This window comes from Homarus americanus, unplaced genomic scaffold, assembly GCF_018991925.1.
Source record: "Homarus americanus isolate GMGI-L3 unplaced genomic scaffold, GMGI_Hamer_2.0 scaffold33468, whole genome shotgun sequence".
NCBI lineage: Eukaryota > Metazoa > Arthropoda > Malacostraca > Decapoda > Nephropidae > Homarus > Homarus americanus.
In genome coordinates this window covers 2849973-2994151 of record NW_024714177.1, presented here as the reverse complement: position 1 = coordinate 2994151, position 144179 = coordinate 2849973, and the positions used below count along the sequence as shown (strand labels likewise).

Here is a 144179-nt window from a genome sequence, read left to right as displayed (position 1 = left end):
TTGACAGCGGCAACAACAAGACACGCCATTGAAGAAGGTTACCGGACGATATTAGTGGATGATGCGTCCAGAGGGGTGTGTGAGAAGGACATCCAGGATACCAAAGATCACACCATAGCTAACTATGGCCTTGTCATTCACTCATCCCAGGTACATATTTCTATTTTCAGTAAATTAAAGGATTCCTGAAATATATAATTGTCAATGTTTCCCATAAAACTCAAAGGGGTATATTATCCTGAAGTGTTTTATGTGTTTGTTTCTCCTTGCCAGGTAAAGAGTTTGGCCACGGGGCGTGACAGACCTCCAGTGCTGGCATACAGACTGGCACTTGAGCTCTCCAAGAAAATGAAGAAGTAAAACACAATAATACAAAAGTGAAGGAAGGAGAAAAGCAAGATTGAAGGACAGAAAAATTAAATACAATATACAAATGAAAAAGAGTCAATAGTTGGTTAAGTGATAAGATAGGAAGTAAAGAAGATACCATTTGTGGGGTGCGTTGTAAATCACAGAGTATCTGTACTAAATAATATATCATTTTGGAAATATGTTAAGTATGTAGAGAATTAAACAGAGATGGAAGAACATAGATTATGCTTGAATTATGATACAGTACTGATAGGTAAATAATGAAGGAAGAATATGAACATGAATGAAAACTACATAGACAGTATAATAATGCTATGCAAAACTAATAATTTAGGACTTTAGTAGAACAGACATAAATATAAGATAGATCAAATGACTTAGAGATTTACAAAACCGGGCCTACTGCATACTAAGTGAAAGGAAGTGTTTAGCCTACCGTGACTCACAGCTTGCTTACTGCATCTTGAGGTCCCCGGCCATCACTCGCCATTCTTCTTGCCTCTGGAATCAACCTGCCACAACATCATATACCATCTTGGGTCAGTGTATAGAGCACAGGTCTCATAAACCAGAGGTCATATGTGAACGTAAACCTCACTGGGGGTACAATGTTGACATTTATTATAAATCTTGTATGTAAGTTAGGTTAGGATCAGGTCATAGATATAAATACAGAAGATGGATGAATTTGTATACTGCTTACTGTACTGTCTCTGGGCTAAGTTGACCTTGTCCTTGTTTTATTGCTGTGGACACATTATATTCACACAGTCCTTACAGATGGTCAGCAAAACAAGATGCTCCCGGGAGTTCACACAATGTTAGCACATAACAGATATTCAAGAAGATGAAAGAACACAGTGCAGTACAGTTCTGTTCTTCATTATATGCTATAGTACAGTATACAGTTCTGTATTATGAAAGTAAAACTCAACAAAAAGTCATAAGAGTTGTGTGAAGAACAAAAAACTCACTTGGATATGAACTACATTCTACTGTTGAAACATTATATCATAGAGAAATTAATTCAGTTAAATTCATTAAAAAAAATCAGAGATATTATTTGAAATTCACACTTAGTCATGCCTATCAAAAATTAAATGATGGGGGTATGCATAATTTCTAGCAAAAAGAGATCAACCATCCAGTGACAACCTGATGCTGCCTACAAAGAAAGCATAAGTAGCAAGTCACTAACATCATAGAAGTGTGCAAACCTGACCAGGTGTAATTCTTCACCACAGATAGTGCTGGCTGTTTGGCCAAGTGGTATAGCATAGATTTCATCTATCCATCTGCCTACCGGTACCTGTCTGAATTATCTAACCTTACCTAACTAGACCTAACCCAATCTAACCTAATTACCTAAACTAACCGAAATTGAGCTAACAAAACCTATCTATCTTCTCTCCAATTATTCTCTATTTTGTCAATCCACTACTTTCTCATCTCATCTTCTTTCCTTGCCTATCACCTCACTCATGTAAAATTCAGTAAGACTAGTATTTCATTGACTCCAGTATTCATCTTCATGTAGACTCATACTACAAAACAAGAACTAAGTCTAGGGCAGTCAACATCAGCAAGAAGGTTGGGGTCAACAGGAGTTATTTCTTTATCATTTGTTGACATTCTAAATGATTTTTAAACTCAATAAATCACAATACTTAGTGTATACTATTATGTACATCAGACTGATGGTAGATATCTGAAATGTGTTCAGGGTTCAAGTCAGTGAAGTGAAGGAGAGGTCCTGAACACCCAGCTGTGACAGTGCTGATGTTGTATTACTGTATTATACAGTGATTGCAACACTCATGAGTAGGAGCTTGAGGTAGAGTTATTCATTCACATACACACTGTACAGTATATGAGGGAGTTAATAAGACTCGGGTAGAAGCTACAGTAGGTAATTTTCATAGAGCAAAAATTTAACTTGCTGAAGGCTAAAGATAGAAGCTAAAATATTCATCATTTCCATATACAAAAGAAGGAACCTTCTTAAATCCTAGGTGAAGTGTAGCTCACATTATTCATTAAGGTTCACTTCAGGGGCAAATCCAGCTTTTCATTTAGGGGGGTTGCAGGGTCATAAAATGAAAAGAATATTGCAGGGAAGCAATGCAAGTAGTGAATTATCATCTACATAATTACAGGTAATTAAAACTGTAAAGATTTTCACACTTTGTACTTTGGAGCTCATTTTGTATAACCCATCTCAAGGAGGTGGTCACCTTCCATTCAATGTTAATCAGTCACTCATTCATCTCCCAGCTTACCCCTCTAAATCCTCCAGTAATGTTAGTGGAATCAGACTTATGCCATTTGCCCTAAATGACTCAAACACCAATTCATGATTTATATCATTCATCATAAAGACATTAAAGACTGGACAGAACATTGCAGCAAGTTATCAATGATAAATATAACAACAAATGCGGTTCATTCCAGCCGCCTTAGCTGTCTGTCCTCGTAAAGAGATGTACAGGGAGTTTACAAGTCCCTTGGTTTTTGTAGTTATAAAGCTCCTTGAGGAAGTTACATTCAAAACTTATACAGTTTGCCCTCCAGTGTTTTCTTCACATAGTTATATTCTTCCCCATGCACTGTACAATAGTGACTCAGATTTGAAGGAGAAAGTGTTAATTTTATAATGGCTGTTTGTGATGTGTTCTTTACAGTTTCTGCTGCAAGTCTGAGGAAAATATCATAGTACTGTACGTGGTAAAGAAAATAACTATGTACAGAAAATGATGGTGTGTGCGCCAGTGCTTCGGTTCTTTAAATTCCTTAATACACAGTAAGCACAAACATCAAGGGACTTGGTATACACTTTGTACTGTACTGTTAATTATCTGTGGTAAAGTTTATAGTCAAGTACTGTATCATAATGTTCTCACTGTTTAACATTGGGACATGTACAGTATTAGTGTCCATGTCCAATATATTATTATTATTTCCCGAGTGTATATTTTATCTTATAACTAACAGTTGTACAGTACATGTGCATGATGAAATTTAAATAATCACTTACCTTTAGTAATTTACTTTCTCTTGATCATTTTTATCATTAAGATCTGTATACTTGTTCCAGCAGTGCAGTTTCCTACTGAGTACTGTGGGTTTGTTGCACTAAATGATAATATGGCAGAATACTGAAAATAAGCAGACTGTGACCAATTTCATATTTTTCTTGCTGTTGTCTCATGAACACTTAAGCAACAAGATGGGTGTGACTAAAATTTAAACCAGTTGATGAAACAATACCGTAGTAGTTGTGTTCAGTGCGTCATGCAAGATACAATCAGACATGAAAGAGTATGTTCAATATCCGTCCCAGTAACTTGTAACTGTGGTGTGATATCAGGGAACAGAGAAGCTCAAATATAAAACATTTTCAGACACAATTCAATCAGCTAGCTTAACCAGAACTGTCTCGGTGTCATATCCTAGAATCAGCCCATTTAAATGGAACTGTATTGTATAATTAATAAATAAATACATACTGTACAACATGCATTGATAACAGAGCAACCATCCCTGACTACTTCACAACTTTTACAAGATTAAAATCATGTTTGACTGTTTCTTGTGCCCTGGTACATGGAACACATTACCTAAAGTTGTCATAAGATGTGTGGTAAACATCATTCTTGTTACCTAATAAAATTTTGTTGCTCCTTGGTTGATGTTTTGGTTGGTCTTCATTTTATTATTGTGGATTGTTAAAAAGGTTGTCAAATTTACTATAATATTCTGGATTTTGTTTGTGTGTGCTTTTGAGATTGTTTTTATGGGTTGTCAATATCTCCTTTAGTGATTTGGTGTACTATGTATTTCCTAATAAAAATATAATTATAAAGGATAAGCCGTGCCTTACATCATGACTCAACAAAGGTGATGAAGTGCTAAGCCCCTCAAGTCTTGAGTCCCTCACCTCAATGATGGCTGAGCTGTCTTCTGTATTTAGCCAAACAGGGTCTAGGAGAGGTGCCCTTACTCTTACTGTATACATCTTATCATAACTAGCAGTGCTGATAATGTGCTGATTCTGTATTGTATTACTTTCATTATGTACAGTCACTCCAAAAGGCATCTTTACAGAGGGGTCCGATGAATTTCAAAATGAACACTGCGGCTCCTGTTGTCTCGGTAGGGTTGTCAAAATCCTTCGTCACGGAAATACATAGACACCTTTTGGAGTGACTGTACCTGCAAGAATTCAGTATCTCTTCTGTATTAAGTACAATATTGTTCTTGAGTGTTATATGTCAAATTATTTTTTAATGTATTTATGGTAAAAAACTCAATGGTACTCTTACATATATATTAAGTTTTTGAAATACATTGATGGTGTGTGTTGTCATCAGTGATGTATTGAACATGTTACTAAAGAACTATCATTCATTCCATTATGTGTTCACCAGATTTTTCCATCAACAAGTTCATTGTCATGGATTTTTTCATGTTATGTGTTCTTAGTCTTGTATATTTATTGGTATATACTGTACAGTACTGTAATGTGAGACCATGATACATAAATTTGTAGTGAGTAATTCCCAGCACAACCGGTCAGTAAGCTGACAGGTGGAGAGCAGGAGGAAGTAACCTGATCACCCATCAAAGGAACTTAAGGTTGTAAATTGTCAGAAGTTCACCTTTAGTGGAACCATAAACAACATGTATTGAAGGCTCATCTTTAGTATCTATAAAATTAATTCTGTTTGAGGAACATTTATTAAGTGGAACCACAAGTTTAAATCTTTTAGAGGTTTCTATATTAAGAGAAACATAATGTTCTTTATACATTACCATGCAGTGCACCATTCCTATGTTATTATAAGATGTAGCTCAACACTGATAAAGTACATATGGCCACTTGTGATTGATGGCACAACACTACAGTGATTATAATAACATAAGCTTCATCTCACTGATGACATTGTTAGGCAACATACTGCCATTGCTTACTGTTAACCTCTTTTATTTTATTTTTTTTTACATTGATAAAGAAAATTAGATTAACCTAAAAAATACAAGATCTTACTTACTTTATATAGAGTTATGGTGTACATAAATGTACATGATATTTAAAAATTTATTGTATATTTTTAAAGCAATAATTTGTTTGCAGTAACTCTCAATATGACACTACAGTACAATATTCAGATTGACTGAGATTGTACCTGAATACGAACTTGACTATATTAAATTAGATTATAAAGCAATTTCAAAGGTCATGCACTGTACATCAGATCATATTGTTGAAGATGTTCTGTACTGTACCCATATTTATAGTACACCTTCCAAGTACTACATGAACCAAGCTAGACATGATGGAGGCATTAAATGCTTCATGCATTTAGACTTTTCTTAGTTTATATTACAGTACAATAATATGCTGTATGTTTAATGATTAAAGATAATGTGTGAAATATCAAAATTATCATTGCACGTGGTACAACAGTGTACCAGGTCAAACTATGTACAAAAATGATAACACAAGAATAACTCACCTGCCAGGTACCAGACCTCGCCATGGTGTAGCATTACATGTGGTCACTAGTACTACATATGCAAGAGTAATACAGTACTTATGGTCCCTAGTACTAGACCTACAAATGTCCAGCAGTACTGTACTTGGGACCTTACCTATGTGTCACTATCTTAGCCAGGTGGGTGAGTGGTGAAGCAGGTGAAGTGTTGTTACAGTGATATATAATAATGTGTATTGGTGTTGGGAACTGTAGATAGTTATTTTCGTACTATATTGCATAACTTCATTCATGTTGCATAACTGTTCATTCATGTTGCATTATAATTTTATATGCTTGGTAAATTCAGTATTCCTGATAAAAACATTCCTTACCTATTATATTGAACAACTGTATCCCAATATTTTATGTCAGGATTGCTAATTTATCCAGTCTAATATTATAACTGTACAGTACTTATATGCACAAAAGTACATGTCTTGTAATAATGTCTATGATATGCAAATGCAGGTTGTGCCTAATAATAGCCTATTAAAAATTGCATAAACATATCAGAAATATAAAAAGGTGTTATAGGAATTTGTAATAGTGAAACAATCAGCCAAACCTATTGTCAGTATGTCATATTGCAAAACAGTTAATTGCAACTGAGCAGAGTGAGCAATTTCTCAATGGGCTCAAAAGCAGGGTTCAAACTCTAAATGGTTTATACAATGGATATCCCTTGTAACTTACGGTAATATGTAAAAATACACTTAACTGGTTGACTTAAAGAAAAAAATTAACATAGCTAGATCAATAGATTTTATTCAGTAAAATCGTAACACAAGTTTACATTGACTCAGCATGTATATAGACAATGCCGGTACAGTATGCAGTTCAGCATGTGTATACACAATGCAGGTACCTGTACTGTATACAGTTCAGCATGTAATGTACAGTACCTGTACATGCTTTACTAGATACAGTACAGTATATTAATCAGATACAAAATTAAAATAAAGAATTACAGCAATATTTTCTACCTTAATTATGCCCCTAACTGATAAAGAAGAGAGCGTATCTTGTTAAGGTAGTTTCAGTATACATGTTACTGTACTGTAATTCTGATAGTGTTTTCAGAGGAAAAAAAAGATGCAAATTTGCATTTTTAACTTTTGTTTCCAAATTACAGTACAGTAGATGTATTCTTATCCCTTCAGTTATAGGAAATGTTCGTCGTTAAAGCCATTAAGAATCTTGGCCCAAGAAGACAGTTGTTACTCAGATTGTTAAATACTGTATATGTCACATTTTTGCTATAACCTCCTTCAGGGAGGACCTCTTCAGAGCCACATTTCTTGCCCCAGCTGTGCTTGAGAATAAATGCTTTGGGAACAAATGTCTTTATAGTTATCCTTAAACACAGATGTTTATGTTCATCCCAAGATATATTAATGTTTACTCCAAGATGCAAGTGATTACAACACAGGCGTTTTTTTTTTTTTTACGCTAAGACACGGGTGTTTTTGTTTGCCAAAACATGTTACAGAGTTTTGGTGTGGAGAATGAAGACTTCAGGAAAGCGAATAAAAGCATTAACTATTGTACATGTATACTTAAGGACCCTCCCCCCCCTCTCTCTAGTACACATAACACACACATAAATATCAGTAACTAGTACTGAAGCAGGGAAGCCAAACAGTTCACATCCTTGAGCCTGAGACGAAGGCAGTGCCGGTGTCATGCGACAAATCTTCCGGTGCGATAAACCTTCCGGGCTCAGCAATTACTGATGTTCATTATCGACATCTAAGATGTATGGCTGATTTGTGAGCTGAAAATATTAATAAATACGTTAACGGAAGGTTTTGAATGAATTTCCCATTATATCTTGAGCAAACTGAGTACAGTATAAGGATGATATGAAACATACTCACTACCAAAGACAATGAAAGCACAAGTGGGCAATGCTTTGAAGTCGATGGAAATAGTGAGGTAAGAACACAAAAAATGAACCAATCAAACCCAAGGACTCCTGACCTAACCTGCCCTAACCTAACATTACAAAATCTTACCCTACTTAACCGATGGTGGAGGCTGATCACGCGTGAAGAAGTAAACAATAAACACTTAAGCGAACTGAAGAACCACCAAAGTTGTATGAATTTTACTAACTTTATAATTAAATTTAATACCCAAAATTAAGCATTTACCCCGGAAGGCTTGTCGCACGACACCGGGATTTACCAGGAGGCAAATGAGGCTGTAGCAGCAAGTCAACCTCCACTACATACTATACCCTCTTCCGGTCATTATCTGATTAACCCTGCCCCTCTACATAATAAAATAAGGAGTCTGCAATAGGCCGGTTGGCCTGTGCATGGCAGCTCCTGTCGAGAGTTACTACCACTCTATCATCCATGAATCTATCTAGCCTCCTTTTGAAACTTTCCAGAGTTCCAGCACTTACTACAAAGTTGCTAAGCTTGTTCCACTCGTCCACCACCATATTTGTGAACCAGTTTCTTCCTATCTCCCTCCTAAACCTAAACTTATCCAACTTGAATCCGTTGCTCCGAGTCCTATCCTGCTCGGAAATTATATGAACTTTATCTATATCCCCTTTACTGATTCCTTAAATACTTCTATCATATCTCCCCGCACTCTTCGTCATTCTTATATGATTAACCCACAAATAATATCTGATAAACGAAAATCAGGTTATTTTCACAGCATTAATTTTTAGCTTTCATTTGACTTTGAAATTCCCGGCATCATGGAAATTGTAACGATGCCCATGATTGGTCAAAAAAAAATCTAGTCCCCCACCAATAAGAACGAGTTTTACAGATTGTTTGTTTATGTCCTGATGGTCCAGCTGACCTGGCCGGGCGAGGATGACTGACTGTTAACCCCCATTACTCTGTTAACACTAAGGTAAGATCAGGAAGAGTTTGGTGTATAAGTACTTGTGAAGAGTATGAGAGATAACAGGTTCAGGGTAGAGCAGTGAGTCACTATTCTTGTCCATGACTTATTAAGATAAACAAAACTATAATATTTACCTTCATCAGGGCAAGTCTTGGGTTGTTGTTAATGTCCTTTATTGTGATGGCTGCTGTGACGTTATGTTCATCTTTATAACCAAACCCATTCTGATCTACCCACTATGACATATTAGGGTATTGAATGTAACAGTACAGGTAACGCTTAACTAATATTTCTTCAGAATTTTGTTTTATGAAAATTCCAAATTAGTGGATGACTGAAACTATAATTTTACTTTTTTTCAATCAATTTCGCTTACTGGTTAATCTTATATAATTACCAAATATTACGTGAATAGGGATAATGGTGCAGCTTATTTGTATTTTTTAAATTTACAATAAAATATAGGCAGTGGATATTTTGCCATGATTGACTAAGCTCCTACTAATGCTATTTTACCATGGGTGTGCTCTCACTAACTAATCGTCCATTACCGGCGAACAACGCAAGAACTATATTTGACTGTGACACTGGTGGCATGTGGCATTTTTTTGCTGTGAGTTGATCATTGTAACTATAAACATACTAACCATATTTACGCTGTGCATAGAAACTTCTAACAAAAAATATAGGTAATGATTTGTTTTAGGTCGAACATACTGTACAATTTCACATTTCTATCCGCTGTATATAAGGAGAAAGCAAAAACAAATATATTCTATTACATTTCCCCAATTGGTTGTTCAAAGTAGACAGTAGAAGGAAAATGTGGGGTAAAATACTAAAAAGAACACCAAGCAAACCTTTGAAAACCTTACCTAACTTGTAAAAAAGGTTAAAAATATGGTAATGTCTGAGAACCACTACTACCAGAAGGAGTTATTATATGTGGTCATTTTTTCCACAGATGTTCGTATCATTATAAAAGAGGCGACATTTACTAAAACCTAATAGAACCTGACCTAACCAACCAAAGATACTTACCTAGCCTTACCTAACTTGCTAGCCTTCTGGATCACCTGCCATATCAATCAGAAAGTACAGTACTTATTTTGATATCTGGGACCAATGAAATCAAATTTGTTGAAGCTTCTTGGTGTAATTTTACGTTTTTTTGGACGTGAGAGGACGTTGGGACCCAGCAGGTGGGTTGTAAACAAACAATCCAGACAACACGCAGTGATGTGATAGATTTTTTTGAGGAGTATTTACAGTGAAAAATTAATTTCTTCATGTACAAACTACATAGAGGCATCATTTTAGTGTCATATGATCAGTTTTATACCGTGTTTTAACCGTCAATTTCCCTCATCCTTCATGCCCTGCCTACTACAGGTGATTTATGATTGTAGAGAAAAACTTTACGCGTTTCCACGTTTACGCGGTACCCTGCCGAACACGGAATGCTCACTTTCCGTGGTGCGTGTACCCCTTTACACGGAGCGGCTGGCGGTCCTCTCGCGCCACGCCATTTTTGGATCCAAACCTCCCGCCATCCGCCATGTTGTGTAAGCGGCGCGAGTAGGTTGCGCAGTGTATGTCTTTGTTGCGTTATCGGTGACGTCATATGACGTAGCAGACTGTGATTGGGCAAAGCATCCTTACCTCCCTCCCTGCTAGCTGTGATTGGTTTAATGTAGTACTATGACGTGCCCCGCCGCGGGAGTGTTCAAGCCCCTTGACCTACTGCGTCAGTTACACCCCTCCCAGCTACACCGTGTATATCGGTATCCATTGTTCCATAAGAATGGCTTCCACCAGACCACCACCACCACCACAAAGAGACTTGCATTACCTGGACCCAGCCGCCCTAAGCCAAAGAAGACACGACGTTCCTTAAGCTACGAAATAAAATATAAGATCACATAAGAGTTGGAGAAAGGAACAAGACAGGTTGATCTCGCGCGCCAGCATGGTGTTAACGAATCAACTATCAGGACAATTAAGAAGGATGCAGCCAAGATAAAGGAGCACATGAACATCACAAAGTCTACAGGTGCTTCTATGATCAAGTATTTCCACAACCAGGTGCTTCTCAAGACGGAAAAATTACTTGTGAGCTACTTGGTGCGTCAGGCGCGATGGAACATGGCGGTGGACACGCGCTCAGTTAAGGAGTACGCACGTGAACTGTATGCTGCAGTGTCACGAAAGATGGGAATTACAGAGCCCAAACCCTTTAATGCTTCCTCTGGGTGGTTACAGAGGTTTAAGAAGAGGAACAAGATCACCAATATCAACATTGGTGGTGAAGAAGCTAGTGCTGACCGTGTTGCGGCTAGGGAATTTCCTCCGTTTTTACGTGAGATTATGGAGGAAGGACAGTACACCGACGACCAGGTGTTTAACATGGACGAATCTGGTCTTTTTTGGAAAAAGCTATCTTCCAAGACCTTCGTTGTGAAGAATGCCAGCAAGTGTCGGGGCCGTAAGTTGCAGAAGGAGCGCATCACCGTCCTATTTACCACCAATGCCTCCGGTACCTGTAAGCTCAAGTTATCGGTGATCCACACGGCACGCAAGCTGCACGCCTACAAGAGCATGGACATGACCAAGCTAAATGTCCACTGGCTGACTGCACGTAAGGCGTGGATGTTCTCTACACTGTCCCTCTCCTGGTTTGATGACTGTTTCGTTCCCGATGTGAAGAAATTCTGTGAGCAACAGAATGTGCCATTCAAGATTTTGTTGTTGCTTGACAACGCACCAGGACACTCGCCCCTACTGTTAGATCGTCACCCCAACGTAAAAGTGGTCTTCCTTCCTCCCAACACTACGTCTATAATACAGCCCATGGACCAAGAATTGATCTGTAATGTAAAAGCTGCATTCTCTGCTAAAAAATTCAACCTCCTGAACGACTACACCAACACCAAGGAAGAGTTGCGTAACTTGAGTGACACCAACACCGATAAGCAAGAGCGAAGACGACGAGGATCAACAGTTGGCAGAGCAAGAAGTACTTTTGAAACAATTCTGGAGAACTTTCAATGTCAGAAAGCTGTGGACTTCTTGGTGGAGGCATGGGATCAGCTGTCTGTAGCAACTGTTCGTCACGCATGGAGACATGTGTTGCAAGGCATTCCGGGTGTTAGGCAGAGTAAATCTGTGACTGGTGAGGTTCAGACTGTTGCAGTAGCAGTGGACCTTGCCAGAGAAGCTGCGCAGAGTGTTACAGCTGCAGGCTTCTCCGAGACCACCAATGACGACATCCTGGAGGTGATAAGGGATCCTGATGTGACTACCGACGAGATGGTAGATGATGATGACGTCAGTGAAGAGGCAGGTGGTGCGTCCCAGGAAGAACGCTGCTTATCCCATAGTAATGTAAGGGGTGCCATCGAGTGTATTGAGAAAGTCAAGCTCCAACTTTCCGACGACCCTGACGCAAACAGGTATGAAATCTTCACTACCCAGCTGTTGCAGACTATGGAGCCCTACATCAAGGTTTATCACGACAACATAAACACCAGCCGTCAGCAAAGCATAACAGAGTTCTTCGCCCGCAACCCACCACAGCCAGCCCAAGCCAGTGATAGTGACAGAGACAGTGATGATGACTTTGAGGGATTTGTCAGGGAGGCACTAGTAAGTGTGGATGACACCGATGAAGACTCACCTGAGGGCCAGTAGCCTGCCCTCTGCCTCGGAACCAGCCTCCATTCCCCTACGCCGACCCATCTCTTCTACTAACGTAAGTGTTAACCCCAACCTTGTTTTTTTCTAACCTAACCTTCAGTTTATTATTCTCTTATTGAATGTTCCCTTCTATATTATGTGTGGGTGAATACCATCATAAAGGTAAGATGTTATTTTTAGTAAAACGTACGTATTGTCGGGAAAAAGTGGAGTTTGGGGGGTCGGCCCGGTCTCTATTTCAATTAATCCCATATGTTATGTTGTTCACTTTACGCGTTTCTCACTTTACGCGGGCCGCCGTGGGTTCAATTAACCACGTAAAGTGAGGGTTCACTGTGTATATATATATATATATATATATATATATATATATATATATATATATATATATATATATATATATATATATATATATATATATATATATATATATATATATATATATATATATATATATATATATATGAAAAACGTGGATAAGATAAATCTTGCCTCTGAAGATGTCTTGAATAAAGAGAAAGCTAAGGTACTCCGTTGTTTCCATCTTCCCGTGTGATTTTATCAAGATATATATATATATATATATATATATATATATATATATATATATATATATATATATATATATATATATATATATATATATATATATATATATATATATATATATATAATTAAATTTAAAAGTTGTTGCCTCTTTTAAAATACAGTACAGTACTTACTAATGATAAGAATGGGAAAAAATGACCGAAATTGAACAAATTCTGGTGTTAGCCATCTCCTTCAGTATGACCAAATATAATTTTACTAAATACAGTACGGTATTCTCTACATTGGAGTGCGAGTCAGTGTCTGGATGACCCCCAACACTGGTGCTAGTTTGCATGTCAGGCCAGTAAGGGTGGGACGGGATCCATACCCTCCACCTTGGGTGGACCACGAATTTCTGTGCACAACTGTACAGTATCTCAAAAAAGTATTTGTCCACATCTGGATGATTCGTATTGGGACATGCATTTACTTTGGTGTATAGTTTAACATATGTAGTGCAATGTGTATTTATTTTGGCATAATTAATATGATGTTCGATTGCCAAATGTAGTAGGATCAGTATGCCACAGAGCAAGGCATACCAACCCTACCGGGACATCACAAGTCACGTGTAGCGTTTCGGAAGTCTTTGGACCCACCCTGGCAGATACAGGACTTTTATCGGACACTGTACTGTACAATCTTTTACTGTAAGGGTTAAATGGCAGCCATCATCAGTGAAAGTTGGTTGTAGAGACAGCAGCCATCATCAGTGGACATTTGCTGTCGGGATGGTGGCCATCATCAGTGGAAGATAGCTGTAGGGGTGGTGGCCATAATCAGTGGAAGTTAGCTGTAGGGGTGGTGGCCATCATCAGTGGAAGTTAGCTGTAGGGGTGGTGGCCATCATCAGTGGAAGTTAGCTGTAGGGGTGGTGGCCATCATCAGTGGAAGTTAGCTGTAGGGGTGGTGGCCATCATCAGTGGAAGTTAGCTGTAGGGGTGGTGGCCATCATCAGTGGACATTTCATGTTATGTGCTGTCAGGAATTCTGAAGGTGTTTCAACATGTGTAAACTGTCAACAAGAATAGGGACTCTAATGCTGTACAGTACAGTACTATGTGTATATTATTGATTACACATGTCAAATTGATTTATATTTGATGTGTGTAAATCATTAGTACAGAAATTAGATTCCTTATTCTAGTCAAGAGTTTGCATATGTTTGAGTATGTTCAGATCTCCATACACTTGCATTCCTTTTTTGCACTTATGTGGGCGGAGTAGGGAATCCCTAGCTGCTGGTTAAGGGTTAATAAAAATATAATGGAAAAATTCCAATTGCAGCAATAAGGTGGAGGCGCTTTTCTACATACTGTACAATATTTTCTATATTTAACATTTCAGGAGCACCTTTATAGCCACCAGACTTTAACTTTCAGTGACATATTTTATTTGATTTTCAGGAAGGACTCTTGCAGACATGTCTCTTGAACAAACAGCTTGTGAAGGTAACTAGTGCATTCACTGGAATTTTTTTTTAATTATTCATCAATGTAGTTGTCATTAAAACACATGCATTAATTTCTATTTTATTAGATATTTATTGAAATCAAGGATCACCTAAAGACTAGCTACCCCCTCCCACAACTTATTTCATCTGATGTTTAAACAACCTAACACTGCCTTGTTGGTTATGTTAGGTTAGGTTAGTTAGATGATGCTGAGTTGTTGAGTATGAAGCTGGGGAGTAAACTAGATAAAAATGTTGGGGCTGTGTTGTGGAAAAGATTACCTTAGTAGACCACACACACCTCTTGCAGCAATTGCAGAGGGTGCTCTTAATTCTGGCAACTTGCACCATGTAGGAAAATGCTTGCAAGGTTAAGAAAAAGTAATTATAAATAGATTAATGTCATATTTGTAAGTACAGGTACAGTAAATGATGATTTTCTAAAATAAAAATTGTGGTCAGATATACTTACATGATAAGAGATTATAGGAGTACTGTGCAGTTAAAGATAGATATTTTACAATCCTTAATTTTACGCTCACAATTTTTACACTCATTTAATTGAGAAAATATAGTGTTAGATACATTGGTTGAGACAGAATTGGTAATGTTTTTTTAACATCTGAAGTAATAATGTCTCGACAGGATGTTTAATCAAGTTGTTTCTTTCAGATCTAAAAGCATTTGAGCGAAGGTTAACAGAGGTAATTGCTCGACTGCAGCCAGCAACAACACGATGGAGAAGTGAGTAATGTTATTTCTTCTGTGTTTTGTAACAGGGACAGCACAGTATATATCTATTGTTACTGGCAACATGGGATGCTGGATTGTGTGAAATAACAGGAATATGTATAGCTTAGCACTGTATGCTATGAATCACAGCCATTTTTTTTTCATGGTTTCATCTCTAATATAGAACTGTTTTGTACAGCTGTATTCCTTAGTGCTTATATATATCATTATAAGTGATATCACCATCAGCCAGAACAATTGGTGCAGAGCACTTCTGGTAATGAGAGATTTCCGGGTAACGAGGCGACTCTTTCAAAACCGGAAAAAACTCCCCCCATCCCCAGAATTTTCTGGGTATCGGGAAAATTTTTTGTAATTTTCCGGAAAATGTGCCCCACGGAAAATCGTTCCCATAGCCGGAATTTTCCGGAAAATTACGGCTTTGGGAATGATTTTCCGAGAAAATTTCAATTCCGGTTGTCGGAGAGTTCCGGGTTTGAGGGAGTCCAGCTAGCGGAGATATTACTGTATTTCTCACTCTGCACTCAGGGATTTCAACAATTTTGTAAAAAAGAATTCCCTTACAACTAACTGTACGTACTTGCATTTTGTGACGGTCTGTTCTTTGAGACTCACATACATTTTACTAACACAATAATGTCGGGTAAGTTATACCACAGAGAATAAGGTGGAAAGACATGATAGATTAAGAGATGTGGGTGACTAAGGAGTACACATTTGATAAGAAATTGTGGAGAAGGATGACTTGAGTGGACAACCCCAAAGGAAGATGGGACAAAGGTCATATGAAGGAGAGCTTGTACAGTATTACTTGATCATTTCCACGATATTATTCCCTACTCTTGCTTTTCTCTGGAAGAAGAACACAAAGAGTGGATTTCTGTGATCATAATTCCAGCCATTAATCCCTTCACATACAAACTGTGTAATACATTAGGTGCCAGTGGCTATTATCCCAGGAAATCAAAGAAAAAATCATCAAATTTTTGGGGTGAATCCAACATGATTATTTGATGCCCATTATGAAGTGTCTCCCAGAAAATATTGCTGGAGTTCCTGAATTATTTTAGCCACAAGTAAATCCCTTCATATAAATGCTTTGGGTTCCAATGGCCTGCATTACAAAATATGTATGAAAAATTCATTCAAGTTTTGACAAAGGCTTCTCGCTTCTGTCACTTTGAAATTGATTTTTATGGTTCTCTTCTCTGGTTGTTTAAAAAAACTAATACTGTAATGGTAACCCATGTTTAATTAAGTTATAATTTTGATTTGTTCAACTAGTAGTACAGTATTGTATTATGTATGTAGTAATTTAAGTTTCCTTTGCAGTGATATTGGTGTTTGTGGCAGCTAGCACAGCTCTTGGGGCATACCTCTGGCTCACAGACCCCATAACACAGGATGCATCTTTCGTCCAATCTCTTCTTAATCACCTCTTCTTTACATTTGCTGCATCTGCTTTAAGTAAGAACTGCATTTCTCTTTGGTTTATTTATTTTATTTTAATGAAAACTCAATGAGGGTGTAGAATAAAACAGAGGAAGGCAGGAGGATGGGGGAGGTAACCATGATAATGTTAGGCAGTAGCTGAGATCTCAGTAACATTGTCACTGGAATATACTGTAGTACAGTAGTACAGGTGAAGAATATTGTGTGAAAAGGTAAGTTCTCCATAAGAATGATGGTAGTTGTAGGAGGTTATTTTTTAGATTGCCTCCACCCCCACCCCCCCCTTCCCATATATTTATTTGGTAAAGTACAGGTATTTTCTTTCAGATATACGGTACTGTACAGTACAGGAATACCTAACTATTCGCAATCCCGCTTATCTGCAAATGAAATTTTAACACCTACGATATTCGATATTTGCAAAACGTACCCCATTTATTTACAAATGAAAAATTACGATACCATACAGTAATATTTCAAACCGGGCAGGCTAGCTGCAGCTCTCATATTGTAAGGCCTGCTTCTTACAAGTGGTTTTTTTTCGCGCATACCTACAATTCACAAGGAGCATAAGCAGGAAAATTCACGTGCTGGAGATGCCCACCCCATGCCTGTACCTGTACAGTATTTCCAAACCATGGGGTGAAAAATTATGCTGAGCATTTTAGAATTCTTCATATGGCAATGGTAAATGCTAGTTTAAATATTTACACTCATTTCCAAATGTCGTACAGCACACACACACACACACACTATTCTTTTGTATTGTTTTATGTTATTGTAGTTATTTTATTGCATTATATGGAATGTACAGTACCTGTACAGTATATCGAAAAATATGTTGCTATAAAATAAGAAATATAAAGAGCATAAGTGTGTACAGTTGTACCTCTCTAGTCCGGCATTCTGTGGTCTGGAAACTCCCGTGGTCCGGAACGATTTTAGTTTGCCCAATAGCCAACATCCCTGATGTAACTCAAGTGTAATTTTAGTTACAGTACCATCACTTCACTTTGGAAGCAGAATTATGGTAGCATTAAAGGTAAATTAAATAGTATTTTAACAGTATTACTTTTTCTTATTTATTTATTTCCTATCTTATGTTTTTATGCTTTATGTAGGGTGTTTCGAGGGTGAATTTTCATGGTCTGGCACCGGTCAGGTCCCGAGGTTGCCGGACTAGAGAGGTACAACCTGTATGTGTGGACTTGGCAGGTCTTCAAGTTAGATTGTCCCTGTAGCTACATCCTCCTAGCTCTCCTCCTACCAGGTGAAGCTGTTTCATTGTTTTTTTTTAACTAGTAATTTTGAGTAGCTATTCAGATATACAGGTTGTACCTCTCTAGTCTGGCAACCTCGGGACCTGACCGGTGCCGGACCATGGAAATTCACCCTTTTCCTGGATAGATAGTGACTTGTGCTTATGCTTGGAAGCAGTAGCACCACTTTCTCTGCATCATGGTCTCTTTGTAGACATATTGAAGGGTTAAATGTCGTATAGTAGCTTCTCAAATTTCGCGAGTTTTTAATTCAACGTATTTTATCGGAACACACAAAAAAATAAATAAAAATTTTGACGGCGGAAACTTGAATTTCAACGAGTTTTAACGGCCCGCCAACGTGCAGACGACGTGCATAATCATGTAAACAGCGTCATTTCTCTTATGTACAAAAGATTCATTATTGTTTATTACTGAATATCTTTTTTATTGAAGTAATGTTTATGTGTGCAAAATGAGCAATACAATTCATTAATAATACGTAGAATATTAAAACACACGAGGAAATGACACAGCATTGTTTTCGTTGATTACAAATCCAATGACTGACTGGTTCTACATATAAAACTGAAGAAAATAAGACTTTGGTTGTAGCTCTAGTAAAATTAATATGGTTGTTTTAAGTAATGTTATTTAATGTTAATAAATGGAACAATAGAAGTAGCTAACGATAATGGTAAAGAAAAAAGAGATCACGTATGTAAGTGCGCACACGTGAAAACATATCGTCGTTACTTTACATAAGAATATGAAAGCAACACTTATTTACTGTTCATATATATTTTAATTAATGTTTCTGAATTTGTTTTTATTGAATTAATGTTTGTGTGTGCAAAATTAACAATGCAATTTATTAATAATACGTGGAATATTAAAACACACGAGAAGACGAGACGGCTGCCGGCATTGTTTATGTTAAAGCTTACAAAACCAGTGACTGATTGGTTCTAAATATAAAACTGAAGAAAATAAAACCCTGATTGTAGCTGTAGTAAAATTAATGTAAAAAAATTAATATGGTTGCTTGAAGTACCTGTAATGTTATTTAATGTTAATAAATGGAACAATATAAGTAGCTAACCATTAATGGTAAAAAAAAAAGTATGACTGTGCATATGTAAGTGCGCACATGTGAAAACATATCGTTATTACTCTACATAAGAATATGAAAGCAACACTTATTTACAGCTCATATATATTGAAGGGTTAAATGTTGTACTCTGTATAGACAAGCAGAGAGAGAGAGCAGCCGAACTGCCGGATGTAAACAAACCTTAATTTCCCGCGGCTTTGTTGTTGTTTTTTTTACGGGGATTAGCCCACCCGGGCATAGGTCACTGACCCACTGAGGGGCAAAAATTTAATACTCCTGTAATAATAATAATAATAATTAAAAAAAAAAATGCCCATCTACCTATTGGACAAACTAAAATCGTTCCGGACCACAGAATGCTGGACTAGAGAGGTACAACCTGTATATATAGGTATCTATATTTTTTTTACTCTGTTACATGCTCATACAATTGTTCATACAGAATGTGCAAAAAACGAAAAGTGATTATCATAGGATCAAAAACATAAGAGAATAAAAATGTCTTATGTCCGTGGGAGTAAGTGTGGGAGAGGCAGTGGGGTACGGGTGGCGGTAAAATCATACAGAGTGAGTATGTAAGTAGTTTTAAGTCTTGATTCACTTTATGACAATAAGAAAATGAACCAATATTGTGGTAATGATACTTATGTTTAATGTTTCAGTTCTACTGTTTATAATGGGAATTCACAGAAAAGTGGTGTCTCCCTCGATAATCACATCCCGAACCCGAGCGGTTCTGGTGGATTTCAACATGTCTTGCGATGACACCGGCAAACTTATCTTAAAACCACGACCAACGACGACCTGAAAATACTTGTTTTAGGATATAAGGCTACAAGATTATTTGTATTTATATTCTGATAGAATATATAGCTGCGACTGTTTAATAGTGGCTTCACAAACATACCTGCAACTACTTTAACAGATCTTGCACCAGTTTGATATAAAGGATAAAACTGCAACAAATTGCATGTCTTCATTTTAAAAGTTGACACATTCTTTTATAAGCTGTTTTCTTGAGGTAAATACTGTACTCTATACGGTATGTAATTTTCAATTTGCAGAATGAATTAGACAGTTGCATATTTTAAGCACAATAATCTCCATTACATATTACTTTGAAAGGCATTACAGTACACTTCAACTGGAAACACTACTGTATGTTCAACAGTATGATAGTTATCCCAGAAGTATTCAGTTGTTTCTCTAAATAGTGTGTTCCTCCACGAGCTGTAAGTAGCCAAGTAATGCCCTTCATGCCGTTCTATGTTTGGTGCTGGGGAGGATCCAAGTCTTTGCAGATTGTAATTTATTATTAATTTTAGGTAGCTTTGATATGAATGGAATTTTAATTTTATAGTACGTACTTCATTTATGTCGTCTGCAGCAATGGTACATTGGATTTATGCTCATGAATCCTCCAAAAATGTTTTTGTTGTAGATTTAAAGGAATTATTAGACAAAATGTTTTGCAAGTCTTACTTACAAAACCTACCTTAGCACTTTTTATTTTTTTTTGTGAACATTAAAGAACTGTATTACATGTGAAATACAGTACTGTCTACTCAAAATTCTTTATGTCAAGACTTTATACAAGCAGATCCAGATACACAACTGTAAAAAGGCTCTCTGATGTGTAAGTGCAGGTTGCCAGACACGTTTTTGCTGTGAATACTCTGATTTTAGTGTAAGGATTTTTTTTGCTTGATAATGAAAGGTTTTACTCAGTACCGTTTGCTGTTTTTCTTCCTTTTTACTCTATTACTCTAATTTTTTTAATATTAAATTAGGTACTGTATTAGGGTAAGTACACAAAGAAAGCAGGTTACCCACCTGCCGGTTTCCAGCACTGATGGGCGGACACACAGGAAGCAGGTTTATCTGTGAGTTGTGGTCCAGATGTAGCGCAGTAAAGGTGTCTAGCTCATCGTCTGACAAAGATTTTTTTTTACTCGATGGTTCTTATGCAAAAATCAGGAGGAAAAGAACTGGAATACTGTACAGTACATGAAATCAATCGTAGTAGAGAAAATTACAGTGACTATTATCATCTTTTGAGCCTAAAAAGGACCCAAGTAGGTTTTTTCAGTACATGAGAATGACTTGGGAAGCTTTTGACTACATACATTTTGAAGAAGGTTGATCATCATTTGACAAAAACATGGTATAACTGGCACACCTCTTACAACTAGCACCACCACAACAACATATTGACCCGTGCGCGTAAGCGAGAAAAGAATGTTTTGTTCATTCCAGTAAACTTGTCAGCGCTTCAACATGCTCTACATTCTCCCCAAACTAACGTATGCGTCACCAGCCTGGTTGTCTTCTCTTAACTCCACCCAACAACGTCAGCTAGAGAAGGTACAGAAAAGGGCCTGCAGAATCATGCTCGGCGCAGAATACTCCGGCTACACCAACGCTCTCTCCACCCTGGAGATGCCATCCCTCAGTGACCTCCACCACCAAGCACTGGAAAGGTTTGGCCGTGAACTACTGCACCACCCTCGCCACCGCCACCTGCAGCCCCCAACCCAACTCGCGCAGTCCGCCACTACAACAAAATTCAGCCCATAAGAGCCCGCACCGATAGATATAAGAACAGCACCATCCTATCTATTGTTAAAATAATAAACAACAACTGATTTATGTACTGTACAGCTCTGTAAATGTATTCACTGCATATTATATCATTAGGTCTAAATCAAATGTAAGTCTGTATATTTTCAGCCACTGGCTGCAACTCTATTAATAAACCGTTTATTATTATTATTATTATTATTATTACTGTGTGCAGCTGCTCTCTCTTGATAGCATGATCACATGCATGATAATTGTCAGAGTTGGTAAACCTGCTTTCTTTGTATTCTTACCCTTAGGATTGCTGTGGCTGGTTCAGTTCTTCATAAATATATTATAAAATGCTACAGTACCTCTCAAACAAAAAAGAATTTTGTCACTCATGATCCTGAAGAAAAGGGTAGATTAAACAAAAAAAAATTCCCATTGTACAATATATTTAGTTTCTCAAGTTTTAGATTTGAGCAACTATGTGTGGTTATTTCTATTTATTTTGCCTTCAATTATCTTGTGCCACTCCTTTTTTTTTTTTGAGGTTTTTATTCTCTAGATCCATCCCCACATATGTGAGAATGGAATAAAAAAAAAATCAAATCTGTATTATACACAACTAGAATCTTAAAGCAAGATTTAGATTCGGTACTCTGTGCAGTAACTGAAGTGCAAGCGCCAAAGGAAACAGGATATTAAATACAGGTGCTCCTCTACTTATGAACAAGTTAGTTCCTCAGGCTTGTTTGTAAGTTAAACTTTACTCTTGTAGTTAACTTTACCCATTTCTTAAAATACATACAGTACTTTATATTATTTTAACCCATTTCTTAAAACCCTCAAGCATCTCTGTTAAAGGTACTATGTACAGTGAGTTCTGCTATAACGCGTGTTTTGATAACGCGAATTTGCTCTAACGCAATTTATGAATTAGGAACGATATTTGTATAACGCGAACGCTTGTTTGCTATAACGCGATTTTTGTTTACTATTTCTCCAATTTTGTGGTATTAACTGTGAATATGGTGAAGAAGAATATCTCCAAGAAGCGTTCTGGTGATAGAATTCCCGGTGATGATCGTAAAAGAAAGGATATAACACTTGAAGAGAAGCTCGATTTTATCAACCTCAAAATCACCCTCCTCCCCCATCAAGTTACATTCATATTTTTTCAAGGTAAAGTGTTACATTTACTGTATGATTTCATTATTAGATATGAATGTAACATTTATTTAGACTGTGCTCTCCTTTGTGTTAGGCTAACTACTAAATTTTTTCGATTTCGAGTAATCTGCACCTAACCCTATTTTCTCCATAAGCCCTGTTATTTCTATTACGCGATTTTCTATAACACGATATTTTACAAGAACACAATTATCGCGTTATAGCAGAACTACCTGTACTATACATAAAAATTTCACGTAAATGAGGGTAGGCAGGACTCGGAATGAGACGCGCACAAACGTTCAACCACACACATACATCTTTGAGAGTGAAAAAAATGAATTGCTGTGTAAAGTGGGTCTACTGTACTATCTAGATGAAAAGAAAACAAAAATGAATGAAAGTTTAACAACCGCAATTTTCACAAGACACTGGCTGCACGGCCTCAGACCTCACCATAGCAACATAGCCGCTGGGACATCCCCACCCCTTAGCAACAGGGCTCCCACTGCTCAGCCTGCTAACTCTCACACAAATAAACATTTATTCCCTTATGATTTTGACCTTATGATAGTCATTCCTTTTACTTTTTTTGCACCTTGTGTATGAAAGGATTGTGTGTGCATGTAACCGAGTTAAAAATTACGAACAAAGTTAAGTACTGTACAGTATACTTACCCGAAATTATGAGTTGAACAATAACAGCTCAGCCAGGTAGGGAGAAGGCTCGAGGGATGTGACTAGAGTGATGAGGCCGACTTAGCAACAATGCCACCAGCGAGGTTAATAGGTATTTGTAAATTTTAAGTGGCATATACTGTACAGTACAGTGAATGAGTTCTGTGCCCAGATCCTCTAAACTGACCGTAACTTTGATTGTATCTCCCCCCCCCCCTTATCTCGAGTGGCTACGGTGACCGTACGATATTGGTTATAGGCAATTTCATAAAGGTTTCTACGGTCACTGCAAGTGAATTTATTTCAATAAGCTACCACTAGGTGGAATTTGGGGTGTTTGTTTGTTCCCTCGCTAGACCAGTCACTACCAGGAACAAAACATGAAGGAATACTAGCCAATCACAAGTTACCCTTGCCAGCAGACGACAATAGATTAAAAGGAAAGTTGGCTGAATTTCTCCGGTGAGATTTTTGTTAATAATAATATGATCACTATCATTACTATTATTATTTTAGGGCAAATGCACTTTATAATTCTTGAACCAGTTGATTGTCTTAAGCTAGTAACATCAACTAAACTCTGGAAAACACCACTTGCAAAGCTCATAGCTATTAACACACACATCTAGCCAGAGTATATCTCTATGTAGCAGTATGTGGTCAACAATTTGTAGAGGCTCCAAAGGATCCCTAAACACCCTTTCTCTCTGGAGTGCACGGTCATGAGCTGAAGCAATCATTAATGAGTTTCACTAATTAGTGACGCTTGAAGTATTGTAGAGAAAATGGGAGTTATTTCTGCCCTGTGGTCTATAAATTGTTAAATGAATTGCCCATTCAGTCTTATGGTTGATTGTAGGGACTTACAATGACCATAAGTCATTAGGGAATATGCCCCCTAATCGTTATGTAGCAACATAAAGAATCTAGGGTTATGGTAGGCAAGTCAAGGCTAAAGGAGCTTACTGGAAAGGTTAGCCTACCATGAGCATGAACTGAGTAGTTCTTGTTCACTGTAAATGACTCGTGGACAGTATAAATGGACAGGTTTGTTTATATCTCTGAAAGTTTGAAGTAGAGGACCTGTACACATAAAGCATTAATGTAACTTTTATGTTATTTGTCAAAAGCTTTGAATTACAATAATATTTTGGAGATAAATTAAAAAAAAATGTATTAAACCTTTTTAAGTTACAATTAACAATGGTGTTGTCCAGTGTAATAACTAATGTAGACTGAAATGTGTAAATTTTTTTTTGCCATTTCACTTACCATACTACTTATGTACGGTTTATATTTGATTGCTACAAACTACAGTACCTGTAGTTATTTAAGGACATTCTTTGAGGAATAACTGATGATAAGAATTTGCTTTTTATATTACCTGATATTATTAATTCATGGTATGGGGAGAAGTAAGAAATTATCTCAGATGAGAGAGGCTGTACAAGACCATATAGCATGAAGATCAGCCATTGGGTAATCATGGCGAACACACACAAGCGTGGAAAATTGATGTAAAACAGCGGTGGTGGTAAAAGTACAGTTCAGTATTACTTACACCAGGTTATCACTCACGTGCACATTAATATTAATGCTACCAAGATCTTCATACTAAATCTGTGAGTTTGTTTAGGCGAGTCGAACAAATTCTAGATCATATAAAGCATATACCATACAGTACTGTGCATCATTATTAACCATTCCTAAATACAGTACTGTACATTTGTGTTTGTAAATACAGTACTTGCCTCCAAACAAAACTTGACAGTATATGACATTGCCCTAGTCTAATTAATCAATGAGAAAATACACACTAGCCATTACCAAATGTATGAAAATTCACCAACATTTGATGAGAGGTACAAGTTATGTTCCACAGCACTGTGATACACACAACATCTGAAGTAGATTTAGTCCTTTGAAAAGTAGTCAAGGCTTATTGCTGTACCAAGTAGTAAAATGCAAAGAAATGATAAACGAGACACTAATTAGTGCAGTTTAATACAGATGTATAAAATTTAAGTGCCCAATTTACGTCCAGATATCCATTCCATGATCTGAAGAACTTACTTAGACAAAAATTGCTCCCAATCACTTTGAAAAAAGTCAAATTATGGAAAATGATTCAAGCTACACATATTGACATAAAACTAATAAAAAGGAACAACTTAACCCAAGTAATTTAAGAATTACATTTGTATGCAAAAATGCCACTGTTCAACACCATAAGCGATACTGTATCTACTAGCTAGGACTCAAGACTTGGTATATGCCAGGACTGTAACACTTGTGCCAACACTAGACCTACTGTGCTTAAAACAACAGAAACATTAAGTAATTGCAGCAACTGGATAATATATAAAACAAGTGAATTTTGTATTAAGCAAATACTTTAAGCTCTCTATAACATATTAACTGCGACCAATTTTTGACAAATGTGTTCCTTCTCATCGATTGTTATCCACACTTAGGACTGCACCCTCTATACACCAGTCAGTTTGCACCTACCCATAATAATAAATCTTGAAAAAAACAAAGATCTGATCACCTGTGTTTAACAAAGGAAATTTCAATTTCAGTCTGTCTTGAAGTTGGTTTGATAGTTGTTTCACAGTAAAATATTTATAACCCACAAAATTATTGGTTACCTACTCTGAACATTTCTGATTAATTATGCAAAGTAATATTGGTAGGATTAATGAAAACCAAGAAATCTAAGTACTATTCATTAATAGGATACAGCTTATATACACAAATTAAGACATTTACTTTTTGGAAGGCTTTAACATCTGATAAGCAATGATGAGTCCCATAACTGCATAAGTTGCCTTGGCCACCTGTAAAACAAATTAATTAAAGTTAAAACCTTTATATTTCTACTGTACTCTGTGATAAAAGCCAAAGTATTTATTGTGTGTCAGGTCCCCACCTCCCCTTACGAACTGCAGGTTCTTACTTTACATGGGAAAATATATATATATATATATATATATATATATATATATATATATATATATATATATATATATATATATATATATATATATATATATATATATATATATTTTCTTTTTCTTACTATAACTCAGGATGCAAGAATCACAAACAAAACTTTCCCTCATTCTGTATTTTCACCCTTTCTAACTGCCAAGTACAGTATACATGCACTGTATATGCTCTGCTATCAAATTTAAAACAAAATCTGTGTAATACAATCAAGCTTATACATGATTAACCTCTTCAGACAAGTTTTACTACACTAGGTATTCATAGCCTGTCACCAAAATGCAAGAAAATCCACAAAAACGGTTTCACTTTCTACATCCCCCACCCCCATAAGGGTCACTGATTCACACTCAGTTGGGGGGAAATAAAAATAGTACCAGCCACAGTGCCTCATTCCGGCCTAATGGCTTAGTATGCAGTGTATTGTATTCACACTGCCCATAACAGGCACTCAAGCCCACGAGGCCCTCTTCACTTTTCATTGAATATAAATATCTTGGGTACTGTATTATATCTGGGACCCATTATGCATGGGTTCTAGTTCTATTAAATAGAATAAGGTTGGGTAGATTAGGTTAGGGACCAGGATGACAAACTGATTTAACCAGTCATTTTCCTCCCCACTGTTATCATTAATTACCTCCTTTAAGCCAACATAAGTAGCATTAACAAAGCTGGGAAGTGTCATTAAATTATTAAGCAGTGATGTTAACATGTAATATGGATGGAACCATGAGAGAAAATTCTATAAACTATATTGTACCATAAGAAATCACAGTATCCCCACTTAATTTAGATCTTCCATTGTTTTTAGTAACAATTATTTGTGGTCTGTTCTAAAGTCTATCGTTCCGAGTATAGAATTAAATCCCTAGTTCTTCATTTAGTTGGGTTCCAAATTATACCTCATGCCATTTGAACAAAGGGCTGCCAATCTTGTGTCAACAACTTACATTAGCTCTGCCTGCCAAGGTAGATCCATTGAAATAGCGGGACAAGCCCTTGAACTGTGAGCTGTTTACTGGGTCACCTGCCATTTTCTTATCTGAAAAATTAACAAGGTCTCATTGTACAGTACTGTGGTAAACCATAAAATATATCGATTAATATTATTAAATATTCACAATTTATTCATTTAAGTTACCAAATTAACACAAAGCATTTCCACCAGAAGGAAAAAAGGAATACCCTAGATTAATCACCTTAATAGTGCCATTACCATGCCCCTACTATCATCATTAGAGGATATCTGGGAAGGCCTTTCCCTTTTTGTAGAACCTATACCTACCTAAATTACAGTACAATAATTCCAAATCCCAGAGGACCACTAGATGGACCTTCCTACCACAAGTGTGCTTTTCCTGCAGCATATTACTGTACCTCCAAAAGTTTAAAACACATTTCCAATACAGTACTGTATGTATTCACAATTTTCGGCAAATGGGTGCCATGGTGAACAGATAAGAACTTGAAACTTATGTCTAATATAGACTACCTGTGTAATAATGTTAAAACTGGGCATGGTGGCTAATCTAATGACAAAGATCAAACAAGGTTGCTCAACTAATTTTTTAACCAGATAAATTGTACCAGACTTCTTCACTAAAACTTTTTAGCACTGACCATCTTGCTCAACCTTTGAAAACCCTGTGTTATCTAAACTCTGACCTTACAAATTATGATTCCACATCCTCAAATTGCTTACAAGTCACCAAGACTACTAGATCTCCCACTAATTAAAAATTAAAATAACCCATTCTGATCATGAATTAGATGTCTTCTATTACAGTACTGTATGGCAATTACATCATTCACTAACTTTACAAGAAATCAAACTTGCACAGATTATTGACTAACACCAAAAGTAACTTACTATCAGCCAAGTGTTAGTTTCCCATAATTTTGTTTAAAAGGATTTAAAGAATTAACCAATATTGCAGTTTTAGTAATTCTTCCCACTACAGTAATGTGTATAATCAACAGTATATATATATATATATATATATTAAATTTATCGAATTGTTTAAAATTTCAAGGTGCTAATATTATTAACACTGTACTGTAATTGTTAATTATGAAGTTTAATTTACCACCAAGTTTACAAGACTATTAACAATGTTCTTATTTTATTTATTTTTTATTTGAGTCTTTCACATATTGTTTAAGCAAGATGATTGCAGGCGTTATTAACAATGTTTTAATTTTTATTTTCGTCTTTAATAAATTGTTTTAGTGATTTTGATTATTTTCTATCCCAAGCAAGTTATTTTCGCATATATATTGAGGGAAATGAACGCGGTGACGAAATAGGCATGGCTTGATCATTAATATATAGTGAAGATATTATTAACTTAGTCAGTCAGTCAGCCAACAGGAACAATTAAAATATATTTAATCGTCGCCCAAAGATAACTGAAGCCATTATTACTCATCAATACTCCAGTAACATTTTGACATATCGATCACCATTCATCAGATGTCGTATTACTTTATCATATTAATCCACATCCATCATTAAACTACAGGAAATATCTCACCTCTCCTGAGCTCGGTCGTCTGGGAGTGGAGTCAGATCAGCTGTAGTTTACAACAGGCAATGAAGCGATGGAAAACCGGCTCTTATTGGTTGACTCTTGAAACACTTGCCTCAACCACCAATCGTGAAGCGTCTTTCATTTCGTTTAGGAGTCAACCGGTGTCTTGCAAAATGGTTCTTTATTCTGTAATCTACACAATATTCTATCAATTATTTAGTAATAAATGTAAAGCCTGCATTAAATATCTATAGTAAGAGTTTTCTTTCGAATATAAAACATTATAATCTATATATAAAACATAAGTTACATAATGTGTTTCTTTGCTGCCTTTAACTTCTTTAAGATATATTTATTAAATCTGATTATGATAATTATAGAGATTTTATTTACACTATCTCAGAATTCCACTTAGTATTAACGGGTTAGTTTTTTTTTTAATTAATTGGGGATAAACGTGTCTGAAGAGAGCGTAAATGTTAAATAAAAAAGTGACGGAGTTGAGCAGACATAAAAAGAGGGAAAGATCATAAAGTTCAAGAAAAAACTAATATTTTACAAAAGAAGTTACCAAATATTTCCTGGTCTTTTAGGATCTATTGAAAGGTGTCAGCAATACTCTCCACTACCCACAATGTTTACCAACAAGAAAGCTGGCTGTTGATTGGTTAAGCCTTTCAGTATTGCCAGACAAGAACGGGCGGTGATTGGTAGAAGCAGTCCAGTGTTGCCAGCACGGAGACGCCCACGGAGTAAACATGTCACACATCCAGTACCTCGACGAGCTGGTGAAGGAATATTTATTATTTAGGGGATTTAGTCACACTCTCAGGTCACTCGACAATGAACTGAAGATTGACAAAGACAAAGGATTCCGGGTAAGTCACTAAGCTGGGTAAAACACGTGGTCTTTATTGTGTATCAACAAGTGAGGTTGGCAATGTTGTATATGCATGACTGGCTCTTGTTTATGGTGATGTTAGTGTTGAAGATTCATCTGTCATAGTGGCCATAACACACTAGTTATTGGGAGAATATTGAGTAACCAGAGTAGAAAGAGATAGACTCAGTCAAAGATTAGGTAAAATCATATTCAGCTGTACAGAGATTGCACTAAAACTTTTACTCACCCTCAGAATGTATAGACAAAGGAGTGTGTTTAAAATTCGTCTGTCTTGTAAACTTATTAAAATATATAAAGTAATAGTCTGGAACACCGACTTGTGAGGAAGAATACCTTTGGGGAAAAATATGAGAAAAAATAATATTATTTGTTGCTTTTAGAACAGTGGTTCTTAACCTTTATACTACCACGCCCCCTCTAGGAATTGGTCCTTCCCTCCACGCCCTTAGGAACCTTTATACTACCACGCCCCCTCTAGGAATTGGTCCTTCCCTCCACGCCCCCCCCTGCATCTATGAAAAAAATTCTCTCCCAGATTTTAAAGAAAAATGAAAAATATTGTGTTTTTAGTCTTTTTATTGAGTATAAATTAGTGAGATACTTGATATTGCATCTTAGCTACTAGATCTTGAATGCGTTGTTGAATGCCAGAGAGTTCACAACGTAAATCCCCTTTCTACGTTCAGCCCGTTTCTGTACTTGGTCTTGACAGCAACGAGCGTGGAAATGCAGCTTCACAAAGATACGTGGATCCGAACATAGTTAGAATCCGAAGAGCCTGATGTGAGATCAGAGGGTAAACAGTAAGGTACTTGACCCAGAACGTCTCAAGATCCAGTTCTTTGAAGTCTTCCTTAGCTGTGGAGTTGAACTTCAACTCAAGAAACTCCTCTTGCACTTTATCCGAAACATCAGCTACTTCACATTGAAATGGGTTCCTGATGAATTTCCAGGCTTCACGCTCCTCATCTATCTCTGGGAAGTATCTCATGAATTCTGTTTTCAAGTCAGTTAGATGAGTGATTATTTGTTTCTTTTACTCAGAATCAAGGTTACCGTGAATGAGAGCAGAATCCAAGTTACTAAAACTGGCTGTATTTCCCTGCTGAATTCGACACTTCCAGAGGTCGAGTTTGGCCATGAAGGTTCGAATGGTGTCGTGGTGCATGATGATGTTGATGTTTTTCCCTTGTAGTTTAAGGTTGAGAGCATTCAACGCTTCGAAGATGTCCACCAGGTAAGCTAGAGATAGCTGAAAGCCTTCAGACTGGAACTTGTCATGGAGATCTGCCTTCTGCTTTGAATCAAGAAATATTGCTACTTCTTCTCATAGTTCATAAAGCCGTCCAAGCATGTTCCCCTTTGATAGCCATCGTACGTTCGTGTGAAAAAGCAAGGTTTCATGTTCAGATTCCATATCCTTACACAGCAGACGACTGTTTAAGGCTCCAGCTTTGATAAAGTTGACTACCTTGATAGCCACGTTCAGGACATCCCTCATTTCAGCAGGTAAAGTTCTGGATACTAAGGATTCACGATGAAGTATGCAGTGTGTACCTACAACAGACGGATTTTTTTCTTTAACCATTGTAATGAATCCAGACTGCAGACCAAGCATGGCTGGAGCTCTATCAGTGCACACCCCTACTAGCGAGTCCCACGAAAGTTGGTTTTCCTGAAAGAAGTTTGATACATCATGAAAAATAGCTGCTGCTGTTGTACAACTTTCCATGGGGTGACAGTACAGCATTTCCTCTTTTACACTGTTGCCTGACACGAAACGAGCATACATCAGTAGCTGAGAACACTGAGCGATGTCAGTCGTTTCGTCACACTGGATGGCAAAAACAGGAGACTCTCTTACTTGGTCGAGAATTTGATCTTTGATGTCTTGAGACAATACATTGATCCTTCCCTTGACTGTATCGTTTAATAGTGAAATTTGGGAAAGCTTGTTTGCACTATCCTTCCCCAGAACGAGTTCTGCTGCACGGAGTATGCTTGGTTTTATGAGAAACTCTCCGATGTTACGGCTCTTCTTGCTCTTTGCAATCAACATGGCGATCTCATAGGAAGCCTCAACAACCTTTGAAGTTTGTTGCCGAAATGCCCCACTGCCGTCCAACTTAACTTGCTTCAAGGAGTGTCTTTTTGTTTCAAAGAATGCCTTGGGCTTGTCAGCTAGAGCAGGATGTGTTGTCCTCAAGTGGCGTTCCAAGCGTGAGGGCCGCATTCCATCATTGCTCAGAGTCTTGTAACATATCACACACTGAGGGACCTCTGTGTCACCCTTTTGGAGAGACACGAATCCAAATCGAATATATTCGTCAAGATACTTCCGCTTCTTTGCACTCATTGCGAATTATTTGATGTGCAGTGGACAACACAAATCTGTGAACAAAACATAAGGCACGTGTAAGGTAAGATAAACATCACCACGTGCTCATGAACACCACAACATCATGATAATCACAACCACATGATCAATAACAAACATATGATCGTAAAGTTCGTAAACACTACAAGTGACTACAATCATACATGATCATAAACACCACCATATCATTAACAAACATCACATGATCATAAACACCACATGATTATTAACAAACATCAATGATCACAACATGATCATAAACACCACCATATCATTAACAAACATCACATGATCATAAACACCACATGATTATTAACAAACATCAATGATCACAACATGATCATAAGCACCACTACATGATCATAAACACCACCACATAATTATTAAGTAAATATTAACAAACACCACAACATTATAGTAAACACATCATGATCATAAACACATGATTATTAAGAAACAAATCAATATCATCATAAATACAACTTTACCATAACCACCTGTTACCACCACATGATTTTAAGCACCGCCAACTTCTGATAAAATACAAACGGAATTCAAAACCTGCGAATAACAAACAGAGCAACACATGCGTGTTCACAATCCACCAATAAACTTATGGCTGCTTACTATTTTTAGGTAAATATAACAACTGGAATAAAACATACCTCAACAGCCTTAACTGAATAAATGTGAGAGAAGAGGAATTATTGCCACGGAGGTGTGCAGAAGATTGGGAGAGAACGGGGCTCACCAGTCACCAACGAGCCCCATGGGTTTCGAGGGATAGGGAGGGGTGGTCAATAAGTACAGAAAATGGTAAGCCCTAAGTAAAAAAAGTAGCCTATAGAAAACTAAAGTTATAAGGCGATACTTTTGCATTTTTTCATAAACTTCTCAATATTAGCCCACGCTCTTGTTAAGAGAATAAAACTATTATTATAATTAGAGAAATTCCTACTTTTTCCCTAGGGCTTGCGCCCCCCCCCCCCTCCCCCTGGAAATTACTGATGCCCCCCTAGGGGGGCGCGCCCCCCAGGTTAAGAACCACTGCTTTAGAATATAGAAGGAAACACAGGTAGAGGAATTGCAATTCTCTTAGAAATGGGTTATTATTCGGTTTAGCACATCTTCAAATCACATAGAAGCACTTACTTTCAGGCATTTCCTACCTCATTTATACATTCCTCAACCCCTGAAGCCTCTTGGAAACATGTTTCTTTCAGAAAAATCGCACAAGTGAGGAACGCTTAAAAAATTAGATAAATAAATCTCCACCCGCCATTTCTTGTCCTACCACGAGCTCTCTGGAGCTGTGAGGCGTGTCACATTACCTACCTCCGCAGGGGTAAGGGTCCCTTGTAAGGGTTAGGTGAGGTTAGGTTAGGTTAAGGTAGGTTAATTTAGTGAAAGTTATGGGTCTAGATGTTTGGATGTATTTGGATGTATTTTGTTCATATCTTACCCTCGTTTTTGATGGAAAATAGCCGTTTTTGATCAAGGATAACTGAAATCTTTTTTTTTTTTTAAACGACGCTTTTCCCATGGAAACGAAGGTCAGATCTGAACAAAACACATCAAAATATATCAGAAATCAAACTTCTCGTGAAAAAATTCGAGGGTGTGCAAAAACGAATAATTACAGTACCTAGAGATGTTGTATGGATGATGGTACGTAATGAAAATGGTACAACTTCTTCCTGGATTTTTATTAATTTTTTAAATTTTTCTCAGTGATCATAAATGACCTGTAGTGAGCAGGACATGAAAAAAAGGGAAATTTTGGGGTAAATACAGCAATAAAACCCTGATCATATGGCAGTAATAAACCATCTAAGTGCTCTGTAGGCAAAGGAAAATTATTTACCATAAATATTCAGTCAATATATCTTCCGTGGCTTCGCATATTGTTGTCTCCTCGTATACTATAGATTTTTATTTTGGTCGTTGGAATGATTAAAAGTAACAATGGAAGCTCTCATGGGGTTTTTTATTTCTATAAATATTATCTTGCCTTTTCGTTTGTTTTCAGTATTATAGATTTTAATTTTCTGGTATTTGTGTTTATAGCTTGTGCAAATCCCCTTGTTTTCTCTATTTGCACAATTGGTTTTTTAACGTATTCTGTGTATAAAGGATGAGATTCGTATTATGGTTTTGGATACATTTTCAATTTCACCTGAGTAGTGTTGCATTCTAAGTGAACTTTATGTTCCCTTGCTTATTGTTCTTTTCAAGGGGGACAGACTGAGGATTCTGTCCTTGGATAGGTTCAGAGACAAACTCACCATCTTGTATGTTAACTATGTAGTACTGTACAGTAATGGCATCCTGTGCGGGTTCTTCTTTGTCTTATTGCATGTTATCTGTGCCTGTAGAGGATGAAGACCGTCTCCAAGAGTTCATCTGTCAACGTGGACTAGTTGGAATGACGTGCAAATGTTCAAAATGTGGCAGAGAACTGACAGTGAAGAAGAAATATGTGCTTCAGTGTAAAAACCAATAAATGTAAAATTACAGAATGCCGCTTAAAGAAAGTTGCCTTCATTGATAGCTATCAAAGTAAGTTTTTTCTGCTTAATATGCCGGGGGGTCTGGGGGGGGCAGAGCCCCCTGGTTAGGAAGTTTGGTTGGTTAGATTAGGTTCTGTGCATTTTTGTATAATTTTTATTACTTGCTATCATCCAAACGACGTGTGGAAAGAATGAACAAGATCAAACAACTGCTTCTGGTGTTTGCCGTTTCCTCTGCCATTACAGTACCATATATATGGTTTGTGTACGCATGTACGCCATAGGTGTATTTTCCTGCTCCATTTTAGACCATTTCAGAATATTTCTACTCTGTCCAATGGAGAACGAATTTACACTGGTTTCATTCGGTACTCTCTTCCTATTAGTTGGGCAGATGAGTAGGAGGACCATCAGCAACAGAGTTAACAACCGGACCACGATTCTTAACCTCTCATTTGCACAGAAATTACGATTGATATAAATACAGTATGTTTAAATTTTTTTGCTGAATTTTTTATTAGTAAAATCATATGAATGCCGCGGTGGGCATAAAATAATTACAGTATTCAAATAGCGACTTCAAAGGATCCCTAAAAAAGGTCCTCCTTATTAAATTTTAACAACTTATTTGCAAGTAAACTAGACTACCTTTTGATATTTGATGCTGAAATTACAGTTCACAACAACAAATGGATAAATATTTTCTATATAACGTATCGCCAACTATCCTACTATGCTTTTACTAATATTTATTAAAAATTCTTAATACACTGACCATATCATTTGGGCAGCCATTTTTGGTTGAGGTTGATACTGGTCAGAGGCAGCGCTTCGCCTTCATTTCCCAACTTTGCCACTGTGCATCATGGAAAGTGCACACCGGTCTGAGTGGGACAAGTCTTTGAGCAGGACCTTGTTAGGCTTGCAAAGACTGGTGTAATTGTGTGACGGAAGAATGCTGCAACACTGGTTAGTACCAATTGAGACTGGTAAAATTGCCACTGCAAATTGCATCTCGTGTTTACACTTCTATTGGCAAATGCTTCCCAACAACTTTTTCACATCTTACATAACCAAACCAGTAATAGTTGACAACAGAGCTCTGTCAAAAGGAGTAACGTTAAGAAAAATTATATTGATGAAACTTGTTCTTACAGCTTGAATATCCCAAAAAAATGTTGGAGAAAGTGCAACCCTAAAATAAGACACCACCATAATTCTTGTTCTTGTAACAGATCCTGAGTAAACTTTAGAATTTAGTAAGATTCGAGAAGAGTTCTGCTAACTTATAATTATAGTTACAGTACTGGAACAAGAAACTTTTTATAAAAGAAGTTGTTAATGATTGTTTTATATTGTTTTAGGAGTTGAAATACAATTAAATTTTGAAAGGGAACAATTATGTAGTCGTCAGATTATGAAGACTTTACACGTGGCACTCTGCAGCTCAGTACATCTTTGTGGTGTGGATTAACATACTCTTTTTCTCTTCTTTGTTTCTTTTTTGCCCCCAGGCCCCATTGTGGGCTATTCCCAATAAAAAAAGAATAGGTTTGGGTAAAGATGAAATTTGACTATTTTTAGCAATATGGTGGTTAGATGCTTTATACAGTACTTGTTTTTGTAAAAAGAAGTTTTAAATCAAGTTTATATTATATATTTTTCTTATTAATTTTTGCAGGTGGATCGACTGGTTGACCAAGTGCTGAGTAGCATCCAAACATATGACCTAATAGGACTTCGTGAGTTGTGGGCACATTTAGACAGAAGAATCTTTGCCCGTCTCCCTCATACACTATTGCCTTGTGAGTTCTGCACATGAGAACTTAAATATTTTGCCATTACAGTATTTATATTTGATCGATAAAGGAAGGAGGGGATATTAGATATAATTTTTTTAAACCATTAAGTGCTACCCTGTACAGTATACACTATAGTATAGGAGGTATAGGGTTTTTTTGTGAGTCAGTAATACTGTAGGTTAGTGATCACTGAATTAATTGTGAGATCTAAATTTTAAGTTCTTTTTAGACCTGTAGTTACCGGCATATCTTTTTGGAGAATGTATTTTCATATAGATTTTTTTTTCCAAAGCTATAAACTGAAAATTGTTGTTTAACACTGTTGTGTGTTTATTGTGCTGAGAAGAAACATTTTTAATACTGTATTTAATTGCCACCATGCTTCTCAGGTAGTATTTAGGTTATATAATTTGGTAAAATTCTTATTTATTTGTCTTGTGAGGTGAGGTAACTTATTGTATGTTATGTTAAGTAGCTGACATGTAAAGAACTGGAACATCTTGTTAGCAGTCACTGAATTCTTCAACAACATTGATCGTGTTTAAGCTTCACAAGACACAACATATGAGGTGCTCTGCGTCAGAAGGGGTTGAGGCGACACCCCAGCCAAAATGCGTTTTTTTATGGATATCACTACTTTCACCCTTCCTCTACATGTAACCCTCTAGCTAGAATAGAAATATTGTAGAAAGTCCTTCAAAAATAAGGTGTGATTTCGCCTCAGGCCTGGAGCTATGTATCTGGATGTGCGCTCAGTTCAAGAAAGTGGCAACATCCCGTTCAGAGCGAGAGGAGCGCAAGCCAATCACAATGGATTTCCCCTTGCTACATCACAGCTCCTCGGCCTCCTCCTTAGTTTTGGCGTGTATTTTAGTATCAGGAGGTTCAGTGTACGTTCTACTGCTATTTTTGATAACTTTTCGGCGTAACATTGACATTATTCGTGTTCCACAGGTGTGAGAAGTGCTGTGTAATATTTGCCCAATATTAGAGCTAGATTCGAGTGAGGCCAAGCCTTCTGGTGTGGGTTCAGGAGCCCATTATTCCTGAGTGTGTGTTTCACGCTAGAGCTCACGTGGACATCCCAGTAATGCTTGGTGATTGTGATTTTGGCGGTGAATTTCGTGTTGATTATGCTGATGCAAGTGCTACTGGCGATGGTGCAGGTGACGTGCATGAGAATGTTAGTAATGAGCTACTTGGTGATGTTGGGGAGACTAGTGTTGGTGGAGCACCACGTAATGCAGATTACAGGGGTCAGGAGCGTACCCCCCAAGGACTTGTAGAAAAAAAAAGGCAGGACGAGAGAGCGTAGGGTTGATGAGTGGGCAAAGGAGGTTGCCAAGCTTAAACAGAATTTGGGTGATGAAAGTGAGCCTGACCCAACGAATGCTAGTGAAAGTGAGCCCAGTCTTATAGTGAAACTGAACTGTTGCCGGCATCAATAATCAAGGATTTAGTGTGTGTGGCAATTTTTAGAGAGTGCAGAGAAAGACTTTGATCAGTACGTGATTGATTATGACGAGGCCATTAAAGTTTTATGCACTCCTCAGGATTTATGTAACTTCAAGTAGCTACAATCTTTAGGTATAATAAAACAAAGGAACTAAACAAAGTAAGATTGTAATACTATTGTCATAATACTGTTTTTACCAAAGATTATGCAAACTTTCTCCTCCTTTGTATTCGTATGTTAATTACATTGGGGGAGGAGGGAAGAGGTTAATGGTGGGGAGAGGATTAGTGTAGTGGTGTTTCCTTATTATTACACACTATTATACTTAACAATATTATAAATCTTTGGCTAATAATAGGGACGGAAAGATAAATACTGATAGGCAAATGAGTTTTTTATTGTTATTTCATTTGGGGGGGGTGTAAAATGAGTGTTGTTTTTGGTGATCATTAACTTGTTTTACAGTATTAGCCCACAATAGTACCAAGATAATTATGCAAAAAAACGCCATTATTGTTGGTTCGAAGATCAAACAACTGTACATCACTGGTAGTTATTCTCATTCAATTCGTGATAAAATAATAATTATTCACAGTACTAACTTCCAGTTTTTATAGTTCACTAGGAGAGGGATTGAGCTGCACGAAAAAAAAAATCCTAGCTTAAAAAACCCAAAAAGTTATGGTTGTTTGAACTTCAAAAAACTTATAAACGCATTTTTCTCAGTTTTTTTTAATTTGGTGCTTCACCCCCTTCTGACGTGGAATGCCTCATATGACAAAATTATTAATTATTATAAGTTGCCTGTGGTGTAAATTAATATTACTTCAATAAATAAAATCTTAAGTCAGTTAAGTGCACACTGCCAGTTTGTAAGGTTTACAAAATTGCATGTTAGACCTATTGGAAATACTGTGTAGTGACTGTCAATATCTAAAGCTATGTGGGGTCCCACATTTGTCAGTGATACATATTAGTGGATTTTCTTGGAGGACACCATAGTAGAACATATTTTATAAGACAAAAGAAAGATTGAATGAGGAAAAGTCTGTGGTGCTCTTAGAGTCCAGCCACTCTGCACCATACTGTACAGTACTGTACAGGTACAGTAGTAGGAAAGGGGAAAATTGAAAAAAATGGGGGGATATTGAATTTTCAAAGTGACATATAATTTTGTAACTGCAGTAGTCATAATATGTTCAGGAAAATCAGTTCACTCCTGAATTATTGCAGGTGTGCGGAAGCTGGAGACAAGTATCCTGCGGCTCTATGTTATCAACACAATCCAGACCAACAAACCAGACAAACTGGTTGAGTTTTTTGAGAAGATGGCACCAGACCTACAGAGTCAGTCAGAGTGGAGAGAATGGTTCAGTAAGTTTGGTTTATTTTCTTCATTTGTTTCAAGATTTATTAGTTTTATGGATGTGGCAGTAAGTTGTTAGAAATTTCATAATACAGTAGTTTGTGGTTTGTTAAGTTTTCATAATTCCTTATACTGTACACTCATCAAGTTACTATATGTTGCTGCAGTAAATGTCTGTGTGCATAATGATAATACCTCTTAACTAAAATCATCACACAAGTTTACACTTGGTTTGGCATGTACAGTACAGTCAACAGTAGAAGTTTGTCCTGGACCAACCTGCATTGTGTGAGGCAGGTGATCTTATAATACTGTATGAAGAAGAGTTGGCACACATGGTTGGGACATACCTCTGCTGGTGACTGTACATAGACAATGCAGGCATACAGTTCAGGGTGTATAGGCAAAGCAGGTGTATACTGTTCATAGACTGGAGGCATACAATTTCCAGTGTACAGTACCTAGACAGTGCAGGTATACAACCATAGTAAATGAGAAAGAAAGTTGGCCATTATTGCCAACAAAGCCATCAGATGCTTATTTCTAGTAGAGTCCTTTGCTTAGGCTTGGTTACTAATCAGTAATGCAGTAGTTTTTCTTCAGGAGTAAAAATAAATTTTTTTGATAAATATGACAAGCAATACAATTGCGCTTGGACTATCCGAGGCTGATGGATTACTTCAACAATAAATTATTTTGTGGTTAATAATGTTCCTGAAATGTAGCTAAATAGGTAGTACTACAGTAATACTGTATGTAAACACCATATTGAAAACAGAAAAGAAGGATATGTTCCATAATTTATTTACCAAGCCTTAGTGATATATTTATGGTCCATTTTTGTTACCTCTACAAGATTGCTTGGACAAGTTTTGGGATTCTTATAATCCTTACAGATAAAAAAAATAATAAGACAAATATTCTACACTTCAGTTTGTGAACCTCATAAATAATTTAGTTTAATCCTTAGGTGGCACAGATATGATTTATTAACTTTCTTTTTAACATTGCAGTTCTGCCATATCTGAAAGGGGTGGAAGAAAACCCATCATTCGCAATGTATTTTACACGACAATGGCAAGACACGCTCTTGGTATCCCTTCATAATTTCTTGGCAGTTGTCTTCCAGGTGGGTTGGGTCTTAACTTATTTTAAGTTTTCTCGGTGGGACTTGGTTAATTGTAAGTCTCCCAGGATGGACTTTGCATGACCCTTTGGATGCGTATTTCATCATACAGTATTTAATTTCCAAGCTGTATTCCCAAGGAGTGTCAGTTCTCCAGTAAAATATGAAAATGGTAATTGATCTATCATTTTTTTTAAGGCAAAATTTCCATATCTGATATTAACCCTTCCATTGTAGCTGTATAATTATTAGGCCCTATGTGGGAGGTTGTTTATGTTATTTAAACTTTATAAATAAATAGAGTAGTCACTCCTTATCACAACATAGGTGGTTTGTGCAATAGTAGGCATTCTGGTGCAAGGATAACCTTATAAAAAGTTTGTAATACCTTTAGAAACCAGTCACAGGAAGGCCAGTACACTAACTACCTCAGAGACCATGACTGTTAAACTTATCACTTTGATCTACTCTGTGATTGGGTGATAGTATGTCACACTACCATCACTAGACTGTATAAAGGAGAGGAAGGTGACAAGGCTTTTACTCCTAGGACAGACATATAAGTGTGGATAATTGAATATTAGCTGTAAGAAAATGACTTGTTTAGTGCAGAGGTAGCCAAGATAGTTTGTGAAGAAGTGGATGTTGAAATGGGAATCAATTGAAATTTAGTGTGTTGATATAAATTGAAAAATTAATGAATTGAGGAATGATTATTTATAAGATGTGTTACTGTATTATGAAAGGGGCTTCTGATAATTTGGTATAGTTCTGATGAAGAGTAAAGTGTTATATGAAGATAAATACTGTATGAGCTTTTTAATTCTATGGTAGTACAGTACTGTATATACTGCACCATATATTTAGATAAGTGGGTATGTAAATAGATTGGTAGATGGATTGATTGATTGATAGGTAGATACATTATATGAATATGTTTCAGAAATATTCTTTTCATGTATTGACAGAGTATTGAATTGCCAACTTTAGCTAGCTACCGTGATGAAGCCTCCAAGATTGCCAGACTTCAGGAAGAGAATGAACTTTTGCGAGTGCGTCTGGCAGCACTTACCACATCAGACCAGCCAACCCTTGAACTTCTGACTATCCCAGACCCTCCACCTCCACAGCACCTTATGGATGACTTCTATAATATTGCACAGTGAGCTTATTCATACATGGTGAAAAAGTACATGAGGGCAGATGATAGTTATTATTGTAACTTTATTTCAAACTGAGCTGAGTATATTATCTGTACAGTCGGTTATTTAGAGTAAATGATCATCAGTGTGATAGAAGGTATAGTTGTGTTGTATCAAATAGAATGGTTGTACCATATTTAATTATTTTCATGTCCTGTGCTCAGCCTTAATTAACCATTTCTATTTCATTACACAATACAGGGGCAGAGCCAGGAATATCAAGGAGGGGGGAGGGGGGGTCCAAGAAGTTGTGGGTGAGGGAACATGGCGAGCACAGCAAGCCCACCCAGCTGGAAGGACGCTGTAAGCCCCCCACAATTGTCTTCTACAATCTGACCAATGTCATTGGCATTTTGAAGCCATTTTGAAACTATGTGCCCTTAATATTGGAAATATTCTGAGGTCAATATTAATTATTTTTTATGATATAAATATGCTTGAGTACAATACTGCATTAAAGATAGCGTATTGGAATTTTCTGATGAAAAGAGGGGTGTCCTGACCCCCAGGAACCCCCCCCCCCCTGCAATATGATACAATAATCTCTGAATATAAAGTGGGAACTAGGCCCTGTCAACATCATATTAATCCAAATTGTTTTATACACACTTTATTTGTACTTAGAAGCAATACAGTACTGTATTACAGTATAATAACCTTTGGGATAACTGGTTGGGAAAATAAGCTTTGTACAGGTATCTTTCGAGATGAGAATGGGTTAGGTTCCCCCCAAAAAAACATTCGTCAGGTGAATTTACGTATCATGAATAGATAAACTTTTGGGAAAATTGGGTTCGGTTCCCCAACGATAAAAATACCCCAATATCATACCCCCAAAACACAAAATCGGTTCACAAAGAAGAACAAAACCTACCTAACTAATGGTAAATAGTACACAACTACTCTAATTTACAATATAAAACATGAAAAAAATAATAAAATACTGTTTAACTTTGGTATATCACCTTATGAGAGGGCAGTCTGGGCTCACCACCATAAAGGGGTGAGCAGGGGTGGGCTAAGTAAGGGCCTTACTCTGTGCATCTCTTCACAAGATGGCCTCGTCAGCTGATTCCCGGCGCTCATTTCTCAGAAAAAGACTTCTTTAACAATTATTCCACTCTATACAAACGATGTAATTTAGAAATAAAGAAAATATAATATAAAACTATAAAATAAGAGAAATGAAGAACATGGGTGTATATGTGTGAGAAGAGAATGTATGTGTAGGTGGTGGGTTATAATTATGTCTCCGACTCACCAGCCCTGCCGCTGCATTTATTGTTACTTGTAATGAAAATAGAAAAGTTGTCGAAAAATCATTGCAATACTCTAATATGGCTTAGAAATAAATAAAGTATGATATAAAACTATAGAATAGGAAAATGAAGAGCATGGGTATGTACAGTATGTGTGAGAAGTGAATGTGTATTTGTAATGAAAGTTGTAGAAAAATCAATACAATATGCCAATGTGGCTGAGAAATATGGGAAATATATTATAAAACTATAAAATAAGAAAAATGAAGAGTGTATATGAGGCGCTCCACATTACAGGGGGGTGAAGCGCCAAATTTATAAAGCGGAGAAAAACGCGTTTAAAGTTTTTCGCAGTTCAAACAACCATAACTATGTTGTTTTTTAAGCTAGGGGGTTCATTTTTTTATTGTGCAGCTCAATCCCTCTCCTAGCGAACAGTAAAAACGAGAAGTTAGTACTGTGAATAGTTATTATTTTATCATGAGTTGAATAAGAATAACTACCCGTGATGTACAGTTGTTTGAGCTTCAAACCAACAATAATCGTGTTTTTCTGCAAAATTTTCTTTTTACTATTGTGGGCTAATACTGTAAAACAAGTTAATGATCACCAAAAACAACACTCATCTTACACCTCCCCCCAAAATAATAATAACAATAAAAAACTCATTTGCCTATCAGTATTTATCTTTCCGTCCCCTTTATTAGCCAAAGATTTATAATATTGTTCAGTGTAATAGGGTGTAATAATAAGGAAACACCACTACACTCATCCCCCCCCCCCACCATTAACCTCTACCCCACCCATGTAATTAACATACGAATACAAAGGCGGAGAAAGTTTGCATATTCTTGGGTAAAAACGGTACCATGATAATAGTATTACAATCTTACTTTGTTTAGTTTTTCGTTTTATTATCCCTGACGATCGTAGTAAGTTGAAGTTATGTAGCACTTGCATCACCATCATCTCCACTAAATTCACCACCATAATCACTATCATCAAGCATGGCTATCCCAGCCACATGCTCAGGATTTAGGGCTCCTGAACCCACACCAGAAGGCCTGGCCTCACTCGAATCTTGCTCTAAATTCGGCCAGACATTGCATAGCATTCTCACACCCGTGGAACACGAATAACATCAATGTTATGCCGAAAAGTATGGGCACGCGGGTTGGCTGAGGAGCTGTGATGTAGCAAGGGAAATCCATTGTGATTGACTGACTCAAGGGGTATGGTCCGTGGAACGCACGCTGTCATTGGCTCGCGCTCCTCTCACTGAACGGGATGTGACCACCTTTACTTACTGAGCACACAGCCAGATATGTAGCTATGTAGCTCCCGGCCTGAGGAGAAATGACATCCTATTTTTGAAGGACTTTCAACCATATTTCTAGTCAACCTAGGGGTTACATCCAACACCAACATGTAAAGGAAGGGTAAAAATAGTGATCTCCAGCAAAAAAGTATTTTGCCCAGGGTGGTGCTTTACCCCCTTGGAGTGCGGAGCGCCTCATATGGGAAGTAACAAGTAAATGTGTTGTGAGGCTGTGGGTTACTGGGCTATACTGTGGACACAGTATGCTCTGTTCACAGTTCCCTACCAGACAGGCCTACCAGACTCACTTAAACTTTTCACTGTATTTTCATTCCACCTTCAGCCTCTATGGTCATTTTTTCCACATAAATGCAAATTATAGGTACACTCGAAAATCATAATCTCTAGCTCACCTGGGTCGGTGCTGGAGGTTAGCACAGTGTCCTTTCTGGACGGGGGCCCACTCTAACTATCACGAGGTAACACACGCACGAACACACACAGTCATAGTATGGCTGTATAGATGATATTATGTAAAACTATTGTATATGGCATTTTATACTCTGCATTATCTTCATTATATATGAACACGAAGAAAAAATACCATTGGTTGTAGTTACGAAAGTATGAATGGAAATAAACACTTCCAAACCACCCAGTGAATCCACACAACGTGTGTGTGTGCCAGACCACGATGCTTCCCATCATTCGCATAACTATATGAAAAATCGTGTTTAATTTAACTAAATATTTCAAAAACCTTAAATTACATGTGGATCAGTCACTCCTCATTTGTCACACTTATAGTGTAATACTTTGACCATCCCACCTGGGCACATGGAGGCCCACAGTAACTCTCACGGGGCAACATACGCACGAACACGCGAGTTATGGTATGAACCCTTCCAGGCTTCACTATCATTATCATGTTATGTTCATCGTGCTCTGTATCTTGGTAACTAGTCATAGTATCAATACATGACAGTGTTATTAGTATAATATTGTAACTTTTACCCTACAGTTATTGTTGTAAATCATGGACAGGAAGGATACATAAATTGTAATATCAAGTGTATGGTTCGCTCAAAGCCACCCCAAGTCAGACAACGCGTCACACAAAGTTACACTGTGTTTGTGTGTGTGTGTGTGTTCTGTAACATTAAGCTTCATCCTTAGTAGGTAAGATGTTTCATAAAGAGGCTTCTCCCATTCGTCATTGTGAGCATCGTCCCAGAGCACATTGTTTCCATCAAAACCATGGTTCATCCTTATTTCCCTTCTTCCATGTAACAATATCCTTATGGCTAAGTGCTTGCTTTTCATTTCTTTATTTACGAAAATAACGTGGATCAGTTACTCGTTATTTAATACATACACGCACTTAGAGCATCAAGATTGTTTTGTAGGCATGACTATTGGTAAATTGAAACCCCAAAAATATTTTTCACATTTATTATGCATAAACATTGTAAGCATATCTATGTGATTATTTTAGTACTGTATATAACATATATTTAATGTCTGGACAGATTCCCAAGAGTTATGCATATTAATGCATAGATTTTGTAAGCATATTTATGCGAAGTAACGTAAAACCACATAGGTAGTAAAATACCTGGACAAATTCCCAAGAGTTAGGAAACGAAGTCTATGTAGCCCCAACGAGGTTACACCAGAGAGCTAACTCCCCCGCCACCCCCTACAAGGCACCGTCTTGGGCGGAGATTTAATTCTTGACCACAGGTTAATACCGTGTCCAACCTCCATCTGCTGCTATAACTTCATGCAATCTGGTGGGCATGGAATCTACCAGATTGCTGCAGATGTTCGGCCTCCTCCTTATTCCCTCCCACGCATTATGTGCGTGTCTCCTCACCGCCTCACATTTTTTCTCCTCAACATCCCATTCAACAACCATATGCGCCCAAAGATTTTCTATTGGATTACAATCGGCTCCTTTAGGGGGCCAGTCCAATAGAATAATCTGCGGGTGCGCCTCAAACCAATGCTTGACTGCCTGACTTGTATGTATTGGACTGCGGTCTTGCACCATACATATAGGCTGTGGGTCTGGGATGGCATATGAGTTGCTGGGAGGATGGTTAGTAGTCCTGTTGAACTGGCAGGTAGACAAAATAGAAAACTCACAGCCAAACTGTAAGAAAACCCATGGACAATGAGACATTAGTAAAATATACTAGGTCATTTTAGCGCGTGCACACACATTATATACAGACCTATTGGTCCTTGCGAGGCTGTTTGGTTATGCTATGCTAACTAGTTTGCTAGGGTGAGGGAAAGGATGTTGCCCCGTGAGAGTTACTGTGGGCCTCCATGTGCCCAGGTGGGATGGTCAAAGTATTACACTATAAGTGTGTCAAATGAGGAGTGACTGATCCAGATGTAATTTAAGGTTTTTGAAATATGCAGTTAAATTAAACATGATTTTTCATATAGTTACGCGAATGATGGGAAATAAAAGATATAGATGGGGTGTGGTGGAAACATCGTGGTCTGGCCACAAGCTCTGTAAACGTTGTGTGGATTCACTGGGTGGTTTGGAAGTGTTTATTTCCATTCATACTTTTGTAACTACAACCTATGGTAATTTTTCTTCGTGTTCATATATATTGAAGATAATGCAGAGTATAAAATGCCATATACAATAGTTTTACATAATATCATCTATACAGCCTTACTATGACTGTGTGTGTTCGTGCGTGTGTTGCCTCGTGATAGTTAGAGTGGGCCCCCGTCCAGAAAGGACACTGTGCTAACCTCCAGCACTGACCCAGGTGAGCTAGAGAATATGGTTTCCGAGTGTACAGTGTCTGAACAGTTTTTCACAGAAGTACAGTGCAGTATTGTAATGCATTCAGATGACAATATTTAATGATACTAAAAGATATATGGCATACATGAAGTGCTGCTTCCCACAACAAGATGATTTCCTGAACTGTATGTTTATACTGTACCTTCTGGTAATGGATAATGCTTTTGGCTGGTGCCTCGGCTTATTCTGGGGCCTTGGTGAAGGCTCGCTACAACAAATAATTTTATACTGTACAGTACTTGCCATTTTTTATACCTGTACCTCAAGAAAGTGCCACAATTTATTTCCTAAATTATATCAAATATTAAACATCAGCACATTACAGGTATATCCAGGAATTACCATATTGTGATTTATATTTGTTCTTGTGCTCTAATGTAGTGACTATGAGGTACATTATTAGATCTTAAAGGAAGAATTACCTTAGTGTGTGAAGTGTGTAGGGGTGAGATGTCAAAGGATATGGAGGGATAATTAAGGTTGGACACAGAGTAAACATGTAGTGGTTGACTTTGATTATAAATATTATAAATTTTGGTGTCTTTGGATTAAGTAAGATTCTGAGGATGAATGTATGAAGCAATATATTTAATTAATTTCTCAGGGAAGCTCCATCATCAGACAATCAGCTGAAATCTCTAAAGACAATCCTCTTTGGCTTGGGAGGGGGTCTACCCACATCTCCAATTCTAGGTCGTCGGGGGGCAGGCGGGGCTGTCACAGCATCCCCACAACCCAGCCCCTCGGCTGGTCCCGCAACACCATCTAGCAACCAAGTAGGTTATATTTTCAGTGTGACCAAAATGTACTAACACTGTTACTATCTTTTCTCAGGTTGGTTCTTCTGATCACTGTTTCGGTTTTGCATCTTGCGGTTACTTCTTCTTTTTCACATCGTCTCCTTCCCAGTCACATACTGTAATATGGCATTATAATGGAGTTGACTAAGTTACCAATACAGTGGTCCCTTGGTTAACGAGCACAATTCGTTCTAGAAGGTTGCTCATTAACCGAAAAACTCGTTAACCGAAACCATTGTTTCAATGGGTTTTTGGGTAATTGGTTCCAGCTCACCGAAAATTGCCTAAAATCAACAAAAAATGTAGTAAAGCACACTTACTTTGAAGTGTGTATGTAGAAGGCTTCTGGATGATGATGATGATGGGAATTAGAATGGAGGTGGAGGAGAAGGGAGAAGAGAAGGCATTGGGGTGGAAGAGAAGTCACCCCATGGTGCCATTTCACCCATAAAATTTTAGTTTTCTTGGTGTAATTCAAGATTATTTTCTTTAAATCAACACTGCACTGCATTATATATTGTCAATAAGTAAAATAAAATTCACCAATAATTTGCTTGGAAACACAGAAAAAAGCATTTAGTTGAAGAGAGTCTCAAGCAAGATGTTACCTCCACTGAAAAGACACAGACTGATGCCTGTATGGTATGTTGACAGGCTGTTTGGTGTGCAAAAAACTAGCTTCCTATACTTCAATTATGTTCAATAACTGTTAAAATTACTAAAAAATTGAATATAAAACTTTTAAAATTATTGAATAGTACAAACTTCTTGATATTTATTAAAATAGTAAAGAATTTAAGCCCTAGAACCGATTACTGTATTGGTGGACTAATACTACAGCTGGTGGACCGCCAAATGCAAGCCAAAACATGTTTAGGTGCGTTCGTTAAAAACTCGTTAATTGCGGGCTTGCTCGTTAACTGAAGTTAAGAATCTTATGGAAGGTAATTCGTTAACCGAGGCGCTCGTTAACCGAGGATCACTGTAGTTTTAGGGAGCTTTACTCCCATCCCCCAGGACCTCAACATGGACCCATATGTTTCTGTTGGATTTTTTTTTACAAACCGTTCAAATTGGCAAAGAAATCTCTCTTTATACTATACAGTACAGTATTATGATTAGATTTTATATTATAGTGCAGTAATGATGTTTCCATTGTGTTTTAATTCTTCCTTTGTATTGTTTGTGCATAGTCACAGAATAATTGTAATTTAGATAGTTCATGATGTATCTTACACTACAAGAAGTACTACTTTGTTGAGAGGTACTGTCACAAACAGAAGTGTGCCCTCCATTGTGAAATTGAATCATGGGAATGAGTCTCCAAACTTACTTACCCTGAGTGCCATCTGGTGCGGTTGTGCTGTTTTATCTCATTTGCAGTTGATGCTGCTTCAGTTTGGGAGTTAGCAAACTTTTGACCCCTACTGTACAATACAAGTGTTTTGATGAGATTTTGAGTAATATTGAAAATCTGAAAAAAATGCAATTGGACATAGTTATTGATGTTTGCAATGTTAAGTGTTTATATAAATGTAAGAAGAGGAAATATAGTGTGCTTCATGTTAGGAAATAGTCTGCTTGGAGATTTTCAACATCATCCATCAGAAATTCTGTTATCAGCAGCCAGGATACTTAATCTATCCTGTCCTTTTATTTGCCTCTCACAATGTATGTGACACAGTATGTATTCTGATAGTTAGCAGACACTGGTGCTGTGCTGTGCTGTGCTGTGCTGTACAGTTTGTTATAGATGAATTTGTATTTTTCAGGGTCCTTCCTCTTCATCAGGTCATCCAGTGGTGAGAAGAACTTCCTCACAAGCCCCAGCAGAGGAAAAGAAGAGGATGCGGTCATCAAGTGTTGCAAGCATGTCCTCTAGGTAAGGTTAAAGTGATTCTTTTTTAGTGGGAAGTACAGTACAGCAAAATCCCACTTTAACAAAATACATTTTTTCTGAAAATCTCTTCTCTCAGGAACAAGAAATATATTTTTAAAATTGATCATATCCGAAAAAAATACAGTACATAAATTTGATAACTCGGCACATATGGGGCTCTGGCCTTGCCTCGTTATCCCAAATTCCTAAAAAAATACAACAATAAAATATTATTGACCCAGATATGTGTACATGTAATTATTAATGGAGAAAAAGTAACACTTACCAGCACTGCAGGCAAAGAATATAGCATCATATTATGAGACACAGAAGCATGGTAGGTGACAGAGGTATGGCAGGTGACACAGAGGCATGGTAGGTGACACAGGCATGGTAGGTGACACAGAGGAATGGTAGGTGACATAGAGGTGATGCAGGTGGCCAGATATGCCAAGATTTTCCCAGATAATTTTATATATCTCTGCATTTCCCGAGTTATACTACAGTAATACATTCCGAGACCATATCCACACTGAGTTATATGAAATTCAGAGTTATCAAATGCCAAGTAATCGAGGGTTTACTGTATGTGAATTTAGCACTAATCGTCTCTTGTCTCTTAGACCAGCTTGATGTTAGCACTTTGTTGCATTACTCCACTTCAACTGACTACCTGTTCCATCCAAAAATTAGTCACTCCTTTTATTTATCCCAGCCGTGTGTGACTTTGATAATAGTTATTGTTGGTAAGTATTAAATAATGTAACTGATAATGATGCTATGAATTTTTTCTCTTGAACAGTCGTAATAGCGGTGAACACATTCCCGTCAAAAGACTGGTCCAGTCAACAGTCTCATCTACGCGACCCTCTCGCTCTCCAACAAAGATCAGACCACAGGACGAATCTACCTCATCGACGAAGACTGATATAACCAGTGACAAAGGATCATTTTTATTGCTTGGTCAGGTAAGATATACAGTAACCTCGTATTATTTCATGAGAGGGACTGAAAACATTTGCGAATTAGTTGAATCACAATACTGTACCTTTATACGAGTTATGTAATTCAATACAAGGTAAGGGGTTATGGACCAGAGGCCCCAAAAATTTACCAAACAATGCTTAAAATTATTATTTATTTACTACACACAAATAAGATATATGCACTGTATACAGCATTGTGGTACACCATGGAAAAATAAAGAGAAATGTACAAAATAGAAGAAAATTGCACAAAAATAAGAAGAAAATAACAAAATACAGTACATCATATCTACAGTATTTGGTTCGACCCATCAACCCACAGAATTGATGGTAATACTGAATAATGTAATGGTTATGCACATTAACCAGCAACTTGAAGAAATTTCTTTGTAGAAGATAAGTGTTTTCTTGCCTCATGAAAAGCTCAAAAAGTGGGAGGGAAAAAGTTTTTCTTAATACTTTAATAATTGTCTCCGTAGATGAAACTAAGTGTCTTAGATGTCAACATTGGGGCTGTTGTGTCATACAATACAGCATTGCATATGTTCGGGACGGTATCCTCACAGTCACTACCCACTACTTAGAGTATAGAAGATAAATTCATTGTAATTATCAAGAAATGATATCTAAATCAAGCATTGGTCATTAATCTGTTGCTTTATTACTTACGATAAACTAAACATTACGTCAGTGACTGGCGACGGACTACACTTTTCATTATTTTCTCAAATTACTGTTTTTGTGTTTGTTATTGTTTCTAATTTCTGTTGTGTAAATGCTATACCTGAGAACCTGCATTGTTTTACAAAGAATTAATATTGATTTAATGAAACTCAATGAAAATTTTGCCAAAATAATAGTGTATCACTAAAAACTTCCCATATTTTGGATCTTTTCAAGAGGTATAGAAAATTTTCCTCAAGTTGTAGAGCTGTCATCCAGTGTTGCTGATTCAGCATACAACTGACTCAGCTCCTGACACCTTAAGTCTGTATGTGTCAAAATGAAACCAAGGTTTTTTTAGCACACTCAGGAAAATAAAAAATATATATACAGTATTTACAGATTTCCTGTCCCTTTACAATTTTATCTTCACTCTTTCTTTCAAAGCTGTGTCAACTTATGCCACCCCTGTATTTAATCATGCAGTGTAACTTATCAAATTTAAGGAAGTTGTGAAGTCAACTCTAATGTTGTTGTGAATTTGCTGTCACTAGCTGGCATGCCATTTCATGAACAAATGAGCTTGAATTTTCATTGTCTCAGCCTAAATCATTAGACCACACAGTGCAGCTGTATTGTACATCATATTCAGAGCTTCCTTCATCCCTTTTTCTAACTTTTAACATCAGGTAAAGCATTTAAAATGTTTTTTCTTTTTAATGTTCCTGACTCTTACTCCTTTCCTTACCTTTTCCTCTACTTTTTCTTCAAATCTTACTCCTCCTCACGCTTCTTATTACTGCTTCCTCTTTTTCTTCCTTCTCTTCTTACATTTTTTACTCTTAGCATTTCTTCTTATTGCTCTCTTCCTTTCTTCTAACTCTTACTATTTCTTTTTATTCCTGCTATGATTTCTTAATAAATATATACTGTATATATATATATATATATATATATATATATATATATATATATATATATATATATATATATATATATATATATATATATATATATATATATATATATATATATATACTGTATATATATATATTAAACAGTAACACAGACTTTGTTTTATTACTGCTTATTCTTCTTGATACTTTCAAGTTAATGATATCTCTAGTCAACTGTTTTGTTGGTCACTCACTCCAGTCATAAGTTGGGCTGTGATACTGTACGTACATTATTTCTTCCTGGAAAATCAGATTTGTTTATTGCACTGTAGAACATCAAAAGAGTTTTCTGGAAGCAACCCATGCAAAAAACAAAAAGTACCTGTATTTATATTGTTCAAGATTTTAAAACCTAAGATATTCTGTAAATATGCATTTATTGTGAAACCAATATTGTATTCTTAATTCCTTATATAGTTCCTTGATTCCAGGAGGGGTATTATGAACATCGCGCTGTTGTGACACACGCCGTATTTAACCCTTCGGGGACCCTGGTGGCCTCGGCAGACATTGATGGCGTGGTAAAACTCTGGTCACCCTCCCCTTTTCCTAAGTAAGTTACAAGATCAATTTAACATTTGTCTTCACCTGGGAAACAATATAATGCTCACACTGAGAGCACCCCTCCTGTAAGCAGAATCACAGGAACAGTGGACTGGCCTTATGAACCACACTAGTTCCCCCTAATAGCCTCATGGGCTGGCAGATGCATCTCTACAGGTGCAATTTGCAACTGGAGTGCTCCATACAATGTTTTTTAAATGGAAAAATTGTTGCTGTTACCGACGCAACTTATGTCAAGAGACTGCGAGGGGGTGAGATTTCCAACCATGGCCAGTGACCCAGTGACTTAAACTTAAACTACTGTCCATGTCAATAGACGATGCATGCTTCACTGCTATCCACATTAATTGAGGCGCCTTACAAAAAAAGGGCGAGTACGCCAAAAGCTAGTTTTGAGGTAATAGCTGTTAAAAATTGGGAACTTACATTTTTCATAACTCATTCAAATATTAATAGATTTACATCATTTATGTATTATTCTGTTTGTTTGACTTATTTGATGACATGGAACAGTCAATAGAGGTAATAATTATAATAACATTCATCAATGCTTTTCACTGATGCCATGGACACTGTAGAAGGCAGGGAGGCATAACTCATATGTAGAATTATCAAACAAAGCATATATTGTACAGTCATGCGCCAGTTAACGTCCGACCGAACAACGTCCAATCGCATATACGTCCGTGCCCCCAAAATTTCCGTGACGCCTGCTGGACCACCACTTCACGACCCCCTGACGGAGACACGATGATCCTCCCCATACTGATCAGATATTATGTGTTAAAGGAATATGCTTCCTATCTTAGGCTATTATAAACATTTGCCTCCAGGTGTAATGTTAACCTACATCTATTGAGGATAAAATCTTTCACCTACAAATTGACAATAACACATTTGTTGTAATCAGACATATCTAGTTGCCTCAACATTTGCAACCCCAGTTGCAATTGGGGTTGCAATTTCAAATTCTGTGGCATTACTAAGTATAGTGAAGTCTCTGGTGCACTCTAAGATTAAGAGAGAAAACGGAGGACTCAGGCGTCCTGATGTGAGAGAAAACGGACTCGTGTGATGGGGGACTAAATAAAAAAAGCATAGCTACATGTTTTGTGGACTACAGTATTAAGCGTACCCTTTTCATCACTTTGTAATAAACCTAGCCTAATGGGTATAAATGGTCGTAAAATGGGAAACTTGGGGTTGGGTCTTGGGTGCCTGGAACCAATTAGAATAAATCCCATAGGTTCTGTACTTTCGTTATCGGCTGGGTCCCAATTAGGCGCGATAACCAAGGGATGACTGTACTGTACTGTAAATACTTGTGACACTGGCCAGTTGCTTCTGGTGTTATGGTACAGGGGTACCAAGTGACAGCACTAGGATCCCGCTTCCTCTATCAAGGAATAAACAATTAAAATTTAAATTGAAAAAAAAAAAACATTCAAATAATGGGACCTAGCGAACCTAAATGGCCCTAGAGCGGGCACAGTCACGTATGCATCGCTGGAGTGCACATGTACTAATTTGATTCCGGTACTAAGATTGTTATGTCTAGTGCGAATTACAACATGTTTATATTCAAATAAATCAGTATCTTACAAGAATCCCAGCTATGTTAATTATATTCTCCTAGGTCATATCACTGGCATTTTAAAATGAGAGAAGCTTGGTAGGACTGTTAAATAAACACACAGAGACCTTCGGCTCAAACTTATCACCTCAGCCCCCCACCCCCCCCAACCCCTTGCTGTGGCTGGCTCCGTCAGTCCCTCCTCCCCCCCCCCTCCAGCCTTTTAGGCTTACAGTTTTTATCTTGTATAATATCTCAGACTAAAGTTAGGAGATTATAATTTGCATTGCTGGAATCCTTGCAAGACAGCCAATAATTTGAATATAAACGTCATATATTTTGCTCAAGATAAAAATTGTTGTACATTAGTGTACTGTACTGTAGTACATTTCATAAAAAAGTTTTTCAACTGTATTTTTGGGTAGATTTACATAGATTTCTTACATTTATTTTCATCCATTTACATGCACACACCATACTAAAAGAAACGTAATAGAAATAAATAACCTTAGTGCAAAGCTGGAGTGCACATGTACTAATTTGATTATGGTACTAAAATTGTTTTGTCTAGTGCAAATTATAGCTGTTTATATTAAAATTAATCAGTATGTTACAAGAATCCCAGCAATGTTAATTATATTCACCCAGGTCATTTCACTGGCTTTTTATAAGAGAGAAGCTTAGTCACTTAAGAACTGATAAATATACACGCGTTAGACCTGGGCCTGTGCCAACTGTCAAACGTATTACCTCCCCTCCCCCCACGCCCCCTCGCACCCTCTCTCTCCCCCATCTGCCCGGCGTTGCTGGAATCCTTGTAAAAGTGAATAATTTTAATATAAACGTCATGTATTTTGCACAAGAGATAAAAATTAATCACCTGTATCACATTACAGTAGTGATTTAAGAGTAAAAGAGTATATGTTCTTATATAGTATTCCACATACATGTAAGTACAAATATAAAGTTTATGTGATGATCGGACAACGTCCATTTCGGTTAACGTCACGTTTCCAAGAACGTATCTAGGACTTTAACTGGCGCATGACTGTATTTAAAATGATGGAAAGTTCTGATGGGACAGTCACACACTTGGTAACAATTCACTTCCTGATAATGAACAACCATGGAGATGTAGGCATTCTGTGCAGTGTAGTCCTGGAGTGCCCATAATTTAGTGAAGATGCTGTGCAACTTGTCAATGCTTACCAGTAATGCACTTAAACATCCACAGGAACAGGGAGGAGGGGGATCCCAGCCTGTAGCTTTGTTTTGGTACTTACACCCCTCACCAATGTTCTATTTCATCTTGGCCACGGCTTTTTTCCACATGTCAGCATGTTCCCGCGTTAATGACTGTACACAGAACTCACCCTCCTACTCTCAGTGCTGGTAGAATGCATTAGGATGCCAAAAAAAATGGGTGAAAACAGCTAAGCATCCTGGTGCGAGAATCACGTGGGAGAAACTATAGCTGGATGTATAGATGTGTCACTCATTGGCCCACAGCTGTGCTTTGAGTTAGCCGCCCATTCATTGGTTGTCACGCTCACCCTTGATGCTGCGATAAACGAGAGTTGAAAGGACCCAACAGTAATGAAATGTGGTACATAAATAAGCTTCCGCTCACCCGGGAAGAAAGGCGCTTGTGGCGTAGCACATTATACCACATGAAAGAGCACAAGCTTGTCTTTCATAATCCATACAAACGGTAATTCATGATTCTGGCAAATTCGCTGTTTTCTTAAAATGTACTTGCAGGAAATAATTAGGGTTAGTTGAATTTCTGCAAACTATACAACATTCATTCCCATGCAAGATGTGTGTTTTGATGGAAAAGGAAGCCCTCCCATTAGCGGAATTCTTCCAATAGCAGACAGGGCTTGCGCAAATTAGTCCAGTAATGGGAGGGTTTACTTTTAGAAAAATTATCCATGTACAGTAATTACCAATACAATACTTAGTTCTTTATCTATTCTACAGAACCCACTGTGGTGTAGTGGTCAAGAGTGCTGTAACTGCTGTGGAGTGGCTGCCTCGGGGTGAACGATTCCTGCTCATCGCCACAAAAGCAGCTACTTTGCGTCTGTTTGACACTAGAGATAAAAAGACTGTTTGGGAAATTGGGCCTGACACATGTCCAGTTCTTAAGGACCAAAGGTAATGGAACATCATGTGTGACTTAAAATTATAAACCAGTGAGTTTAATGCATCATGTCAATTGTCATGTTAAATGTGAACCTTTAAAAGTGACCCCTGAATAATGCATGAAAATTCATATTTTTCCAACCTAGATAAATGTTTATTGATTGTGTAGCGGTCACCTTACAGGTTCTCAGTTGACTTGACACTGATGCTTTTTGGTTCCATAGATCCAATATTAACACCTATAAACACACAGACTCACAAATGGTATTAAACCACCTTTGAACCCCTGAAATGAACAGTATTAAACCACCTTTGAACCCCTGAAATGAACAGTATTAAACCACCTTTGAACCCCTGAAATGAACAGTATTAAACCACCTTTGAACCCCTGAAATGACCAGTATTAAACCACCTTTGAACCCCTGAAATGACCAGTATTAAACCACCTTTGAACCCCTGAAATGAACAATATTAAACCACCTCTGAAATGAACAGTATTAAACCACCTTTGAACCCCAGCTGATGGAGATATTACTGTATCTAAAATTTACTGACTATTGTTTTCTAACACATACTTGAATTTATTGCAACACACTAATTTATTCATGAGAGGAATTTCGAGTTAATTTCTTAATTACATATTTCACTAGGTGTTCCTTGGAGGTTTCTTATACATGACATTATTTAACCTAACTTAACATAATCTCACCCCCCCCTCTCCACCCAGAATCAACAGGGTGTTTAATTATCAGGTGAAATAAGCTAATCATTATGTGATCCTTATATTGGTTTTGAAATAATACAAGGAAATGCAGTGAATGATTTTTGTTTATTGTAGCAATGAAATTTTATCATTGGGTCATAGATCATCAAGTGCTATAATCATTCTAATAGTTGATTAATTAGGTACAGTAGTACCCCGATTTACGCGGTCAATTGAACCCACGGGGTACCGCGGAAAGTGAAAACCGCGTAAAGTGAACAACAGAACATATGGGATTAATTCCAATAGAGACTGGCCCGACCCCCCAAACTCCACTTTTTCCGACACAATACCTATGTTGTAGTAAAAATAACATCTTAATTTTATGATGGTATACACACACAATTAATATTTAAGAGAAATACAGTCGACAGGTTAATGTCCATTCAAATAATGGACTCAACTCCTCCCCCCCCCACCCTCTTCCCAGCTCACTGGCTCCTACCTCTCTGAGAAATGTTTGGGTGAAAACACTAGATTTAAACGTTTAGTAATAAATAGTATCTCGGACTAAAGTTAGGATAATATAATTGACATTTCTGGATTCCTTGCAGGTCAGGGAATATTTTGAATGTACAGTAGGCTCTCGCCAATAACGACTTCCACAATAACGTATTCGACAATAACGGTAAGTTACAATAGATACCCATTTTCGATAATAACATCTGGATTCTCTTGAATAACGGAGATTTTGTGGGAAGCGTCCGTGTGCATCAATGATAGCGTTTGTTTGCCGCCATATTGATGACGTAGTTGTCCTCTCCGCCTCACTCTCACACACACTCCACGGAATACAGCGCTGCATCCATGTGTGAGATTTTCGCCTCTATAACCAGTGGTTGCTAGGGTCGGTGATCAATAATGGCTTCCGCATTTTTGCCTGTGGGGGCTGGGGGAGGTGGTGGAGGGAGTGATTTGCCTCCTGAATGCCCGGGAACTTTTAAAGTGAATGAGAAAAAAAAAGACCCCAAAGCTAAGAGACAAAGCCACAAGAAGCGCGCCTACTCGGTCAAGGATAAAGAACAGATTGTTGAGCTCATTGAAAGTGGTGCACGGAACATTGTTATTGTGAGGAAATTGAACTGTCCTGAGTCTACAGTGCAAAATATTAAGGTAGTGATGGAAATGCGAGGCGAGCTATGAATGATAAAAGTGATTGAAACAGGTTGTCAGTGATAACAGAGCATTTTCTTTTGAAATGGTTAGCTTGTAGAATGAAAGACAGTGCAAGTCTTAGTGACCCTCAGATATGGAACAATCATCACGCCAAGCACCTCAAAAACTCCCCCAAGCTAAGTGTTATAATACTCAAACTCTTTATTTTGATGATTGAATAACAATTCTTTTTATTTCAGCAAACAAAAAGTGTTAGGAGGGCTTCTAAGGGGAAAAATTGGGTGAAATTATTGGGGCGGCGGCACCAATAAACCCTTTTTACGTGTATTTTAATGTTACACAAATAACGTTTTCGCTAATAACGGCATTTTTCAGGCACCTATTAAACGTTATTGGGGAGAGCCAACTGTAAACTTCATATATTTTGCTTAAAAGATAAAATATTTGCTTTGTGTAAACCAAATTATTACATTAGATCTAAAATTTGTATGTCTAATGCAAAATCCATGATGTTTATATCCAAAATGATATCATATTGTAAGAATTCCAGCAATGTAAATTATATTCTGGCCGAGTATTTTGTATGAATTTTATGAGCTAAAACAAATATCTTCAGTTAATAAAAAAAAAAATATTCTTCACGACACTATCTGTCAATCAAAGTACCCCACCTTGCCTCCCCCCCTCCTCACATCACGCCAGCTGGTAGGTCGGTCCCAACCCTCTCCCCCACCCCCCACCTTCCCTCTCTACCAGAAAAATGTTTGGGAGAAAACAGTATATTTACATTTTTAGTAATAAATAATACCTCAGACTAAAGTTAGGATAATATATTTGACATTTCTGGATTCCTTGCAGGTCAGGGAATATGTTGAATGTAAACTTCATACCCGTTATATTTTGCACAATAGATAAAATATTTGCTTTGTGTAAACCAAATTATTACATTAGATCTAAAATTTGTATGTCTAATGCAAAATCCATGATGTTTATATTCAAAATGATCATCATATTGTAAGAATTCCAGCAATGTAAATTATATTCTGGCCGGGTAATTTGTATGAATTTTATGAGCTAAATAAAAAATTACTGTATACTTCACCCGCGGAAAGTGAAAGTCCAGTTCTGGCGAGGTACCACGTAAATGAGAAATCCCGGAAAATGAAACCGCGTAAAGCGTAATACTGTATAGTAATTAGATATTATAATAAGATACAGTTCTATGGTAGATGTAGTCCCGTGAACTTTTCAGTTCTAGTTTATTGGCATCTATGTTCTGATTGCAGTTTGTCGGCTATCCTTGGTCAAATTGCCATACCTTTTACCATTGTTTGTATATTTGCACTCTCTAGGTACATTGGAAATTGTATACAGTATCTGCATTGTCAATATACATCCCAAACTAATTGTAAACTTGTACAGGTTGTACCTCTCTAGTCCGGCATTCTGTGGTCCGGAACGATTTTAGTTTGCCCAATAGGTAGATAGGCAGCTATTTATTTATTTATTTATTTTTTTACTTATCTGAATTATTATTATTATTACAGGAGTATTACATTTTTGCCCCTCAGGCTCCAATGTGGGTCAGTAACCTGTGCCCGGGTGGGCTAATCCCCGTAAAAAAACAACAACAACAAAGCCGCGGGAAATTAAGGTTTGTTTACATCCGGCAGTTCGGCTCTCTCTCTCTCTCTGTTTGTCTATACAGTACAGAGTACAACATTTAACCCTTCAATATATATGAACAGTAAATAAGCGTTGCTTTCATATTCTTATGTAGAGTATTGACGATGTGTTTTTACATGTGCTCACTTACATACGCGCAGTCTCACTTTTTTCTTTAACATTAACGGTTAGCTACTTATATTGTTCCATTTATTAACATTAAATAACATTACTTCAAACACCCATATTAATTTTTACATTAATTTTACTACAGCTACAACCAGGGTCTTATTTTCTTGTTTTATATGTAGAACCACTCAGTCACTGGTTTTGTAAACATTAACGAAAACACTGCCGGCAGCCGTCTCATCTCCTCGTGTGTTTTAATATTCCACGAATTATTAATGAATTGTATTGTTCATTTTGCACACACAAACAATAATTCAATAACTAAAATCAGAAACATTAATTGAAACATATATGAACAGTAAATAAGTGTTGCTTTCATATTCTTATGTAGAGTACCGGTAATGACGATATATTTTTCACGTGCGCACTTACATACGCACAGTCTCACTTTTTTTCTTTAACATTAATGGTTTGCTACTTTTATTGTTCTATTTATTAACATTAGATAACATTACTTAAAACAACCATATTAATTTTTTACATTAATTTTACTACAGCTACAACCAGGGTCTTATTTTCTTGTTTTATATGTAGAACCACTCAGTCACTGTTTTGTAATCCACAAAAACAATGCTGTCTCATTTCCTCGTGTGTTTAAAATATTCTACGTATTATTAATGAATTGTATTGCTCATTTTGCACACATAAACATTAATTCAATAAAAAAGACATTCAGTAATAAACAATAATGAATCTTTTGTACATAAGAGAAATGACGCTGTTTACACGATTGTGCACGTTGTCTGAACGTTGGCGGGCCGTTCAAACCCGTCGAAATTTGAGTTTCCGACATCAAAATTTTAAATTATGTAGTGTTCTTTTTGTGTGTCCAAATAAAAAATGTTGAATTAAAAACTCGCAAAATTTGAGAAGCTACTGTACGACATTTAACCTTTCAATATGTCTTCAAAGAGACCACAAAGCAGTGAAAGTGGTACTAACGTAAGCGCAAGTCACTATCTGTCCAGGAAAAGGGTGAATTTCCATGGTCTGGAAATTTCCATGGTCCGGCACCTGTCAGGTCCCGAGGTTGCCGGACTAGAGAGGTACAACCTGTACTATGATGATTTTACTGAATAAATATCTATCTATTTTGTTGTTTAATATATTGGTTTATTTACAGAATAATGGGAGTAAGGATGAGTCCGGGTGAGGGTAATGCGGTGGTGAGTGTTGCCCCTCGTGTGCGACCCCAGGGCACGTCAACACCCCCAGCACAGCCGGCTCTGCATACAATTGACATGAAAAGCCTCAAGGTGGAGGTATGTTAGCACTGAATTTAGAAATTTCATGAGATATTTAATTTAGGAAGTTTGGGTCAGGATTACTAGAAAGTTTGAGTCAGGATAATTAGGAATTTTGGACTAGTTTAAATAAAAATTTTTAGTCAAGATAATTTAAAAGTTTGAGTCAGGATAATTAGAAAGTTTTTGAGTCAGGATAATTCAAAAGTTTGAGTTGGGATAATTGGACTCTACCCAACATCTCAGATTTTCTCCAGGTACTCCACTTTCTTCATTTACCAACACTGAACAATAATAAAGGTCATAACAAAGAACAGACAGGTTGCCTGAATGGGAAGTAAGCTGACAGTGGAAATAATAAATTAAAAAATAAATGTCTAGCTCCGAAGTTACTGCAGTACATTACAGTACTGTTGCTGAGCAGGGGTGAATCCAAGGGGGGTCCTGGGAGTTTGGACCCCCCCCTTTTTTTTTCATCAGAAAATTTCAATACTTTTTCTTAATGCAGTATTGTACTCAGGCATTTTGTATAGTAAAAAATAATAAGTGTTGACCTCAGAATATCTCCTAATATCAAGTGCACATAGCCTCAAAATGCCCATGATATTAGTCAGATTTTAAGAGTTTTCTGAGGGAGTTTATAGCCCCCCCCCCCCACACACACACACCCACAAAAATAAAACAGCTGGGTGGGCTTGCTGTGCTCACCATGGTCCACCACCCACAGCTACTTGGACCTATCTCTTTTTATATTCGTGGATCCACCCCTGAGAAGTGTGGCAGCACTGTGCTGCAGCTGTAAGACATTACCGTTATGGGCATTTGTATGTAAAGTTTGAAGTGTGTTTTCATCTTTTTTATTGAAAAAACTATACCAATATGATTATTTTCTGCAGAGAGTAATATGAAAACAAATAATACTGTACTGTACTTATGTAAATGAATTGACACACATCATTTTAGCTTTGGGATTACTCTGTATATGTCTGCCAATACAGTGTAAGAGCTTCACTTCTGCTTCAGCCCAAGTAGACGAGCTGCCACTGAACTTCAGCCTTATATTTGGAATTTTTTTCTGTTTTGTTATTTTATGAATATTACTTTATTTTGTGGGTGATTATTTTTTGAATGTCATGAAATAGTGGTAAAATTGGGTCTGCGGTGAACTGTATAAGTACATTGCAGTTAAACATGATATCAATTGGAAGGGTTGCCAGAAACTATTTTTTCCTTAACATTGCTGTTAATTTGGAGTTCCCGGTTGATGGAATGCTGGATAAGAGAAGGTCAACCTATATCTTCACTAAACACAGAATGGAGAAGACCAATTTGGTCTAGAGGTGCAGGTGTCTTAAATGTGGAGGGGAGTAGAGCCAGGGGTAGGCCAAGAATGACATGGGGAGGGATTTTCAAAAATGACATCACAGCAGCAAGAGAGGCTGCTAGAGACTGTGCAGCATGGAGAGCTGCCATTATGTAATCATGGCTAACCCAATGCAAGAGATATACACATCCTTAAGTACAAAAAACAAGGAAAGGAACATTACAAAAATAGTTTTGTACAAAGCAAAAGCAGATGTACACTCGGTAAAAAAAACCTCCCGTACAGGTGGGGTCCGATGATTTTCCAACTGAACATTCTCATTGTCTCGCGAGGGTTGGTAGGCCTGAATGTGAGACATTTTGTACTTAATTTGGTAGGCCAAAATTAGATATTTCATTGACAATATTTTGTTACAATATGGCTGGAGAATGTCAGTATATCTAGATAAGGTAAACTGTATGTTATATTAAATATTCCACACACCATGAACTCCTGTACAGTAACCATGGAAGTGGATGAGTTGCCATACAGGAATGCATTATATGTTTGGCAGAATTAGTGGATATAGTAAAGGTATAAGATTATTTTACAACCGAATTTCGAATCTGTATTTGTATTGCTACTTCACTTTGGGCTAATGCCACATTATGTCATTCTTTATTCGTATTGGAAAATATACCATGCTATTCCGAAACATCTGAATAGCTCCACTGTTTCGCAAGCCATCATAATGGAACCCGGCCCACGACATTTTACCGTACGGTTGATAATTCTGGAAAGTCTAGTACTGGGTTTCGTTTCAGAGTGCCAATCACTTGACCAAACCCATACACGCGCAGGGCTACCAATGCGAGGAATGCCTCAAGGGCCTTTTTGAAACACTTCGTTTGTAGTGTCAGTTTGTTTCGCACAGGAATTGTAACGGTAGTTTTTTTACCAAGTGTACATACCAGTCTCCACATACCGTACTGTACATTGCTGGTCACTTATTCCTTTTGTATTGATAAACACATGTGTACAAAGTAGTTATAATTTTCTTTTTCTCATTTATTTTTCAGTTCTTTTGCTTTTGTGTCCTCAGAGCTCATACAGGATAGAAGGGGGTGTAGTCAATGGTTGTATCATGAATCACAATGGTGGTCTACTTGTGTGTGGCTGTAATGATGGTTCGATGAGGATCATTGACCTCCGTTGCCCTGATGTGATTGCTTCTTGGCCTGCACACCAGGGGGAGGTGTTTACTGTTCGACTTTCACCTCAAGAGAATAATATCTACACTATTGGGAGTGATAATAGAGTGAGTATAGCTTGAATTTACTACTATATGTTGAAAAAAAAGTAAAAAGAAGATAGGGAAAATATCTTGAACTACTAAATTTAAGAAGAGATAGACGTTGAATTACCCTAGTAAGTCATGGGATAATTAGAAGGGTATTGTTGTACATGGCATATCCGAGCCAGCCTGGTCAACTTGAGAATTTACTAACTAATTTTAAGAGATTGTAAGGAATATGTAATGAATGACACCATTGGGTGTTACTATAGCATGCGGTCCACAAAAATATCTAACTTAACCTATCCTAAATATCTTGTAGACTGCATGCTATAGTAGCACCCACCATTGTATATTTGTACCCTTTTGTGTATGTGTAGGCATCAATCATGTTCACTCACCAAAAACTTCTCGAACGCTATAACCACTATGCAATCTGAAAAATGAATGAAGAATCTGAAACCATTCCGAGATGACAAGCTCCATTTTGCTCATTCTCACATCCATCATGCCCAGGTGTTCGAGACGTTTTTGTTGAGAGTGTACATGCATATATATCTTATATGTCAAGTTTAATATTTTCAATAGTTTGCTTGTTGGAGCATGGCCCAGACTGGTGCGCGGGTAATGGATCATGTCCTCCATGAGCGAGCTGCTGGACCTTTCCTGGTGGGTGTTGGAGGAGTGGCTGGCTCAGGTCGTAGTGTACTTCTCCGTCCATATGGTCCGCTGTTTGCACTGCATCAGGATGGAGAACATGTACTAACTTGTTCATCCACTGGACCCATAGTATATAAGGTGAGGCGACGCAGCACGTGAGAAAAATCAATATCTTTTAATAGGTTTAAAATTTTGGTAATCGGATCTTTTTAAAAATCTTATGAATTATATATAATTTTTTATTTAGGTACATTAGTACAATATCATTTATTGTAAGCTAGAGTTGGTAACCATGTAAATCATCTTCCAATATTTTACCTTATATATATATATATATATATATATATATATATATATATATATATATATATATATATATATATATATATATATATATATATATATATATATATATATATATATATATATATATATATATATATATATATATATATATATATATATCCACAATACGTGGATAAGATAAATCTTGATAAAATCACACGAAAATGGAAACAACGGAGTACCTTAGCTTCGCTTTATTCAAGACATCTTCAGAGGCAACTGGATTACATGGACAGAGAGAGGCTTAAATATGGTGACCTAAAACATGAGGTCAGGTCATAATGATGACATCCACTAATCCCCACACCAACACACACGTGAGGAGCTTAAGAGAAGGGTGGTGACGTGACTAGTCAGGTCAGGTAAAAATAAGGACCCACAAAATCTAGATGTATAATAGTTATTTTGTGGGTCCTATATATATATATATATATATATATATATATATATATATATATATATATATATATATATATATATATATATATATATATATATATATATATATATATATATATATATTATTTCCTCACACTGATTCATTCATAAAGGGATTCCGATGTTGCCACATGTTTGGAAAGGCCACGGAAGGGTGGAACACTATACATGTGGGCAACTGTACAAGAGCGCCTTTGGCAGCAACCAAAACATACTCTACTACAGGAACAAATACAGTAATATATAAATCAGATAATGTAACCCAATCCTACTCTCTCAGGTTGGTGAAAGCAGCCTAGAGCAGGCACTGGTCGTGGGAGGTCACAAGTCACCAATAGTAACAGTGGACTGGTGTAATGCCCTCCAATGTGGAACCTCGGTGGCAGCTGCACTTGACGGTTCTGTCACAGTCGCCACGTTAATGCATCAATGAAGATTAAATTTGATAAATAATAGGAACCACATACAAATGCTTCCTGTGTAAAGGCACACACACACACACACACATGGGTGTTAACAAACTTCACACAAGTGATGCATACAAAAACTCTAAAAGGCTGCTCACTCTATTGTGCAGTACACACACGAACCCTTACAAATGCACAATAGTTATTCTTGAAACACACATTCATGCTTGCAAGTAATTCATGTTACAAAAATGTTAATCCACATCAACTACTGTAAACTGATTTCAGTACAAGTCAATAGACATTAATTTTTGTATTATTGCAGTAGTTTTATAAATGGTTACATCTAATAGGGAAGAGGAAGCCATCAGAAATTTAATCAAAGAATGAAATATTTATCTGTAAGTGTTTGTACTTTGTTACAATGTTCACTTTATATAAGCTTCAAGAATGTGTCAAGCTTTACTACATTTCTACAAAACTGCTACAAAGTTTGCAGACCTGCATTGATTGACTGTGTTACAAAGAGTTGGTAGCTGCAACACAGGATTGGGAAGGGCACTTTTGTTTCATAATATCACTGTTTATGGAGTAGGCAGAGTTGATGAAATTTTGAATCTTTGATACTGTCTGAAGGTAAGTTTATTCCTAATAGCGCTGAACAATTTATGGATTGGGTAAGTAATACATGGTACTTAATAGTGTGGGAAGGTACTTTTGAAGGTGCTATAGCATTTGTAAACAGTTCATAATTTGCCACTGGTGTATAGCAAGAAACAGAATATCACATGTATCAATACATTAACTCAGCACCTCAAATCCTGTCTATTTGTATAAAATTTTGTAAATAATTATTGCTATGAATATTTGTTTTCCATGGTAGATTACTGAAGATAAATTTGTAAATATTGATTTCTAGGCTACCTGAGATATTTAGTATATATTTATAATTATTAAGTACATAATTATTTATACAGTATATAAATGCATATTAAGCACTTTCTTTTCATTTAAAATGCTATGGGTGTAGCATAACTTCGCATCTGCATCCAGACATACAAAATATTGGTCGACTGTTATAATCTTGATATTTGACTGACTTGTGTACTGCCACTATACTCCATCCTTTACTTGAACAGAACATGCAACTTTTTTTTGTGATATATACAAGATATTCAATGTGTTACTCACATATCGATCTCAGTTTATCAATAATTCTGTAAGAAAATGTATGTCTGGTATGGAGAAAAAAATTCACGTGTTGATCATCTGCATACAGTATTTTGAAGAAATGTTTGTTAACATTATTCCCTGTAAAGATTATGGCCAATAAAATGATAAGCTCCGAGTTTTGTAATTTTTAACCTTACTCATCCTACTAAATACAGTATCTTTCCAATCAAAAAGTACATACTGTAGCATGAGTTATGGTCAACCTTATCAAATATACAGGGTAATAATAATAGAATAACAGAACCAGCACATGTTAGGTGCTTAATATTTGTGGAAATTCTCTAATTCTTTAAGATGTTATGAAACAAACTCTTTTATTAAAAAAAAAAAAAAAACACGTTTTATTTCCACAGCTGATGATCTACTAGCAGATACCAGATTTTGAAACGGTCATATACAAATTTGTTAGATTTCCGTATGTATATTTATTTAAATCAATACTGTATAGGAATGAAAATAACAATTGAACTGTACAGTACAGTGAACCCTAACTTTACGCGGTCAATTGAACCCATGGCGGAGAGCATAAAGTGAGAAACGCGTAAAGTGAACAACATAACATATGGGATTAATTGAAATACAGACCGGGCCGACCCCCAAACTCCACTTTTTCAGACACAATACCTACGTTGTAGTAAAAATAACTTCTTAATTTTATGATGGTATGCACACACAATTAATAATTAAGAGAAATATCAATAATATTAGGTTTTTTAACACTTACATTAGGAGAAAAGATGGCTGGGCACACGGGGATGGGGGGTTGGTTCCGAGGCAGAGGGCAGATTATTGGCCCTCACCTGTATCACTTGTATCATCCACCACAGAGGCTTGCAGGGCCTCTTTGTCAAACCCCTCAAAGTCCATATCCTCACTATCACTGACTTGGGCCGGCTGTGGTGGGTGGCGGGTGAAGAACTCGGTAATGTTTTGATGACTGGGTGACCTTGTGCGCACCCTGCTCGCGTCGCTCTCCGTGTAAAAGGGTACACACACCCAGAAAGTGAGCATTCCGTGTTCGGCAGGGTACCGCGTAAACGCGTAAAGTGAGACCGCGTAAAGCGAGGGTTGACTGTATTAATATATTAATACCTTACCAAAGGAGATCTTTCCAGATAGTAAAACAAATTATTCCGCTCATGTTATTTTGGTCTATATCACATAACAGTTTACATTAATAATCTCTGCTTAGTGCTTACATCTTGTTTCTTAGAACTCTTCACTGTGTGATATAAAACAATTGTAACTATTTATTCACTTGCTTTGAATCACAATAAAATAAATCTGAGTCTGTTGACATTTGAGTTTAATGTAATTGAATATACAGTTAATTAAAAAATGTTGCTTTTACTTTTACTTTTATCCTCTTCGCCACTGATCGGCTTGTTAGCCGCTTGGGCGATCGGTCACGTCTCTTTTCCTTTATATTCTTCACCAAAAGGTCGGCTCGCTAGCCGCCCGGGCGATCGGTCACGTCTCTGTCACGCACTGTTGGCAAATACTGGGCATGCACCGGCTCCTGAATGTACCTGAACCCGCTCCAGTGTTGGTCAAGTCTTCTCTTGAAAGAGCTCACACTCGGTGCCGTCACAACACTCTCTGGTAGATTGTTCCAAGAGTTTACAACCCTCACTCCGAAAAAGTTTGCCCTCACGGTTTTCCGGACTTGCGGCTTCTTCAATCTTGAGCTGTGACCCCTTGTGGGGCGAGCGTCCGCCAGCTCCAAGTAAGGACACTCAACTGAGTAGTGCCCCTGAGATGCTTATAAACCTCAACTAGGTCCCCCCTTGCCCGTCTGTAGTATAAGCTAGGCAAGTTCAGGCGCTCCAATCTCTCAGGGTAGCTGAGATGCCGAAGTGCAGGCACCAGTTTGGTGGCCCTCCTTTGAACATTTTCAACCAACTGACAGTCCCTAGCATATCTTGGGGACCAGATGGGGTGACAGTACTCCAGATGGGGAAGCACTTCACTCCTGAAGATCGTCACGAGGGACGGACCGTCTAGATATCTGAACGACCTTCTTATAAGACCCAATAATTTATTTGCCTGATTTACCTTCTTCTCACAATGGCCCGAGAACTTCAGCTCATTGTCAACATACACACCTAGGTCCTTCTCACACACAGTCTCAACTAGTACATTTTCTTCATCCCGTTGGGACATATGGTACGCCTCCTTACCGTTGGTACGCCCCAGGTGCATCCTCTTACACTTCGTGACATTGAATCTCAGCAGCCATTCCTTCGACCATTCCTGGAGCCCACAGAGGTCCTTCTGCAGCTCTTCACAGTCCGCTTGGTTCTTAATTTCCCGAAATAACTTGGCGTCATCGGCAAACATTTGTATGGAGGAGTGTACAACGTCAGGCATATCATTTATGAAACAAACAACTATGTGCTAATAAATGGAGTCTGTTCAGATTATTGTAATTAATGTAAATAATTAAAGTATTCTACATTTTCAGCTGTGACAACGGTACGAGTAGCAGGTAGCACATGGTAAATACCACACACTATGTGGTAGCACATGTAAAATACCACACACCAGATGTGGTAGCTCATGTTAAATACCACACACCAGATGTGGTAGCTCATGTTAAATACCACACACCAGATGTGGTAGCACATGTTAAATACCATACACTACATGTTAAAGGCAAGTTCTGGTATGTGTGTGTCAAGCTGCTGCAGATTTATTAGTGCATTGCACAATAATGCCAGTTGTATAATTCCATGATCAGTTTGCCAGGTACTAAATCATTATACATACAATGTCATGAAGTGTAAGAGGGACGTACCAACGGTTAAGGAGGCGTATCATATACCGGGGGGCCATAATATGTCCCAACGGAATGAAGAAACTGCACAATTTGAGACTGAATGTGAGAAGGACCTAGGTGTGTATGCTAGGGACTGTCAGTTGGTTAAAAATGTTCAAAGGAGGGCCACCAGACTGGTACCTGCACTTCAACACCTCAACTACCCTGAGATTGGAGCACCTGAACTTGCCTAGCTTATACTACAGATGAGCAAGGGGCGACCTAATTGAGGTGTATAAGCATCTCAAGGGGCACTACTCAGTCGAGTGTCCTTCCGTGAAGCTGGCGGACGCTCGCCCTACAAGGGGTCACAGCTTAAGATTGAAGAAGCCGCAAGTCCAGAAAACTGTGAGGGCAAACTTTTTTGGAGTGAGAGTTGTAAACTCTTGGAACAATCTACCAGAAAGTGTTGTGACAGCACCGAGTGTGAGTTCTTTCAAGACCAGACTTGACCAACACTGGAGCAGGTTCAGGTACATTCAGTGTAACGGGCCGAGTTTTCTCTTTTTAATAATTTACCATATAGATATTATTTTTCTGTTAGTATTCTATTTATTCATATACTTATTTGTTCTGTAGCATTCTTTCCAATGAGTATCCTGTTTTATATACTTATCCTTCTTCAGTTCTTTACATACATACTTACTCTTATATAATATATCTTTGCTTATATTCTTATATGTTCTTTATCTCTATATACCTTATATTCTTCTATATTCTTATATAAGTAGCTCGTATGCTTCTCTGCTTATATTTTCCAAGTCAATGTTCTTTCTTTTCATTTCCTTTCATATATTATGATCTCTTCCATATATTTGGTTCTAGTTATATTCTAAACCATGGATTAACCTGGGAAACCATGTCTTTCTTATTACCACACTTATTATACTTACAACGGTAGAACTGCCACTGTAGTGGAATTCTCCCTACAAACGCTGTTTGTCGCTGCCTAGCCGACCCCACCAATTCCCCAGTGTATGCCTCGTGGTCTAGGTCAACCAGCGCCGCCATACATCACGGAGCGGGGGTCAACTGCTAAGCCACGCCTACCCCCGCTATTTAAGACCTGACCTCGTGGTGATCTGCTCTCTCTCTACCTACAGCCGCAGCCAGCAACACCTCCTCCTCCACCGCTGCCTGGTGGCCCTCGCTCCTCCGCCTGCCTGGCGGTCCTCTCTCCCGCTGGCGAGCATGGCGACCCACAAGCTGTCCTTCTCCGAGCGTCCTCACCAACCAGCTCTCTCTACATCAAGCTTGTAACCATGCTGCCTTCCCAGCACCAAGCTGCATTGTACATCCAATACAACATGTATATAGAGAGCACATTGTGAGTTTCCTTTCTCCAACCCATCCTGAGTGTGAACACCAAACAATCTCATACCCCACAAATGGTGACTCCCGGAGATTCGCACTCACACAGGATGGAGGAGAAACCGATCACTCTCCCAGTCTTCAAGCAACATGGAAGACTGGCTTATCCACCCAGAAGCAGCTCTCATCGGCTCTACAGCTACTGTCTCTACACCGCAGGTCAGACACCCTAGAGCAGCTCTGCTACTCTAAGCAGACAGTTGCTCCTCTTCCGACCCCAGCACACCCGTCCTGCCTCAGACGCCGACCCCGGCCCAGCAGTAACCCCTGCCGCCCCTGACGCGGCCTCTGTTCCTGAGTGCGGACCCACACACCCCTCTTTTCTCCCTCAGGTACTCCCTGCTACTGTCCTGCACCCTGCTGCTGTCGTGGACCCAGCTGCTGTCACGAGCTCTCATCCGCTTCTGCTGACACAGCCCCTGCTCCTGACCCAGGCCCACACACCCCAGCAGGCGCATCTGGCGACTCTGTACCTGCCGTGAGGGAAGCACAACATTCATCGCCTCCACACACACTTATTCTCCCTCTCTACTCCCACAGATATTGTGTATCTAGACAGTTGTATCCAGCGACCGGCTCATCCACGCCATCGCCGTTGTCTCACATGAGGCACGCACCGCCCGTTCTGCCTCACATGTGCTAAGCAACTCTGCAGACAACAAGTCTCCTACACAGCCTGGAGGGAAGGGGGAGTATTGTAGTGGAATTCTCCCCTACAAACGCTGTTTGTCGCTGCCTAGCCGACCCCACCAATTCCCCAGTGTATGCCTCGTGGTCTAGGTCAACCAGCGCCGCCATACATCACGGAGCGGGGGTCAACTGCTAAGCCACGCCTACCCCCGCTATTTAAGACCTGACCTCGTGGTGATCTGCTCTCTCTCTACCTACAGCCGCAGCCAGCAACACCTCCTCCTCCACCGCTGCCTGGTGGCCCTCGCTCCTCCGCCTGCCTGGCGGTCCTCTCTCCCGCTGGCGAGCATGGCGACCCACAAGCTGTCCTTCTCCGAGCGTCCTCACCAACCAGCTCTCTCTACATCAAGCTTGTAACCATGCTGCCTTCCCAGCACCAAGCTGCATTGTACATCCAATACAACATGTATATAGAGAGCACATTGTGAGTTTCCTTTCTCCAACCCATCCTGAGTGTGAACCAAACAAACTTGAACCCCACACCACCACCCAGGATTTTTCTAGAATATAACATCTCTTAGTTAACTGTTAGGTAGCGAGTTTCTAGGCACGTGAGTTAGTTATTTTCTGAGAACCAATGTGGGAAAGGATAGAGTGGTGATACTCGTAGACGTAGATTACTAATTCAATATTTATTAACACAGTGATTGGATAAGATGCATCTTAGATTCACTCAGACAAAACAGAACTGCAATATATTTATTAAGTCATCAACCACTTCAAGAACTTATTACCTCATTAAATACCTCCAAATACTTATTACTTCAATCGACAATTGTGGTATTGTCACTCTGCCACATGATATTCAGTACTGGGTATACACCAGATATCACTGGACCCTCAGGTCTTACCTTACCAAGTAGCAAATTAACTCTTCACTTCTTGGTTATATCATTATACTCTCAGATTATCATTTCATGGTCACTACCAATGAATACATAACACACTGAACAACTCCACAATTATCGCAACATACAATACCTCCTGTTAATTCACAAGGAACGACATGGCACTTTTAACTCTCATTCAGTGGTTCAATACTTAACCTGGGATACTATATTTCTGCTAGTTATCCCCCAAACAAGATACCATAATACTTAGGCCTATGTAACTGTGAGGAGTGCCCCAGGGTAACGCTGGTCTCTACAACAAATGAGGATCGCTGTTAGGGGTCGGTTGTAGACCGACACACGCTCAGGGAGTGGGCGCCTGATTTGCAGGAAACGGACTTCCCAGTTCAGTCCTGTCGAATTAACGGCATCGTCCAACCCGGTTACCGCCCCACGTTAGCCGATGAGTATTCAGCTCAACACACTGGAGAGACGTTGAGGAAGTCACGAATGCCTAAAGGTCTAACTTCAACTATACAAAACATACGCCTGGCAACGGTTCAGACAATATCTAAATCTCTACGTTACTCGACTTAATTGGCACAGAATTCACTATGTTAACACATGAGCACTGATATTCACCAAAATTGACTAAGTTAAACTGAATTAATAGGCGGCGGGAACACACGTTAACATACCTGGAGAGACGTTGAGGAAGTCACGAATGCGTGATTCTCCCTCGTGTAGAGGTATATATGTGCACCTGCTGGGCAGCTTGGGCCTCCGTATTCATACCAGAAGGGTCGATCTTACCAACAACATAACTTCTCTATCATTTTGGATCACTGTATACTTAGTTATGAACTCCGGTGTTCTTGATCAGGGTAATTTCCTATGTCTATTCATATAATCTAATCAGAGGTTGAGCTTGCCAGGAAAAGGTGGAATATACACGTCGATAACATTAATTCTGCAAGCTCAGGCCTGAGGCGAACAAGGAGCTATTCACGGGGAGGCGCTAGATCTTGGAGATTATACCAGTTGACAGAATAGTTCAGGAGATTAATGACTTTCTCAAATAGACAACTGACACTAATTAAACTATAAACATCAGATTCTCTGATGTCGGGGCGACAAAATGATATAACTTCAGGCGCGATCAGAAACTCATGGATACCCACACGGACGACATAAAATACGCCACTCTAGCTGGCAAACTCGACACTCACTTACTTGACACGTTCTACTAACGATAAGGACAGTTGAAGCATTCTACCCCACTCACAATGGATCTTGAATGTTCCAACTGTAAACAGACATATCTAAGTTGACTCAAAACAAGGGTGTTCTCTCTCACACTCAAATTCATTTTATAGAGAGGTTGGTTTCAGTAAGTCAGAGAAAATGGGATAACGGAGGACTGAGGTGTCTTGAAGTGATGAGAAAACAGACTCCTCAGATGGAGGAACTCTTTTTTGATTTTTACTTTTACTTTTATCCTCTTCGCCACTGATCGGCTTGTTAGCCGCTTGGGCGATCGGTCACGTCTCTTTTCCTTTATATTCTTCACCAAAAGGTCGGCTCGCTAGCCGCCCGGGCGATCGGTCACGTCTCTGTCACGCACTGTTGGCAAATACTGGGCATGCACCGGCTCCTGAATGTACCTGAACCCGCTCCAGTGTTGGTCAAGTCTTCTCTTGAAAGAGCTCACACTCGGTGCTGTCACAACACTCTCTGGTAGATTGTTCCAAGAGTTTACAACCCTCACTCCGAAAAAGTTTGCCCTGGGTTTCCTGGACTGCGGCTTCTTCAATCTTGAGCGCGACCTTGTGGGGCAGGCGTCCGCCAGCTCAAATGGGACGCTCAACTGAAAGTGCCCCTGAGGATGCTTATAAGCCTGGAATTTTGCCACGCATAGTATCGCTGAATCCGGAATTCAGGCGCTCCAATCTCGCAGGGTAGCTGAGATGCCGAAGTGCAGGCACCAGCTTGGTGGCCCTCCTTTGAACATTTTCAACCAACTGACAGTCCCTAGCATATCTCGGGGACCAGATGGGGTGACAGTACTCCAGATGGGGCGCTTCACTCCTGAAGATCGTCACGAGGGACGGACCGTCTAGATATCTGAACGACCTTCTTATAAGACCCAATAATTTATTTGCCTGATTTACCTTCTTCTCACAATGGCCGAGAACTTCAGCTCATTGTCAACATACACACCTAGGTCCTTCTCACACACAGTCTCAACTAGTACATTTTCTTCATCCGTTGGGACATATGATACGCCTCCTTACCGTTGGTACGCCCCAGGTGCATCCTCTTACACTTCGTGACATTGAATCTCAGCAGCCATTCCTTCGACCATTCCTGGAGCCCACAGAGGTCCTTCTGCAGCTCTTCACAGTCCGCTTGGTTCTTAATTTCCCGAAATAACTTGCCATCATCGGCAAACATTTGTATGGAGGAGTGTACAACGTCAGGCATATCATTTATGAAACAAACAAACAACAGCGGGCCCAATACACTACCCTGCGGTACCCCACTTGTTACAGGTACAGATGACGATTTCGTGCCATTAATCACCACACATTGCTTGCGGTCATGTAGAAAGTCTTCTATCCACGCTAGGACATTTCCCCGAATTCCGTACCCTTCCAGTTTGATTTTCAGCCTTTCGTGGGGTACACTGTCAAAAGCCTTGGCAAAATCTAGGTAAATATTGTCGATATTACCACCCCGTTCTAGAATATGGGTCCAAATATCCAATACCTTGAGCAATTGTGTCAAGCAAGAGCGCCCCGGCATAAAACCGTGTTGGCAATCTTTTACAAGGTTGTTTCGTAGTAGATGTTCCATCGCGGCATCTCTGATAATACTCTCAAGTACTTTACATATTATGCTGGTCAGGCTCACCGGTCTATAGTTGTTCGTGGAGTGACTATCGCCCTTCTTGAAGATAGGACTCACATAAGCCACTTTCCATTCACTGGGGACCATTTGTTCATCCAGGCATTTACAAAACAGAATCTTCAGGGGCTCTGCAAGCTCGTTGCACAGCTCTCTTAGCACTCTAGGATGCACCATGTCAGGTCCAGGACTCTTATGGACCTTTAGCCTGGACAGTTTATTTCTAATACCCTCTTCTGTGAACACAATGTGGGTCAGTGCTGTGTCGAACCGTCTGTCCTCAAACGCAGGAAGGTTAGTTGCATCCTCTCTTGTGAACACTGAGGAAAAGAAGCTGTTCAATGCCTCAGCTTTATCCTGGTCAGAATCTGCGTAACTACCATCTTCAAGCCTCAGGTCTGATACTCCTACTCGCGTTTTCAATTTCGACTTTGCATAGCGGTAAAACGCCTTTGGGTTTGACTTGACCTCGCGTGCAACCAGCCTTTGGAACTCCTTTTCAGCCCTCCTACACTCTATCTTTGCTTGGTTTCTGGCTCTTGCATACATCCTCCTGTCTTGCTCATCGTTTGACCCAACCCACGTCTTGAATTTCTGGGTTTTCTTCTTAATTTTGTCGACCGCCGCATGGTTCATGTGTAGGGATCCCCTCGTATTCCTAGAAGCACTGGGTTTGATCTTGGGTATATATTTATCGATCAAATGGGTCATTTTACTAGTTATGATATTCAGCGTAGTGTCTGCGTTCTTGTACCTTAATAAGTCAGGCCAGTTGATACCCCTCATCTCTTCCCTCATCCCATTGTAATTTCCCTTGTAATATTTGCACCTTGGCCTGGCCTTATCTTGAACTAGGTAACAGTTAAATCTGAATGACAACACTGTATGGTGACTGGTGCCAACTGGGGCAAGGTGTTCCAGTTTGGCCACCATACCCTCCTCGTTTGTTATGATGAGGTCAAGTGGCTTGGGTGTTTGCTCCCCTCTGTAATGTGTCGGGTCTCTCACATGTTGGAACAGAAAATTATCTCTCAGAGTTTGTACAAAAAGAGTAGCAGGATTATTCAAGTCATTCGGGGTGGACTCGTTTCTCCAGTCGATGTCGCCATAGTTAAAGTCCCCCATGATAAGGAGGTGGCTGGGGTTGAGCATCGCCGCATTGTTTATTAAGGTTCTTAAGTTCCTTTGATTTAGTGGGCCACAGTTTGGGGATCTGTAGATACACCCGACGATAAGTAAGTCCCCTCCCTTTAATTTAATTTTACACCACTTGGACTCTTCAAAAACATCCTCTCCCTGTACCCTCGCCTGGCTGGCTCTAAGGTCTTGCCTAGCGTAGATAACCACACCCCTCCTGCAGGATTCTTGAGTTAGGTTCGTAAATGAGTCATATCCAGCAATACTGAACTCACATTCCTCTGGGTCGATTCTCCTGTTCTTGTACAACAGTTCTACAACTCCTACAATATCTGGTTGGTGTACTCTTAGTAGTGTTTCAAACTCCTCTCTCTTATCAAGGAACGTGTCAGTATTAGTGTACATGACATTCAAGCCAGAATTTGTTCTCGGTAACGTCTCTGCTCTTAGTAATAAACCCGCTCCACCCACATTCTCAGAAGCTGCAGCATTTGCTAAGTACACTGTATTTTGCAGGGTGTGGTTAAAAATGTCATTGTTTACACGGCGCTCGTTCCCTCCTGTCCGGTAGGCTGAGCTGGTGCCGCCTCCCGGGTGGGGGGTTGAGTGGGTGGAGGGTGCACTGCTGCCCCCTGGCCCTGTGTCGGCACACTTGTTTCCACTACCCTCCCCCTGAGTATAACCCATGTGCACCTGTCCCCGTTCCTCCTCGACTCCTCCCTCTTCTGCTTCAAGTCCTGCAGGAGCTTCTTGTGCTGTTCCCTCTGCATTACCGTGCGGTCTGGGTGAATAAATACATCCCGAAATGCCTCGCTCCTTGCTAAGTTTTTTGCCTGCCGAATAACTTGCCATTTCTCCTCCTCACTCCCTAGTGTGATCCTGAGGGGGCGAGGCTTAGCCCCCTGCTTTTGTCCCAGTCTCCTCACATCCTGAGGGGTTGCTGGAATCTTCAGAACCTCTGTGCAAATATTTTGAAACAGCACCTTGTCGTGTGTTTCCTTACTCACAGTTCCCTCTGCCTGGCTCTCTGGGACTCCAAAAACTATTACATTGTTCCTGCGCTGGAGCCGTTCCTGGTGTTCCTCCTCTCCCCTAACAGTAGGTGCGTTAATTTTCATTTCTTCGACACACTTTTTCAGAGTCCCAATCTGCTGTAGAACCTGTACTGATTCTGCATTACTCTCCGCCCCCCCCCGTGGCCCTCCTAATACGTCAGCATAACTCCTCTTAGCAACCACCTCCATTCTATTAGCTACTTCCTCAGTCTTAGCAAGGATCTCTTTCCCAACTTGCTCCAGTTTGTCAACCAGCAGGGCTCCTGCTTCATCTATTTTCGTCCCTAGAGAACTCGTTCCCTTATGGATTGCAATCGCTTCATTCACCTTGACTATGCAGCCAGAGCAATACCAGCAACAGCCATCATGCTTTACGGCAGTTAGTAACTTCCTAAACGTTGCATTAGTTAGGCCTGTATCCTCCATATCCGACGTCTCCCTGGGCTATTAAGCGTAATATGAATCATTTGATTTTGGCACTAACTGACGTGTAAGACCGTGGTCATTACATCAGGAGCCTGTGAAATGAATTGTGTTCGTTAACCGAGGGACCACTGAACTCTATGAATAAAAACATAGTGCCTTATGATGCCACACCTTTCATAGATGGCACACCAATAGGCTAAAAAGAAAATATTAAGTTTTTAAGAGAATTCAATTTCCTTCCTCTATTTTCCTTGTACAACATTGAGCTTACATAATACTCATTCTATTATTGTTATTCTGGTATAAATCTTTTTAGAAGAGAAATAAAGAAGAATTCCAGTCTGGTCTTACTATATTCTGGATGTACAATCGGGGTCAAAAGTCTTGAACACTTGACAGTATTTGGCATGTAAGTACCCTCAGGCATAATATGTGATGACTAGTAGTGTTATTAGTATATCCCAATCATATAACTCAGTAGATGCCAGATATTGCTAAGTGTTCAAGACTTTTTGACCCTGACAGTACATACTGTACAGCATGTTCATGAATTCAACTTATTACTGTGGCTCCCCCTTACACACACAGGTGGGAGGAACAAAAGTTGATTTATTTATAATTTATTGCAATTATGAACACATACTATTTACTATTACTGTATCTTGTAATTTATATACAAGACATTAAGATTTAATTCATTATGGAAAATTCACCAAAAATGTAATGTTTTGTAAACCAAATCACACATTATTTAAATGACCACATTTCCAGTGAAAAGTTATTTTAATTTATTTTCCGTTAATGAACACGGGGTAAGATAAATAACACAGATTATTCTCAAAAATTTTCATTACGAACATGCATATAATTTAACTGTACTTCTTGTTCTATCATTTGTTGTTGAGGAGGATACAATGGCTATCTTCCCCATGATTTACTATTGTTTATATCCAGTGATGATGATGCTGCAGACATGTTTCAAATTATGGCTTGTCAACAATTTTTAACTGCTTATACCAAAGCAGGTGAATTGATCATTATCACATAACCAAATAAACCACTTTAACTTACATTAAATACAAAATGGTCCACATTTGACAGGAACAATAATAATACTTAATGTAAATAATAAAAAATTACCGTTTGTGAGTACCCAGGATTGAACGTTTGAAGTCATCTCACAGTTACACATGGTAGGAACAACACAGTCCTACTAATCAAACACTCAGTGAATAACATAGAAAAGTTAAGATATCTCTCATAGAAAAAACAGGGCACTTGACTACCTGCAAGAAATCATTTATTCATCTGCACCCATATTTTTTTTTAGTAAATACTTTCAGGTCAGTTACTTAAAACATTCACACTTTAAACTCGGTTTCTCATACACCATCCAACATGATTTCTTCTATCTAAATTGGACTCAAAATTTTATAGTAAAATACACTTCAGCATCATGTAACTAACTGGTGGGATGAGATTAGCAACCATCACATCATTCAGCCACCAATGAGACTTCATCAAAAACCATCTTTAATCTGCAGTACACATTACCTAATATACTAAGTGAGTAGCATTACTACAACACAGCATAACTCAATTACATTGGTGGTATACTGGTTAGGTGACATCATAATGCCAATTGTGGCTTGGTAAAACATAGCTCGAGCAGGAAATATTTACTATCCCACAAGTATTATTCATTAAACTAATGAGAAATTTGTCAATGAGGAACATCAACTTGTAAAAATTTACAGTGAATCAGACAGTAATGTTTACCAGACATAATTTGAGCATTAAGTAAAGTCTTGCCAACCAATGTCAATTGCCGAGTAATATAGCAAAATTATTATGAATGACTTCAAATGGCTTATCTGAGAACAAGAAAACAACTACAGTTGTACTGCCTCTTTCCACTTCTAGGAAAAAATAACACAATTATATAACCAAAGTAACAAAGATGACTGGACATATGTAAATCAGCAAAAAAAAAAAAAAAAAAAAAAAAAAAAAAAAATATACAAAGAATCAACAAGTTATTTCTGAAGTCTTTATGCAACTAACTACTAGCATTCATCACGAGGCTCTGTGAGGAGGGAAGATTACTTTACTGTAGATACCAACACTGACAATAAAATAATAATGACTGACATTCCAAAACAAGATGCAAGACATAACTGCCTGAAAAAGTCCTTAGTACGGTATGTACAAAAAACCATAAACCACATTCCTCACCTTGTACAAGAGTATCTTACCAAGTTAAGTCTATAATATCAATTAGCTCTATGTCAAACTGCCTAATGAAACTTTGCCCAAGGTATTCAACTGACTCCAAGCTCTCAAAAGCACTTTTCAAGATTATCCTCTAAAATTTTCCTAAAACAAAACAACATAGACTATGGGAATTCTAGACACAGACAGATGTCACAAAGCACTGTATTACCATAAAGTTTGCAAGCACTTATCTATTAAAGGTACATTTTAGACATAAGTATGAGCCTTTCCTTCAACATGAGTGTTGCTAAGATCTAAGTGCTTTTCTCACCCAAGAGCTTTACAGGCCAAATTTATTATTCCAAGTCCAGTTCTTTACCAATGTCTGATTTCCCAACCTTGATTACATACAGTATTATCATATAACCCTTGCAGCAAAATACATTTAGCTGAATAACAATTCGCCAAACTTTTACCATGACCAACACTAAGTCAAAGCCAAACAAGTCTCCAGCAGAAATGGGAAAAATATAGCTCTCTCTCCCTGGCAAAGTCTCAAAGGGCAAACAGTCTACTTCCTTGAAGGACTGACAATAAATGCCACAGGCACTTCTTATATTTCTGCAATAATGAGGCAGACAAAATTTGCAAATCGTAGCCCCTTTTGATGCGTGCCCTCTACTGCCGCTATAACCATCGGTCTGAATTTAAAAAGGTTAAGCATGATATTTCTCATCTATTAATTCATCCAACAAAAATTTTTGATTTGCAAGTCAATACAGTACCTAATATACTGCATTGACTTCTTTTATGTTGTTGTGTTCTTACAACAAAGACACTCCACATGATGGCTGGTTGGGACACCAGAGAGCACAATCACCGCACAGAGGACACACAGTGTACGCACACGAATAAGACACATGGCTGGAACTATAAGATATAACTGAAGTGGCACATCAATATGATTTATGGATTCAATTTTCACTTTTTGATAATTTATTTCATGACTACAAATATCTCAAAATATTCAAATTTCATTTAAAAATACTGCACTTTATTCTTCACTGCCACAAAAAAGCTACCACTACTATGAGCACTTAAAATTAAAGACTGTACATAGTAACCATAGTCTGTATGCCTTTACAGTTGATGTCAACTTTATTTTATTATGACCACAAATTAGAAAAATAAATACAACTTAAAAATCTATCAATGATGTACTTGACACCTGTAACAAGAGGCAGATCAGTATTTGGTGTTTTTAAATATTTTAAATATTTCTACCAGTGTTACAACAGCCTTCACAATTGGGTACCCTACACAATTTCTTCAGTTCCTCAACCTATTATAAATAGGTTTTTTTAATTATAATTTATGACAGATGGAACAGCCACCAAGACATGTACAGCATATAAAGCACCGCAGGCCCCCTAATATTGACACCAAGCCAGTTAAGTACTCATTCTGTAAACTGTGCACTTATGTTTCTGCAGGTTCTCATTCTGTAAACTGTGTACTTATGTTTCTGCAAGTTCTCCTTATATAACAGTCGAAGCACGGCTATTGAAGAAACATTAACCCAAGTCACCAATATTCCTGTGAACCCTTACTGTGTATTTTCTTAATTAAAGGAGTAATACTTTGCCTTGCCATGCCAGGTTTACTTAAATAATTGAGTGCATTCTAACCAGAGTATGCTAACCTTTATGTTAAAAAAATATATTAAGATAACACAAGAACATGGTCTTAAAAAAAAAAAAAATATATATATATATATATATACAGTATATATATATATATACATATATATATCCTGGTGTTACAAGAATGCATTTTCAGCTTACATAAAATATAATTTTACCCCAAAATTAAACAACAGTCTCTTCCTCGTGGGACTAGTACATCACTAAAAAGTAAATGAGTATTTTTGCTTGTGAAATAAAATAATCTTGTGAATTGTAATAAGCCATTTTTATGCCCAATTCCTTATTTACAATAAATGACATCTGGACCATGGGCTTGTAAGTATGACTGAATCTCCCTGGCATGCATCTGTGAATATCATCATCGAATGTGCTTTCAAAGGTCTGAGATACTGGTAATGACCCAACCCACAATGTCTTTAGCATGGAAGGCCTAGGAATTTATGAACTCTAATATGAAGCACAAGACTGTGATATTATGAGCACAGGATTTCAGGGGTTGTGAACTGTGACATTACAAACACAGCACTTGAGGGGCTACCTTCTGTTGCCAGAGGCCACTTTAATAATCCTTCATCCAAAGTGGAATGTATTGATTTTGAACACATCCTTAACAATGTCTACTACAACCAAAGGCTAATATTTGCCCAACATTCCTCTAGAGCCAGTTTTTACAATTTATGAGCTATCACTTTAATCAAAACATATAATACTAATGTATCTTACCTTAATTTTACCGGACAGTCTGCTTAATTGTAGCTGCATCTAACTACTACTTCCCCAGCTGCTGAAGTTAATGTTTTAGCTTCACATCTCACAATAATTACACTTGAACTGTACAACAGCTCCATTAATGCACATCATCTTTTGCTAACAATATTGGAAATGAGAAGATATTAATTTTTGAAAAGAAGAGAAAAATGATCAAGTCAATAAGTTTTTAATTCACAGCGGCCATCTCCTTGATCAATATTTTTTACTTTCAAATACTCTTTCAAAATAAAGAAATGTCCACATACACAAGCAAATACTTGTATGTAAATACAGTACATACATGCATGCATGGGTACACATTTGCATTTACAAGCTCACACACAAAAGTACATACATGCACAAGCCCACATGCTGCAACTTACAGCACAATACACTTGTTACTAAACTGCTCTGAAGTACTGTACCACTTGCCTCAATATACTTTTAAGTTTTAAAACAAAGTCAAAAGCATCTATAATCCACTGTGCTTAATTTTTTTTAGTATGTACGATAAAAAGCGAGGCTTTGGGTACTCGTAATAAAATTACTATAAGCCAGAACTGAAAATGGGTCTGAAGCCAAGGGCATGAGATAAGGCTGAGATCAGGGAGTGTGTCGTGGGATGAGAGTGATTTAACCCCTATGCCCCGGTTGACATTCCGAAATGCGTGCCTTTTCGCACCATTGTTTGAATGACCAAGGCAGGTTATAAGGTTCCAGCATGACTACCTGGTGGTCACACCACACGCAGGGTAGCGTGGGTGGGCTCAGTGCGGTCAGTGCGCATTAGCCTGTCGCCATGGAGAGTCGTACTTCAACCCCTCACTCTAAAAGTAGTGTAGTTGTTTTGTGGTCTAGTATTACTGAAAACAATGCTATTATTATGTTATAAATGTATTTATTTGTGGAATAATTATTCCGATAATTATTCATATGCATTACTTGCTCTCCCAAACACAAAGACAGCCTGGCGACAGACTGCGTGTGTCACGGAGCACTTTTTATGAAAAATAAAGCAAATAAAATAATTTCTAAATAAATTATTTATTGGAAATACGTATAATGATCAGTAAATATATGCATTACTTGCCATCCCGGACAAAAGGCAAGCAGAAAATGGCAGCTAAGTGCAGTGACCACAAGCGCTCGCCGTCAAACAAGCTGTCCACATCTCCCTCACCACTGCGGCCTCAGGGAAGTTTCTAGAGGGTCAAATATATAGTTTTTCTTACTTCTTTTTTATTGTTTTATCATTTAAAAAGGACAAAAAAAAAATAAAAAGTTGATTTTCTCTCAATTTACCCCGCGTGGGATGTACGGCCAGCGGCACCCTATCCTGGGGCGTAGGGGTTAAAGAGTTTAGTCTGGCTAAAAGTATCTGGTTGGATGAGTGGTTTTTGGTTTGTCTGGCTGGGTGAGATAAATTTTGATTGTCTGGATGGAGGGTGATGATAATTTTAAAAGTGGGAGAAGACATCAATATCTTGCAGATACTTGTATTAAAATTTCTCATTTCTTTCACTGGCTGTAAATAGAAAATAAAAGATATATATATAGGAAGACATGGCAAGAAAGAATTTGATGACCCTTAATAATAAGTGAATAAAAAAAAGTTACACAGTCCTCTAACATAAACAAAACACACTTGAAATCTATACAGATATACAAATTTACAAAGAAGCTGCTCTTTCTCCTGAAGCTGAGAAGCCCTGGTTCTAATAACATTATGTCATTAAAAGAAACAGAGAGTGAAACATGATGTTGAGAATGGGTTTCTTGCATTAATATTTCATGAAAACTTAAGATAGATGATGGAGAGGGATGGAAGAATTGGAGATTATGAAGAGGATTTATAGTTAATAACAACCATGTTGAACACAACAAGAGCTGAATGTACTGTATATGCAAAGGGTATCAAGGTAAATGACACTTGGGCAAGCATATGGGAGAGAGACCGGGAGAATTTTTTTTTAAATAATGACTCATGAGGGATTTAAATTGAGAAGATGCCCTGAAACTGCAAATAAAAGATGATAAACTTACAAACTGAACTGTAAGTCAATTGATTTGTTCCCAATGTACATGAATACATGAATAGCCCCCAATTAACCATGTAACAACTTACATACATTACTTTGTTAGTTTCACTCTCAGTATTTTAGATGAAGCAAAAATACAATAATGGAAAAATAAAATTATGAATGAACATAGCATCAAACAACAATCCTTGCAAGTTTTACACTACAAACAACAGAGAGGTCCAGTTAAGGTCCTATTTCTTGCACTTACATATTTTAACATCAAATTTGACTGACCCCATCCCTTTTTTTTTGTACAGCACGAAGACGACAAAATGTATAAACACTTTCCAATTACAGTACAATCTTATATCATCAGAATGATCAACCACTATTAGCTTATGTGTGCAGGAATAAAAGAAAAAAAAGTGCAGGTCTGCTTGACAAGAGCATAGAAGGTCAATGGTTCACATGATCATGTAATAATATTATTTCCCCCATAATATAATTAGAAAAACTTTACCATATTGAATATGCCTCACATTCTAGGCACAGCCTAGATACAATGAACATAACTAATATCCCCTACATCGCATAGTTGGAAAGTTGAGCATCAGAAGCATGAATTAGAGTTAAAACATCACACATGTTTTCCTGTCTTGGGAAATTTCAACTATTCTTTGGTGCAAGTCTAAGGCATTACATTGGGACTGATGATAAAACATGACACTTTACATTTGTGACATTGTAAATTTATATAAAGGTACAACTCACTACAGAGCTTTAAAATAATTATTCATATTGCATATATGATGCTCCATGATGTGAATCACAGTTCAAGACAGGGGGGAAAACAATCACAAGCATAACAATATATTACCTTGTCATAACTTTACCTTACACTGGTATTCTACAAAAGACAGCTACATATAAAGCATGTCACTCAGTGAGAAGAAACTTCCTTATGTATATCCCATTGTTCTTTCTAAGAAAACAAGAAGCAACACCTTTTATTTTTTATGGTTCTGTGTATAAAATCCTGGGGTGCTATTTGCATGAGATTCAGGAGATGATTTATCCTGATCATTAGCACTTTCACTATCATTGTTAACACCACTCCACTCATACACAGATTATTGGCTAATAATTTCCCTGAACGTATGTATCACGAGCCCTTCTGTCATGTAAATGTGATTGACTGTTCAAATGTCTCTCACCTAGAGTCATACACAAAAATGCCATCATGGGGGTAAGTGAAGGCCATAGCCAGTACAAAGTTAAGCCACATTTCAATGTTTGATATCCAACAACAGCTTAAATGTGAGTCTTACACAATAAACTGGTTGTAGCTGCTTAATATTTATAAAATGAGTGTAACGTGTAGACTGGGACAAAAACTGTCTGAATAATCTATATACTGTAGTTCCAAAAAAACAGGAAACTTGTAGATTAGAGTCTCTCAGCTCACCATCATTTTGAAGTAGAAGAAAAAATTTTACTTGCATTACAACTGGATCCCTGTAAGATACCAATATATAAAAATTTGTGGCCTATACAATTGTCCCCCTTTATGGATACATTGACAATCAGCTGTCATAACTAATAGCCATGACACAGATAATAATATATATCATCTGATACAGGTAATTCGAGCAAGCTGGTATTTTCTGCCAGATCTGCTGCTCTTGGCATATTACAAGGTCATTCTATCTATATCCACTATAAGTTGTCCAAATGGGAATCTATGTCCACATAGTCGTCCAAATGGGAGATAGTACCGTATTTGGATCTAGTTTGATTCTGAAACCACAGTTAAAAGGAGAATAAGTATGACCTTGAAACCGACATACTCTGAGGAAGAGTACTAAGTAAAAGCAGGATACAACTCCATGTCAGTGCAGCCGCCGCCAGATCTGGGCTTCATGATCGAGGGTCAGTAAGCCACCGCAGCTTCTTTATATTCTGAGCCTTCCAGGGTGAAAAAGTCTTCCAGCTTCCAAGTCAAGGTTTCAAAGGTTGGTCTCTTCATGGGGTCCTTGTGCCAACACTCAACCATGATGTCGTAAAGAGCAGGAGGACAGCCAGGCGGTGGAGGCATGCGGTACCCGTGTTCCACCTGGTGTAAGACCTCTGCATTGGTCATACCTGGGAAAGTAATCATAAATCAGCAATGTGCCTGTCATTCTAGACTAACAGACTGAATGTTTTTCAAACCAGCACTATACCAGCACCCCACCTTTGGGTTACACCCAATAACCATTTAACACTAATCACCATGTTGATACTTCCTTGTTCATATAATCAATAATGTAAATTTCAAATATTGGTTATACTTGAGAAGTAATCTGCTGTTATGCTCGAGATATTAATTGGAATACAGTAAATTTGAAATAAAACATTAATTTAAATTCAACATTTATAACAAAACAAATTTAAATTCAACATTTATAATAAAATTATTTAAATTCAACATTTATAATAAAACATTAATTTAAAGTCAGCATTTATAATAAAACAACAATTAGCAAAATTTCTTACAAGTGCTACTTCTCATTTGGCCTAAGAATATGGACTCTGTCCAGTTGTAGAATGAATGATTAAGGAAACATGCAATTATTGTAAACTTAAAATCCTTCAATCAGCAACCAAAATCAATTAAGCAGGAGGGGGAAGAAACAATTTACAGAATAACTTACTACTCAATGAAATGAACATAAGTATCCATACTACATTCCTCCTTTTAAAGGTTTCAAATTTCTCTTCGTATTTGTCAAATAAGATTTCTTTTATCTTAATCCACATATTTTTAATCAAGAAAATAACCAGTGGTGTGATTGCAAAACAAATTTGATTTGCTCTCAGTCGCAGCAAAATATGAGTAAGACAAGATGAAAAATTAAGAAAAATAAAACTGATTAAACACCTTAAACCTGGAGATGATCATCTACTGTATACTGTATTGTACTGTACTGTATATGCAAATGGAAAGGCCCAAAAAATTTCAATGAACCGAGCTTAAAACATTTTCCTTAACCCTGCTGACAAATCTGGATAAAAATGAAGCATGTAAGGATGATGGCAATGACAGGTGTAAATTACTAACCCCGGGCTACATACATAGTAAGGGTATATACAGCTAACGAGGAGTGAATAGTAAAGAGGGTAGAGGGAGGCAGTTTATATTGTGACATGGAAAAGTTCAATTATAAAACAATAAGAGAACAGGGGAAGGGATAACTGAAATAAGAGACCAATGGATGTTTTTAGTAATACAGTAGCAAATGACTATTGTTATGATCATCCCCCGAGAGTTCCTTGGAGGAGTGAATCATGGTACTTAAGAAAATTCAATATAATGTCTATATTTCTATTAATCATACATACCTGGATATGGTATACGTCCATAGGTGATAAGTTCAGTGAGAAGAATACCAAATGACCAAACGTCACTCTTTATTGAGAACTTGGAATAGTTTGCTGCCTCAGGCGCTGTCCACTTTATGGGGAAGCGTGCACCAACTCTCGCCTCATATTCATCCTCCTGAAGACACAAGATTGTTAATTTTGTTTTTAATCCCCATCAAAACAAATTTTCTCTCTATCAATTTCACACTCCTTTTACCAGAGAAAAGTAGTACTGATCCCCACAAATAAGACTACCACGATTTTCAAATTACAGGTAATAACACCATTTTATTAACTTATATCCTCATCACTATATAAAAGTCCAAGCAAATAATACTTTCATTACTGGCTTTACATAAAATTGTCAAATATGGAAAACACTTTAGCTTATGAAATAATAAAAAAGTGGAAAACATTCAATAATGACTAATATTTTAAAACAATGAAAACACACATTGTGCTTTGGTGAAAGTAAATAAAAGCATACACAAAAAGATATTTAAGGAATTTTTCCTGGAATACACAGAAATAATAAGTCAACTTGTCACACCAAAGTTATGTTGAAAAAGTGATGGGAATATACAAAACTTGAAAATTCTGCGAGAAAACTATATAAACTGATGTTTTACATCATACAAAGCATCAAAAGGAACCTGTAAGGAACCGAAGCATGACAACACGTTGTTTGTAAAGAATGTTTATGACTAGCAGCATCATGTAGAGCTTCTACACACACAAGCTTCTCTTTTTTATCAAAACCGGTTCAGTAAGATCAAATAGTTTGGATTTAGAATGAAACATACAGCAAGAAAAAATAAATAAATAAATTAACTTTCCAACACTAAAATGAACAAATTATTGAACTACAACCAACCAGTGTCAGTCCAGCTTATTTATACTGCCAATAAAATGAAACAAATACATGTACTGCTAATACTGTTTAAGCAAAAAAACCTACCCATAAATTTCTTAACATAATCTAACAGCCTAACACCAATACTATAAAGCACAAATGTAACTAGTGTGAAAGCAAAAGCCTGCAATCCACAAAACACATCAAGTCTAGCACTGCTTATCTTGCAGAGCATGACCACAGCAATCCAGGTTGTGAACACCCAAATACCCATCTCACCTGATCTTAAGCTTCACTTTACTCCACTGTTTTGCCTCTTAACTTGTATCTTAATGACATCCAATACTTCAAAATTAACTCATAGCAATTTTCAATCACAAAAGAAAAGCAGTTGAGCTTGACAGAAATTTCGAACAAGTTGACTTTCAAAATTTCAACCAAATCTTTCAAATTATTAAAATGCACAGCATTTGCAATCACAATGTGCACTTGGTTAATCTTTATAAATGAGACTTCTGCTTTACAACATGATGTGCAACATCTTGGCCTTTCAAATCCTTAAAACTTGTGTACAGTGATCCCTCGGTTAACGATTTACCTTCCATAAGATTCTTAATTTCGGTTAACGAGCAATCCCTCGATTAACGAATTTTTTACAAGCCGACCTCAACATGTTTTCGCTTGCATTTGGCGGTCCACCAGCTGTAGTATTAGTCCGCCAGGAGCCTTCTACATACACACCTCAAAGTAAGTGAACTTTTCTACCTTTTTTGTTGAATTTAGGCAATTTTCGGTGAGCTGGAACCAATTACCAAAAAACCAATTGAAACAATGGTTTCGGTTAACGAGATTTTCGGTTAACAAGCAACCTGCTGGAACGGATTGTGCTCGTTAACCGAGGGACCACTGTAATTTTAAAAATTTAACATTAAATTTTTATAGTCATTTTAACAATTATTGAACATAATTGAAGGCAAAGAAACTAGTTTCTGGCGTGCTATCCAGCCTGTTAACACACAAACAGGCGTTAGTCTCTCTCTCTCTTTTCAGTGGAGGTAACATATTGCTTGAGACTCTCTTCAACTAAAGCTTTTTTTCTGTGTTTCCAAGCAAATTATTGGTCATTTTGAAATTTATTTTATATATTGTTAATATATAATGCAGTGCAGTGTTGATTTAAAGAAAATAATCTTGAATTACACCAAGAGAACTAAAATTTTATGGGTGAAATAGCACCATGGGGTGACTTCTCTTCCACCCCAATGCCTTCTCTTCTCCCTTCTCCTCCACCCCCATTATAATTCCCATCATCATCATCATCATCATCATCATCCAGGAGCCTTCTACATACACACCTCAAAGTAAGTGAACTTTTCTACCTTTTTTGTTGAATTTAGACAATTTTTGGTGAGCTGGAACCAATTACCCAAAAACCCATTGGAACAATGGTTTCGGTTAACGAGTTTTTTGGTTAACGAGAAACCTGCTGGAACGGATTGTGCTCGTTAACCGAGGGACCACTGTATGTGGAAACTTGGTAAGAGGAGGGAGGTCATGGATAATTGCAAAAAGTTTAATTTATTTTCAGAGACAATAATTTGTGTACGGTGATGCCTAACTAGAACTACCAATGAGCTGTGATGTTTCAACATACAGTACACACAACATTTAATACCAGTATTTTTCGACTTGCATTCACTCCCTAAAAGTCTCTACAGTATTTTCATTTTGACAACTTGACCTTTCTAAACAGCTCCACTTTGCACAAAATAAACTTGCCAACAATTTATGAGTAGCCAAGAGTGAGCGCTACTACCAGACAAGGCGTGAGAAGAAAATTATAGGAAAGGAATTCAGACATAAAACTTGCTTCAATTTTGCTTGATGGTAACTGGGACACCATGCCATCAGATAATCATGGCTTACCCATGCAATAGTGGAAGATGGCCATAAAAAAGTGACAATCATGAAATAAAAAGATCCAGTATATACATGTCCCATGCTAGAAGACAGGTGTCTCAAACACCCAAGTGCAAATGTAGTACAGTATCCCTAAACAACTTGTTACAGTATGACAATAACTTCCTTTAAAGAAGAAAAATGTGAATTACTGAACCCAACTGGGACATTGTTGAGATACATATGATATCAATTTCCTGAATATCCATTGCTATTCATCCTAGTTATCAAATCCCAAACTGGCAGAACGCACACACAGGTTCTCTCCTGCTTCAGGGTGAGGAATACAAAAGGTTACTCTTCCCATCTTTCAGTTATCACTACAATCTTCAAATCACCGATGAAAAGTTAGAAATTTAATATATTTATACTCGTTTAACAATCACTCACCTAGCGATATTCCAGTTTAACAATATAAAATTATAAACACCCTCTTTTGTTTAATGATGACCAAATTTTCGTTTTAGCGATGTTACTCGCTGCGAAAAATTCAGGAGGAAGTCGAAAAAGGGGAGATTCTGTGCACCAAGTGAGCAGCATTATAATTCTCTAATGTGGCTTATAAATACAGAAAATATAATGTAAACCTTGGAAATAAGATAAAGAAGACTGTGGGTGTGTAAGTGTGGGAAGCAAACATAAGTATTGAGACAGTGTGAGCTGTAACTGCAACCAGCAACACTCTCCCTCCCCACTATGTGATGTCACGGCATGCAAGCAGCAGCCAAACACGTTTCTTGAGTCGGCTTATGACTGCCCGGCTGAACTGTGTCGTGTGTATACTGTACCAGTAAATATGAGGAATATATAAAAATAATAAATAAAATAAAATAAAAAATACTGCGTTGCCATTTGACAATCGTTTCACTCCACACTGAACATGAAACTGTGAACAGCTGAGAGATCCCCCATGCAACTCTCCCCTCCCATCTCCCGCTGTGTGTGCTAACTCCCGAGCACGTAGGAAATTTTTATTCACTTTACATTTTTTTCAATAAAATACAATTTTATTTTTGCACATTTTGTATGAACGATTGTGTGCATATTAAAAAACATGCTGTATATCTACCAATAATTGTGTTGAAAAATAATGTAACCATAATGTAGTTCAGAGCTGGCAGGAAGAAATGTTTATTCCTATATTTTTTACATTGATGTTTTTTGCACATTCTATATGGAGAATTATGTGCATGTAGCAAAAAAATTTATTAATAATAAAAATGAGAAAAATTTAAACTACAGTGGTCCCTCGGTTAACAAGCACAATCCGTTCCAGCAGGTTGCTCGTTAACCGAAACCATTGTTTCAATTGGTTTTTGGGTAATTGGTTCCAGCTCACCAAAAATTGCCTAAATTCAACAAAAAAGGTAGAAAAGTTCACTTACTTTGAGGTGTGTATGTAGAAGGCTCCTGGATGATGATGATGATGATGATGATAAGGTGAATTTGAAGTGGGAGGTGGAGGAGGAGAAGGGAGAAGAGAAGGAAGTGGAGGTGGAGGAGAAGCATTTTACTGCTTCTTGGAAGGTGAGTCACCTTCCATGAAAATGTCAGGAACCTCTGGACTGACAGATTCTCCACCATGAACATCCTCTCTCCTTGAAGTGGAAGGCTGAGGGATAGCATCTTGTTCCCTCTGCCTTTTACTGAAGAAAGTGTCAATTGTGGTCTGTGGGGCATCTGTCCTCCTCACCATTAACTTATGTTTAAAGAAGGAGACCACCGAGTCCTCAACATGACACAAAGTTAGTTCAGTTTTTTCCACATCTGGGTGCTTTGAAGCCAGTTCCCTGAACTTCTCCCAGTGGTAAATCACATCTTTCAACTGTTTAGCTGACATATGGTCATCACTTTCAATATCCTCCTCACCACTGTCAGCCTCTACCTGTAACATCTCATCCAGTTGCTTCAAGTCATCAGGAGTAAGTTCCTCCTCATGAGACATCACAAGCTCTTCCACATCCTCCTCCTCCACTTCAAGGCCCAATGACTGACCAATGGACACAATCTCCTGGTCCAACTCTGTTTCTTCCTCAAATCCCTCAAAATCATGGACTACTGATGGCCACAGTGCTTTCCATGAAGAATTGAGGGATCTAGTGGAGACTTCTTGCCATGATGACACAATCAATTTTACAGCCTCCAGGATGTTGAATTGTGTCTTCCAGAAATGTTTCAGTGTTAGTTCAGGATCATTGGAAGTTGCCTGATGACACCTCCTAAACATTTTCTTCATGTACAACTTCTTGAAGTTGCTGATCACATTCTGGTCCATTGGCTGTATGATTGATGTAGTGTTTGGAGGCAAAAACAACACTTTCACAAAGTCAAATTGATACTCCATATTTCTGGCAAGGTCAGGGTCATGACCAGGAGCATTATCCATGAGAAGAGCCTTTAAAGGGAGTTTAGTGGTGGTTAGGTAACTCTTGATAGAAGGGCAAAACACATCAACAGCCCATTCATTAAAGAGCTGTCTTGTCACCCATGCCTTACAGTTGGACTTCCAATAAACTCCAAGCTTTGTTCTTACCACTTTCTGTTGCTTGAACACCCTGGGGTTTTCAGAGTGGTAGACAAGCATAGGCTTCAGTCGGAAATCCCCTGAAGCATTGGCACCAAGCGTGCCAAGCAATAGAGTGAGACGGTCTTTCATGGGTTTATGCCCAGGTAAAGAGGCTTCATCTTTGGTGATGAATGTTCTTTTGGGCATCTTTTTCCAGAACAGCCCAGTTTCGTCCACACTGAGCACTTGCTGTGGAAGATAATTTTCTTCTTCCATCAGTTCTTTAAATTCATCTAAAAACTTTGCTGCCCCTTCTTTATCAGCACTAGCAGCTTCACCATGCCTAACAACACTGAAAATGTCACTTCTTTTCTTAAAATTTTCGAACCAGCCTTTGCTGGCCTGAAAATCTTCAAATTCTGTGCCTGAAGAACCAGGTTGATCTGTCTTTAAATGTTCGTAAATCTCCCTGGCTCTTTCACAAATGAATTCAGTAGTACCTGAATCACCTTTCATCTGTTTTTCCCTAGTTGAGATGATAAGTAACCTCTCAGTTTCTGCAATTAGGGATCTACTTTTAAACACTCTTGTAGATTTGTCTCTCTTTCACTTCTTTAAATTTGTCTTTCTGTGCAAGAATTGTCGATACGGTTGATGTCGACATGCCATATTCTTTGCATAGCGCATTTGTTCTAATGCCTTGTTCATGTTTTTTTATGATTTCCTGCTTGGTTTGGATTGAAATCGCTTTTCTTGATCTCTTAGGCCCCATGCTGGATTCAAACAATGTCAACACGTGCTTTTTAAAGTTAAACTTGTTGTAAATAAAGAATATTCTCTTTAAAATAACACTGCACTGCGCTATATATTGTCAATTTGTAAAATAAATTTCAAAATGACCAATAATTTGCTTGGAAACACAGAAAAAAAGTGTTTAGTTGAAGAGAATCTCAAGCAAGATGTTACCTACAGTGAAAACAGAGAGACTAAAGCCTGTTTGCTGTGTTAAGAGGCTGGATGCCGCGCATTAAACTAGTCACTTTACCTTCAATTATGTTCAATAATTGTTAAAATGACTAAAAAAATTTATATTAAACTTTTAAAATTATTGAATAGTATAAACTTCTTGATATTTACTAAAATTTTAAGGAATTTAAGCCCTAGAACCGATTAATGTATTGGCGGACTAATACTACAGCTGGTTGACCGCCCAGTGCAAGCCAAAGCTTGTTGAGGTCGGTTCGTAAGAAACTCGTGAACTGAGAGGTTGGTCGTTAACCGAATTTAAGAATCTTATGGGAGGTAACTCGTTAACCGAAATCTCGTTAACCGAGGCGCTCGTTAACCGAGGGACCACTGTATTATGCATATCGACCCGAAATTACAAGTTGAACAAAAACATAGCTCACAGCTCAGCCTCAACCGCTCTGAGAGCTACTGGGTGGCGAGACACCAACTCAGCTACACAATTACAGTACATACCATTTCAACATACTGTATAATATTCCTCATTTTCCCATTGTTCAACCAGCAATACCTGTACTATGATTTTTTAAGTTTCATAGTGAATTGAAGACAAGTGTGGATATTTCTAACTAAGATAGACCAACTTCCAATGCCAGCCCCATAGCTTAACAATTAATTCCTTAACAGACGAGGTCCATTTAAACTTAAGGTTGCAATGTTTAGGCTGTAATATGCAACATTCATAGTCCTCAAGCCACCCAATTTCAAATTAAACAATGTTTGTTAAAAAATGCAGGAACATGGTTTAAAAAAAAAATTGCAATGAATTTTGTGTTTTATGGAGTCTAACATTTCAATCTTTTACATTACTGTATCTTGAGACTGTGATAACTGCAATGTTAAACATTATGACAATACAATAACCCTAATTCCAATATAGTGAAAAGCTTACACATCAAACAGAATCTATCATATCTGTATCAGAGAGAATATAGATAAAGTTGGAAGAGTAAAATTATCAGCCAATAAAAAAAATTAGAGATACTGTACTGCACAATGTACAATTTACAGTACGTACCACAATGTAAGGTGATCATTGTGGAGTAAAATGAAGGAAATATTCAGCCCCTTTTCCAATATAGCACAGTGGTTTTGCTTCGTGACCGTATCAAATGTTAATACCATAATAAGCACAAAACTGCACGGTGTTTTTAACATTTATCTTCTCATTACTGTAGAGGAGAGACTAGACAGCACAGCACCACATGTGGTAGATGCAGCCACATGGTTCCTATACAATACTGTAATACTGCATTGTATACAGGTACAGTAATATAACTTTTCACTTCTATAATTTCATTCTTTGATATTATAGGAAAATATGAAAAAATGGATGGTTACTGTAAATGACATTCATAGAAACTTGGCAATGAAATAACACAGTACATTACTGTATAATTATAAAGATATTAGTAAGTAATACGCTGATAGATCACAGCAATCAAAGTTGTTTTAATCCCACATCACTATTATATTAAGCAAGTCACTTAATAGAAGCAAGTGTGGTGGGAAACTTGTTTTAGTAAAATACATCAGAGGCGACAGTTGACTGTGAATGTGTTTTGTACAATAGAACCTCATTGTCTTGAACTCAGCTATTACAACCTTGACCAAATTCAAACAAATTTCAAGTTTGAACAGGTTATCTATATTTCTAAGAACTCGTCTAAGTTTGAATTATATCATCCTGATTCGAATATAGCCGAATTTGGCCAAAATTCCAGTTGCAGCGCTGCCACTCACAGGAAGCCAGTAGGCATTTAAAAACACTGCTGTAAATATCAGTTGTTAGTCATTCTCAGTATACCCTGCAGTCCCATTATCCTTGCTAATTAATGATGAGCTCAAATCAGGAAAAATGGGAAAGGAAAAGTCAGAGGAAAATATAAATCTCTTTGTTCAACAGACAAACTGAAAATTATAGATAAACTTCGAAAAATAAAAAACTGTTATGACACATTATGCTTTTCTTACTCATTCCCACACTTGTTACATGCTCCTTTATCCTGGGTTTGCCTACTGTACCCCTAGATCTTGCTGGGCAAGGGGGGTGGGGGGGGGGGGTTTACTGTACTATACTAGCTCCCCAGAATTTTTACTTAAATAATGTAAGGAACACCAACAGAACACACCATTTCCGTCTTGAACAAAGAAGTGTCTTATCACTTGACTGGAACTTTTCTCCTTAGTAATAGAATGAATCGCCATCATGATAACTATACACACACAACTAATACTTAAGCACAAGCAATAGGGCATGTCAACTTATGAAACAATCTCCTCCTATCACCCACTCCTCTTTCATTATTTCTAGGAATCATTGTAAGGCTCTTCTTCGAAGGGCCAAGCGGCATTTTATAAATAGAAAGACGGCTGTCCTGACTAACTCTTCTTCTAGTAAACCCTTCTGGTCCTGAACCAAAAACATCTGTAATAAATTCTGCCCTAATAACTCTATAGCTAACTCTCCCCCTGATAAAGCCAATCTCTTTGGCACCTTACTCTCCTCTAACTCCACCTAAGACGATTCCAACTCTATCCCTCCTACTGAACCTATGCACTTTCCTATAATCTCCACTCGTAGGGTTGCTCGTGTGTTATCCATGTTGGATGTTAGTAAAGCGCATGGACCGGACGGAATACCCCCTCGTGTTCTGAGGGAGTATGCTGAAGTTCCGGCCTCTGTGCTTGCTCGCCTCTTTCGCCTTTGCCTCAAAACCCAAACTTTTCCTTCTTCTTGAAAGCATGCCTCGGTTCAGGCCATCCCGAAGTAGGGTTACCAGTCCAATCCCTCTATCGCCCCATTGCCCCAGCTTCATCCCTCTCTAAGATTTTCGAAACTATCTTAAACTCTCATTTTCTCGGCCACTTTGAACGCTATTCTTTTTTGTCGGATCACCAGTATGGCTTTCGCCAGGCTTTCGCCAGGCGAGATCTACTGGTGTTCTGCTCTCCTACTGCACCCATCTTTGGTCATCTTCTCTTAGGGATTATGGGGAAACTTTTGTCGTGGCCTTCAACATCTCCAAAGCATTTGACAGGGTATGGCACAAGACTTTGCTTTCTATACCTCCCTCTTATGGTTTCTCGAACCCACTCTGCTCTGAATTTCTTGCTTCCTTGAGAACTAATCCATGGCAGTTGTCATCTAGGGATCTCTCTCTCTCTCTCTATCAATAGTGGTGTCCCACAGGGTTCTGTTCTTTCACCTACTCTCTTCCTTCTTTTTATCAATGATTTATTTCACACTATGACTAATTCTATCCATTCTTGCGCTGATGATTCTACTCTTCACTCTTCTTCACATTTTCCCCTTCCTCTAATTCTCAAACAAGATGTTTCCAGAGCTGATATCATTACATCTATCAATGCCGGATCTGTGCACTATCTCCTAGAAACTGGGTTAAATTCAATAGTAATAAAACTCAGTATTTACCAATTACACTTTCCAAATTAGATCTCCCACCAATCACATTTCAGGATACAATCATTCAGCCAAATTCTAAAATAGATACTCTATGCCTCACCATTTTGTCTAATATGTCAGGGAAGCCACACATCCTCAACAATGATAAAGCTACCTCCCGAAAGCTGAGAATGCTGTACAGATGCCGTAGCTACTTGACTCCTGAACAGTTGCTTCAAGTATATATTCATCCTAACTTGGAGTACTGCTCTCATATCTGGGGTGGCTTTTCGTCTTATTAACTCTCCTCCTTTAGTCGATATTCTTTCTTCCATTTCTCTTCGGCTCAGTGTTGCTTCACTTTCTCCCTTTTACAGATACTTTAACGGGCAATGGTCGGTGGATTTGGCTTCCTGTGTACTGCCGGCAAGGCTGTGGGCTTGAAACACTCATCTTGCCCGTAGTGCCCACCGTTTCTCTGAGATGTCGGTCACACTAGAATAACCCGTCATAATACTGTACATCCTTCTTTCCTCACACAGCCAAACTGTGGAATGCTCTGCCTTCTTCTGTGTTTCCATACACACACACACTGTCTCACTTCAAAAAGATGGTTTTCCAGCATCTTTGTGGTGGAGATTAATATAATCTTTTTCTTTTCTATTTTTAATTTCTTTTTACTTCACCCCCCCCCACCTCCCAGGCCACATTGTGGGCCAATGACTTGTGCCCGGGTGGGCTATTCCCCGGTGAGAAAAAAATCTACAAATTCATTTCACAAATTTTTCTTCAATTACAAACCAATTATTTTTTACATTACTGTATTCCTTCCTAACTGTGTTTTAAAACATTACTGACACTACTGTTGCTAAATTCTCAATGTATTTATTTTTCCTCTTAAATTTTTTTTCCAGAAAATGGAGCCAGAAGTTCATAAATTCATTGAGACATATAATAACTGAACTTGTCACCAAAAGAACAGTTTACATTAAAATGTAAGACTTCACAATTTTGTGACAGGAGAAAGAGTATACTGTACTATTGTAATTTTTTTATGGAAAATCTAAAAAATCTCAAGTTCACCTGAAGAACACTTAATAAATTGCATGTTTGGAAGAATATACTGGTGTAAATTAAACTAATATCCTTTATGCTGGTTCTCACAACTAGTGGGATGGCAACCCCCTAGCAAGGATTTTGCTCAGCACACATCAATGCAAGCATATAATGCCCTATCATATAAAAGCAGGTGCGATAACATGATGGACAACCACGAATGTCTTCTATCTTCAAAGAATGTAACTGGTTAGGCATCAAATATTGTAATAATTATTTTCTTTCACAGTAAAGCTTCCATTTGACAGTAGCTTCTCCTGCAGTTTATAGCATAATCAGTGAATGAAGAAATTACTTATAAAATGGCATCAGAGCTATCTTGTAAGGGCTTCAAGGTACTGATAGTTACCAACCATAAACTACAAGAAACAGTTTGTCTAAATGTTGAAATCCTTCAAGCTCTAACACTTATAATTAAGACTGATCAAACTTAAGTTCTTCACCAAATATCCAACAATGCAAATTTGTAATTATACATTACCTTCATTCTCACATGATATTTTAGCGGTCTTTACACAGTAACAACAACACTCTCAGGTTTATATTTAACTGGGGCTGTGGTGTGCCAAAAGGCAATGGTGATTTAGGAAGCTTTTATGTAATACGATGATCACTAAGACACATATGTGGGCAAGTACTAAGTAGTGGAGGTAACTGCAATACACAAAACCTCATGCCAGAGAACAATAAAAATAAATCCACAGCAATTACAAGGTCACACTAATTGCAGGTGAAAATCTTCACTGGAGGATGAAAATAGTCCATCAGATATCTTACTTGACCCTTTGAAGTTATATCTTTAAATAACACAATGTTAAAAAAGAAAAGTTCAAAAGAAAAAAATTTGTTCTCCGTGACTCAAATTAGTCAGCTTCTTTTAGCAATAGATACATCAACAAAACAGAAAAGATTCCCTAAACAATAAAGTGTGTAGTACAATCACAACTTAAGTTATCAATGTCAATCGAATACCAGAGACCTTCCAAGTCTTGTTTTAGTGTTAATCCATTTTGACATTATATGTTACTCCAAACATGGGCTCAACGACAATCCCAATCGTGTATAGTGAAACCTACACCATATTACTGTATATACAAATAATTATGCTACAGCAAATTATTAGAGAAAATTTTATTACTACAACTTCCAATAGCATGTTTTACTGTACAAAACATCACTTCCATCTTTTTCTGATGATTGACAGTCAAATCTTTATCATCCTCCAACGGAGAAATAAAGTACTTTTAAGGATGCTTGTCTGGACACACACACACAGGTACGTAGGCTAGAGTAATTGGGGACTCAGAGCTGTGGGCAAGGAAACACAAATTGTTCTTACCTTATTCTTAAAGATAGGAAGAATAGAAAGAAGAACAGTGGGTTACTCCATGGACTCATAAAACAAAGAAATAATAATAATAAAAATGCAACAATTCAACAGTACTCAAGACACTTGTATATTACATGGGGCTCTGTCATAATCACTTTCCCATTTTAAAGTTTTGAAAGAGGCTAGAGAAGCCACCTACTGTAAAGAAGCCAATACCTTAAAAAGATTTCCACATTCTATAAGTTGACTTCTGAACACAGAAAACATTACGTTTTTTAAACCACCTACTGTAAGGAAACCAATTTCTTAAAAATGTTAGTAGATGAACACTTTACATATTATCTTTATCAACCACCTAAGCTATGATATAGGAAAAAATCTATTCAAAATCCTGATTACTTTAAAAAGTAGGCTTTTGAACACTTACACACTTGATTTTTGTTACTGCACAGATGATAAAAATTAATGCTAAGCCCAAAACTTTCCAGACTGCAACCTGTTAACTCCAACAAACAAATACTGCACAACTTTGGCTTCAATCACACAGAACTCTATGAATAATGCAGATTTAGAGATCAAGTATCCTTTATAGCATACATGGTCAAACTACTCCATTATTAAACCAATACTCATGATCCATACAAAAGTAAAGTATTAAACAACTCTCCCACCCCCCCCCCCCAAAGTATACCGGTATTACAGTTGTTTACATTAAACTTTTCAGTGAAGATGGACAATTTTGAGATACTTGCTATATTTCAGTAAACATCCAATTTGTAGTCTGAGAATTTGGGTGAATTTTTAATTCTACGATATTCATGCTACAAAATATATTAGAAAACTTTAATGAAACTAAGAATTGTGATAAAGCAAACTTAGTAAAATAATAATTGATTTTGTACATGTATAATAACTGACCACTTAATATTACTTCAAATGATGTAGTACAGAATAAAGCTATTTTTATTAATATAAATCAAAAGCAGTCACCTATGTGTTCTGAACTTGCTCAAAATCATTTGAGGGGACTGTAGTAAAATACTATCAAACTGCCATGATATATTTCAAGGCAAGATCAGGGTAATTAAAATTCTAATTACAGGGAGTTGTGGTTATTCTGAAATATGTATTATACTGTACTAGAAAAAAGTAGTCATGGCTCCTGAAGTTATAAGCAATGTCATTTGGTCATAATCACAACACAAATCTGTTCTACATATTTAAAACTCTTTTTGTAATCCTTAGCAGAATGTTATTTCCCTGTTCACTAATCCTTCATATTTTATTTTCCTAAAATTTCCCTACAATTTCTGTTTCTTTATATTGTTCCTTCACTTTTCCCCTTTCTGTCTCTCCTGCTTACTTCTACTAATCTTATATCTTTGCCAAGGAAATGATCGGTGACATTACACTTCCTTTTTTTCTAAGTATAAAAAACAAACAGTTGCTTAAGGTATGTGAGTTTAATCTACACGCAGAAACTCTTGGCCAATATTCTGAATATTTGTGTTGGAGGTTCAACAACAAAGGGGCAAAAATATGGTCAATATATGAATTAAAGAGCCACAATTCTGTGAACATAATCTTGGTCTACAGTATATGTGGAAAATTACAATTATGATACAGGAATAAAATAATTCAAATAAAAAAATTACACAAATCTGTTATTTTTTGCAAGAAAAGAAAATGTTGTTTCTGATGGAACAGTGAAAAAGGCTATGATCTAGAATATATATAATAAGGCATTATTAAGGCCATAACTCCCAATGTACAGTTGGGGAATAATGTTCTGCCCCACATTGCGCTGGCTTGTGGAGATATCTGGCAACTCTCCTAATAGTAAACAGGGCATAAATGAACCTTTCTTGGATTGTAGTGAGGGTGCTATTTGGATGAATACTTGCTACAATCTAAGCCCTGTTCCTTCATAAGAGTTAACTTCGAGCCCTGTTTACCTCTACGAGAGATGCCAGATGTCTCCACTGGCCACAGCAATGTGGAGCGCTATATTATTCCCCAACTGTACGTAGCAAATAAATGTTTTAGAGCAAAGGATGGAACTAAGTGTGAACTGTATGTCAGGAGTTTTAAAATATAGAAAATTTTATGCATATAGTACAGTAAAATTGCTTTAAAGATTGAATCATCTTTAAGACATAAGCTTAATGTTTATGAGTAAAATGACTACTGCATTAACCTCATGCTCAAGAACACAATACACCTAGAAATGCAAAAAATATATATATATATACAGTATATATATATATATATATATATATATATATATATATATATATATATATATATATATATATATATATATATATAAATTTATTGTTTTGTTTTTTGTCTTTTGGGTCAGGTGCAAGTTGACCTATGGCCTTTAGCCTATACAATCAATACATCTACATGAATCCAAAATGCAAGTACAGGTATAACATGTAAAACAAAAGTTGTTGTGATGAAACAAAAATACTGTATCAAGAGCAGACAAGTGAGGTATCACCCATACCACTAATACTCTGCAATGTGGATCTATAAGAACAAATGTACAAGGAAGTAAGTGGAGGCATTACCTTATGGCAAAAAAATGTGTGTGTGTGTCTAAATACAGTTCATAGGTACAGAAGTTGCATTGAAAAAAATACCTGTATTCAAATATTCCAAGAACATTAAAAGAGGAAACTGAGAAAGTTAAAAAAAATTGGAATTTGAAGGTATACAATGCAATGAAAAACTGAAAGCAAGTAAGAGTGGGTGTGTGGTGAGGAGTAATAGACACGATGAAAGTCTGAGCGATATGAAAATAAATACTTACAGAAAGTGAAAAATAAGTAACATGAGAAAGATGGAATACATTGTATGATTAGTTATAATCAATACTTTCCAAGATTTACTGGTCTGTATACAGTATAAAAATAATATCTATAGACATAAAGGTTAGTGTGTTCTTATAATGGAAAACATATACCTGTACAGGTATCCCTCATTATCTGAATGTTTATTATTCAAAAATTTGCTGTCCTGAAAATTTTATCCTTACATCCCATTTTCACTACCCCAAAGTGATTCTCACTTATCTGAAAGATGGTCTAAGCAAAAATTCAAACCACCCTGTGGTGAGCCCTGACTGCACTCCAATGAGGTAATGTACCAACTGGACAGTATATTTTATTTAGTTGAGCAATTACCGTACAGTTGTCTGGTACTAAATTACAGTACTGTAGTTAGGAATTTTTTGGGGGGTTATTCATAAACCGATTTAATTTTTTTTAAGTATAATACTGGGTTCTCTTGTCGTTGGGGACCTGTATCCTATTTTCCCCACTTGTTCTGTTATTCACTATCCAAAAATTTAATTTCCAAATGGTTTTCAATGAACCCAACCCATTCAGATAACGAGGGATATAAGCCTTTGAACCCAAAGCCTGCTACTGTATGGCAAGATATGACAAAAATCAATTATCTGGAATACCTAAATTATTCTGCACATCCTATAGACTAGAGCCTTCTGCAGTGTCCCATCTTAGGGTCAACTTAGGCAACAGATGTATAAAAACTGTATAAACTGAACAGATTTATAAGAAAAATAAAAATAAAATGAAAATAAACAGGTATTTGAGCACCTACATGATCTAATAGGAGAAAAATATATATGGTTTGTTTTAGCCAGGAGCACACACAAGATTTCTGGGTCGCTACCTAAATTTAGGAAACACCTCCAATGTACAGGTACTGTATAGCACCAGGGATCACTACTGTACATCATCTGGGATCCAACGTCTCAATAAAAATCCAAAGAAGGAAAGTACTGTCCATATAACGGTTCAAAGTCAATGCCCATCTCGGTTTACCTCCCTTCTTTATGAAACTTCTGAATTGCACATCCAAGAATTATTACCACTAGTTGTTACTGAAAGTAAACGTACGAAATATACCTTCACTATTACCGGTACTGCATATCTAAAATTTGCAACTCCATCTTTAAATACAGTGGTCCCTTGATTAACGAACGGTTCAATTAACAAAATTTTGGTTAACAAATTAGCTCCCATAAGGATTTTCAGTTCCATTAGTGAACAAAGCTTCAATTAATGACAGCCTTACGAGAGACACGCTTTGTTGTGCGCATCAGCTGATCGACTAGTCCGCCAATACAGTACAGTAATTGGTTCTATGTTTACATTCGTTTCCAGTGGAGTAAATATCGAGAAAGTTGTGCTCTTGAATATTATTGCATTTTTTATATTAAAATTATTGGTCATTCTAAAATTTAGTTAACATATTGATAATAAATACAATACAGGGAGCAGTTTTTGTGTGCCCTTCAGCTGATCAAATCACCCACCAATGCTTCTCAGTTTAACTTTGTTTACAATGGAGTGAACATCGAGTTTGTTGGTCTCTTGAATATTTTTGCATTTTTACATTAAAATTATTGGTCATTCTGAAATTTAGTTAATATATTGATAATATACAGTGCAGAAATAATTATGAAACATGAAGAAGGCATTAGAACCAATGCACTCTGTAAAGAATATGGAATGTCATCATCGAATGCCTCTACAATCAGCTGTTTGATATGTAAACAAAGCTGCCAGGAATAAGACATACACACCTCAAAGTAAGTTAAAATACAGTATTCTATTGTTTTTTATTTATTATTGTACAGTACAGTACTGCATTTAGTTTATATTTAATGTTTTGTTAACTCTACTAATGGTATACAGTACTTTGTATGTACAAGGTATACTTTTTCCGAGTTGGAACCAATTACCCAACATCCCATTGAAATAATAGATTCAGTTAACGAAATTTTCGGTTAACAACTGACTCTGTAAAACCAATTGTGTTCGTTAATCGAAAGGCCATTGTATTAGAAAATTTTCCCAAAACCAAGTTTAACTGAAAATAATTTGCATTTAATCAATAAATTATTTTTTCAGTCAAAAGTGCCCCTTCACTGTTTATACAAGTATATATGTCATATGGATACTTTTTCCCTGTGTTGATGTCCGGCGAGATAAGTTCCAAGAGAGGTCGCTTTAAACTGTTAAACCGAATTCGCACTAAATCGAAGTGTTGTTTCAATGGAATAATTTTGTTTGGTACTTAAGAGAAACACAAAATACTAAAAAGACTGACAGTCTACCCAGATGCACCTAAGCCCATCTCCTAGAATAAGCAAAACATTGTTTTTTGTAGTATTATGTTAAAAGAAACACTCATGAATCAACACAGCTAAAATTAAGGGATGGGAAATGATCTGTTTACTGGCTGGGAAGATGGGGGGGGAGGAGGAGGGAGTTGAGGTGATATGTTTGATAGTTGATGCCAAGGTCTATTGCTTATTTATTTATCTGTCCTTAAGAGTGACTTAAGTTTTTCTCGTATAAAATTTTACTGAACTGACCTGGGAGAATATAATTAACATTGCTGGAATTCTTATAAGATAGTGATTAGTTTGAATATATACATGCTATAGTTCGCACTAGACATATAAATTTTAGTTTTAACTAATTTTATTACAAAGGACTAAATTTTTTATCTCATGTGCAAAATATATGACGTTTATATTCAAATTATTCGCTGTCTTTCAAGGATTCGAGCAAATTATATTCTCCTAACTTTAGACTGTGATTTTATATAAGATAAAAACTGTAAGCCTATAACCACCCAACCCTGGCTGGAAAGGTGACAGTGACACGTTTGACAGTTGGGGCCGAAGGTCTAGTGAAGTGTTTATTTGTTTATTTATGTCCTTTAGATTGAGTTTTTGTGTTTTGTTATAAAATGTCACAGAAGTGACTGGGGAGACTATAATTTAGATTGCTGGAATTCTTATAAGATAGAGATTAATTTGAATATAATCATGCTATAGTTTGCACTAGACAAAAATTTTAGTAATCATTTAGTACATTATCTTGAGTACATGTACAGTACAGCTTTGCCCTTAGGGCAGTGTAGCGTGCCCAGAGAAACATTAGGCACAAATTTTAAAATATGATGCGCCAGATTGACTCGCACAAAATAGGAAAGATTCACTTTAAATTAAAACATTGTCCTTAATTGTGGGTGACGCTTTAAATGAATAATCTTAAATTGAATCGCTTTAAATCGACGTTCTACTGTATCTGTAAATCAAGAAATTAAATATTTAAAATAAAAATTATCAATGCCCATGATTTATAAAAAAAAAAAAAAAAAAAAATCCAACTCACCTTAATTAGCCGAGCAAGGCCAAAGTCAGCAATCTTGACAATATTGCTGTCTCCTACCAAGACGTTTCTTGCAGCTAAATCACGGTGGATGTAGTTTTGTGATTCTAGATATGCCATACCTGCTGCAATCTGTGCTGCCATGTCAATCAAACTGTTCAACTTCAACCCTCTGCCCTTACCTGTAGGGGAATAAATGTATATTTTATCTCCAAACCATGGCATGCCATAATTCATCAATTCAAAACCTGTACAGGTACTCCCCGACTTACGGCGGGGTTAGGGACCGACATCCAGGTTGTAAGTCGGAAATGCTTAAATAACACATAGAAAATAAAAAATTTGGGTCTCTTTTTCTTCTCAGCACCACAAAACACTCACTTTTAAGCTTGCCAGCCATTTTAAAGTGAATTACAGATGAAAATTTTGTCTATGTACTGACTTTGGGACTCAAAAATACACAATTTGACCACATTTTGGTACGACTGAGGCGGTCGTAAGTGCGGGTGGATGTAAGTCGAGTTGGTCGTAAGTCAGGGAGTACCTGTATATTACAACCACAAAAACAAAAAATACTACTAATTCAGAATTCCATTCAACAGTGCAGCACAAACACACCCTGGAGATATTCTAGTAAGGATCCATTCTTCATAAGCTCGGTGATGATGTAAATGGGTTCCTCTAGAGTGCATACCGCATACAACTGAATGAGTTTTTGGTGCCGCAGCTTTTTCATGATCTGAGCTTCTGCCAGGAAGTCCTTAGGGTCCATAGTACCTAAAAAAAATTGAATGATTAACTTTAAGACAATAAAAAAAATAAAAAAATAAAAAAAAAATGCTTCATTTAATGATCAACCCCCAAAATTAAAAATCAGCATTTCTCACACGTACAAAAAAATAAAAAATAAAATAATTATTTTAAAGCTGATCCATCACTGAATATAACTGCTCTCTTGTCACAATTTCCATGTAAAATTTTGGCCAAAACTTGGTAATAAAGTTGGATATACTGATTATCAAATTTTGGCTAGATGGCCATAATAAGATGTTGCTAATTATCTTATTTCATGAATCCTTTCTCAAGCTCGGGAATGGAAAAGACTTAACAGTGCAGCCCCTTTTATATCCAATACGTTGTATGGTGGAGATATCAGTACTGAACTCTATTCCCAAAATTTTTAATAATTTGACTGAAAATAATTTTTTTTTACCAATACAATAATTAGATGAAACCTTCCATTAGCCAGAAAACAAAATTTTAGCATTCCGAGAAAAGTATCTCCATTCCGGGCATTCAAAAGAATTTCCTAGCAATTGCATCACATGCTGGGCACATGGATGCATAGGCTCAGTGCTCAAGAGCTGTGATTTTCTATTACTGTCATGTGACATGAATCTTGGAATTATTTTTTTTTTTCAAATTTGAAAAAATATTTTGCCAATCATGAGGGTCATTGTTATTGTGGAGTGGCGCAGCATGGACCACGTGGTCTGCCAGCCCAGCCCGCATCACAACAACATAGCCACGCTGCGTTCAGTCATAATCATCATAGGATAAGGTAAGAAAATTATTTTCATGACTATATTTTTTTAGAAAATATAACTGACTTAATATTTTTTCTTATTAAAACAACATTTACTAATTAGTTGAAAAGGACATCCATAATTTAATAAGTGAAAAAATTAAGCACAGCGTGTGAGCCAAGCATGTGTGTAAGTGGTGAAGTGATTGTGGTGGTGGGGAAGTGGTTGTGGTGGTGAAGTAATTGTGGCAAAGAGAATAAAGTAAAGTAATTTCATTGGCAGTGTGGCACGTTGTGGTGTTGGTGGTCATCGTGTGTACGTGTGTGTTGGTGATCATGTGTACGTATGTGTGTGCGAGTGAGTTGATGCAGGCCAGCCACCACCCACCAGGCCTTCCTCTTCATGAGTATGTACATACTGCTTCCCTTATCTCTCACTGATTTATAAACTACTGTACTGTACCCGTGTACAAAAAAAGGTGTTCTTTCTTTCATACAATGTTAGTAAAAAATATCTCTGAATTTGCTGAAAGCATATCAAAAGTGTGATCCCCTTCATCTCCACAACACAACTGCATAATCCTTATTATATTGCAGGGTGGAAAATTACAGGTGTGAGGGATTTCAGAGCCAAGCTGCCTACGAACACTGCACCTACTGTAATTTCTAGCCTAGACCTTACACTCTCAGGGTTTTTATACGCCGTAAGATTTTTTTTTTAGCCACTTAGGGTGTACGAACCTCTGTCCTGCATGGCAGTGAACAGTGACATTACCCACATGAATCTGACCTCTATATATATAGCTGTTAATGAATATGTTGTATTTCTTTGTGAATGAACCTCTGTCCTGTGTGGCAGTGAGAAGTGATACCACCCTCTGTCAAAACCTGACTGAATTACTCAGAATAGGCAAACTGTACTCCAAGCTTTGTCAATAAATTTGTTAAACTAACTAACTAGGGTTTTAACATTGGTGGGAATTTTTTTTTATTTTTCCTTGGTCTCTCATACACTTTGCAACTTAGCAAGAGTGTACTTGGCAAGCCCCTGAGTGGCTGGTGTTGCCAGGACCTTTCATACACCTGGCAGTTGTTGTACCAACTTCACCTTTTGAACACAATTAGCTGTAAAAAATTTTGCTCGTGGCTGCAGCCTAATGTAATAGGAGAGTAATAAAGGGAGTTTACTGTAGTGTACGTGTACAGAAGTGTTCGCACAAATAATTATGGCTCTGTGTGTGTCTGACTGCAACGGTGCTCCATGGTAGATGCGTTGTTTAGACATGGAAAAATTTACCAGTGCCTGGGGAAAATTCCCCAATATGTCATTTTTTCTGGGATAAGAGAATTTATCTCAATGAAATCTCTCAAACCCAGAAACACTGCACCAATTGTCCCAGCTAACAGGGAGATTACTTTATATATCACATGTTGAATGATGACACTAGTTCTGCCAAGATGACATAGGTAACTAGCACCTGCTGGTGGTTTCAAATAAACAATAACAAATGCTGCTAATAATATCAATTTAAAATAATCTTATACCTAGTAATCAACCATAATCTAACTGTAAAGAAAGGAAAAGAAACAGGTGCATTGAGGTTCACATTAGTTAACATAAATTCATCTGATTGAGTTTTGTGCAATGAGACAGTTCTTGAAGGCCCCAACACTGCTTAATTGTTTCATAATAATTAATGGACAGTGAGACTCATGTTTGTCATTCTCCACTTCCACACATAAATGTCAATAACTAAAAAGCAATAAATATGGCATATCCAACTTTTATCTATCCCAAGATATATGCAATGTGGTGGAATGGCTTAATTTGGAGTCAAAAGGTTTGAAATGAGATCACCTATAACTGTCCTGAAATATTTAATGTGCCCACAATACAGAGAGAAAAGGGTATAATTAAGCAACAAACTATAAATCAATATTACCATATTACCTAAACATTATGTATGACAACTACATGAACTGCACAGAATCATCAGTGATATCCTAGAGACCACCTAACTTACCTGGTTTAAGAGTCTTGATAGCAACAGGTGTGGTGTTATTCCAGAGACCTTCCCATACTTCCCCAAACTGTCCATGGCCCAGTTTACGTACAAACTTGAGGGATGATCTGTCAATCTCCCACTGATCTCGAGTATTGTGTGAAAGTCCGGCAGTGACTGGTTTCTCAATCTGGGAGAAGCAGGACCAATATTAATAAACAAAAATTCAAAATAATGTGTCTAAATTCTTAAAAGTTAGGCCTAAGACTTTCCATCAATTAAAAAACAAAAAAAAACACAATATTGTGTCTAAATTAGCATCTTTCTGGCCAAAGACTTTCTATTCTTTTTGTATACTGTCCTCTCTTTCTTTATCCTTTAAATCTACAATTACATTACCTGTATAAATGTAAAGACTACTTTCCCATGAAATTGATAAATCAACAAGAATATCTCTCTTGCCACTTACAAAAAAGTATTACCAACAAAAAATTTAGGATAATACTGTACAGTACATACAAAATGAATCACCCAGAAAAGCCAGTACAAAATTTCTTGGTGGTCTGTGCTTAATTAAAATAACAGTGATGATAAATGGATAAATTATCGGTTGTTGAGAGCAGTAATTTTTTAAAACAAATACAGGAATTTAATGCTTGAGCACAGCATTTTTCCCCATTGCTTCATCAATTATAGTCCCAGGAAAGTATATTTACCAAGATCTCCTATAATAACCTTTCAAAATTTGCTAAGCAACTTTTATATACAGGTATACCATCTATCTAATAATCTTTACCAGTACCTATGATAAATCAATTAGTCCTTATCAGCACCTGTGATTAATACAGTAAACCCCATCAGCACCTTCAAGTACATTAATCTTTATCAAACCTATCATAAATCTAGTACAGGTTGTACCTCTCTAGTCCGGCATTCTGTGGTCCGGAAACTCCCGTGGTCCGGAACGATTTTAGTTTGTCCAATAGGTAGATAGGCAGCTTTTTTTTTTTTTTTTTTTTTTTATCTGAATTATTATTATTATTACAGGAGTATTAAATTTTTGCCCCTCAGGCCCCAATGTGGGTCAGTGACCTATGCCCGGGTGGGCTAATCCCCTTAAAAAAAAAAAAGCCGCGGGAAATTAAGGTTTGTTTACATCCGGCAGTTCGGCTGCTCTCTCTCTCTCTCTGCTTGTCTATACAAAGTACAACATTTAACCCTTCAATATATATGAGCAGTAAATAAGTGTTGCTTTCATATTCTTATGTAGAGTAATGACGATATGTTTTCACATGTGCGCACTTACATACGCGCAGTCTCACTTTTTTTTTACCATTAATGGTTAGCTACTTATATTGTTCCATTTATTAACATTAAATAACATTACAGGTACTTCAAACAACCATATTAATTTTTTTACATTAATTTTACTACAGCTAAAATCAGGGTCTTATTTTCTTCAGTTTTATATGTAGAACCAATCAGTCACTGGTTTCGTAAGCTTTAACATAAACAATGCCGGCAGCCGTCTCGTCTCCTCTAATATTCCACGTATTATTAATAAATTGTATTGTTAATTTTGCACACACATACATTAATTCAATAAAAACAAATTCAGAAACATTAATTAAAATATATATGAACAGTAAATAAGTGTTGCTTTCATATTCTTATGTAAAGTAATGACGATATGTTTTCACATGTGAGCATGCGCACTTACATATGCGATCTCTCTTTTTTCATTACCATTATCGTTAGCTACTTCTATTGTTCCATTTATTAACATTAAATAACATTACTTAAAACAACCATATTAATTTTACTACAGCTACAACCAAGGTATTATTTTCTTCAGTTTTATATGTAGAACCAGTCAGTCACTGGTTTTGTAATCAACGAAAACAATGCTGTGTCATTTCTTCGTGTGTTTTAATATTCTACGTATTATTAATGAATTGTATTGCTCATTTTGCACACATAAACATGAATTCAATAAAAAAGACATTCAGTAATAAACAATAATGAATCTTTTGTACATAAGAGAAATGACGCTGTTTACACGATTATGCACGTCGTCTACACGTTGGCGAGCCGTTCACACCCGTCGAAATTCAAGTTTCCGCCGCCAAAATTTTTATTTTTTTGTGTGTTCCAATAAAATACGTTAAGAATTAAAAATTCGCAAAATTTGAGAAGCTACTATACGACATTTAACCCTTCAATATGTCTTCAAAGAGACCATGATGCAGAGAAAGTGGTGCTAGTGCTTCCAAGCATAAGCACAAGTCACTATCTATCCAGGAAAAGGGTGAATTTCCATGGTCCAGCACCGGTCAGGTCCCGAGGTTGCCGGACTAGAGAGGTACAACCTGTACTGTAATCCTTAGCTCGCATTTAACCAAATTTTACCACAGCTTATCTGATATCTATAAAAACAAATTTTCATGCTTTAGTACAATTTATATTTTCTATTCACATATCAAATTAGTGGGTCAGACACATGATGCACAAGGAAACAGGCCACGATCTAATGATGCAGCATTAGGAACCAGATAGACAAAACTGCAATGCCTTGTAGCCGAGGCAGATTGGGGAGCACAGCCGTTGTCACCGTCTTCTAGTTATCTCTAAGGAACGCAGGTGTGGGGAGGAATGAGCATATAGGTTATTAGCCAAGCTGGAGTGATGTTAAGCATGTTAGTTACAATGGTCATTCACTATATGAAGAAGTTGAGGATATGAAAGTGGGAAAGAACAAATGACAGGAAAAAACAATGGGAGAGATTGTATCTGATCTTGACCACCCTCAGTGTCAAGACCTGACTGAATTACTCAGAATAGGCAAACTGTACTACAAGCTCTGCCAATAAATTTGTTAAACTAAACTGATCTTGATTCCAGCCACTCTGGGTCATTAGCTGGAAAAGTCTTACAAGTGGAAAAATTAAAATAAAAACTAACAAGCTCACTAACACTTGCAAGAGGTAAGTAATTAGATGAAGGAAATCTTACATTCATTATATCTACAGATACGTGTTATATTTCCTCAAATATATCAAAATTAATGTTTTTGGGTTTAAAAGACTCAACCACAAATACAGTAATTCTGAAATAGTTTAAAGGCAATGTTTCATTACATTTTCATTCAGAAGTGAAAGTTAAAAAGACAGAAACTATGCAACTAGAGAAACTTTGTGAAAATGAGATACTGCAATAAGGAAAAGATATGAGCAGATACAGAATATTGGAGCACCTAATTGTAAAATAACAGACAATCATACATGTTTAGCATAGGACACACAGTACTACCACTCCTTATGTTCAATCTATATGTAAGCACCAACCTATACACACCAGCAGCTGTCACTAAGCTTACCACATCCACTGGAAGCCAAAACTTAATACCCAAACCTAACATAACCTGTTATCAAACTACGGTAATACAAAACTAAAACCCATTTTTCCCAATAGAATTACACACACTTAGGATTGGCTTTTTGACTGGTAACTAATTTAGTCTACAATCAGTAAAAACTTATGATGTTTACTGCGTCCTGTAAACTAAAAAACTAAATCCACTACAACACATTGGAGACAATAAAAGGATCTGAGAAGAAAAGCACAAGGAGTTACAGCTATTACTTTGAAACACTTATTATCTACCAAATCAATATGCTGTCAATCTTATTTTCCTAAAAATTAAAAAAAAATATAAACACTGGTACTGTACATTTCCAGTAGACCCTCAATATTCACGGTTTTTGGACTCTGCAATTCTGCTTAATCACAATTTAGTATAGTAAATATATACCAACTCCCTATTCGCATCCCCCGATCTCTAATATTAACAGATTTTTAATGAGTTAAATCTTTTAAGACAGAAACATATGGAACTGTGGAAAAAGGTGCGAGTAATACTATTTCATGTATCATAATGGATGACTATTAAGTTTTTAATCCCTTGTATTCGGAGGTTTCTCTGTGCTGAATAAAATTATCCAGGATTAATCAAACAATCTATTAAAAGTAGCATCCCCATAGAGAAGAGGTTAAAATTTTGATGCACACTTTCTAAAATGTAAATTTTGTACACTTGCTGCTGTCATAAGACCTCAAATCATCATCATCAACAAAGAGTAAAAAACACACTAAAATCTCTACAGTACCGTAGATTATTATTATTTATAGGCACAGTGTTTATTATAGTCACTGTTCTTAAACATTTACCCACCTCCCCATGTTCATTTGTACCAGGAACCCAACCCCCCGTGAATATCGAGGGTGTACTGTACACAATTTTCATCAAAACCTAATTTTTTCCCAAAAGCCAAGTCGTGCAGCAAAATGACTTGCATCTTAACAAGGGTATGAAAGCAACTGATATATGATTGTGTAAATTATCACCTTTATGTGGGGTAAAATAATTGTGTACTCCAACATGTTAAAAGCATTAACTAAAAATAGCTTATAAACTGGCCTTGTGGCCATTAGACATCAAAAATGAAAATCAGTAGTTAAAACTGGTTCAGTATTAGCAAAATAAATCTCAAACCAATAAGAAATTTAACCAAATGGGCAAAAAGATAAGAGCATAACTTTTAAAAATGTCACTAGTGGCATATGGTAGTGAAGGATGACAAGAGCTCAAGGTTGGCAAGCTGCTAATAAACTGGAGAGAGGGTGAGTAATTTGTTTTTGTTTCATCAGTGAGGTAAGGGGCTTGATGCAGTTTCAAGAGACACTAGTCTAGAGAGAGTGAGAAAGAAAACAAAATAGTAAGGCTGGAGTCTTTGTGGGATATTTATAATTGTAAGAAAACAAGAAAGACCAGACTCAACACAAATCCTTGAACACTAGTCCTAGACAAGTAATCAACAATGTCTGCAAAATACACACTCAACATTGCTCACCTAACTAGATTTGTCATTTGAAATATATACAACATTTCCCTTTCATTTGAAATGAAAGAAGCTTGACAGAAAATTGTTGTGAATTGTTTTGTAAGATAAAATGTACAGTATTGTGTTATATGCACATGTCCAAGGACTGAGCCAGTTAACACACAAAGTTCTGCTTGTGTTGGTGACTGTGGAGCCATTTCTAGTTAAACACTTTTAAATAAGAAATGATTTATTTACCTCATTAACTAGTATATAAGATACTTAATATGAGTAAGTCAAATTAAAACAACAATAGGTACTGTACTACCGTATAGTGCTGTAGTCTTAAACACAATGAGTTACCCCAAAATCTCACTTGTGTAGTACTTACTGTAATACAACATCCAACTTAGGCAAACCTGACACATTAAAGTACTGTACTGTACTGCAAACAGTTTTTTGTATAACTTGAAGTTGCTATGAAGTACAGTAATGCAATTTAGATGTTGTCAATCTAAACTTTTGAAAACTATTTTACTTTTAAGTTTCAGTTGAAATTAAAAAGTTAACAATATTGTTCTTACATTTGTGGTGTCATTAAATGTTATTAAAAATAGAACAAGCACATTCTGTACTGTACTTATAGAAAAAGTGAAAATGAATCAGACAAATGTTCTATATAATTATGTAGAGCCTGAAACTAGAAAAAAAATTGAGGGGCATGAAAGTAATCGAGACAACAAAGAGATGCCGTGGTGCGGGTTTGGTTAAGATGACTTAGGAATAGGCATATGTTAAAAGATGTACATTTCAAAGAGCAACTGAGATATTTGAAGTTCAGGTACTTGTATTAGGAGTGGCAGACCAACAGTATGTGTATGGTGAGAATGTACAGTATGTAAATTAAAAGTAAACACACACAAAAGGCCACCAGGCATGAATGAATGTTGAGATGTGTTGTGGATGAGATACTAGATATTCTATGAGTAAACCATTACATATTGGGTTATGGCATAATAGATATTGATTAATGTATTTTCGTAGATAAATTGGGTCATAGTAAAATAGATATTGACTACAGTATTTTCTTATAGCTATTAGATAAAGTTACTAGTCTTGAATAGCCATAGTTATATTCCACAGAAGTGGAATATAACTTGAGCATAAAAATATAATTTGAGCATAAAAACATCAAAAGGCTTTACTTTAGGAATTTTGGAAATGCACAACAAAACTAATATTATGAGATGTTATCTACAGACCAATTTTAGGTAGAAGATTGGTTAGTCTTAAGTCAACCATGGTGCAATTAGTGTGGTAGAAACCGTGTGTAAAAGGTAAACGTTTCTACCGAGACTTCCACTTTCCAAACGGTTCTCTTTCCTAGCACATGTACAGCAGACCACCACACACAGGTATCCTCAATCTTCTAGACTTTAAACTTGATCATAAACATCTTCATATTGTCTTTTTTATAAGCTCTATCTACCCACTGATACCCAAGGATCCTGACATACTCTTCTCCATTCTTTATGACCTCACTTCCCAGTACATGCATCCTTGTCATAGTTTCTGAAGACTGTGGCTCTGGGTTTTTTATTTACATATTTACACTTCCCAGTGAAGAAAGGGGCATATCTGTGAGTACAAAATTCTTGGTGACATTCTAATAGGATTCACCTCACTTTACATCACACACACATTGACTTGTTCTATTCCCTTATTTGTAATGTTTTATTATTAATTTTATTATACATACAGTCAATCACTCATAAAATCACTTTATTTAATTATCTGATTTCTATGTCCCTTTTTAATAACCTGTTGCTTCTCGTACTGTATACTGTAGGTATACTTATTCAAGTCAACAAACTCTCTCACAGTCCATTTATTCCTCTCTCTTTTCTTCCCTACTGTTTGGGCCCTATACCTGATCAATTATTTTTTTTTGTACTGACAATATCAAAAGTTTGCCCAAAATCCCCAGCCAGCATTATGTTTCTGTTCATAAAACAAAGATAGCACTTGTTCCATGTGGAGGTGTCTTTTTGTGACTGGACTTGCAGGTCAACCATTGTTGTAGAGATTATCTATGCATGATGAACAGAAACATGCTGGAAGGGGATTTTCAGTTAACTTTTGATTTTGACTGTACCTCTGGTTTAGCTGTCAAATGAGTGCCATGATCAAGGTAGTACTTTTTTTATACTGTATCAACTTGACTTTATTTCTTCAACCCTTGTACTTACATCTTTATCTTACATACTTGGAGTACAGTAATTTAATTAGGTGTATCACTTATTTGATACAGAAAATAAAATGAGATCTGCTTACACTAATTTCCAGCACAAATCATGACTCGCGGTCTATGACTCCACATATCACACAGCTTACTGTCACCCAACACCAAACCAACCAGCCAACATGTTACAGCCTCTAGCAATACTGAACACATTTCACCACAGATGGACAAAAGACGGAACCTTGCAGACTCCTCAGCCTTGATACATTCATGCTTCTCAATGCTTAGTGGTTCAATCTCAGAATTCCAAATTTATTTAGTATTATTATCTAGAACTAAGATTATGCACATTCTCATCCACAATGGACCATGCAATTAACTTAAGAGAACCAATGTCTGTCAACTTACAGCCTTTTCCCCCGGTGATGTTAGGAGAGAAAGTTGAAAGAGAGGAAAGATTTTAGAAAATATTACAATTTGTTACTATACTATTTATCAATGTCTATTACAGGAACCCCAGGAAGCATCACTTACAAATACTGTCAAAAAATAAAGAGGGATAACTTGAAAATGTCTCACTGTACAAAAATAAAAATAAAAATTAATAAAACTATTGCAAATTCTGCATTCAAACTACCTGTAAACACAAAATTAAAGTATGAAACATGAGGGAAACACATTACAACTTGAGACTAAGATAAAAACTGAAATATGGAGATTGAAGCAAGACTTTATAGTCATAAAAATATACATGAAATACTAAATTAGAAAGGTATATCAGGTGTAGTAAATATACAGTAGTTGGGGTTTCTTCTCTGCATCCGCATCATAATATATGATCCTTAGCATTCTCCTTCAACCGAACACTGATGTAACATTGGAAGAAAAACACGAAGTATTGTTTAACCAAGTCTAAGAAAATAAATGGAGTATGGTACAGGTACTACCAACCTTTCCCCTTCTCCTTCCTTGTGTATACTTCATTCACATCATTCATTCTTGTTATTTAATGTTGAAATCAACTGCTGGCCACTTTACCTAATGATCAATCTAATGGGTAAAATCCAATGATGTTGCAAGCACTATGTTGGGAATGGTCAAAAGCCAAAATGCTTGCACCACCCTGCTCTTAATGTGGGAAATGGTAACATAAGAGAGGAGATAACACACCTAAAAATGAAAAACTATCAGATACAAACTATTCTAAACTGTGGTACAGGGATAGTGTTTAAGTACAGTACCTAAAAAAACATCTACGAGACCAAAAAATTCAGTGACAACAGAAGCACCATAAGCAAACTGTCTCAGTAAGTAAAAACAATTTTTATGTTTATAAGTTAGTACATCCATAGCCAGATACTTTTTAAATTAATTTTAATAATTTTCTATGAAAAATTAACATACGATGTCAGATGGTAGACTGCTGACCTCACTCACAATATACAAACACCGAAGTCTTTTCTCCTGCCATTCTCTTTCGCTTTTTTCCTCTTTAACAAATTCCTGGTGATCTGCTACATGTCTGAAACTTAACAAAATCCAGAAAAATACCACTCTTTTCCATCCAGTGTCACTGAGCTCTATTAATTTTTCCTAACTTCTACTTATACTGAACCTTTCCAGTCTTCTTTCCATATCCATCAATACATTTGCCAAGATGAATTTAGTTAATACTATGGCCATGGTGCCACAGTATACACTAAAACATAAGAGCATGGTACAGTATACCACTCCTCACCTGTACAGTTGCAATTCATAATACAAACATGGGAGTGGGACACTAATGCCAAAATGTTTGTACAGATACAGTAGCTACAAAAAATCAGACTTGTTTACACTAAATTTCTCTAGCCTGAAAAGACACCAGAGGAAATCACAGTGAACTAGATTTAACGCGAAAGAGCTTGCATATAAATAAATACCCTGTACAAGGCTACAAACATCACCCTACATCACCCTGTGTCTAACAATACCCTGTATCTCTGTATTAGTCCTCAAGTACCTCTCTAATCACTTCAAGCTCATAATGAACCATTCCTTCCAACACAATCACTTATGTAGAGCTTTCCTACAGTTGTTTACTTTTACTTTTGGCTAAATTTTTTCCTTCTCATCATTTCCATTGCTATCAAAGAATATGTAAAATATTCTACTAATTAACTACTCGTAAATCTATCTATATTTGGAACTGTAGAATACTTAAAACATTCTATCAATCATCAATCTACCTTAATTAAACCATTTCTCATTATCAAGCAGGGTGGCACTTAACATTCTCTTTCAAGGTCTTACACCTTACAACGCAATCCTTCACGTCCCTTCAATGTGATTTACTTGTGTAAGGCTATTCTTACATTATAAAACATAGTCGTCCAAGCACATTCTTCCATAAACACTTCCTAAATACACACTTATATTAATTACTCATGGTGACCCAACAAGTGTTACCTGCAATAAGTAATATTACACAATAGAAATAAGGTTGTAAGCACCCTGTATATCATAAAACTAACCTGGATGCACGGCTTTCTGAGGTTGACACAGAGACCATCTGCATCTTTACTATAGTGTTCTACAAGTTCTTGTAGTGTTCTGAAGGTGGTCCTACGAGCAATAAAGAACCCTCCTTCATCTAGTTGCCGTATCCGGTAGTGTTTAACTGTGTCCCCATCACGTACTGTTCAGGACAAAGTTGTAAGGCGCCATTCAATGGAAAATGATTTACAAGAAAATTATAAGAAACTCCAGCAGAAATAAGCACACACATTCTCTGTCCTTCTCTTACATAAAAAAAAATTACTTGTGGGAGAGGACACCCACAGGGAAGAGCAGCAATGATGAGGGTTAACATGGTGTAATACAGTACTGCACTGCACTGTACAGTGTATCTGAAGAGGGTTAATCTACAAACATGTATTAAGATGTACACTTTATAACTTGAATGTCTATGAATCATAATAGGCAACCTTCTTTTCAACTCTTTCCTATGTACCAGTACCACATGACATCCCATCCTTACCAGATAAGGAGTAGTCATTTCTTCTGCTTTCAGAATCACGTATCAAGAAGGCGCCATGTTCATTTTCAGGTAATAATAACTTCTTCTCTGCTTCTATTCTTTTGATCTTCCCAAAATACCATCTGAAAAATACAGTAGACACATGTATAAAGTATATTAAAATGATGAATATTCTATATTTTGGCACGACGAAATGAATAAACTCATACACACACAGTACGTAACCCTGATTACTTAATACAGAGTACATATAAAAATTACATCAAATTTATACAGATGGTACAGTATATACATTTACTATTTTGCATGACAAGTAGCTATACAAAATTAATATACTGTATTGTACAGTAATACATTCATCACATGCAATAGTACTGATTATTGACAGCATATGACTTCTGCAATCACAAATGATTACTGGTACATTACTATGAGTATGACAGAACAAACTATTAATCAATACTTAATGCTTTTTTGCAACTTTAAATAAAACATTGAGTGTCTAATCTTTATGACAAATATACTTATACAGTACTGCCTAGTAATAAATGTTAAAAAATATGCAAGAAAAGCTCTTTTTGGCTATCAACTAAGTTTAGTGTTCTATCAGAACCAAGCCCACAGCAATGTCAAAGCTTATTTTTGAGACAATAACATCTGTCTATTTGGCTTAGAGTATCTAAAATGACAGTTGGGCATTTGTGAATCGAGTCTTCACATGACCAAGACAAACCAATATTCCCAACTCAATACTCCTAGCATCTGCCGAAACTGTATTGTTATGTATATGGTGTGCATGAGCAGGGAGGGATAAAACAACTCCAGGTAACCACACTACTGTATTGGCTTGTGGTTAATTCGCTCAAGGACACTTAAAGAATATCTAAATTACTTTAACATCCTTAAATGAACGATTCTTTAAGCTCGTTGAACAGGCTTTGTGTGAAATATAACAGAGTCTAGGACTGCTTTTAGTATCCTGGTGGTATAGTGGTAATGTTGACCCCCACAAGTAGCTAGATTACAATAATTTTGGCATTGTTGATAATTAATGAATTTTAGCTCATTAAACCTCACCTTAATGACCTTTTGATACACTTTAAAGATTTGAGACAACTCATCTACCATTTTGATACCTATTATAATTTTGCCAACTCTTCGCTATACCCACTAGTAAGCTAGGATTGTTTGAGCATGAGGATAAGCAGTATACAATACAGGCTCATTCCTATGTCAAGATACCAAATGCTATCTTAAAATGTGCCAGCACTGTAATGTAATACAGGTATTGAAGATTTTTTATTTCAGTTAGACAGTGGTCCTTAAGGAATTAAGAGTACTGTATAGGTTGATTACAAGATGCATATACCACCTTAATCACAAACACTTTGGATCACTGGTCAATCTTGGAACATATACTAATCTAGATCTTAGTACTGTAAAAGAGAACTACCATACTTCCCAACCTCACTATTGATAACTGGGACCTCATATATGTCTTCAGATTTAAAGTGGAATGGATCCTCTGAAAACCATAAAAGTATGAAATAGCTACGAGATAATCATAAGTTAGGTACAGTATAACAGAATTGTCAGAACTGGTAACTCATCAAGCACATGATATATTGGAGCTGGACAGACATATAATAATTTATCAGAGACTGGGTGATACAGTAAAATTAAAAGTGTTCCCAGAGAGTGATGCAACTCTGATACACGAGGAAAATACCTGTATGTAAACATCTTCAGGAATACTTATGAAAAGCGAAGAGAGTTAACTCTCAAGGGTTATAAGTCGGTTATCTCTGAGGAAGATTAGACAATAATTTGAGGAGTCTGTAATGGGAATCATCTTAAAAGGCAGTGCATGTAACAAACCGATAAACCAATTTTGATGGGCCCAACTATCAATAACATCCTCTCAACACTTCAAATGACCAATTCCAAGTGACTAACAGTCACATGTGCCACCAGCTTTCACGCAAGTTGTTTCACTGATTTTGGAAATCATTGTTCATTATTTCTACCTGGTTGCTTTACACATCACTTAATAAATCAGCTTACTGTATACAGTACTACAGATTATTACAATGAACGTAAATAGTACCTAGTTAAGTTAGGTTACAAAAAAGTGGCCTAATGGAACAAAAGTGGTCAAAATATATCCATGTGTTCCATAAATACATGATCACTTGACATAATATGTCACTATCATTCAGGAAGAAAATTAAGTCATCTCTCATGTGAAGCAGCAATCTACTGCTTACACGAGATATTATACAATGAAAATTTGCATATAAGGATACCCATGTCATAAATACTGTACTGGTAATCTGATGTAGACGATAGGTAAAAAAAATTATAAGAATTATAATACAGTACTGGAAGTACAGCATTATTATGCGTTTAGTGTAATACTGTACTGTACATTACGGTAACTGTATTGTGTGACTTATCATATGCAACACTGTACCACAAACTGTACAATAAAACCACCAGAACAGATGCCATTAACAATCTTTTACACATGAAAATTTCACTGAAACTTTTAAACACACTCAATGAACAGTCCACACAGCTATTTACACATACTGCAACTGCAAGTAGTAATATTGTCCTTAGGAACCCTTAAATGAATATTACCATATATGACAAATAAAATGACAATTTTCAGATTGTCATTACATCAAATTCATTCACATAGCAAATACAGTACAGTACTGCACCTCAGTATGGGTAATACTGTATGTCAGTTACAATGTGCGAGATTTCTGAATCATAAAAACTACACCTAAGATTAAAACAAATTCATTGCATGAAGTCATGACACTCATGTTCAAATGATAACAATGACAAACCAAACAGAAGAGTATGCCCACGATATCATTAAAGATATAGTGTTTCCACTAGACTATCTGGTAACAGTGCCCACATCCATCAACCACATACCCCTTTCAGTACTAAATACAGCAATACAGGTAATAAACTATTGCTCATCTTGAGAGTTCTGCTCAAACAAGCTGAAGATACGAGTTAGTGCAATATGTGTATTTTTTCTACACGTTATCTTTGCAATATCCTGTCACTTTATACATATGTCTTGTACTGCTCTCAACTAATAATTCCTGTCTTTTTGGGGAATTACTGTACCGTATATGGAATGTACAGTATCCTTTGATCCATCGCTAATAACTGTACTGCATTACATTAGCACTGTATATGAAAATGCTTTATAAGCCAAAGTTAATGTATAATGTCTTCTCATTCTTATTATTCCATTTGGATTCCCTTTCTTCCATGTTTATTTTCAAGTATGTACTGTATACAATTTCTAGCCAGCTAATCTAATACAATCTAGTAGAGCTAGAGAACAGGAATATTAGAGGAGCCAAAGAAAGTGACATGTGGTTAGGCTTGTGGAGTGTACCGAACAAGTAGGAGAAACTACTAAAAGATGAAGCCGAGGTCCATATTTTTACTGTACCTAAATGCAAGAGTAAAACCCATTAAGAGACATACTGTACTGTACTCTGCCAAGAGAACTGATATCAATGTGTATACAAAACTAAGAACAATTATTGCAACATCAAAAGTAATCTTACAGCTAGTTACTGTAAATGCATTAAAATATGGATAATCAAGAAGACCATGGGGAACTGGTACAGCTGCACAAGATATTGTACATAAAAGCACACACAGTAACTATACAAGTTAGTCAAATATTCATTCTGAAAATAAGTCAAAATGCCAGAAAACAAGATATGTGTTTTAATTATCTTACAGCAGAACCTAGAAGTTATTTCCCTAAAGCTAGCTAGCTAGCTAGCTAGCTAGATATCTATCTATCTATATATATATATATATTGATAAAATCACATGGGAAAAGGGAAACAACTGAGCACCTCCGTTGTTTCCCTTTTCCCGTGTGATTTTATCAAGATATATATATATATATATATATATGGGCACACACAAGTAAATATATTCACCAGTACAGTAACTAGTTTGAGTAAGAAATAGTGCATGAGCTTAGAAGTCAAAACTGGTAGCTGTATATGCCTCCAAGTGGTGAACAATGAAAGTAGAGTAAAACTAATGGTAATGGTGTAAAACTTAAAGTGTAAATCAATCAATGTAACTCTCTGGCAACAGTTTAAGATTGAAACATTAGTTTCAGGTACCAGTACAACACTGAAATTCAGAAAAAGCTATAATTTTTTATTACTTAAGCTTATGAAATACATTACCACTCTCCTGAACATGAACTTGGTTACTGCTGACTCATACTCCAAAGCACCACTTTTACTTACTATATTCCTGCAGCAAGTCAACCACTTACCGGTACACCCCCTCTCCCTCTATTATTATACCTGACAATATTTTCCTGTATAATACTGTATCTATCTTATTCTGATGCTTCACTCCCATGACATATGCTGTCTCCCTCTACCTCACACATCCACTACATCACCTTTATTTAAATCCTCTCTACCACCCTTCACCCATGTATGTAACTTCTCACAGCATCTCTCTTCATCCTTTTTACCATTCCACAATTCATATCTTCAGTCTTCACAACATTCCAAACTGTTAATACTCGTACATCTCACTAGTTCTACTCCTTTTGTTAACAGCAGGTCAGCCTTTAGGTACAATTTGTAGACTTAAATTTTAGGACACATGGCTTAACTGTCATATGTCAAAAAGGATCACAATACACCTTAGTTCTTTCTTTCCCCCGAAGCTTATACAGTACTCTTACTCTACCACCTGCCTATTTTGGATAAATAGAATCATTTCCTTAATCATTCTCTTAGTAGCTACTGTACATCAGAATCATTCCAACTCTTCTGTTCATTATTAATTTGCTTAAGAATACCAGATTTTTTTTATTACTTCCTACAAGTAGCTTTTCTAAATCAACTTCCATAATAATGTAACCCTTCGTTTCCAACAGCTCCTTCAATAATGTTCTCAGACTGAATGAATACTATTCTCACATCCCCTCTCCATAAACCCCATGTTCATCTCTTCACAAACCCTCCTAAGAACATTCCACAAATCATTTGTTCAGTTCATTAAATCTTATAAAAACATTTCAGTTAATGTATACCCTATCTTCACATCTCCATAATTCCTCAAAAAACAGAGACCATCTAGAGACCATCCCTCCACAAATGCAGCTCATCTCTCCACAACTCCTGCTCTCACCCCATAATGAGTCTACTAAAGTAATATAATCTGCCACCAACATTTAATTCATCATATCCTCCACACCTGGCCAAGCTACAACTTCTATAAACTATGTACAGCTTTTCTGATTCAGTGATCCAGCCAATGTATTCACCCTGTTCTTCAGTGATCACACACATTGCTCAAACCAACTTTTAACTTGAACGATGCGTCGTAGTTCATTTGTTTTGCGGGTGGGGCCATTTACCATAAGGTTTAAAGACAACCACCTCATAGATATGGAAAATGCCAAGTGGAGAGAATGTGGTAAACAGATAAGAGGTCGACTATGAAGAAGGGTCAGTCCAGTATCGAATGTCAAACCGCTCGTAACGGTAATGATCATAATGAGTCGAGTTTGGGGGTCGGCTTATACACCGAGAAATACGGTGTGTGTGTGTGTATATACGAGGTCTGTCCAGAAATTATCCAGCCATTGTGAATATTGTGAGAACTGGTCGCACAGCCTTGATGTAACTTGGCAGCCACTCAAGAGAGGACTGTACTGTGCAAGCATGAACAGCCACACTCCCGTGGGACAATTCAGTTGACCGGCAGACGCCGTTGAGTGAGTGTGAGTACTGTGTGACAATCGCATTTACAATGACCAAACAATAACGAAGGAGTACTATATCGAAGTTCTTAGCTGGCTCAGGGATGCGTTAAGAAGAAAACGACCGCAGCTGTGGGCAAGTGGTGACTGGCAGCTTCATCATGACAACGCGCCTGCCCATTCTTCACGTCTCGTGCAGGTTTTTTTTTTTGGCAAAACATCGCATCATCCAGGTCTCTCAGCCCCCCTACAGCCCAGATTTGGCTCCCTGCGACTTCTGGCTTTTCTCAAAGCTAAAATCGCAGTTGAAAGGGGGGAGATTTCAGACCGTGGACGAGATTAAGGAGAATGCGACGAGGCAGCTGATGAAGATCCCGAAAGAGGACTTTGCAGACGCTGGGAGAAGTGTGTGAGGTTCCAAGGGGAATACTTTGAAGGGGACTAAGGCGCCATTGTCCTAGGTAAGCAATATTTTTTTTAATAGTAAATGGCTGGATACTTTCCGGACAGACCTCGTATATAAATCATGACATCATCTCAGATGTCACACCTGTTTCTGGGAAATTTTGAATCAATTTTCAGTAGCTACGGTTTTATTTTTACTTCAATGATTAACTAATAAGTTAGAAACCAGGAGAAACCATCTCAAGCGTAATCATTAAAAAAAAGGCTTACTGGCCAAGTCAAAATATTTTTGTTGCCCTTGTTCATTTTTTTAATTCTATTCATGTCAGAATAACTAATCTTGATCTTTGGCCAATCAAAATTAAAAATTAGGTTTTATGAAGATAATTCAACCTCACCTTTTCACATATGTTACAAGAACCAAACATGTCATTATCTTTGAAAATGCATATACCCATACCTGTACAGTATACTGTTATCATACAGTGAGCCTGAAATAATCTTGATTTCAGTACAGTACAGGTACTACTTCTCAAACCCACCAGGCTTGTCACAGAGGAGGTACTGTATATAAATGTTCAAGCTGTAATTCTATTTCCTATTTACAATAAGACAAAATATGCTGTCCTATTTTCAAATTCATAAAGGAAACTAGCAATTACTTTTATACTGGAACAATCCAGGAAGCTTAATTTTCATACAACAACTTCAACATCTCCACAATATACTGTAAGCCTTACTATTAAAATGGTGACACCCACAAAAATTTTAGGCCATAACCACAATACAGCACATAGTACAGTACCTAAACTTATATTTCTCCCAGATAACAGACCCACCTGAAAAAAAAACACCATTTGAAAATTTCTATTTTCATTTTATACAGTTGTAAAACTTTATTCTTAGGTCAAAATCCAATTTTTTTTTTAATACCTGTAAATGCATTTGGGACTCCTAACCATACTGTATGTCTGAGAATGCCATAGGACCAGTAGAAGGGTAGAATTTTGTCCATACAATTTCCTCTAAAACTGCCAGTAGGTTATGCCTCCTGTGAGTGTTTGACACATCCAGGTCAAAAGACAAACCTCATGGATTTAAACATCACAAACTTCTCATCCATACTACACAACTCAATAGGTATAGTACTTACGGTTCAGCTTCTATACTTTTTAACTTGGCTACATAGTTGGAGGGAATATATCCATCCTGTTTGGTGGCTTTAGATCTTGCAAACCACCAGTCACCTTGTGTATCATTAAGAATCTCTAAATGTTCTCCCTTGCGGAAACTCAAGTCCTCATCTGTTCTAGCATCATAGTCATAGAGTGCCACAAATATTTTAGATGTAGCTGCAGTTCCCTCAGGGTCTGGCAGTGAAGGTAAGGTTGGGTTTAGGCCATTCATAGGCCGGCCACCGAGGGCCTGATTGTCTGTGGTACCCCTTGTGACACCGCTTGGATCACTAATCGTGGGCCCAGTCAGTGGTGGTGATTGGACCTGCAAAGAAAAAAGAAAAGTGATACTACCATACTGTATTACAGAGTACAATCATTCTTCACTTTACCTGTATCTACAATTCACATGTACTGTAATTTGTCAATTCAGTTACGGTACCCCTATTATACATGCCAGTATATCTCAATGGTAAACAGTGCAAAATATTCAGCTGGAGAACTAAATAAATTTGTTGTAAGAGGTTAATTTATAAGACGTGAGTAAAATATACTTAAATAATAAAAGATTGATCATGTTTGGGCCTCTGCTTTCATGCCCATTGTTACAATACATGTATACAGTATAATTGTTTTTTCAATTCAAAATAACGTATTATACTGTAAAGGACCGTTACCACAAGACAAGGGTTATGTTAAATTATGTGTAGAGAAATTTCTTGTTATACAGAAGTATCAAGTTGTGTGAATAATTTCCAATCATCACATTATAAAAATTATTGCAGATTAATGCTTAGCATCACCCGGTACAGTACCAGTATTCCTTTATTTAGGATGTTTCAATAAATATTTTTACCTTAAGTGCACATTATCCATAAGAATTTAAGTTCTGTACTCTACCATGAACAATGAAAATGTCATGGCCAATATGTACAGGGTATAAATTCTTGAATGCCACTGCCAGCTGTAAGTTATGGGTCCAAAATGCTGCGGCCAAACAACATTGTTTCAAGGCTTTTATCACCTCAACAATATAGTAGGGTACAGTACAAGCATCAACATACTGTTTTTAAGTACCAGTACAGTACAATACAATACCTTCAAAATAGCAATGAATTACCGGGGGTATGATCTTTTAATATTGTTGGAATAACTGCCTGGTTCCCATGTTTCCCTTTAACACAGCACTCCTACTCGTTCTACACATTAACAAAAAATTATTGACTTAGGTATTCACTAAGTACCTTTCTGTCTTAATAGCAGAGCACCGAGGGTTACAAGTTCAAGTCACAGTGGTGGGCAAAATGTTTTTATATACCAGGTACTGTACTTTCTGAGTAAAATGAGCTAACATGCAAAAAAATTTGAAATGCTGTTGGTAAATCTTAACAAATTCTAATAATTTCTTATCTAAGTAGCTCTTAATTGAAAGTGACATTAATAATTTTTCAAAGTTACTATACTGTACTGCCAAACAGCAGCTAAATGCCTAACTACAGTATATTGTAATGCTAATACAGTACCAATGATGTAACAAGATTTTCAGTCCTCTAGATTAGAACTTGGCTATATAACTACTGTAGGCCTATCCACCAATCAAGAATTTACTACAATGTCTACAGTAGAAATTTCATATTGTAGGATTCTCTTGACAGTTTAGTTGTACCCGAATGCATTTCAATATCGCCCCATGAAATGCATTCCACATATCTATCCCACACCTATAAACAGTAATTAATTCTGGAATGGAAACCGTTTTTAAATTTTGTACAGTATGCAGAAAAATTATGATGCTTCCTATTGCCAACAAGACAACTCAGTACAGTACATTTTTTCACGAGTCTATAAACGGGAAGTAGCAACAGTCTCTCAGCTGCAAAAGCATATCTCTTCATAGCAATCGTTCAACACTGCACAGAGCCCCTTTATACAGCTTTGACAGTGATGTTCAACCATGAACTTCTTATATTTATCCAACATTCTATTTGGTTTAAATTACTGTATATCACTGCCATGGGAATGTTCTAATGGGTTAACTTTGCATGACATCACTTCCCATCTCCGTGTGAAATACTCTAGATTGGTTTAGGTGCACGGTGTAATCATCAGCCAAAACAACCACAAGAAATGTAACATTTCTTTGTGTTTGCAGGAAAATAAACTCTTAATTTGTTTTTACCTTGTGAGACTGACAGAAAAGACTCATTTTGATTCAACCTTACTTAACCTGACCTAAATACTGCAGTTTTCCAGAGAGGAGAGGAGAGGAGAGGAGAGAAGAGAAGGTGAAGAGAAGAGTATGGCAAAGTTTCTGGGACCATCATTAAAGTGACAAGAGACAAAATGAACCACTCAACTCTAACCCCAAAGTTTTATTTATGTGGCAACTGTGCCATTAAATAGCAGAGTAACTCTTGTCCGAATAAAATGTCATAATATAAACATCCAATTGTTGTTCCTCTGTTTAGAGCAACCATGTACAGTAACCTGTATTAATACAGTACAGTGCCAGTACAGTACTGTAGCTACACAAAGAAAACTTTGGTCTAATCAGTAATCAAAACAAATGCCAATATATGTACTTAATAGAATATGGACTGTACAAAAACAACAAATATTTGTTTATATCATCAAATCAGAACATGATTGACAGTTCGAGAGTGTAGTAATGTACAACTAGTAGTACAGTATATACCATACTCTATTAGGGAAATACTGTATACCTGTACTGTACTTGTTTTCAAACTACAGTACCAAGTTTAAAAACTGTCAATTGATTACTGTTTGTCCTGGGTATTAAATTGGTAATGCAGTTTTGAAATTATACAGTATGTACTACACTTTTTAATAGCGTATTAAATCCAAGCAATTACTTTTAAATTGTACAATATACAGTACATTAAAGTGCACATACCAATATGGTATCCTTCCAGCTTCTCTAACTTTTTGATAAAAATTTCATCACAAATCCCGACTCCACAGTAGCCTTCTTGATCGGTGGTAGAAGCGGTACCGTTCTTGCCTCGCAAGCGAGATGCCACGGGTTCGATTCCCGGGCCGGTGGAAGTTGTTTGGACTTACTTCCTAGCCCCCATTAGTCCCTGTTCACCTAGCAGTAAAGTAGGTACCTGTTGTAAGTCGAAAGTTGCGAATTCGTATTCAGGGAGTTGTTGGAGCTTCCAATAACTAGATGACATAAAAAAAAAACACTGACTCTTCGGGCTTCTATGCCCTTGACTCTTCATGCTTCTACGCCCTTAACTCATGAGACATAAAGGCAAGCATGAACTTAGCATGCTTCCCTGTTGGGCACTGTAAACGCTTCTGCGCTTCACCTTACACAAGGATGTAGGGGAGTGCCCAATAAATAAAAAAAAAAAAATAGTGTGAAATATGTACTCGTAGTGCAATGTTTGTGTGACGGAATATCATAGCTTATGTAATGAGATGCAACCATTTTAAAGCACTGCATTACATTTCCCTATTTCACTGCACTTTCCTACAAGATTTACATGATCTTTTTTTTAAATCATAGATAAAACTAAAATTAATGCATGGTATATATACTAATAGGTATGGATTATCTCTTGAATTGGGTGCAAGTCATCTTGGGTACGAATTATCTCGGGAGTTGGGTAAGAGTTATCTTGGGTACGAATTGTCTTTTTGGGGTAAAAGATGACCCTAACCTACACACCTAAGAGAAGTCTGACAAAATGCCATCAATATATCAGCAAGGCAAATACCACATTGGACAAAATTGTTAAGGTCACACAATAAACTTCAATGGCATGAAAATAGAATTGACTTAAGAATATCTCTCTCAGCTTCACAAATTATTTTTCAATGACAAAGGGAACAACATTGACTCATTCTAGGGCCAATTTCAAACTGTACCGTAGAGTAAGTACCATGTTATTTATTGATTGATTTTAAATTCTAAAACCATAATAATGATTTTTATTATTTTGAACTCTCACGGGAACATTACTCTAATACATAAAATGTGCTCAGCAGTTCACTCACTTCAAAATAGTTACATTTTAATATGCTTTCACAGTTGTGACATTTCAAACAGCACAGCAGATTCAAAGTTGTGCAGCTTTAAAAACATATCAAATACTGTACAGTAGATGTGAACCACAACACAGAGAAAAGTGCTCCTCATTAAAACTTTCATGTAAGCTTCTCACTCGGGGCATTACTGTACATACACTTATGAATTATAACTTGTTTTCAAAAAATAGCATTTAAACAAAATACTTTTCACTAAAACAAATTTTGCTGAGTTATTGCTGTCATAGTGTAAACACTAGGGAAAAACAAGTGACAACTTAGTGTAGACGTGTCCAAGGAACACCTCCACTCCACACGTGACTCTGACCCTCCTAAACTCATGTCAACCACGGGTAAACCATCCTTCAAGGCCTATCCACGTCAGGCCGGGACGGTCCATCTAGGCCTACGGGAGGGTGGCAGGGCGTGGACCTCCTCTTCCTACCTCACGCTCCCGTTACTTACTAATCATCCCACACCACAACACTGACTAACAGCAACAATGACCATCACTGGTTAAAAGCTAGTCGCAGGTCAACAGACAGGCAGCAGGAGGCTGAACAACGTACCTGTTCGGTGAAAATGTTGTTAGGCGGGGGGATACTCCGACTGTCAGAGGTCGTTTCTTTTTTCCCCGGGCCTCTGTTACTACTAAAACAGTTCCCCATTGTGTATTATCACTATTCTACGTGTTCACCGACATATGCACCTCACACCATTGCACTTCACATCACCACAGACACATTGCGGCGGCTTGGTTTCACGATTTAAGCAACATGCTAGCGCAGCGCGTCACGTCCACCACCACCATTTTCACTTTCCCAGCACAACACGGCGCGCTGCACCCCGGGCCCGCCTCCCTCAACTAGTTCCCATCTTATATCTTATATTCACATATAGACAACAAATACCTTAATAAAACCAATAAAAACATTTAATTTACTAGTATTTTTATATTATATGTTAATAAAATCAAAAGATCCTTTCTATATGCAAAAGAAACAATGACGGCGGAGTAATACCATTCAAGAATGCGGGTGAGCATGATCACTCACACACCAACAGCCAGTTAGTTATTATGAGCTTTAATTACTCACACACAGACACATGGCTGACTTTTCACATCAAGTGTATAGGGTACATGTTTGGTCCACTTTCCATGTGACGTATCGGTACTGTTTGTTTCGTCAGGGTTTACATACATTCAATAATGTTAGGTTAACAAAAACATGTTTTCCTTGAGAATGAACGGTGCTCAGGCGCTCAAAATTCGCGCCGATATTACCAACTGGCAACTCACTTTATTTGTTTATTTACGTTTTAAAATGTGCATTTTAATTGTTTATTTGTACTATTTACCCATCTATCAACTAACATACAGTACATATTACTTATTATAAATAAAAATTTACATGCCCACTGAAATTAGCAGTAAACTTGGGTGTCGTCTCCTAGTCGGTCACAGGAAATACTGTTAAATACAGTATTACTGTATTTTACAGTATTACTGTATTTTACTCTGAACTCACACTATCCTTATTGTGTGTACATGGGTTTTAAAACACTTGACATGAGGTATCTTACTTCCTAGGCTTCTGTATATTTTTTATTTGTGTAGCCACCGTCGTGTCGATAGATAGAAACAAATAATTAAAGGACAAATGCAAATAACAGATGAAACACGAACCGTTGAGCCTATAACAATATAAATTAAACATATAAAATACTGTACTTCTAAACCAGAGAGTTTGTCGACCGCTAAATAAGTACATCATGACACTTATTAAGGTATGACCATTTTTAGTCTTGTAGACTGAAGAAGCACAGCACTAATGCCATGGCCTTGTTGCTCATGCCTGTGAGTGAGAGAACTTAGACTGGATTTTACATTAATAATGCCAAACAATCCGGAATATCAACCTGAAACTTTGCTTAGCGATAAAGGGCGAGGAGTTATCAGATTTTTAAATGAAGGATAAGTCCCAAGTATAATTCTGGGGATAACATCTTATTACAACGTATCCTCCCCCCCCTCCCCCCGGCAGGTAAGATTAAGGTGTTAAATCAAAAGGTGAAATAAGCTGGGGAGGGGGGCTAATTTTCATGTGATTCTATCATTACATACAGGGCCGGATTAAGCTTAATTGTAAACATGAGGAAAGAGCTCGGACTGCCCTCCCTATCTGAGAGGATAGCTCTACTTAATACCATGTTTTGTGTCAAAGTTTTGAAGAACAATGGTTCTCAAACTACAGCTCAAACTGAGTTGATGTTCTATCTAAGTAATCCCGGCCATCTCGCCAACCTTCCACAAAAGACTCTCTTTGGGGCGTGGCTTCATGAAAGTGTTGCAGATCTCTTGAAACTGAATGTCCCAATCACCCCAGACGAACCTATTAATGCCATTCCTCCTTGGCTGGATATATCAGTCCCTATTAATTACACTCCTGTTGGTAGTAAGCAAATGTTAAACACCAATGTGGTGAGATGTGTCACACTAGAAACTATTAACAGACACATAGAGAGTATTAAATCAAGTGAATGTTATGCTTTTACTGGTGGTTCTGTGCAGACAAACACAGGTAGAACAGGCTGTGCAATTGTAATATATAAAGAAAAAGAGATGATAGTGTCAAACAAACAAAGGCTGAACAACTAGGCCAGCACAACACAAACTGAACTAACTGGAATCTACTTAGCCACAGACAACCTCAAAGAAAATGGAGGTGGGGTGATGTTCTGTGACTCTCAAAGTGCTTTGAAATCAATGAACAGCCCATCAGGCTCTATGTCTAAAGTTGTATGTGATATTAAAAGGAATGTGATAACTGCCAATGAGAACAACTTTCGTATCGAATTTGTGTGGATTCCGTCCCATGTTGGAATCAGGTATCATGACCGTGCTGATAGACTGGCCAATGAGGCATGCAAGAAAGAAAATGTTGATCGTGACCCTGGCCTGTCCAATGCTGTAATTAAAAACATTCAAGTCAGAATCATGAACTCTGATCTAGAAGAAGTGAGAAATGCAGAGAGACCTGACAGTTGTAGCATTAGTAAATATGACAAATTTTGTGACAAGAGGTACCGGTATGGCCAGCATAAGGACAGAACCAGACAATGTGATGTAGTCGTGGCCAGAATTAGGCTAGGATACAGACACATCTGGCAAGTTAGTAACGCTGTACCCATACCGGAACACTCAGCATGTAAACTTTGTGATAAACCTTTAAAGCATACACTTGAACACTATATTATTGAATGTGGCACTGTCAAAGATTTCAGGCCACCTGACTTATTGTATCTTGAACTATGTAATTACTTCATTGAATCAGGTGTGCTTGGACATTCTTGCTGTTTATCCCAAATTTGCTAGCCCACACTGATTAGTCTTCAATTAGAATATGACTCCAATGTATGTGATCCACTGACCTATATATACTGCTAATGAATATGATGTATTTCCTTCTCTGTGTACGAACCTCTGTCCTGCGTGGCAGTGAACAGTGGCATTACCCACATGAATCTGACCTATATATAGTGTCAATGAATATGATGCATTCTTTGTGTACGAACCTCTGTCCTGTATGGCAGTGAAGAGTGACATAACCCACATGAATCTGACCGACGTATATGTATGTATGTATGTATGTGTGCATATGTGTATATATATGTACATGTATATGTGTATGTATATATGTATATGTATGTATATGTGTATGTGTGTGTGTACATATATGTATATGTACTGTCAATGTATATGATGCATCTCTTTGTGTACGAACCTCTGTCCTGCATGGCAGTGAACAGTGACATTACCCATATGAATCTGACCTCTATACATTTACAGCTGTTAATGAATATGATGTACTTCTTTGTGTATGAACCTCTGTCCTGCGTGGCAGTGAGAAGTGATACCACCCTCAGTGTCAAGACCTGACTGAATTACTCAGAATAGGCAAACTGTACTACAAGCTTTGTCAATAAATTTGTTAAACTAAAAAAACCCGAGTCCTATGGTCATGGTACATATGCATCAACAGGTCTCCTCCCCTCAGTCTTGTGATACAGTTAACTAGTCCAGCACCATTCTCTCACACACACACACACACACACACAATAAAAACATATAAAAATAAAATAATTAAATTATAAATAATAGCAGTCCTCAGGTGTTAATTCCAATATCACACTCCTAACCTTAATAATTCACTTTATCCTCAGTCAAGTCCGTGCTTAAGGTCATACACAGGGCTTCAAAGTGTGTGTGTGTGTGTGTGTGTGTGTGTGTGTGTGTGTGTGTGTGTGTGTGTGTGTGTGTACAGGGTATGTTATTGGTGTGTTCACTTTGTCAAAAATCCTTAGCGTTATGTCACCTGTGAGCCTTTAAGGTGACTGCTGCTAAAACAATGGTCACAAGTTTAATCTCTTCCGGTTATTATGATATCAGACCGGAGATCAGTTTTGTACATTGTTTAGTTGACTGTCAGCTGAAAGGTTCACAGTTGACATAACATACCAAGGATATATGTTCACACACACACACTATTAACGCTCCTCCCATCTTGAGTTACGAGAAAAGGCTTTGAGTTTAAATTCTCAGATATCCTTACAATAAATTTTCCTAGCAACCTTAACATGTATCTATGTAACTGGCTGAATTACTGCAGCAAAACTGTACTGAGATTCAAGCTTAATTAATCTGGTTCTTAATTTGCCTGTTAAGAATAAAATAACTTCCAAAGGGTGACTCAAAACTGTGGGTTCAGATTCAGATTTGCCCCCGAGGGGGCTAGTTTATTGGGCACCCCCTTACATCCTGTGCAAGGTGAAGCGCAGAAGCGTTTACAGCGCCCAACAGGGAAGTATGAAAAGTTCATACTTGCCTTTATGACTCGTACATTAAGGGCGTAAAAGCCTGAAGGGTCATAGGTTCTGTCAAGTTACATAAAGTGAGAGAATGATGAGTGTGTGGGGGGAAAGTTCCCGGTACATTTCATCTGTTTATGGCAAAGTGTGGCAGGTCCCTAATAATGTCAAATGCCAGGCCTGTGACTAGGAGGAGGGATATCTGGTCTGGGAGGGAAGAGGTGTTGGTAACGGCTGGGGACCTGTAGGAGGAGGTCATGGGGCAAGTGAGGATGTAGTGAGATCAAAACTGTGGGTGAGTTCTTTATCAGTGAGTCACGCTCTTCTTGATAACAGCTACAGTAGACGCAAGATGTCTGGTTTTGTGGAAGTGTTATGATAAAACAGCCTTTCTAAGACGTCAACTCTGTGGTGAAAAGATAACATGACTCTGTTGTTGAAATGTCTGTGTGTGTGTGTATGTGCGTGTGTGTATGTGTGTGTGTGTGTGTGTGTGTGTGTGTGTGTGTGTGTGTGTGTGAACCTAAAAAACAGTATCACGTCAATTGTGAACTCCTGAAATGAACTTTAAAGCACACTCATATATTCAGATGTGTTGGGACAGACTCACGGTCACGCCCTCCTCTCCCCATATACTATACTGGCTAAATAAACAATACATGGGCTACTATTGGCCAAACCAACTTACTCTCTACCACTGCTTGCATACCCACATTGGGGAGGTTCAAATAAAATAAGGGTGTAAACAAATATGCCAAGTGTAGACCAATAGACCAGCGGTAGTTTTTCTTCTTTCCTTTGTACACAATCTAACACATAGGGTATTGGCAGTTCTATATTGTAGGTAATTGGTGAGGTGAGTGGGCAGTGATGGATGGATGTGCCGTCATCACCCGACACACGGCGTCCAATATTACCAACATTCAGGTGACACAATTACCGTGCCTCCCTGTTATGTTCTCCTCACGCTAATATTCAGAGGATAAGTTGTTAGATAAAAGGACAGTGGACAACGTTTTGACAGCTGAATATTAACCACTTCATATGATATCGGAACATTAACCACTTCATATGATATCGGAACATTAACCACTTCATATGATATCGGAACATTAACCACTTCATATGATATCGGAACATTAACCACTACATATGATATCGGAACATTAACCATTTCATATGATATCGGAACATTAACCACTACATAATTATGATAGCGGAACATAAGAACATAAGAATGGAGGAAACTGCAGCGGGCCTATTGGCCCATACTGGGCAGTCCCGTTTACACCCAACCCCTATTGCTCATATACAGTAAGCATCCAACCTATGTTTGAAGCTATTCAGCGTATTCGAGTTAATGATGATATTTGGTAACTTGTTCCATTAACCACTTCATTATATCGGAACATTAACCACTTCATCTATCGGAATATTAAGCACTTCATATATCGGAATATTAACCACTACATATGACAACGGAACATTAACCACTACATATGACATCGGAACACCATCTAACACCGTATGCCACGCTATGACACCTAAAATCAAGGCGACAACTACGACACTATTGAGGACGCCATCCTCAAGCTGTCAGGGTGAAACTATAGGCAAGTTTCTTTACGCCATTTGTCTCTGTCTACCCAGCAGTAATTGGGAACCTGGGTGTTAATCGATTTGCGGAGCGTGTTCCGGGGTAATGGTTAGCCAGTGCAGTTGGCGAGTTGTCCGGTCTTCTCGGACTATTCCTTGACACTGGATCATGCAATTCGTTAACTCAGGGTGTGGTTGTTGTGTTGGCGACAGCTTCTACACCTGAAACAAATTCACGCCTAGGTGGCCCTTGGGACGGCCATCCTCGTTACACGAAGGGCAACCATTATATTATTATTTATATTGTGATAACACCCTAAATTCCACCGTGACAACACCCTGAATTCCACCGTGACAACACCCTGAATTCCATCATGACAACACCTTGAATTCCACCGTGATTGCAATCCCCCCCCCCCTCCCCCTGACCACTGACTCGTGATGTGACAAGTGACAAATGACTGACTGATCTACTCGGGACTTCCAATTACTGTACAAATTACTTACAGCATTTAATCTGTACTTATACGAAATCTGTTCTTGCACTGCGTTAAATCTATACTGATCCTAAAAAAATCTGTACCTTGTATTAATGTTTGTTTGTGCTTGAACTTAAATCTGTACTTGCACTTATACTTAAATCTGTTCACGAATTTATACCCAAACCACAAAGATGAAAAACAAACACACAAACAAAATCGGTTAATCACTATAATTACCAGATTTCGAACACACGTGACGAAAGAAAAAACAGATTTTCTTATATTCTGATGATTTTTTAATTTTGTATTCGAGTTTGTTGGAAGTTAATACGTCAACGACTGACTCAAATTACACGGAACACGAGGGAAGGGGCATTGTGGTTGTGACTGTGGTAGTAGTGGTGAGGGTGGATGAATGAGTGTGGAGGAGAGTGAATATCGGGTGGATAACTGGTGGTGGTGGTGGGTGGGTGAATCGTAGTGGTGTTGGTATTGTTGGCGTTGGGTGGATGTGGTGGTTGATGAGTGTAGTGGTGGTTGGTGAGTGTAATGGTGATGGGTGAGGGTGGTGGGTGAGTGTGGGTAGCTAGGCGCCTACACCAAGCCATTTCCTGCTGAAGATGACGGTCACACATCCCTGTCAGGTGACCACAGGACCCAGGAACCTAACCTAACCTAACCTAACCTAACCTAACCTGCATCACTCTCACTCGTCTTTCCTTATACCTTACTTACTTACTTCCCTCAAATTTACAAATAACTACAGCGTACCTACAACAACAAAGCACTGACGCTGTACCATGGAATGAACTGTGTCACTGTGTCATTTAGGTACATACACACTATAATGTTACCCAACAGCCTCGTCCAAGGTTCATTTAATGTGTGTGTGCTGTACTGTATATGGTGAGGTTACGTCTATAGATTCTATACTGATCGACTAGAATTTAATATCAATCTCTATTGGACTTGACTAGTTACTAAACATATATGAATTAGATTGCGTAAATGTGTGTAAGACTTTTGAGTTCTTGACTGATTGTTGAATTTATTGTATACGAAATTACTGCATGTTTCAGCTCAATACAGTATATATAGCCTGGTATAGTAGACACGGTGTATATACGGACTGTGGGCACCTGTACTGTACAACACTAATTGGATCGCCTGAAGATTTGCCCTAACTTACCTAACCTAAACCCCCTAGGTACCGTTAGGGTGCCCAATCTTTAGGTGAAACAAGCTGGGGTACCTAGTCTTCAGGTGATCCCATACATACAGGTAAAGTCATTGTGTACTTTTGATGCCATTTTGGACTTAATTTCTATATATTTAGATTAATTGTGCTGGTTAGATACGTTCTTTCATGTCGTTCAGAGGAAAATTTAATATTTGAACCTTTGGGAATCTGACTTCAGTACATCCTGGTGGAGGTAGGCAGTAACGCTCTGGGTGGGGCTACTCCGGGATCTCTACCGATGTGTTGTATCTCTAAGTGAGGATGAGAGACGCGTATAGAAAATGACAGTGCAATTTTAGACAATTTTTACCCCCATCTTGGTGCCGGAGCATATGTGAGCCATTCAGATGCATTCTCACATCACCCGCTGGAAGAAAGCTTTACCGTAGGAATATTTGGGAAGCCATTTTTGTGTCGTTGCCTCAGTGAGTGAGACATGCATTCACGCATCCCCGCTTACGAACGTTTAAGAATTCACTTTTGTGTTCTGGCTTAAGACTTAAGAGAGACAGTCAGAGCCGTTCTCATGTTGACAATTATGATGGTTTGAGAGTCCATCATTGTGTCGTAGCAATTGTGGGTCATGTGCTATACTCTCACAAGCTAGATGTACAGTGTATACATAAGAAAGAATTCATCACTATAAGACCCGTTCTCATATACTGTATAATATCACCAGTTACGAACTTTTCAGAATCCATCACTGTGTCGTAGCTTGAGAGGATAAGTGAAAAATGCATCCTAACGTCACCAGTTACGACCATCCGGGAAACCGAGTCCCAGCAGGTGTACGTCCGGGGATCACAGCCAATGGTGGAAAAAAACATGTTTCCTGACGCCCCCCCCCCCCTCTAGGCTAACTACTAACGGGAAGTGGCTGGACGAGTGGAGGGGACCAGGAGCTAGGAGGGGAAAATTTACTGTCGAGGCAGTGGTAGTGGTGGTGGTTGGGGTGGTTATTGGGGTGGTGATAGTGGTGGTGTTTGGAGCTGGTGGTGGTGATATTTGGGTTATGGTAGTCAGGTTAGTAGTGGTAGTGGTGGTAATGGGAATAGTTGTAGTGGTTGGGGACAGTGGTAGTAGAGGTGGTGGTAGTGGCGGTTGTAGTTGTTGTAGTAGTAGTGGTGGTGGTGGTGGTAGTGGCTATTGGGGAAGGCTGGAGGCCACGTTTAAAAGTGGTAGTGGCGGTTGGAGTACTAGTAGTGGTTGTGGTAGAAGTGGTGGTGGTGATAATGGTAGTAGTAATGTTAGTAGCGGTGGTAGTGGTGGTAGTAATGGGATTAGTGGTGGTGGTGGTGGTGGTGGTAGTGATGGTGATGGTGGTAGTGATGGGATTAGTGGTGGTGGTGGTAGTGGTGGTGGTGGTGGTAATGACTGATGGTGGTGGTGGCGGTGGGAACGGAGATGACATGAGCCAAGGTTGGTGGGGACAAAGTGTGTTGTGACAGTGACGGGGAGGGGGGGAGGTGGCACTGTTTGGACATTGGACAAAATAACACTACATAATACCCTATGAAGCGATTTTCAACTGAGCAAAATAAAGATCATCCAAGAATAAAAATAAATAAAAATAAAGATAGATAAATAGATAGATAAATAAATACTGTAAATGGAGAGAGAGAGAGAGAGAGAGTCAGTGGTCACACAAGGGGCAGGTGCAGCTGGGTGGTGGTGGTGGCACGGGTGTGTGGTGAGGGGGAACATATTAACGGAGGAGCCACTACCAGTCTGCCTCTTGCCTAGTCTCCCTCCCTCCCTCCCTCCCGCAGTGAAAGTGCTTACCATTGTAGGGAGCTGAGAGGGACGTAGGGGTTCATAACAGGGCGTTGGGGAGGGGTAGAGGGAGAGAGGGAGGAGTGTGGAGGTACAGGGTCACTTGGTGTGTGTGTGTGTGTGTGTGTGCGTGAGGGGATAGGAGGAAGATTTGAGAGTGTAGGATAATACAGACATGTGTGGGTGTGTGTGGCGGGGGAGAAGAGTATATGATGAGAAGGAAATGAGTGGCTGAGGTACCACCGGGAGTGGGTACAGTGTGTGTGTGTGTGTGTGTGTGTGTGTGTGTGTGTGTGTGTGTGTGTGTGTGTGTGTGTGTGTGTGTGTGTGTGTGTGTGTGTGTGTGTGTGTGTGTGTGTGTGTGTGTGTGTGTGTGTGTGTTTGTATTATCAGGCCATAAATTCTCATCACACTAGACTGTGAGTCTGCACTTCCTACACAGTTCAGAGTTCACAACAGATCCCGTATGTCTTGAGGAAGGAGTGAATGAGCTCGATAAAACTTGTGTGGGTCAAAGAGCTCTCTTTCTTATGCCTGACAAGGGATGACCTGGCAAGGAATGTTTGGGGAAAGTGAAAACAACTTGAGGAATGTCTGGGCGGTGACGGGCAGGCAATGGGGGAGCTGGTCTCTTTGTGTCTGGGTAATAAACTTTAAAAGAATAAGATAATTACCTGAAGATTAACCCCCAGCTTATTTCACCTCAACGCTAACGTAACCCAACCTGACCCTCCCGAAGGTAGTGTTAAAAGTGTTTAATCATCAGGCCAATTTTCAGGTGATCCGAGTGAGAAATTAAATAATACATAATTAATTAAGAAAATTATAAAAGAGGCATCCTGGCTTACAACATTCAACCACCTAAACATTTACGTACATCACACAAACATTCCTTGATAATAAATACAATAACAGGTTGGACCGTACCCATCTTCAGAACTCGACCAAGGAAGCCGTGAACCATGAAGGTATAGAATAACGCTAAATAATATCCCCGTCTTCGCTGTGGTCTCAGTACACAATGATTCACTAATAACTATAAACACTAGTAAAGCTAAGAAAGCGATACATGAGTTTCTAAATGGGAAAAAAACAGCTAACTAAACAAGGATGGTGCTTCTCACACCTTGCCTCGCGCGCCGCGGTGAATGGCGGATGTGAGGAGGATATTGTGAAACTCTGCCTCAATATGATAATGCCATCCATACCTTGAATACTGAATTCCGATGGTAATCAATAGACCGCTATTTGAAACTACTCCCAAAAATAATTAACTGTTGTTGCGTTGCAGTTTCTATCTTCGTTTCGGGAGCGTGTACACTGTACAGGTACTGTATATCGTTAAGGAAAGGAGAGTTCAACACAACACTCAGCTGACGAGATGACTAAGTGGCCGAGCATGGGATGGTGCGCTCCTCTTCCAAGCTGGAGAAAATCTCGGAAATACAAATGAGAAACTCGTTGTGGTGATATCTGGAGGAATGGAGGATATAACTATGGTAAGTTCCTACCTGAAGGATGAGATTCACACTTATTTTCTGACAAACTTTTTTATCTAAACATTTGAAGAAATATAAAAACTTTTTAATAAGTACTGAACTAATGATTACTTTTGTAGACAAAATATAAAGAGAAGTTTCATCTGTCAATACATGTCACTTGTATGATATATTCATTAGCAGTAAATTGTGCCGCTGAAGTCAGTATAAAGTCAACAATATCACCTGGGAGCATCACACACCATGTTAAGCGACCAAGTATTCGATTTAGTTTTAAGGATTTACCGTAATACAATACAGTAGCCGTACTATTATATACAATGGTATAACACTTGTGTGGTTAGTGACGAAGACCTGGGGCTGTCTGAGTGAGTTAATACACCAAGAATAATTTTTTTAAAGATTTAAGAATCGATGAAACATTGTAGATTGGTGTCTGCTTGTTGTTTGTCGCGC

General features: G+C 37.5%; 4 protein-coding genes across 15 annotated transcripts in view; 3 read left to right on the top strand and 1 right to left on the bottom strand.

Moving 5' to 3' along the window:
• Window positions 1-7248, top strand: part of LOC121876938 — a 58081-nt gene extending 50833 nt beyond the window's left edge. For all 6 annotated transcript variants that reach the window (XM_042382547.1, XM_042382555.1, XM_042382545.1 and 3 more), the window contains 2 exons: window positions 8-150; window positions 274-7248. In XM_042382547.1, the coding sequence (XP_042238481.1) occupies window positions 8-150; window positions 274-360 (230 nt within the window). In that variant the 3' untranslated portion in view covers window positions 361-7248. The remainder of the gene's footprint in view (window positions 1-7; window positions 151-273) is intronic.
• Window positions 7249-8662: 1414 nt separating this feature from the next.
• Window positions 8663-21497, top strand: LOC121876929 (nuclear envelope phosphatase-regulatory subunit 1-like). Of its 2 annotated transcripts, none has more exons than XM_042382510.1 (5): window positions 8663-8786; window positions 14474-14518; window positions 15193-15264; window positions 16606-16740; window positions 21355-21497. In XM_042382510.1, the coding sequence occupies exons 2-5, from the start codon at window positions 14491-14493 to the stop codon at window positions 21432-21434; spliced, it is 315 nt and encodes a 104-aa protein (XP_042238444.1). In that variant the 5' UTR covers window positions 8663-8786; window positions 14474-14490; the 3' UTR covers window positions 21435-21497. The 2 variants fall into 2 exon arrangements, with proteins under 2 accessions (XP_042238444.1, XP_042238434.1); XM_042382500.1 differs by lacking the exon at window positions 21355-21497 and adding an exon at window positions 19761-20829.
• An 8286-nt stretch (window positions 21498-29783) lies between these two features.
• LOC121876904 (WD repeat-containing protein 91-like) lies at window positions 29784-67548 on the top strand. 3 transcript variants are annotated; one of them, XM_042382480.1, is made up of 15 exons: window positions 29807-29932; window positions 34711-34894; window positions 36527-36650; window positions 39337-39477; window positions 40483-40598; window positions 41564-41757; window positions 47812-47983; window positions 49780-49889; window positions 50689-50854; window positions 52923-53044; window positions 56612-56788; window positions 61633-61771; window positions 64159-64374; window positions 64939-65148; window positions 66074-67548. In XM_042382480.1, exons 4-15 carry the CDS (start codon window positions 39432-39434, stop codon window positions 66224-66226), a joined length of 1821 nt encoding a protein of 606 aa, XP_042238414.1. In that variant the 5' UTR covers window positions 29807-29932; window positions 34711-34894; window positions 36527-36650; window positions 39337-39431; the 3' UTR covers window positions 66227-67548. The 3 variants fall into 3 exon arrangements, with proteins under 3 accessions (XP_042238413.1, XP_042238421.1, XP_042238414.1); XM_042382479.1 differs by lacking the exon at window positions 34711-34894 and having other exon boundaries at window positions 29784-29932; XM_042382487.1 differs by lacking the exons at window positions 34711-34894; window positions 64939-65148; window positions 66074-67548 and having other exon boundaries at window positions 29784-29932; window positions 64136-64321.
• Window positions 67549-79498: 11950 nt separating this feature from the next.
• LOC121876885 (tyrosine-protein kinase Src42A-like) lies at window positions 79499-133104 on the bottom strand. 4 transcript variants are annotated; one of them, XM_042382445.1, is made up of 11 exons: window positions 132834-133104; window positions 128187-128533; window positions 120844-120965; window positions 120338-120501; window positions 118233-118235; window positions 110724-110892; window positions 107793-107951; window positions 107178-107356; window positions 100966-100971; window positions 88740-88896; window positions 79499-87500 (listed from the first exon to the last, which is right to left on the bottom strand). In XM_042382445.1, exons 1-11 carry the CDS (start codon window positions 132930-132932, stop codon window positions 87289-87291), a joined length of 1617 nt encoding a protein of 538 aa, XP_042238379.1. In that variant the 5' UTR covers window positions 132933-133104; the 3' UTR covers window positions 79499-87288. The 4 variants fall into 4 exon arrangements, with proteins under 4 accessions (XP_042238379.1, XP_042238388.1, XP_042238397.1 ...); XM_042382454.1 differs by lacking the exon at window positions 118233-118235; XM_042382463.1 differs by lacking the exon at window positions 100966-100971 and having other exon boundaries at window positions 132834-133103.
• Window positions 133105-144179: the final 11075 nt, after the last annotated feature.

What these genes read in the sequence shown, in the direction of transcription:
- LOC121876904 (XM_042382479.1), top strand. Translation starts at nt 29,813, where the DNA reads ATGTCACACATCCAGTACCTCGACGAGCTGGTGAAGGAATATTTATTA. An exon ending in GACTTCTATAATATTGCACA is followed by an intron (nt 41,758 to 47,811) that starts GTGAGCTTATTC and finishes TTAATTTCTCAG; the next exon opens with GGAAGCTCCATCATCAGACA. An exon ending in CTATTGGGAGTGATAATAGA is followed by an intron (nt 64,375 to 64,938) that starts GTGAGTATAGCT and finishes TATTTTCAATAG; the next exon opens with TTTGCTTGTTGGAGCATGGC.
- LOC121876885 (XM_042382445.1), bottom strand. Translation starts at nt 132,932, where the DNA reads ATGGGGAACTGTTTTAGTAGTAACAGAGGCCCGGGGAAAAAAGAAACG. An exon ending in ACAACATTTTCACCGAACAG is followed by an intron (nt 128,534 to 132,833) that starts GTACGTTGTTCA and finishes TTTTCTTTGCAG; the next exon opens with GTCCAATCACCACCACTGAC. An exon ending in AAATGACTACTCCTTATCTG is followed by an intron (nt 120,502 to 120,843) that starts GTAAGGATGGGA and finishes TGTCCTGAACAG; the next exon opens with TACGTGATGGGGACACAGTT.
- LOC121876929 (XM_042382500.1), top strand. Translation starts at nt 14,491, where the DNA reads ATGTCTCTTGAACAAACAGCTTGTGAAG. An exon ending in AGCAACAACACGATGGAGAA is followed by an intron (nt 15,265 to 16,605) that starts GTGAGTAATGTT and finishes TTTCCTTTGCAG; the next exon opens with TGATATTGGTGTTTGTGGCA. An exon ending in ATTTGCTGCATCTGCTTTAA is followed by an intron (nt 16,741 to 19,760) that starts GTAAGAACTGCA and finishes TTAATGTTTCAG; the next exon opens with TTCTACTGTTTATAATGGGA.